The sequence below is a fragment of the Ischnura elegans genome, chromosome 10 (genome assembly GCF_921293095.1).
Source record: "Ischnura elegans chromosome 10, ioIscEleg1.1, whole genome shotgun sequence".
In the NCBI taxonomy this organism is placed as follows: Eukaryota; Metazoa; Arthropoda; class Insecta; order Odonata; family Coenagrionidae; genus Ischnura; species Ischnura elegans.
Window position 1 is genome coordinate 98,833,270 of NC_060255.1, and position 144,179 is coordinate 98,977,448.

At 37.9% G+C, this 144,179-nt stretch overlaps 2 protein-coding genes across 2 annotated transcripts; one reads left to right on the top strand and one right to left on the bottom strand.

Moving 5' to 3' along the window:
• Positions 1-4,840: 4,840 nt before the first annotated feature.
• Positions 4,841-61,627, bottom strand: LOC124167316 (serpin-Z1C-like). Its single transcript, XM_046545292.1, has 8 exons — positions 61,538-61,627; positions 27,241-27,344; positions 20,953-21,138; positions 17,074-17,284; positions 15,060-15,274; positions 14,569-14,763; positions 13,251-13,395; positions 4,841-5,596 (listed from the first exon to the last, which is right to left on the bottom strand). The coding sequence occupies exons 2-8, from the start codon at positions 27,298-27,300 to the stop codon at positions 5,436-5,438; spliced, it is 1,173 nt and encodes a 390-aa protein (XP_046401248.1). The 5' UTR covers positions 27,301-27,344; positions 61,538-61,627; the 3' UTR covers positions 4,841-5,435.
• Positions 61,628-80,809: 19,182 nt separating this feature from the next.
• LOC124166489 lies at positions 80,810-81,715 on the top strand. Its single transcript, XM_046544019.1, has 2 exons — positions 80,810-81,085; positions 81,293-81,715. The coding sequence occupies exons 1-2, from the start codon at positions 80,810-80,812 to the stop codon at positions 81,479-81,481; spliced, it is 465 nt and encodes a 154-aa protein (XP_046399975.1). The 3' UTR covers positions 81,482-81,715.
• Positions 81,716-144,179: the final 62,464 nt, after the last annotated feature.

Genomic DNA, 144,179 nt, shown 5'->3' on the forward strand with positions numbered 1-144,179 from the left:
GATGTGCAACTTCACTTTATAATTCCACATTATCCTTAAGAGTTTTTCTTTATACGTAGCGACCCATAGCCTTGTTATTACAAATCTGATTGGGAGCTGTCACAAGCTGCACAGCTAATCAGGAGCAGAAATGCCAGCATTGCCTATGACTTCTGATACACCACCTTTCAGTCCATCATGGCTATTGAATCTGGCAGGGGGGCTAACAATGTGTTATCAGACATTTATTTGTTCTTTTGATCATTATTCAACAAAATAAACAGTTTAGGGGCACATAATCTGCAGATGCCGCAGAAAAATTTTACTACCTTGAGACACCCTAACGCCAAGAAATAACCAATGCCAGACTCAGTGCATCCTTCTGCCAACAGACGTTATCAACCAGAGCTATGAATGGCAATATCAGGATGAAATCACATTTAACACTTTCGAGGGGATGGAGGGTGAATGTAGAGCTATCCTATAATTTCCCAGGAACCATAGGAAAATAGTAGATTCCGTTTAATGGGTCCACCGGTTAGTTGGGGCAGATCTTGAAGAAAGAACCCAATAGAGGAATATCCCAGAGTATTCTCCACTTAATTGGGACAGCATGCCGCTTTATTGGGCCATGAGTCAGCGACATAGACTCCATACTCGCGATGAAATTAAAATTTTTTGTTTTCAGAATACTATTTTTTTATATTTTCCTCCTTTGATTAACTCTTATTTTTCACATATGTTCCTATTCGTACCCTATTTTGAAAGCTCTTGTTGTTATATTATCCGCAAGAGGATAGGACTTTTCTTTAACAGGACTTAGTAAAAGACATTCATTCAGCATCGCCTGAGGCTATGAAAAATATTTTTTACTAAATTGTTATAATTCTTATAAATGACAATAAATTAACAAAACTCACTAATTTATTAATCAAATTAATAGTTTAATACACTTATGCTGCATAATAAACATTCTTTAGTCTTCTTTCTATCATTTCTACGTTTGTTTATGCACATATACAGGATAGTTCGCCTAATAGGGTAGTTTCCTTCATCAAAGAAAACGAACGACATTGATTGGATTCGTTACCCACCATTAGTGTATTCATAATATGCAAATTATTTGGTTTTAGAAATACCAGTTTAGAGGAATGGCAAGGGTCAATTTTATCCTCATTTGAAAAAGGCCAGATTGGCGCCCATGCAATGCGACTCCACGTGACGTCACAGAGACCTAGTTTCTATACGAGTAGATAGGAGTTTTACATCGTCTGAGGTTACCAATGCATGCATGAGGCACAGAGCTCAGGGAAACATGTCTTAACAATCACCTATTAAAACTGGCTAAGGTCGGAAAGTTTTCTTCGTTTGATAAGGTATTAATAATCCTTATTTAAGCCAAGCGCTACCAGCTAGCATCGTACTCAGCTACCTGCTATCATCCTGCATCGTATCAGCGCTCAGAGCATCACCCCAAGGTCACCTCACTTGCAGCAGCGGGAAGCAGAACAATGTCATGCGGAGTTTTTCCCGGCATTCATACTTACCCATAGTTTTCGCGCGCTTGAAAATTTTCACTTTTCATTTAATCGCGAAAAATAGATATCGTCATATAAAAATCTAAAAGCGTGAAATACGTAGTCCAGGAGTAATAATCTTTCGATTTAGGCAATAAAAAAATAATAGGAAACCACCCTATTGGAGCAGCCGCTTAATTGGGGCAAAGTGCACAAGTCCCAATATGTCCCAATTAACCGGAATCTACTGTAGTTCCATAATTTATTTGCTTGGGTTGCATACACCCGTTGGGTGTTTGGGTGACCTGTCAAAGTTCGGTTTTGAAGACTTGATTCTCTGGATTCCTAGGGTTAACAGAAAAATAAGCTCAATAAATGAAGCACCAATCCTCTCCTTTACTAATAATTGGCAAAGGTTAAGATACTCTGACTGCACTGCAAATAAGTACCTAAGGTTATAAGATCCTCCACCAGGCATTGGAGGCCATCTACTGGATGCGGTCACAGATAAACCAAAATTTGCACCATTTTGAATTTTTTTCAAGAGGAAGGCAGTAGATAACCAGGGTTTCTGGACTTTTCCCTAAGAATTTTTTAGTTTCCCACAGCCATGCAAAATTTCAGCTATCCTGCTCTAGTGGAAGCAGTTGAGAATTCCTATCCATCAGATCACTGGCAGGCCGGCCTCGGTGGTGGCGGGGTAACGTCCTCGCCTGCCAAACAAGAGGTCGTGGGCTCGAGTCCTGCCTGGGTATATTTCCCCTGTCCAGGGCATGGTTGTTCATGCACGTTTACTTGTTAAAATTTGTTGAATACCTGATGTAAAATGGCCAATACGAGCTGTCCTCGGCGGTTTGACAATAAAATTTTTTTAAATCACCTCAGTGGTGGTGAGACTACCTCATCGCCTGCCAAACCGAAGGTTACGGGATCGAGTCATGTCTGGGTAGGTAGTCCCATCCCATGAGCATGGATTTTCGTGAATGTCAAATATTAGCAAATTACGGAACCTCTGTGTAAAAGGCCAATGTGGAGACGTTTTTGGAGGTATGAAATAAATACAATGGAAACTCATTAAAGCGAGTACGGGCTATTGCGAGACCCCTGCCATTACGAGAGATAGCCAAGGCACCGTCAATTGACCCTATAATAAGCATGTAAAAAAATTTGTTTTTACGAGGCCCTTTTGGTGTTGGCACTCGCCATAGCGAGAGTTTCCATTGCCAGAAAACCTTCACCAGGAGTCCCTAAACTCTGTAATTTCTTGCAATCTGTTAGAATGAAGTTAACATGGAGTGGTCAGTCACAAATTTAAGTAGTACATTGTCGTTCGATAAATAAGTAGTTCATTTTGGCAAAAATATTGTGGCATTAACATTCGGGAATGCTTGATCTTCTTTCGTTCCTCAGGCGGCAGAAGCAGTCGGCAGCATATCGCACGTCTGTGAGTTGAGTGAATAGAAAGCATTTGATGGCAGACACGTACCACGGTACCATGGCAAAAAAACACCAAACACGTCTAAGCAAGAAAATGAAAATAATAGAGTAATATGAGAGTGGTGTAATTAATTTATCTTCCTATTCGCTCTTCACAATAAAAAAAACAAAAGCACCCAAGGAATGCAGACCATGAAGAGTCAGAAGGAGCTTAGTTCTGGTGGTTTTGCCCACTTCAATCCGTGGGAACTTCTGAGAAAGGGGCTATGCCTAAGCCTAAAGAGGAGTATTTCAGGGATAGATTGCGAATCGAGAACTTCAAGAGTTCGGAATACTAATTCAAAGCACCAAAGCATTATCTCCCGTCATAATTGCTGGTGATGCCTGCAATATAAACCCGAAGTCGTGGAAGAAAGGACTCTGATCCTAAGTATTCTAAGAAGTATTCCCTGCGTGATATAACATACATGAAATGGAACTCCTTTACAACCAACTCGCCGACAAAACCCTTGCAGTACTAGGTATTTCTTGCAATGATGATTCTACAGTAAGTAATGTGCCTTTGCGATGGTGTAGGATGTACGCTACAATAATAATCAGCGTGTTGAGCGTGAAATGTCTGGATGGACATATTAATTCTCTGTTGAGTTTACAAGTAATAGTCACGATCACAATGTACTATTCACAAGGGTGAACTATTTGCATTAGTGGTCAGAGTCGTTCTGGCGCTCTCTTCCGTCACCCGGGTGGCCACAGGAAGAACTCACAGAACAACTGACTCTTGTTTGGTGCCATGTTGTATGCATTCGGTGCCACCACAGATGACATACGTAAACAGCTGATGCTGCGCTTTTTGTTTATTTAATTAAAAAAATTCTGCATTCCTTTTTCATGTTTCTCAGTCATTATTGAGAATGTTAAATCAATAAATTCATACTCTTAAGTTTTTTTGGCCTTAGGGTCCATCAGATGTATATGCCTTTCCGTTTCTTTGCCGAAATTAAATATTACCCATCTGAGTTATATTTTTCACAGTTTCTTGCTTCTTGCTTTTGTTTTACTTAAGTGACATCGGCATAATATCTGCGTTATATTTTTCCGTGAAATAATATCACGTTAATATCTTTTCTTATATTACCAATTTTAATTCAAATCGTTTTTATTGCAGTGCCTTGATAAACTCAGTGCATTATTTCAAATACGTCGCGAGCGTAACACTCAAAAAGGAACTTTTTTTTAACAACGGCAATTTTAATCACATCATTTTGCATGCTTAGCAAACTTTTTACAGTAGGTAATGAAGACATTACGTTATATGATAAAAAAGTCTTCCGAGGCAGGATCGTTATTCACCTTCCACAGTTTTCGTCTGCAGAAACAAATGTAATACGTTATTTCACAACTGCCACTTAACGCACAGGAACAATAAACATACACTAATAGAAGCATTTGAGGCATTAAATAACTGCAATACAATTTTATCAGTTATTTTTTTAATTCTAAGTGGAAAATATTAAAATAATAGAATGATCACCTAAATGCACTAATTAAGTGCATAGAAAAATGGCTTTGTCGGTTGTGCATTGGCATAATGATTGACAAAGCAATGCTTTGCATGATTTTTATTCAGTGCGGCGCTTATAAATTGTTTGAATACTTAGTTGTTATTTAAGTAAGGAAATTTAGTGATGCAAAAAAACATCGCCTTTCGTCTGGATTTATCAGATATAAATTTCTCTGTCGCCGCACCACTCCTATTCATGTATAACTGTTCACAATAGGCATATTGGCTATTATTTGCTCCACCTCCGGTAAAGCGACAATTCGCTATAGCGAGTGTTTATTTGAGCACCGTGGGGTTTCATTTTATCGAGGTTGCTCTGTAAATAACAAAATCAGAGAGAGTCTCTCAGTGACACAAGTGGTTTATGCTTTATCTGATTCTGTAAATGTGCTTATAAAAAGGTCAAGTATCAACCATAACCCACACTTGAATTAAAACAACATTTCACAGATGAAATTCCTGTCACCATCTGTCCACATCATTATTACTACTTTCACCACATTTATTCAGAGAAAGTTGCAAAATTAAATTCTGAATTTCTCTTCAAAATTTAATAAAAAGCAGTCTCCATATAAGGATTTTAAAATGAATATGTACTTTTGGCCTCAACCTTGAGAAAATTTATGGCCAATAGATAAATAAACGTTGAACAATTTGTCTCTTATAGACAACTAGTTTCATCCAAAATTAATAGCAAGTTAAAGGAAATGTTATGTAAAATAGAATTGCGATACACCACCATCTAAAAATAATGGGAGGTAATTAACCCCATAAGTTGACTAATTACATAATCCAACTATCAATAAAATATTGAAATCAATAATGTACCTACACATTACATAACATTTTATGCCCATCACCACTTGAGTAACTCCAACATATAAGAATTCCCTATTGAGTAAGAGAAAAACTTCATCCCCACGAAAATTTCCTAGTGTCTAACTGTCAAGATGCACAGGCTCCTTAAGCACAGAGGGATCCATCACTTTTCCAGAAAAAAGTATCATTCCTGAAACTTGATCTTGAAGCATCAATATAAATGGCCGATTGACCAAAAACCTCTTCACTCTCCTTACGCCTTTAGACATGAAAACCATACCTAAAACAGAGAGAGAAATTTCATGAGATATGCCTAAGGGCCACCAAGTAATTGCTTGAGAAACAAAAACCTCACCCCAGCAGCATAAAATCATTCCAATTTTTATCAATATCAATTTGTTTCACCATTTACAATATGTACAGCTGCATGGCTTGAGTCAGTAGAGATTAAGGTGCAAATTAAATCAATAATAAGTGCATACAATTAAGGAAAAGATATGAAAATTCACTTCTTCCAAAATATTAATAAGATGTAAGTGAATTAAATATAGAATTAAGTAAGCTACATAAAAAGCCAACATACACAAGCAGCAGTCAACAGCAGGACCACGGATACTAAAGCGATTCTCATTTACCTGCTCACAAATGCAGATTACAATACATCTTCCAAAAATTCTACAACATTACAATAGCATTTACGGAAAAAAGAAGTTTGAACTTGTCCTTAAACAAAAAAGGTGAGGCCCAAGCATTTATAATTTTATCAGGAATCTTGTTGTACATACATCATGCTTCTATATATACATACTACCTGGCAAGCCGACTCAAATGGCATGTGGTGGGGGTGTTAGGAAACCAGTCGTTAACAAAAAAATGTATCTACAAAGTTCCAGATCATTCAATAGAGTCCTTCATTGTTTGGGGGAAAAATTTCTATACCTATTTGTTCGGCAAAATATCTCTCTTACTTAATTTATTGCTTTTGTTGGATCTGGAAATTTAGCAGGGTTGTAATATGTTGTTCTGTGTGTCGCTCTGAAAGATATCCATTCTCAATTGCTCCTGAAATTTAAGCTTTAATGCAAGCATCCGACCTCTAGCGGCTCCCAGCCTAATTTGTTTAAAAAGAGTGAAACATTTTCTGTTCGCTTGTTTCAGTTTTGTGATGAATTGCACAGCTTTCCTTTGCAAGGAAAAGAGAAGTTATAACAAAAATTATATCTTCCAAATACAGCCATTTGCTCATCATCATCACTGGTCAACAATCGTAAGATTGGTTTGATGCAGCCCTCCACTAATCTTTTCACACCTACGTATTTCTTCTCTTTCACATCTTTCTTTACCTATGAGAATAAAATAAAATGGTAAACTTCCACACAATTTTATTCACAAAGTACCGACCCGGTTTCGACACGTAGTGTCATTGCATTATCAAGGTCGTGTCATTGTTGAAACCGGGTCGGTACTTTGTAAATGAAATTGTGTGGAAGTTTACCATTTTATTTTATTCTCATGGGTATATAACATTTCCACCAGATATCGCCGGACACTGTGAATATGTTCTTTCTTTACCTGCTGCATGTATCTTGTCCAAGGTCATCATTTTCCGTTCTTGCCATCCTCTTGTCCCTTAAAAATTGTCTTCATCAGGCCATCATGTCTCAAAATGTGGCCAACAAGGTTGTTCCGTCTCCTTGTTAAGGTTTTCATGACAGAACAACCAAACACGCAACATCAAACTCAACCCCTGCGAATTCCGCTCCTCAACCCTCACCTCAGACCATTGTGTTTTTGAATTTTTTTTATAATTGTGTGTGAGACAATTTATTTCCGGGCCTTCTATGCATTTGTACCATATGATTATGAGCCACGTGGAAACCTAGGTTGTATGTTTCGGAAAAAACCATCCGAGCACCTGAAAACAGTCACCATCCCCCGCTCCCCTACCTCACCCCAGACCAACGGTCAGTTTAAAATTCCCAACCCTCCTTTCCACCCCACCTTCCACACCCAACTTTTCAAATGTTTGCGAGTGTGCAATTTGTGTATATATATATTGGTATGGTTAATTTCTTGGTTTAGCCTTGATAATGCTGCAGTGCAGCGAAACATGTCGACTCTAGTGTAATAAATTTTTATGTGGAAAAAGCAAAGTGTTTCACTTCATATCTCACTTCTAATGAAAATAATCAACCATGCGTGTCCCTGCATTAAAATGCGATAATTCTGGTATTTTTCCGTCCCATCATGTTTTTTATAAAGATTGCGGAAAACACTGAAGGATGGTGAAACTCATGCACGGCAATGGCACCGACTCCATGGGGCCTGAGGGGGCCCAAGCCCCCTCAGAAATTGGTTACGGGTGTGACGAAAAATTGTTTCAGACTTGTCGATTTTCCCCCTGAGTGTCCCAATATCGAGATTCGAGTTATCAGGGTTCTTTCTAGTGTCGATCATATGACTCTTCTAAAATGCTTAAAAAACTTAAAACTCACTACTTTCAAAATTTATCGGTGCAAGATCCCCAGATTGGGCCCCCCAATATTTTTTGTAAGTCGGCATCCCTGATGCACGGATAATTTGCAACACAGATAATCCCCTCACGGATAATCCTCGTGTGGATAATCAACAATTTACATTTCTATGGATTAACGTAGAAATGACAGTTGATGTGTACCAGCAATGTACTGCGTAGGAACAATGTAAAGTTTTTAAATGTAACTGTCAATAATGAAATTATAAGTGGTTGATTTTTCATTCTTTTCTCTAAGGAGCAGTCAATACTTCCTTCATATTGTGATTAAATTGTCAAGTTAACCAAAGAAATTAAATATTTATGCAAATTGGAAAGATACATATACACATGAACATACATATCAAAACGCACTTTTTTGTTACACTGATCTTTTAAAGAGCTTCATCAGCAGGGTTCCCACTCTACCTGAATAATGAAATTCACGGCTTTTTCCAGGTTTTCACAGTTATTTTTCAGGTTTTCACGGTTTTTTTCAGGTTTTCACGGTCTCAATTTTGCTAAATTCACGGTTCAACGAGCCAACAATAAGAAAGTCACTAGCCTTATATCAACAGAAAATTAACGGATGCGACAAACGGCCGTGAATATTAACGCCGCAATGAAAAGTGATATCTGTTATGACGTGATCTATCGTTTGCAAAATTCAGGCCCGACAAAAGGACCATCCCAACCGCGCTCTTGCCTAGACGCCGAATACCCCTCGGACCTTATTCCGTCCGGACACTCGAGGTCCTTTTTTAATTCCTCGCCGAGAGATTGTTTTTTTGCGCACGTTGTTACTACTGCACAATAACCAAATTTCCCCCACCCCAATATTTCTTATTTAACGGAAAAATATTTTATTTAAATTGTTTAAAGAATATAATAAAATGATTCTTTCTTATTTAACGGAAAATATTTTATGAAAATGGTTTATAGAACATTATAAATCGAAAAACAATTTCATACACCGTATTAGCACGAATCTAAGACGAACACGATTCTAAGACTACCCTCCTTTTATGGAACTCCACTAGGGGAAAATATTTCTTTCCTAATAACGATACGATTATAAAATGAATGCGGAAAAACGATCAATGCTTTATTTTTTTGCTAGGTCGCCTATGTCCCAGGAAACGAAGGATTTTGGCGAGTAATTAAGATATTCATTAAAGTTTTCAAACAATATTTTAGATAATAACAGGAATAGTAGTACTTTATCAAGACACATAGGTCATATTGTTGATTCGACCCATATCTATTTCAAAATTCTGAAGGAAAACGCCACCTCACTAAAAAAATGTTTGCTCTCCACTCAGCATTTACACTGCTATTATGGATTTCAGTCGGATGTAAAAATTCTTATCCATCAAACACCATCAGTACACGTATTCACGAGAGCAATGTGCATGTTGCGCCCAAAACAACCGCATTCGCCAGCGCAGTGACTGGTTGTTAGATGGATCACGAAGGCCAAAAATAGTCTATTACTTGAACTGTTCCTGTCCAATGAATATATTTTTAATATAATTGAGGTAGTGTGTAAAGAGTGAACAATGTTGCGTTAATCGTCAGCAGTGCGCCCACCTGGATCTTCGCCTTCATATCTCTACTTGTTTTCTCCACGTAGCTCACTCTACCCTCACCCCTACTGTCATGTGCTAGCGGACAACCCAAGGCGCTCTGCAATGTTCACGTGCATCTAGCCTGGATTCTTTTCTTCATGTTCAATTATTTTCAGTCCATCTCTTAAAGTTCTCAATAGTTTCTTCGGAGGGGCCATGGTCCGAAGACGAATAAAATTAAACTAGTGAAAATGAAACCTGACTTTATTAAACCCGCATGGAAAACACTCGGTGGTTCGAAGTCCAGCCACCCTGGAAAGTAGGGAACCACTCGTACGAGGTGAAGTTCGGAACTGATGCCATCGCGTACGGGGTACGCAGAGCATACTGCAGAGGGCGAAGCGTGACCATATGACTGCGCCATGAAATTTTTTACCCTAAAGATACCCATTCTTTTATAATTAGCGTAGCGCCAGATGAGCAGATGAATTCAGATTGTTAGTGGGGAGAAACAAAAATCCTGAGAAGCTATCCCTTCGTCAGTAACTCTGACTAGTGAGACTTATAGTATAGCTCGTAAATTGATAACTGATAACAACCTGATATCATGTTTTCGGAACAAAATGCCGAATTAACTGCCGAGAAGCTCAGCTACGAGGATATCGCGTTTCGCCAAAAATCACCATCGTATTTTTCCATCTATTTCCTTGCTTAAAATACGTCATGTTTGGTCTCGTTTTTTTAACGTGCAAATTACTAACATTTCAATCTAATAAAAGCATAATAGAAATTGCTGAATATCATTGTTAGATACCTTTTGGGCTAATAGGTGACTCATGCAGCAGTTGACCTCCAGGAACTGGGAACTTTGAAGGGGTTAGGTTGAAAAAGGTCAGTGGGTGAGAAGAGGGGGGAGTGCGAAACATGTTTCTATTGTTCTCGTCTAACTCAATATTTTTTTCGAAGCTAACGTCTTCGTAATACGATCCCTGCGCGAGCTGGGACCTTTTTTTTATTTTGAAGAAGAGGAAAGCATCAGAAGGGGGGAGGCGAATGGTGAATGGAGGGGGATAAAGGTTCTTGGGAAATGCGCTAATGTTACTTTCCCACGGCACTGAGCTTCTCCCAATAGTAGTTCCATCTCTTGGGGAAGATTCCAACTATGTGCTTGTCGTTATTAGCCATAAATGACACATTATATTTATTTCGTCTCATTTTCGTCAAACGATGGATGCGGGAAAATTCTGCGTCGGAACTGCGATCTTCAAACGGGGGAGAAACAATACTTCGGGGAACAATAGATGCGGGAAAAAATTACATTGTCCATAAGGAACTTTATTTGGGACCAGAAACGGCGAACGATCAATGCGGGAACGATAGATCGAGGTTCCACCGTATAACTTTCTTTTGAAAGCGGCAGTGTAATGACTTCTTCTCTCTGCTATCGTAATAACTCTGAAACCAAAACTGAATCGATCTCTCTAATCAGAGGCAAATCATGTTCCCTTCTTACCGTTGCTCTGGGAAAAATGGAACGACTTTGTAGCAGTTTATATCGCGACGGCATTGAGGCTTTAACAACATAAACAAATAGCATTACCTTAGATAGCACAAAGCAGAGGAACTGGATCACCACCGACAGTAAATAACTTCACACAAACTTTCCGGTTGCGACGTAAAACTGGCAAGTCCCAGGTCGACGCATGCGAAAATCGTGTAATGCTGTGTTGCCATAAGCGGAAATCTTCTCTCGTTATCAGGGACTTAAAGGCCGCAACGCGCGAGAATTAGTAACGTCAAGCCGAAAGCTTGCTGTCACCCGGTTCAAACGCAGGGAGCGTAGTGTCCACAACGCATGGCAGGTTGTCAAGGCTAGTGGTCTTCCAGTCACAGGATTGAGGGTGTTGAATAAACGTTCAAATTTTTCGACACAAAGGCCAACTAGATTTAGTTTCGAAAGTGGTCGCTGCAGCCAGTGGGAAGCCTAATTGGATGGAAGGGGGACTAAGCAGTGACCGAGGGAGGGGAAACCAAGCCAGTCGAGGAAAGTAAACAAGCTGATGAGAAGTGCGTGTCATATTTCAGGAGGGGGAGAAAAAAGGCTTGCGCTGGGGAAAAATATTTTTTTTTCTTCAGGCAACATTCGTTCCCACGCTTTTCTGACCCATGCGACGATGCTCGCCACAATAAATAGAAGGGCGCTCACTACGAACGAAGTTGAAAATTTCTGGGAAGGTATTATTATCAAGATTGAGAGATTTTTAAGGTTTTAGGACGAAATTCACGGCTTTTTCCAGGTTTTTTCGCGGTAGACGAAATTCACGGTTTTAAGGTTTTCACGGTTGAGTGGGAACCCTGATCAGAGTATCCTTTAAAATTATACATTCGGGAACTGGAAAATCGAGCATTAACTGTCCCACCAATGCTCTGAAAACCTCCTTATGTTTATTCCGAATGTCCATTCATGTCTGTCATCAATAAGGTCTCAGTCATGCTAAATATCTTTTTTCAAACTATAAAATTAAAAAACTACTAGCTCAATGAAAATTGAGGCACTCAAGACACTAAATCTAAGCCAACATGCTGAAGCACAAACAATCAAAGTGAACATTATATAAACAGCCACAAATCCAAGATATGAATAAACGACAGGCCAAATACATACTTTTCAATACAAAACAACAATATAAAAGAATCAAATCATCAACAGCACAGAAATATCAGTAAAAATATCCTCAATGGCATTAAAATCAAGTTTAAAGCACAAATTTGCTACGGGGAGTAATGGTATCAGTTCACAAACATTCCCAGAATCAGAAATCGGCTGTGGGGAATTGGTTGGCACGGTAAGCAATAATACAACACAAAAACTTTTCAGAAGACTAATGACCTCATGAAGTTATTTTTTTCTTAAGGTGAGTGCATTTAATCCAGGCACAGTAACAAACTCAACCAGAGGTCATCAATGGTCCAAAAGATTAAACAGATTATGCTAGCCAAAGCATGTTGAGGAAAACATGAAGCAGGGTTCCCACTCTAACTAAATTATAAAATTCACGTTTTTTTTCCAGGTTTTCACAGTCTAAATATCGTCAAATTCACGGTCTGCTGATAAGCCATTTTAGGCAGAAATATTGAAGACGTAACAATCACCGTCCGCATGTCAACTAAAAATTTATCAACAGCGACAGGCACCGTGAATTCAAACATAGCAATGAAAGTGCTATTCCTCATGACGTCACCTATCGATATCAAAATTTAGGTGAAGCTTAAGGTTGTGAGAGGCAAAATGGAGGGAGCAGTGAGGTAGGGAAGTAAAGAAGTGTCTGATTTTTCGCCAGGGTTAATGAACACTTTGTTCGCCGGTCTTGCAATCACAGGCTCAATATCAATGTGTCCTCATGGCACAAGGACCAATAATTGCACTTCGAATATATGTGTGGACAGTGTCTGTATGTGGCTCGGCCTTGAAACATAATTGAAATATCTTTTTTTCATTTGATCTGTCAATTTTAGTTCTTCTTCTATAAGTTTGAGAGATTTCTAAGGTTTTAAGACGCAATTCACGGCTATTTCCAGGTTTTTTCACGGTAGACGAAATTCACGGCTAATTCACGGTTTTAAGGTTTTCACGGTTGAGTGGGAACCCTGTGAAGTTTATGTCAATTCGACCCTTATACCCAACGTGCACAGAAAGGAGAGTTTAACCGCAGATTCTACACAGAAAAGTTTGAAAGTCAAATGGTTTAGATTTGGAGAGTGCCTGCCCCAGCTGATTCATAAATACGTTAAACAGGAGCCATGAGAGCATTCTGCAAGACTAGAAATGAGTGTGAAAAATGAAGGGGACTTACCAGTGGAAGCAGCAGCCTCCGTGCCCTCCTCGTTCACTTCAATGTAGGCCTTCTGCACCACTTTGCCAACCTTCAAGTGTTCCTCAGTTGTGCTGACAATGCCAGAAAAATCAGCATCATCACTGAACATTAGCGTCATCCCCAACTGAAAGTAGAATTCAGCATTTCTAAGCTAAAACTCTTATTTGAATCAAACTTTCCCATGGTCACATAGCACGTGACATTATATCCATTTTCCCAAAAAATGTGGGGAAGTTGTATTGTATGTAAACAGCAATGGAGAATTGCATTTAAAAATGGGGAAAGGTAAATTTCTACCAGAGTGTTTTCAGCCCCAAGAAAAAAACCATAATTGTTACATTTTAATGTGCTTCGACATGATAAAACTACCTATTTATCGAGTATTCGCAGATAAAATGAACTAATGAACTGATACATAGACTTTTTCTCTAATTGTGAGAATTTTTATTATTTTTAAAATGACAAGAATGAATTTTGTTCCTTATAAAATCTCCCATTGATAACTCTGCATTAATTAACTGCTCATAGTTGCATTTAAGATCCATTATGGATGTGAATATCACTAGAGAGATTAAAATGTGCAAGTAGTCAGGAATTTGAATAGGATTGCATCAGAAACACATTCAAGGAGAAGACATAAGCTCCTAATCACTCATCAGGAATGACGACTCATGTTCATGATGACTCATCAGGAATTGCAAGACATTTGAATGACAAACACCACTGGTGCAATTTTGATGCAAAAATTTTACATGTACATGACAAGGGGCGGAAACTGGATTTCTTAGAACAGTTTGAAATTGTTAATTGCCCCGCTAATTTTAAATTATGTAACGACCATATGTTCCCATTCCACTCACCCCTCCTGAACATTAATCTACCTTCCACCCATCGCCCATTGACGTCATCATTAACCTTGGAATGAACACACCCCAATAACCCTTTCCCTTCCCCCCTCCTGAAAACCTCTACCAATATAAAAAGGCTGTCACCCATTGCTATGTATCTTGATAACGGCACGAGTTGCCGAAACCATGGTCGGTTTACATAAAAGTGTGTGGAAACAGACAATTGGTTTTACTAAGCTGAATATCAAAGATTTCCACCATATCACGCCGGACACTGTATCTTTTATCTCAATAGCTCATCAATGTGATGTTACAATATACAAATACTTGTGAAAGAGTATTTGCAATATAATAAAATATGTATTACTTGTGTTGAAATTGGAATGCCAAGAAAGAAAAAGCCGAAAAAGGAAATAATTAACCAGTCATTCTTTCGAACTGAAGTTTACCTTTTGGAGAACACTTTCCAGATAGGTCGTGAGCATCACTTTAAACTTTGGTAGAAATACAGTTACATCTTGATTTTTTGTGTTTTCCTCCAGTAGGTCGGACAAATGGAAGTCTGGGGTAGACACTTTGCCCTCCAAATCCGACAAGGGTGTTTCGGCAAACGGCAGCAATATCACCATGCTCAGCTTCTCCCCCTAAAGACATCATGTGGACGAGACGAAGACACATGATTAACCAATATGAGCACAGTCAGCCATGCAAATCACACAAGTACTCCCATACTACTTAGCACCAATGGAGAATAATTTATTAATGATAGTTTAAAAAAGCAATGATTATGTTTCCTGCATATCTATTGATTTATTAGAATCATTAAATTATACAATTATTAATCAAAGATATGCAAAGCATTGCTATTAGCAGAAACTATAAACTATGTATAAGGTGCTAAGAGCATGATCTTAAAAGTTATTGGAGGAACATAACATACCTCATAAGGAAGCTCCAACACTTCGGCCCCTAATTGCTGGACAGAGCCATATCGGAAGCGCTTTTCAACGGTCATCATATCCACATCAACTTGGGACCCATCTGGAAGGTTGAATTTGTCCTTCCTCGTCAATTCCTTCTTAAAAGGGTTTGCCCATTTGCCCTTGAAATATATTGCATTCGCCAGAACCAATTTGGTCTGTGCAGTGATGTCACCTAGTGTCAGATAAAATGAAAAAAAATTAATGGTGAGAACAAGGAAAATAGGAGAAAGTCCATGATATTTTTTTCTTTTCTTCTTCGCCCCCTAGCATATATTTTAGGAAGGAAAATTCATTGTCACCTATCGCCAAATTATGAATAGGCCCTCTCTCTTCTTTGAACTCCGACGGTTCTTCAAAAATCAGGGTGTCCCTCCAAGAGTCATGCACCTGATCATCACCTTTTAAATCACTTGTACTTGGGGTAACGTCATCCTCCAGTTCTACTTCACTTGATCTGTCACTATCACTGTATCCTTCTTCTCCATTCAAACAACTAGAACTATCTGAATCACTCGAAAATTCGCTTCTGTTCACTTCTTCTGCGATAGCATCCTCACTTAACAAAGCCATGGTCAGAACTGAGGGGCATTAGGTTTCTTTTCATTTGAGCTGAGCTTCGCCTCCTCGCCATATGAGATAGGAAAAGTGTGAGAGTGCATGTGACCACCCACAAACAGAACTGAGGGGGATTAATTTTCTTTTCATTTGAGCCTAGCTTCGCCTCCTTGCCATGTGAGATAGGAAAAGCGTGAGCTTGTGTGTGACCAAACAGAAAGAAATATCGTCATTAGATGTGACAGTCACTCTAAATAACACAGGGCAGGCCTAGGGTTTTCGTATCACACCATTTCAAAACTGGCCCTCCTAAAAATCCCATCGTAATAGCTTAAAAATCTTCTCTCTTTACTTCTCAGTTAATGTGCCACGCTGGAACAAAGCACCTTATTGTTTCGGGATTTTAGCTTATGGTGACGACGTTCTGCTTCTTCTTAATGAAACGAGAGATAGGAAGGATGCTTGGGCTAGCAAAGATAAACACACTCAAGATAAAACAGATGCCTATGAAGCTCAAAAGGCTGCCCCAAACGAAGCAGGCCAGGCCGGGCGGATTCGGCCGGTTTATGAAGGAGCGACTTAAATGTCGGCGGCTGGTTTTGGCCGGGTTAGGACGGAGCGGAGAATGAGGCATTTAAACTTCAATAGGGAGAGGGTTAACATTGTTAAATTTTCAAATTATTTATATTTTCCTCTAAATAGAGCTAAAATTATGAAAATGAGATGATAAGCCACACTCTTCATTGCGCGATTTTTCTCAGGAAATTCATGACGATCTAGACTCGTTTCAGCGCAAAGGGTAAATACCTCTGAAACTGCTTTTTTGGTTGACTAGGCAACGATCATTGGGGAGGGGAATGTGTCTTAACCTGTCTAAGGACGTGATAAGTCTCCTACCACGTCATCGGATAGATTAAGATACATTCTCCTCACTGATGATGGCTACCTACCCAACCAAACCGACCAGTTTTGGAAATATTAATTCCTATTTTAATTGACTTTAGGAGGTGCACTTCTAATTATCGTTTCAGCCGATTACCAGCTCCACCCAATTTTATTTAACCCTCTTACTGCCAGCCCATTTCAGGTGGGATGTACGAAGACTGCCAAGGCTATTTTCCGGCATTAGCAACATTTCAGATTTAAAAATTTTTCAACTACTAATTTTATTTAATACGTCTAGATTTTTTTCCCATTTCTTAAGATACATTTACATCTTAAAACCATAGATAGATTTTTGGGGTTCACAAAAATTACAGCCGTGGAAAAGGCCACAATCACGAAAAAAAAAAAAAGTGAAATAATTGGGGCCGAAAAATCGGCCCTTGGCAGTTTTCGCTCAACCAGCGAGGGCCGATATATTGGCCTGATGGCAGTAAAAGGGTTAATAAAGGAATTGCTTTTGGCTAAACTTACCACTCTTGAGAAGTTCTTGTATTTTTCCTAGCGTCTTCTCATTCACCCAACCGTTTATTGCAGTCAATGAAAGGTCATGCTCATTGGTGAAGTCAACCTCCCCAACTTCGCAAAACAAAGCCTCGCGAAGTTCATTCACAAAGTTCTCCCTCAAACTGAGCTCCTTCTGCACAAACATTTTCGTGGCTATACGGATAGCTGTAGCATCACTCTGCAATAAAAAAATTATAGGTTGATTTATTCAGCACTTAAAACATATGTAGCACAATATTATGCACATATACTTCCAATGTGTTCCAAAGAACTCTGTTAACAGAATAAATTTCTAATGAGCAGATCATTGTTCTACTAATAAATAAAAATTGCATCATCCATTTCATTAAAAATGTTCATTGAATAAAACCAGGGTTCTTAAATAAAAAACACCAAATTAAAAAAGGAGAGAAGTCTCCATTAGATTAAAAATTATTACATATGGGAGCAATCAAAGACCAAAAAACTTTTTATACTGGAAGCCTGAAGACAAGGGGAGGCACATCTCATTGGTTAGCCATTTATATTCATTAAGAACATTTTGGTTCAAAAATGAAAAGGAGAATTTGTTGACTTCCACTGATTAATTTCGTCTACTTTTCATTTTTGAATATTAACTTCCACATAGCTGAGCCTAATACCATTGAACGAACATTTTGATTCATACAGATTGATATGTTTCTTCAAAATATCTCAAACACTTTCATGCCTTTCCTCTATACCCATAAATACAAAGCATTCACTAGACAGAAAATAGAAATTAGAGCATTCACAGCACACACTCCTCACAATCTTCAATCTCAATCATTTTAATTGAGGCAGCCCTCATCGAGAGCAGTGTGATGTGTGAAATGTCAGCAGTAATCATCAATGCTAATCGCATACTTGAGGAAGCATGGGAAACTACTACTACACTTGGACAACAAGAGTTACTTTGATTGACTTCCACTGATTTATTTCGTCTCCTTTTCATTCTCGAATATAAACTTCCACATACAGTATGAGTGCGTGTAAGAGGCGCACCTTTTTTCCCAGAAATTGCAGCCGAAAATTAGGGTGCGCCTCTTACACAAACTTCTTATCTTCCCCCCTCCCCTTCAACGGTCGCAAGTCCAAGGGTAACTGAATGGCCTTGGTTTTCAGCGTGAGTCAGTCATCTGCAACTCTAGGTCAAAAACAAGTGGCAGGCAGGGGAGTTTCTCCCATAGTGACGTATTTTTAAAATGCTCCTGTTTGCTTTTCTTGTAAGCATCGCACCGTCACGTCGGTACACCAGAGGTGAACATGGAAAAGATCGTGCGGGGTTTTTACTCTGGATAGCGCCCTAAATTTACTGCCATGAGTGGGCATCCTGCGGCATTTATACTGCATATAGTAATCGCTTATCAAACGTAGAGAAATGCGCAGTTTTGAAGGATATACCTGGTTAATAGTCAGCATCTGTCTTGCCGGCAATTTCCATTACGCTGAGGATCTGATTTTTCAAAAATCATCTTCAGACGCTAATATGAGGATTATTGCAACTGAAAATTACATTGGTGTCAAACCCTGCGGTTTAAAAAATTCAAACAAGTGTGTTTATTGTTGGACTAAATGGTCGATGGAAGAAATTGGAAATGCTTATAAGTGAAGAGCGCTGAAGGAGAGGTCGAGGGGAAGGAGCGCGCTCCCTCCCCCCCATATTTCACTGTTCCCCCCCATTTTGTAGCGTCAATTTTTTATTTTCATAATGAGGTAGATAACAATAAAATGTATTGAAACACAGTTATATAACAAAATACAGAATATTTTGAATAACTATGTTGTAGAACAATAATAAATTAAGGAATAAAACATACAGTGGCGGAGGTGTAGCTTTCCCGCACCCACTTGCAGTTCGCGGCCACGTAGAGTCCTAGCCAACTATGTAGCAGCTGGCTAGTCGCTCACATGCTTTAAGCGGTGAGTGTCGGCGTAGCATTTAAACTCCGCTCTGCACAAAATGTACGAATTTTGCCATCGAAAAGGCAAATTTGCATAAAAATATCATAAAAGTCCAGTCATCGCATCTATGTCGCATTTATTTCCGCACATCGCATCTATATCACACTTATCGCACTTGCGATTTTCACGCATCTCTAATAATGAGCAATGTAAGCCTGAAAAGAATCATTTGGTTGAATTCACTTTGTGATGTAAAATTTGGCCATGCATGTGCATGAGTCTGAAAGGATTGCTGACCTCTGGGATGAAGTTTAGTTCTTAAAGGAAGAGGCTCTTTCAATATCTTAACCCTTAACCTGCTCCCGTCATCTATAAGCGATCGACCCAGCAGACTGCTCACATCGTCTCTTGACGATTTCAACTACGCCTCTACTCTCCGAGTCCATAGGTGCTTAGAAGTTCTTCCCTTGACAAGTAGATGTCATGCGGACATCTTTTACTCTCCTTTTTATTTTTATTGCCCTCCAGTAGCCGCCAGGAACCCGCAGTATCCTATCCTCTACATTATTTCTACTATATAGATACCTTTTTCTCAACTTATACGCAACCAAACTCTACAAATGAGGTACCAAAATGCACAGAATTTATCAGAGAACATGCGACGGCATACCTTACTTTGTAAATATTGCTATTGCTTCCTAAAATTGGTTATTAAATAATTTAAAAAAAAACAAAAAAAAACAAAAACAGGTAAATATTCCTGACGTTAACGGCGCACAAACTGATACATTTGTTCATTTGCAACAATATCTCGCATTCTTTGAATAACTTTTATCAAACTGAGGCTGATTCCACATTCAAGTCTCCTGTTGATATGTAAGTATGAGTCACCATGTGCGTTTAACAGAGGATAGTGTAATTACTTCCAATGTTGTGTTTAAAGAGGTCCTCTGACCTCAATTTGTACATAAGACCCTGCCTTTTTTTTCTAATTTTAAAATTAGAAACACGCCTATCCCTCTGTGGACCTGCATTGAAAAGAGCGGGCTCAGCACGCTCGTTTTAGCTTATTTGTGCAGTTAAAGGGTTAAAGCCCAATGTGAGTAAAAACCAGGTGATTTTAAGAATTTATACTATGATTAACAATGCAAGCCTCAAAGGCAAATCTCCTAAACAATTTGTAAGGAGATTCCTTTACACTTGAACTACATTAAAAATAATGGAAGAGCTCAGTTAAAAATTTGTAGATGTAGAAATAAACACAAGAAATGCACATATAAAGCTCAATTTGCCAATTACACAACAAATTCTATTTTTTTTTGTTATTCCACTACACCAGCGGTTCCCAAACTTTTTCTTTCCGCGACCCATTTTAGCTCATTCTTTTTAGCCGCGACCCCCTAAAAATGGTCGTCCAAGTATAAGTACGTTGTTCACCATATTATTAGTATCTCGCGACCCCTTTCCGAACGGCCTACGACCCCCTTGGGGGTCGCGACCCCCACTTTGGGAACCGCTGCACTACACTAACCAGCAACTGACCCAGACCCACGATGTGAGTTGGACGCTTTTCATGAGTTGGTGATTCATTCGAGTTTTGATTCTTTCCTCATTTCGGGATAAACTTTCATTAAGGGATGGAATCGCTCACAAGAGTATAAACAACAATAAACCCATGCACAAGAACCGGGAGTGTTTGAAAAGCAGTGATCTGCTCAACATGAGTTCCTGATATCATCAACTTATCTGCAGTAGCATTAAGGCAGTCAATTTTTCTCCACTAAGTAAGAGATGGATGGAGAAATAGAAAATTAAACGTCTCCTTTTGCCATTAACTCTACCTCAATTGAAAAAGTGAAAGATTAGGAAATATTTTCCATTGCATTCACGCAATGGTACATCCATCTCCTTTCCTGAGATTACCTGCAGTAGATCGAGGAATGGTGCATATCTCCGCTTCATTGCTTCCAGAGGCATCCCCATGGCCTCTTCAATCTGCTCTCGCGTTCGTCCCCTTGCTCCCGACGCAGCACCAATCAGAATCAACTCCAGGCTGACAGGCGACATGACCAGGTTCTTTGACACATTCTGGTGCTCATTTGCAATAGCCTGAAGCAGGAACCCAAAGAACAAATAGAAGTCAATTCCAATCAACATTATGTAAGATTTTACACTTTCCCAGCGAACAATGTGTATAAACTCTTCTCAGGATACCGCACGGGTTAGATTTTGTGAAAGAGCCGATGTTTTGGGTACCGACTTATTACCCATTCTCACGCCTACAAAAAGAATATTTAAATATTAGAATAATAAATGGCATTTAAACATTCTTTCAGTAGCCGTGAGAATGGGTAATGAGTAGGTAACTGAAACGTTGGCGCTCTTAAAAAATCTTACCCGCGTGGTATCCTGAGAAGAGTTTATCCAATTAACATTGATGGAACTCTCTCGGGCTTCCGGCTGGGGGGAGAGTTGGCTCCAAGCTGGTGCTATGAAGGCAAAGTAAGCCGTCAAAATGTAAACATGGTGCCAACTGTAACCTGGCTTGAAGACTGAGAGAGTTTCACCAACATTATTCATCCAGAAAACATAAGTCCAAATAATGTTTCCCATGCTCTGAAACAATAATGGACTTGACCACACTCACTGGCTTTCCTGGATTCAGACTGCAATGCGACCCACCCACGCCTTCCTTCATCTTCTAGCCCACGCTAAGAGATGGAGCCACACTTGGTGGTCTGTCACCAATAGGGTAGTTTCCTTCATCAAAGAAAACGAAAGGCATTGACTGCGATTCGTTACCCACCATTACTGTATTCATAATATACAAATTATTTGGTTTTAAAAATACCGGTTCAGACGAATGGCAATGGTCAATTTTAGCCTCATTTGAAAAAGGCCAGATTGGCGCCCGTGCGATGCCACTCCACGTCACAGGGACCTAGTTTCTATACGAGTAGATAGGAGTTTTTCATGGTCTGAGATTACCAATGCATACATGGGGCACAGAGCTCAGGGAAGCGTCTCTTAATAATCCTTATTTAAGCCATGCGCTAACTGCTAGCATCCTGCGTCGTATCAGCGCTCAAGCCTCACCCCAAGGTCACCTTACACGCCGACAGTTGGAACCAGAAATACGTCACACGGTGTTTTCCCAGCATTCATACTTAGCCGTTGCGTTTTCGCACGCTAGAAAATTTTCACTTTTCATTTCATTGCCAAAAATAGATATTGCCATTAAAAAATCTAAAAGCGTGAAATGCGTACTCCAGGAGTAATAATCTTTTGATTTAGGTAATAAAAGAATAATATGAAACCACCCTATTCAAAATCCACGCTGATGTTCGCGCCAATTTCACCAGGTTCCGCAATAATTATTTTTGTGAACGGGTAGTGTAATCTCAGAACAGAATATTTAATAATCTCTATACTCTTTGGCTCAGCTTTGTGGGAGTTCATTTCAACAATTAAAAAGAACAAACTTGTACCTGAGGATGACGCCGCTGCGTCGAAACTAGTTGTACCACGGAAATAAATAGGCCATAAAAAATAATAGGAAACCACCCTATTGGTGTGGGTAGAGGAGAAGTGAAGGAGTATGAGACAGCCCCCGATTGCGACCACTTCAGCTGGGGACTATGCCATTGACCCTTCTTGGTGAGGCCATCCCACTACACTGCCCCAAGAATGTGTCAACTTGATGGGGGGTAGCTAATTTCCAATAAAAGTGGCGTAACATGAGTGTCAACCTGAGGCTAGTGTCTGACAGAGCCACCTGGTATGAGCTACCTTGGTGGAATCAATCACATACTTATCAACTTTCAAAAGCCTTAAGTGGGATAAATGTTGGGAAAAATTATTTTGATGGCTACTAGATTTTATATTTCATATATACATGGTTTATTGAGAGGCTGAAGGGTTCAATGACCAACACTACACAGTAATTAAAAAGGAGAGTACAAGTGCAAAGAATTGGAAAGAATGGAATGTTTATTTTCCATGGTAACAGCTAGCATTCCCGCGTGGAACTGGTTTAGAAATGATATGTAATGTCTAACATTTCGAGTACATATCTCGTGGGCAATTTGCAGTGGCGAATTTTGAGCACAAATACCGTATATCTCCGAATATAGTCCCCCTCTGAATATAGTCCCCCCCCTAATTTCGAGACCTCAGTTTTGGGAAAAATTTTAAAATGCAAAGGAAGGCAATTTTTCTGTGGTTAGCAAGTTAAGATTCTAGAGTCGATAAAAACTATTTTTTTCTGTGACGATTAAGAACAAATCTGTTCACATATTTTCCATCACAACAAAATAGCTATACCAAAACATGTTGTGATCCATTGCATGTATCAGTAATTTATAGTTCCTTAACCAGATGTAATGAAGAAATGAGAAAATTTTTTAAGTATCCAAGGCTATTGTATTTTTTTAAACATTCACAAATTATTAATATTTTTGATCTCCAAATGACTACAGACAATGTCAATATATAAGCTTTAACTTAAAGCCCATAAACAGCATTGCATTTGGCCCTGAAACTTCCTTAGATCCAGTGTAACACACCCATCAAGTCATCACAAATCCAAGTGATTAGAAATTATAAATATTATAAAAATATTGCCATCAAATGCCTGCTAAGCAAAATAATTAAACTACAGGACTTACAAATATCAAAGTAATAAAATTAAGAAATAAACTTTTTCCAACAAACATTAAAACTGAAAAAATATAACAATTTTCAATGCCTCGTCGCGAATCATTGCATAAGTTACACAAAGAGCTTCTGCTCTGCATTTGCGCACAAATTCGACGATATTTTCATCTAATTCTTTGAATCTGCCGCATCGAGACCCCCGAAAAGACTTCCGCGATGTATTAGCGCTTTGCAAGCGAGGTAACTTCTCTTTCCAAAGTCGCACCGACTTTCTTTCCACGCCAAATTTTTCAGCCGCCATATGAATTCTATGATTTACGGCGTATTCTGCAACGGCAATTTTTAAATTGGCATCGAAACTCCGTCTTTAATGGCTTCTGCCGCAAGATTGATCCTCATCTTTCTACTTGATCCATCACCTCACTGTTGAACGTAAAATTATTTTTATTAAAGAAAATATCGCGGAAATAATTGGGAAACATTATGTGACCCCAGGAAAGAAAAACTGATTTCCAACCGTTTTGAACCTCATTTGAATCTGATCTGAATCGTTAAAATCTGATTTGACTCTGTCTTGACACTGATTTCCACTGGTTTCCAGCGGACAGGAAAAGGAAGGAAGTGATTTGAATCTCATTTCCACTGTAACTGGTTTCCAGCCGTCTTCCACATGGACTGTATTGACACTGACTTGAATGTCATTTGAAACTCTTTTCCTTATTTATTGGCTTGAAAGTGTTTTCCACAAGGGCTTTCCAACAGAGTTGAATTGTGGAATGAATTTGAAATTCTCCTGATATGAGTGTCTCGTAGAAACCCATCTCACACAGGCTTTACTACTGCGTTGATTGGAAAATTACTTTTTCTGAGGTGTCAATGAGTATATTTAATTCAAAATCATGGTCAGAAATAAAATAGTGACATAAAGGAGGAAACATGTACTTTGCCGTCTTGCAAAAATGCACGGGTGATGAAAAAATTTAATGTACATCATCCGCACTTTGTATTGCTCATCATTTCACCTGTTGGAACTCACTACCACCAATATACCAAACAGTACATAACTTCACATAACTTGGGAATGAAAGCACGTAAAAACCTCACTTCGCATTTAAAAAAATATAGCCGGTATAGTGCTGCCACCTAACTACGAAAGATAGCAAGAGTAGCAACGCTGACACCCGATTTCGTTTTGAATGTTTACGTGCTTGTGGTTGTCTGTTTTGTGCTAAAGTTATAGGGTGTGGAGAAAAAAATAATCATATCAGTATTATTTAACCAGTGCTAAATTCCCGCAGCGTTGAATTTAGCCATTCGTACATCTCTTCAGGTTTTAAGCGACAGTGAAATTCTTGATGTGATTTGGATCTTTTGTGTTTTCATTGAATAATTTATCTTTTGTTTACAGTTTTTGAGCGATTGCTAATATTTTTGTATGCAATATGTATAATATGTACGCGCGTTACGTCGCCGACGAGAACCTACCAGGATTTTCAGAGTATTGTGTATCTTGCAGGTTTGTTTGTGCTAAGTGAAACGACCGTGTTCATGTATAAACAGTATGGCAAGTTTCTGTAGTGAAACATACAGATGTGGTTGGCTTAATACTGAATCAGAATTATTTTCATAAGGCATGTAAAGAAGTCTTTCTTTCATAAAGGCATCTGAAATATTTTCTAGTGTTGTGGTTTTTCTGTTAATCACGGAAAAATTTGTGTTCTTCGATAATTCAAGATTGTGAAATCTGATGTAAGTTGTTGTTTTGGTGCAATGATTGTTCTTTTACTCTTGGCAAACCTTGTGCCTTTCGATGAGTGTTCAAGATTGTTAGAACTGATAAACAGTGTGGAAAAGCACTACTAGTTTGTCAAACTCTCCTTCAAATGAGATTTCATCTGTAAATTCTGTGTTTCCCTAAATTATTTCTAATGCATGACATTGAGATTTTAAGTGTATTCAGCCTCAGAAATTTACCAAATTAGATGACAATGTATTTTCAATTGAATATGTACTTTCAATGGGGTTTGTGGATACTTAATAAATACGTTAATAGAGCCTGTGTTATTTCATTGTGATGGGAGACTTACATGAAGTTCATTTTGTTAGGCTGTATTTTGTAAACTTTTTTCTGCCGAGTCTACATCCAGGTTGATGGTAGAGATGTAGTATTTGAAGTTAGAAACGTTGATTGAGTGCAGCTCTGCAAAACTTGGAATTGGCGGAAATAACTCATGCATCAGCAGGTCATAGGAGGTGAGAATCGAGATTCAGATCGGTATGACGGTGGAAAACAGATTCGAAATAGCTATAACGAGGAAACCGGATTCAAATCTGTTGAACAGTGGAAACCAGAGTCAAACCACATTCATGGAAATGAGTAGGAAAACAGCCGCCATATTGGACCTTCACAACTGATTTCCAACTGTCTTCCTACTGATTTCCAGCTGTTTCAATTTTCAAAACAGATTCAAAGGAGAAGGAAATCAGTGTGTCAAACCTGTTGGATATCAGTGTCAAATCTAATGGAAATCAGTTTTTATTTGCTGGGACGTAATTTATCGATCCTAATTACCCGGGCGAATTGAAGTTATTCCTCAATAAATTGATCACACTTTCGATGCTGAGTCGCTAGATTTCGATCAAATGCAGTAAAGCCGTCGATTATTGCGCCTTTTCAGAAACAAATGCATCACCTATTGCGCATTCTTGTTCTGTGAAGGCGGTAAAGACAGTGGTTGTAAACACGAACCGCACGGGCACATGGACGTATAGTAGTTACGGACGCAATGAAATGCTAAATCGTCACGAAAGGTTCACTTAATCTGTTTATTTTTCGCAATGATTTAAATCGTTTAACTATTAAATGAGCGACGGGTACAAATACTATTGATTCAATTCTAGTGTTCGATTAATGTAATGATAGTGTGTGTTTAGTTTTGATTTTAATTATTTATTGTTTTGCATCATTAAGTGATCAGTGTCGATTGAATTATTCTAACAATACTTTTCCAAGAAAAATTAACGGCTACCCGATGGATTCCGTGAAAACGCATATTCGATATGCTATTTGAATCGGAAGAATCGTATCTTAACAACATTTGTGGTAAAATTGTCTTAATTTCCGGTAAAACGTGGCAGTATTTACTCATATCTCTGATTATAATCCTCATAAATATACTCAAATAAAAAGACTACGAGAACATAAGCCATTATGCCGTTATTTATAACTTGATGGTCACCTTTAGTATGCTAAACTGGATTACACTCGATTATAGTCCCCCCCCTTTACTTTTCCGCGGCCATTTTTGGAAAAAAAGGGGGGACTATATTCGGAGATATACTGTATTAATCAAAGTGTAGGGAAAGAAGAAAATTATGCAACATTTTTTTTTTACCATTAAGGCATTATGGTATTGCCTAAAATTCTTGGTTAGTTCATGTGCCAACTAGTTAATGATAAGGGAATTCAGTCCCACATATATCCAGGTTTTAATTGGGAACCGCTTGGGAATTGGGAAACGACTGACAGGGAAACAGATTTCACATTTTACAGACCTTGTACAGTCTATTGGCAAAGACATGTTTCTGCACCACAGTATCCGTCTCTTCTGTCATTCTGCCACCAGCAAGGCACAGTACGCAAAGGAATAGCAAAAGGCCTGCAAGAAATGCAAGAAGTAATTAAACGTGGAACAACTCATCACTTGGAAAGTATAAAAATTGTGATCAGAAGAAATGAGAACAAATAAGCTAATTATTATTTTTTTCGTTTCTTGACCTTGTTAAATATACGATATAATATTTCTTGGAGTCAATTTTAAAACAAGTTTCAGCCAACGTTTCGATTTATTTTTAAATCATCATCAGGGCTATGTAAGAAAAAAGTATGAACAGTATAAAATACAAAGATACAATATTTATACATAAAAAAAGGTACAATCAGGTTTTTTATACAAAAATATAATTAAAAAAAAATATATATATATGAACAGAATGGAATACACAAAAAATTTTGACATACCTCTTAACTTCGAACATATTTATTGATGTTTTGTTGCTAAGGTATTGCCACACCTAGGTTACCATTAATTTTGATGTACCAAAAATAATTAACATGTAAGAGGTATGTCAAAGTTTTTTGTGTTTTCCATTCTGTTCTTATATATTTTTTTAAAAATTATATTATTGTACAAAAAACCCGATTGTACCTTTTTTTATGTATAACTATTGTATATCGTTTTAATCTTTGTATTTTATACTGTTCATACTTTTTTCTTACATAGCCCTGATGATGATTTTAAAAATAAATCGAAACGTTGGCTGAAACTTGTTTTAAAATTGACCTAAACTTCAAGAAATATTATATCGTATAACAAATAAGCTTACAGATGCAAACAAAATTAACCTATACTAGCCATAATTTTTAATTTTTCAGACTGCCCACGTGGCACAGAGAGATAGTTTTTATATCATGTTACACCTTTCTCTTGGGCTACAACCTTGTTGTGGTGGAAAGGCTTGCAAGTTCCTATGACCCCAAGAGCTACACTAGCTGGATTAATTCTAAATTATTCCCAGTGAGGCCACCCATGCCAGATCGGTCGAAGGGTAGGAGCCAGACGAAAATTAGTCTACATGATGGTGTCACGTAAAAAAGCACAGTTGGAATGGACATGGGAAACCCTACCAACTATATCTTCCCTGAAAACATGGAGTTTGATTGAACCAGCCACGGAATGAATCGCGGGACCCAGCCCTCAAGGGTGGGTGTTGTAGGTAGCAGCAAGGTCCTCGAAGTCTTGTTCATGTGAAATCTTTGCAAAGACATATCATCATCATCCTTATCAGCAGCAGCATCCAAGGATGGGGATAAGAAGACCAAAAGGATGGAGAAGAAGAAGGCACCGATGAATATAGGGACGTGGAATGTGAGGACAATGATGAGGGTGGGCAAAATAGAAAATATAAAAATGGAAATGCAGAAAGAGAGGTTAGATATCTAGGGTCTATCCGAAGTGAGGTGGAAGGACAGTGGGGACTAGTGGAGTGACGGGTAGAGGGTTATATATAGTCGTGGAGAAGAAAGTCAACGAGGGGTAGCTTTAGTATTAAACGGGAAGATGGGTAAGTGTGTGGTACGTATAGATCAGGTAAGCGATAGAATTCATGAGGTAGAAATTGAAGCACGACCCATCAACCTTGAGGTGGTTCAAGTTTACATGCCCACTAGCAATCATAGGGAAGAGGAAGTACATAGATGAGGTGTATGAACAGTTCAAGGGAATAATTAGAGAAAAACCGAGTAAGAAAAATCTGAGAGTGATGGGGGACTGGAACGATTCAGTGGGGGAAGAGAGGGATGGAAATGAAGTATGTGCGAGAATTTGCGACAACCTAGTACTTATTAAATGCAACGTACGATTCAAAAGACTTATGAAAGTTAGGAAGGGAAGGAAGCGAAATGTAGAAGCTCTGAAGGGAAGTACGAGGAGAGAATATCAGAAACTTGTGGAAAGCGGTATCCGGGAGATTGAAAGTACACAGACTGTAGAAGAAAGATGGGATAATATTGAAACTGGAACAGTCAAAGCAGCTGAGAAGTCAATTGGCTACATTGACAGTAGAAGGATAAGAAGCCGTGGATACCGTAGGAAATGGTAATAGAAATGGAGGAGTGGAGAAAGTGGAAGAACATGGACTCAGAGCAGGGCAAAAGAACGTATAGGCAAATAAATAATCAATAACAGCGTGAAACTAAGAGGGCAAGGAAGGCTTGGTGGAGAAGACAGTGTAAGGAAATGGAAAAGTTTCAAAAGGAAGGAGAGGTAGGCACGTTGTATGCTAAAGTTAAATCACTATCGGGCGGCAAAAGAGGGCAAACCATGTTTAAAGTTAAGGTTAAAAATGGAATGATGCTAACCGTACAAAAAGAGGTACAGAGTAGGTGGTAGGAATAAAATAAGGATCTGTAAGAAGGAAAAAACAAGCCAGAGAGGTTGACTTTAGAGTCGGAAAGTGCAGTGGGAGAGGATAATCTTGGGCTAGGGATCTTACATTCAGAAATCGATAGAGCTCTTTGTGATATGATGAGGCAGTGGTAAGGACATCAGGAAGAGAATGGGGAACTTGAGTTTTTTTTAATTTAACAGGAGTACAGGAAATTGATTCCTGAATTCAACAAAGAAAACCGCAAGTAAATCTCAGTTTTCCTTCGCGAGATATTCAATGATAAATATAACGAATTTTAAAGCGCGCCAAAAACTCCCTCACCCCCCAAGCCACTGCCGACAAAGCCTCGATGTCAAAGGTGCCTAAACATCACATGAAGCAATTGTTGTGATTGTTTGTAATAGTTGCCAGCAGTTGTGAGAGCTTCGTTTGTGAGACGTGTTGATTATTTTCTATTTAAAGCAAAATATCCGACGATAGAGGCTGGGAAGCCCTCATATTTTGTATTATTTATAATATTAATATCTGAGTAAGGGCATAAAATATAAAACTGGAGCAGTTAAACCAAAAGTTTTATAATACCTAAATAACATCTTGTAGGAGTCTGAGCCACGGCCGTTGGAAGGGGGATACGTTAATTGTAAGTTGATGTTATTGATGGCATATCATTCATTTGAGTATGTAAATAGAACAATTTTGATGCTTGCTAATGTCCTCTATGCTTTTACATACAATAACTTCATCCATCTATTCGTAGATACTGGAGAATTCGTCATTTAGGACTGCCTCTGCATGTATTATGAGGTGAATTCCAGTCGATGCAACTTTTGCTCGCTGATAGGAACATTTTTTGTGCCAAAATAGTGTTATTTTCAACGTGACATCTCCCGTTAAGTTACTGCTAATAATCACAGTGTCAGTGATTGTAATGCAAAAAGTTTGACAAGGTTGAAAAATATCGGCCAAGAGTTATCAGTGTTCCATCGTGATTGAATTTTAAAAAGTGCTATTACGCTATTGACAAATGTCTAACAGTAGTGTAAAAATTGTCAGTGGCATGTTCACCTCCATTGTTCACCATAGATATGACATTTCACGATCAAGCTATCAAGATCACACTGTGTGTGAAGTTTTTTTTCTATTATTTCAACGAATAGTAGTGAGAAAAGTCACTTGCGTGGGCTAATTTAAGGCTTTAAATTAGTGAATAAATAGTTGTTTTCATCATAATGAGCTCTGTTATTGTAAGTTGTACATGATGAATATAAGAATGGTGGTGACCTTCAGTTTTTGATAATTGTATTTGCCTATTTCCCACTTAATTTTTAGGGTACATGCTAGTATATTGTTTATGGATTTACCTATATTATTGAAATAGGTTGTAGCTTGTGTGTGTGTATTGGCAGCGGAACTGATTCGCGATCTCACATCAGGATTGTGTGCAGACTGTTTTGCTGTGAATTCGTACCATAGGACGGATAGGACTATACATATACCTTCTCCGCTAATATGGCGTTGCCAAAGTCAACTGCACAGCTCGTAAGCTTACGATCGTTATCCTCCAGTATTACAAGTTTCTTTTACATCTCGATTTGCCGCCGACGTACAGCAATAATTTGTCATAACAAATTCTATGAGGGCCGTGGTATCAACTTTTGGTGCCCCAAAAAAAGGCTGGTGTCAGGACAGGACTAACACCCCTTGCCAGTCGCCTTTTAGGAGGCTTGCGGGGTATTTTGTAGATGTAGATGAATTTCAGGTGTACTATTCGAACGATTGGCTACGTTATCATCCATTTATCTGATAACTAAAACATACGAAGAGAAACGCTTGTACTTCATCATCCCAATATCGCATTATTAATATCCCAAGTAATAATTGTGGCACAATAGCAATAGGAAAACTTGCCCAAGAATAACAGAACAAAATAAAGTGACGATGAGCAGATAAATACTCCCTCAAAACAAATTTTACAGCATGTGCTAAGGGTATTTCCCAACTCCCTACGGTTGTTTAGGCACCTATGATGTCACGCCTGGCCTCGGCAACGCTCGGGTATCTTCACGCAGTGGTCGGCTCCGAGGAATTTTTCTCAATTTTAAAGCCAATTTTTTTATTTCTTTTAATGATAAATGGAGAAACTTTAGGTATTTATACGAGCTAATGTATCCATTTTACTTATTCAAAATAGTGTTTAGAGCAATCGACGACCCATGCAAGTTCCCCATTGTATGAGCAAAGGAGGCGTTTGTGAACAGGAAGGAGCTTTTGAGAGGTTAGCTATGCAAGAATTTAAAGAACAGGCCAGTGAAGAGTCTGATCTGGAGTGTGGCGCTTTACGGTGCAGAAACGTGGACACTCAGGAAGGAGGACGAGATAAGACTGGAGGCATTCAAGATGTGGGTGTGGTGAAGAATGGAGAAAGTGAAGTGGACGGGGAAGAGGAGGGACGACAAAGTGCTGGACATGGTGGGTGAGGAGAGGCAGCTTTTAGATTAGATATGGAGGAGACAGATGGTATGGATGGGGTGAATACTTTGCGGAGAGGGGATGTTGAAAACGGTGTTAGAGGGTAGAATGTTAGGTAAACAAGGGAGAGAATGAGATTACATAGAATGAAAAGGGGTAGGCCTCACTGTGAATTGAAGAAGGCAGCGCTGGAAGGAAAGGGAGGCTCCCAAATCACTTCTTTAGTACTCCATAGAAACCTACCTTAATCGGTAGAATACTTCACTTAAATTAATTAAATCATTTTACATCAAAAAGATATCACTTGTAATTTCCGTTATTGAAAATGATTACGTTATTAGTGATATTTTCCTTCTATTATATAATAAGAATAAGATAAGGTTGGGAGTACTAAGAGGCTAGGCTTCGGAGAAGTCAACTTTTTCTTGCCAGTGGCCCTGTCTAACTCTTTTAATATTTCCACTAAATATTTCAATAAAAAGCATTTATTTGAAAAAATAAATAAAAAAAAACTCTCCGAGTCTATTTTGCGCAAAGCTAATATCAGTATTTATATTAATTTACAGATATAACTAACCAATATTCAATCAGGCATACTAAACATTGTCAAGTGTAAGAACTTAAAAGAAAAAACATTAAGAATTCAACACAGAAATAGGATTCACAGTTATTCTCCAACTTTTGCAAAAATGCACTTTAAACTTAAAGTGGAATAACAACATTAATTACACTAATATGCGTGTTTATGTATCTCATTCACTTCAGGCACTTTTCACACATTAACTAATATTGCAATAATTTCCTAGCATTTTGAATCAATTTGTGGTCTCTGGGACAATATTACACTGGCACCATAATTGTATCTGAGCCCTTTTTGGCTAAGTTGTAACACAACTGAATGAATGAAAATGAGGAGACGCGCACTTCAGAAATGATTCACCCAATTCAATTACCTTTTCATTTAAATGTCTTCATCTGTGAAACCTGAATAAACAAAAACCTAAACAGCATTGAAAAGCCAGATCTATGCTAATTATACAACAATGAAACAAAGTTGATGTCACGCAATGTAAATCAAATATGAAATTTAAGTGAGTTGTAACTAGCCGATATTTCCAGGGTCATGTGATGATGATTTCTGAGAAGGCAAGGCTATTTGTTGCTGTTTGTTCTGTTCCATGTTAGCATGGTTGGGCCAAGACTGCAAGAATGGGGGTGTGAATTGTCTCCTGTAATTTTTTCTCAAGAAAGCCATCCACAAAATCAAATGGAAGAATTCAGGTGCCAAAATCCATGGAGAAAGAATTAGTATGCTGCAGTTTGCTTATGACATGGCAGCCATAGCCGAGACAGGGAATTATTAGAAGAAAACAGACAAAAAAGACCATGGCCAGATATTGGCTGAAAATAAAAAAAAGGAAAACTAATATCTTATAGGAGGCTGGAACTAACATTTAACTAGGAAAACAAAACCTTGAATATGAGAAAGAATTCTCTACTTGGGAAGCAGAGTGACTAATTTTAAGTTCTAAGATTAGTGAAAGAAAAGAGAATTATTCAGTTTCAACACATTCACTTCGAAAGATGGAGTAAAACCAAGACACAAACGCTTTAAAGTCAAACTCGTAGTTTTAGGTGAGATGTTTTGGAACCGATTCATGATAAATGAAACAGAACTTGCAATTTCGAAAGCGTCAAAACATGTCGTACGGTGAATCAAGTTTTGTAGAAGATCTCAACAATAAAATCGCCGTTCACAGGAGGTACTTTTCTTGTTGAACTTGAAGGTCAGACACTGAAAGAGTTAATGAACTGAAATCGAAAAATAATGCGGTTATGAAGCGATTGACGAGAATTCGCACTTCATCCTAGATCGATCGCTGTATTATCTATCATTCTTCAGAGAGATTGACCAATGGGCGTACCTAAGTTGGGTGAAGGGCTATGATAAGATTAAACATATCGAAGTAACTAAACTTGGAATAGCCTAGAACATGGGTTAGCATGCAATCGCTAGCCCTTGGCGAAAACGTATCAAGAAAATATTCACCGAATATTATCCGCCGACACCAACACAGTCCATCCAAAAACAAAGCCAGGTTCGCACTGACTGATAACTAGCCACCATGATACCTTCTGCCGCCTTCTGCTAAAAGCACACACACGCATACACAATATGAACGACGTACACGATACTCGCGCCCCTGCTCCCCTGCTCAGCCATGCCCCGCCAACGTTAGCTAGCGTGACCGTGGAAGTTTCCAACTTCGACACTAAAGCTAAAGTTTGGCGCTTTGGAGTTTTTACTAAAAGTTTTCTGAATGGCCGCCGGTAGCGCTCGGGTCGACAGGCGCTATCGGCGCTATGCTTGAAGCACCAATTCGCTGCACTCGACTCGTTCTATAGGCGTTACGGTAATGGATTTAAGCGTTAAAAATTAGGTCATCCCTCACACCAACGTAAATAATGAGTAGTGTGTGAAGGATTCATGGAATCGTATGAGCCAGTCTTCTCTTATATTGCGTAAAAGGCAAAGAAAACGGTGAAATAATTGCGGCTGATAATTTGAGCGCTTTCAAGAAATTTCATGCACAATAAAAATGAACACATCTATGACAGCTCAATTTTAACTTATTGATGATAATTAATCGCCTGGCGGAGTTTGAACTCATTGTTTACGGTTGAAGTTGACACCGATCGTAAAGTAGGCTTTACGCCACTTTATTGAGAAATCTATAAAGGAAAATACGCGCATTCAAACGCTATCTACCAAGGTTTTTAAGTAGAGGAACGGCGTATCTGGGTAGAGTGTTCAAATTGAAAATTTGTGCCAATTTGTGCGAACTGACTTTAGTTTAAGCATGATTAAAAAAGCCAATTTTGAAATATAACTTTACCAAATCAAACATTACGAATATTCATTATGAGTAACAGCTGCGGACCAGGATAGGACAAATGGGGGACCTAATGGGCTCTCGTGCATATATTGAACAACTGAACAAAATTACCATTTTATCTAGTGTAAACTGATTACCCAATGGGGAGGGGGCTATACTCGAAAATGAAAAGGAGGCTTCGTTGATTTCCACTGATTTATTTCGTCCGTACGACATGTTTCGAACCGTAGAGGTCATTGTCAAGTACAATAAATTTGAATGGTAAGCAAACATATATACTCCTTGAAGGGAATGGGGGAGAGGGTGGAAGGAGTGGGTGTCAGGAGGGGGAGGCGAAGGGGTTGGGTTGGAAACCCCAAGTGGAGGTTATAGTCCCTCCTAGCCCCTCTCTGGATCCGCCACTGATGAGTAGCGAACAAAAATTTAAAAGGTACTACCAAGTACCTATTATAGTATTCTTTTAAACTGTTTAATTTAACGCGACTAAATGACGAGAATCTTCGTCCATCTGTAAAGCTAGGGAAAAAATGGCGACAATTTGGCAGTTTCCTTCATCAAAGAAAACGAAAGGCATTGATTGCGATTCCTTACCCACCATTACTGTATTCAAAATATACAAATTATTAGGTTTTAGAAATCCCAGTTTATACGAATGTCAATGGTCAATTTTATCCTCATTTGAAAAAGGCCAAATGCGATTCCACTCCACGTTACGTAATATGGACCTAGATGTTATACGAGTAGTCAGGAGTTTTACATCATCTGAGATTACCAATGCATGCATGAGGCACAGAGCTCAGGGAAACATTTCTTAATAATCACCTATTAAAATTGCCAATGGTCGGAAAGTTTTCTTTGTTTGATAGGGTAATAATAATTCTTATTTAAGCCAAGCGCTACCTGCTAGCTGTTTACTCTGCTACCTGCTAGCAGCCTGCATCGTAGCGACGCTCATAGCCTCGCACCAAGGTGGCCTCACACGGTGGCAGCGGGAACCAGAACGACGTCACACGGGCTTTTCCCAGCATTCATACTTAGCCGTCGCGTTTTCGCACGCTTGAAAATTTTTCAGTTTTCATTTTAATCGCGAAAAATTGATATCGTCACTTAAAAATCGTAAAATACGTACTCCAGGAGTAATAATCTTTCGCTTTAGGAAATAAAAAATAATAGGAAACCACCCTATTCAAAATCCACGCTGATGTTCGCGCCAATTTCACCAGGTTCCGCGATAATTATTTTGTGAACGCCGCCATTGATGCACGGGTAGTGTAATCTCAGAACAGGATGTTTAATAATCTCTATACTCTGTGGCTCAGCTTTGTGGGAGTTCATTTCAACAATTAAAAAGAACAAACTTGTACCCGAGGATGACGCCGCTGCGTCGAAACTAGTTCTACCACGGAAATAAATTGGTGGATTTCTACATAGTTTGTTATTTTTAATTGTTATAATATTTAATGCTATTTTTTCCCACAAACCTGCCTTTATTTACACAAAACACATACGACTCACACTTGTGAACGAACGGCGTGAACGAAATCGCATATATGAACGACTTGGCAAGCCACTCCGTTGTTCCCTTTTTTGGTAAAGTCGTGGGTGTAAGCCTTCCACGGATGATGATGATCATATCTGTTGCAGCGTCTGGCTCATTCTGACGTCAGCTCCGATTATTCAACCGGGAATCCTCACTTGGGTAAATAGCGCGCTTCGGGGAACACTTGGAAGTATGAAACTCTTCTAGGAATGCACGTGTGACGTGTTTAGGAAGCGATAGGTTCCAGGGATGCACGCGCTCACCGACCGAAATACCAGATACTATTGCGGCACAGCGCAATTGTGATGAGTGGTGCTGTTGGCGTGGGATGGGAGGAGGCAATTGCGAGATGAAAGAAACACCGTGCATCGAAAGCAAAGGCGGATTTAGGGGGGGGCACGGGGGCACGTGTCCCCCCCCCACACACACGCTTAAAAAATAGAAAAGATTTTAAAGACGGTTATCATTACTTCCGTTTTGTTTTGAGTGCTACAGAGCCTCTGTCATTTAAAACTTGAACACAACTCAAGAAGGCAAATTTTCCGGTCATTGGTCATTTGAATAAATTGTATATGTAATATGTGTATGTAAATATTGCGCTAAATAAATAGCATCGTCCAAATAGGAAAGGGCCCAAAACTGTCGCTATTATTAATGAAACTTTCATATTAATATCTTTCATCTTAAAATAAAGAGAACATTTCGCAAATATGTATTAATGTATATGTAATGTGTGTAATGTAGTATATAGTTTTTACCTCGATTATGAGAATACCGTTTGTTTACCAGACCCTTGTGCCCCCCTCCCCCCAGAAAAAAATCCTGATTGAATTCATTCGCCCCTGATTGAAAGCATGCAGACATTGTGCATATAAGTATACAGACTGTCCTCATGAATCGTGGGTCATGTCTGATCTCTAAATTTAAGCACTTGAATTAAAGCGATTTCGATTTAATTGTCCACACAAATCAGAAAAGGTTTCAATTTCCGTTTAATGTTTACCGAATTTTATTATGCTCACCTTATGACCACATAATGTGGGTTCAGGAGCAAAACCTTACATGTAATATCCGTATAAAATAACGCCGGGTTTAACTTTGTGGAACTTCTGAACACCCGTATTGAAATTTTGGCAAAGTTGGTGGAATTTGACCAGGGGCCGTATTCTGTAACTCCAAACCGATCGGTGCGGCACCGATTCGTCGGGTGCGACGTCACACCGACTCCCGGTAAGAAGTCGTGCGATTCTGTACGAACCCGATTGGTGCGGCACCGACGCGTCGCGACGTGAGGGCGAGAGATCGTCGGTAGCCTTGCCGACAGCAAAAAGGTGTCGGTACGGCCACCGACAAGTGGGTTTCATCAACATTGTGTGCGCATTGTACGTTTTATTTTGTTTTTATCTCATCACCGAGTAAATAATGAGGTTTGCTGCAATGTTATCTTTTTCTGCCCCTTCGAATAGGCCACTATAATTCACTGTGTCATCATCTATATTGATTACCTTGACATAAATATAAGATATTGGTTAATAAACATGAGGGTTGCCACTATGTAATGACTTTCTCTCATTTATGTTACCACTTTCACTCGCTTGTATAATAGGATTTCTTTCACTCTATCATCATTTATTTGCTCCTTTGACATAAAAAAGATATTTTTGATTAAATATGAGTTTTGCCGCAATGTTATCACTTTATCTCACTTTGAATAGGCAACTATTTTTCACTCGATCATCATTTGGCGTTTCTCTCGACATGGAAAAATCATATCTTTTTTTTAAATATGAAGTTTGCAGTAACGGTATTAGTTTCTTTCATTTGTAATAGGCAACTATATTTCATTTTATCGTCAGCCATTGATTCCCTTGACGATAAAAGAAGATATTTGTTAATAAGTATGAGGTTTGCCGCTATATTATCATTTTCTCTCACTTGGAATGCGCAACTTAAATATATGTATTTCACCCAATCACAATTTCTTTACTTCCTCGTCATTACACTTCTTTTAATTACACCCAGCTCCATATTTTTATAACAATGTCCTAACTTGTTCCTCTAATAAAACATTTACATTTGCTTTTGAATCCTACGTTCACGTCCCATGGTATGTGATTTTCGTCTGCTACGGTGACAATGGCATAACCTTCCGTTGATAACATTTAGACGGAACTTACTTAATGACAACTATATTACCAAATCATGAATAAATAGCAATATACGGATCAAATATTTGAAAGAAACTACGATCTCAAGGATAGTTTCAATTATTCATTCCAGCAACAACAATCTACATCACATACAAACTATATTGTGATGTTATTATATTGTTTCCTTCGATTCTGTAGGTACAGCATTACTACCACACATCATATAAGCATTGTTAACAACTTATCCAATATCGATTATCTTAATCTAGCAATGAGTCGTAATTTCCGCAAAAAAAAGATTGAGAATGACGACAACAAACTGTGCCAATAGGTCTTCACTTTTTTTTACCCTTCTTTCATTGGTGGATACACGTTAGATGACTTCTAACTTCGGATATATTCGGATTTTCCCTGTTTGGGAAGGAGGGGGAACCGTACCGACTGGTTTGATACCGACGACCATACTGAATCGCTGAAATTGCCGTCGTCGGTATGGAAACCGTCGTCGGTACGGAATGATGTGCTGTCGGTGGGCTGGGAAGGGAAACCGACCGGTGCGGTACCGACGAAATACAGAATACGGCCCCAGTTTCCTCATTTCAATATGGATAGCCGGGTGGGGTTTCAATTTCAACCCTTAGAGTGTCGAGAGGTGCTATCGTGGTCCTCCTGTTCCCCACGGAAAGTACCAGTCAATAATCATTTTATGTGAACATAATTTATACTATGTTTAAATTATTACTGAACGTATATTTTTTAAAATGTCAATCACAATATTTAAAAGGTGAAACCACGTATACTAAAGTTTTTCTTGAGTTTTTGAATATCTACCTTTAGCCGTATTTCAGACATATTTTTTCCTAACTACCACCATATCAGCAAAAATGCCTCAGAAATTTAAGCATAGCGCCTAAAAAATCAAAGGGTTAAACATTTCAAGGTATAAAGAGCGTACATGGTGTAATACGGTAGTTTCCTTCATCAAAGAAAACGATATGAATTGATTGCGATTCCTTACCCACCATTAGTGTATTCATAATATACAAATTATTTGGTTTTATAAATCTCAGTTTAGACGAATGGCACCGGTCAATTTTATCCTCATTTGAAAAAGGCCAGATTGGCGCCCATGCGATACCACTCCACGTGACGTCACAGGGACCTAGTTTCTATACGAGTAGATAGGAGTTTTACGTTGTCTGAGATTACTAATGCATGCATGAGGCACAGAGCTCAGGGAAACTCAGCTCAGTCTTAATAATCACACATTAAAAATACCTAAGTTCGGAAAGTTTCCTTCGTTTGAAAGGGGAATAATAATCCTTATTTAAGCCAAGGTAGCAGGTTACTCAACTACCTGCTAGCAGCCTGCGTCGTATCAGCGCTCAAGCCTCGCCCCAAGGTCATCTCACACGCCGACAGCTGGAACCAGAAATACGTCACACGGACTTTTCCCATCATTCCTACTTAGCCGTGGCGTCTCGCGCGCTTGAAATTTTTCACTTTTCGTTAAATCGCGAAAAATAGATATCGTCATTCGAAAATCTTATAGCGTGAAATGCGCACTCCAGGAGTAATAATCTTTCGATTTAGGCAATTAAAAAAAATAGGAAATCGCCCTATTGTGACGATGGGTGCAGGTATTGGCGTTTACGACGAAGACATGAGACGCTAGAGTCACAAATTTTGATTTTTTAAAGAACCTTGTCACAAAATAGTGTAAAATTTCTTTACCGTAACTTGAATTTCACCCATCTTCATAGATAGAGAGCCGAAACAGTGGAGGAAACCAATCACCTAGGTCAAATTTATAATCAAATTTAAACAGTCCTGTACTATGATTCCTTAGCGATTATCATATTCCATCATCTTTAAATCTATCTTGAGAGTGCCAAATGTTATTTAAAGAAAATAAAATAGGTGCTGTTATAGCTATAATATTTAGTATTTAGGAAAAATATAGGAGTTTCATTACCATAAAATTAATTCTTAATACTTTGTAAAAGTACCCTCCATAAATATGCGTATAGTTAAGACCAGCTTGAGGCATGCTTGAATGCTCCGTGGTCAAATTTAAATGAACTTCATCTGTCAGTAGGGGATCCACTGTGGAAATGGAAAAATTTTGGAAGGAAGGGGGGGAAGCGCATTGCATATTTTCTCTATGACCTTTGACCCCCATTATTACTTTCGGAGATCAAAAAAAATCTGTTATGCGGATCTATGAACTGAAAAACCGACTTTGGCACCCTTTAAAACCCATGGTTCCACACTTCGGCTGTCATGATGGCCCGACGTTTAACTCTATGACTTTTGACCCCCATTGTGACCCTCGGAGGTCAAAAAATCAACAATACGGATCTATGAACTGCCTAACCGACTTTGGCACCCATGAAAACCTATGGTTTGACACGTTGGCTGCCATGATGGCCCGACGTTTAACTCTATGACCTTTGACCCCCATTGTGACCCTCGGAGGTAAATTAGTGAATAATACGGGTATTTGGACAATACCAATGACTTGGGAACCCTATAAAACCCATGGATCGACACCTTTGTTGGTATGCCATTCTTTTGGTCACCCTTATGACCTTGACAGTGACCTTACTGGGTCAATGGTTGAATTTTCGTTAATTAAAGTGTTATTTTTTGGGTTTATCGGGTCCGAAAACCGAAGAATTGACATATTGGTCAATGAAATTCAGACTTTTTTCTCTCTCGATTTTTTAAACATTGAAACCCATAGGGCAAATTCAAATTTTTTGTTTGAACCCAAATTGTGAGTTGAAAAGGTTTAAATTGTAAAATTTTGTTTACACTCAACGTAACTTAGGACCTTTCCCCATAAGTGTGCCAATTTTCATGAACATAGCTCTATGGAAAGTTACTAAAATTGAAGGTCAAAAATGACACACGACCCTTGGGACAGTCTGTATAATATTATTTGGGCTTTTCTTTAACCATCGCTCTGAGAAAATTTAACATCTTTGCGACAGTATTAATTTGGAGATCAGTGCCTTGTTTGCTCCTAATCTCCATCTTAAACATGTAAAAATTGAGTGCAATGCACAAAAACAAAATATGAGTACATTCATTGAAATGATTTCTACCTACTTGCATAAGAATACGTCATTTTAGGATATGCAGCGTAGCAAATCATGATGTGGTAATACTAGCAATTTGGAAAATATCTAAACCACCATGTACGTCATGGCTAGCACAGCTTTATTTCCCGAAATTCAACGCGTGAAATTAATGCATATTAATATTATCAATTTAAATAAATGTTTTTTTAAATCGCCTTTTAATTACTTTGAATGCACGTACATCTCTTGTTGATAATATAATTTCGATTGTTTAAATGAAAGAAAAATGAATAATTTTGAATGTCAAATACGCACCATTGTGAGAATCGGGTTGCGGCTTCAGTGCTGGCTTCCCGTTCAGATGGTCTGGGTTCAAATCCCGGCAGCGGCAGAGATTTTTCAGAAGCTACCCGATACCTGCTTCACTTCAAGCGCAGCACTCCTTCCGTTGGATGGGACGTTACGCCGTGGTCCCCTTGGCGCCTTTCGTTAAGAGCAGGCTAACGCCGACGCCGGGTTTCTCTCCGCCCTTACCCTTCTCTTCCCTTCCTTCATGATCCAAATGAAGTCAGCTGTCTGTCGCACCCTCCAAATGCCATGCCATACGTACCATTTTAGAAAGAAACGAATCTTATTGAAAGCATAAACTAAATAATTTAATATAGTTCTCGAATCCCCGCACATTCATATGAATTTACACCCAGTATGTAAAAAGGAATTGACCTTGAAGAGCAAAAGAAAAAAGGTCTTCACGGTTTTCACTGCTCTTTTTACGGGATTCAAAGAGTTATTATTGTTAAAATTGTTACAAGTAGGCCATTGGCCTGCTGTTAACACGAAAATACGATGAAAACAATTGAAAACATTATAAGAAACCCTTGAAACATGGGCGTACCTAGCGAGGGGCAGCTGCCCCCCCCCTCCCCCCATCCTACAAGCAAAAATCGCAAAAGTCTTTTAGCAAAATCAGTACTGAATTGAAACGAAAGTATTAAAAAAAATTCTTTAAACCCAAGAAAAATGATATGTATCAGTATAAGATATGTAACTAAAATAAAACTATTTTTTCAAGGAAATAATCTCATAAACTAATAAAGCGCTGTTATAATTTTCTTAAAATGTTGGTTTCATTCACCTTTTCCATGCTAAAATGTCACAGCTTGGCTTTCCTCCCCCCTTGTTATGATCCTGGCCTTACCTTGAAATCTACTTCTTTAACCGATTTTATAAAAAACTTGCACAGGAAGGGCTCAAATATTTTTGCTGGTAGGTCTTTTTTAGTATCGTATGGGTCTACTCAAGGTGGGCAACTGATTTACATTAGTCTTTTGTGGTCGGCACTTTATTTAGGACCGGTGATCATTATTTCCCACGGAGCTTAGTTTTCCATCCCAAATTCATCCCATGCTTTGTCCTCACTCACAATTTTGTGTATACATCCCAAACAGCCTGCTCCTTTCCCTCCTCTCCTGTAAACTTTCACATTCCAGTACTTAGGCATTTCCGTTTTGCTCTCTGTTTTTTTTGCGATTCCCCAACGCATACCAAGCAGCTTTTCTCTGCAAAGTGCCCCTTCTCAAGCCTTCTCTAAGTGCGTCACCCCTGATTTATTGTGTGGGTCTCTGAAAAGACGTGAGTACCTACTTTAAGGTTTGTCGCCCTAGAGTTTTATAGCCTTTCTCTTTAGTGGTCTTGGTGCTTCCTCTGATGTTTCTCATTACCCAGTGAAACATTTTAACCTTATTTTTTGGTACCCAATCAGGGGCGGATCCAGGATTTTTTTCTGGGGGGGTCACAATGGGTCTGAGAGGTCTTCTTATATTTGAGATTGAAAACAAAGTGCAACAATTACTGTAGAAATATTCTCTTTATTATGATACGAAAGTTATTAATATTAAATTAAATGAATGAGGCTCCGCAATACACATATTGTAATGATAACCGATTAAAAAATCTTGCCTCTTTTTTAAGCGTCTCGGGGGGGGGGGGGGCACGTGCCCCCGTGCCTCCCCCTAAATCCGCCTAAGTACCCAGTCAATATTTTAAGGGGTAAGAACCACTCCAAAAATTCTTTCTCGCAAAAAATCCTTTATAAAGGCCTGTTTACACGGTACATTAACACGTACGAGTTAATGTCTGTTTGCGTGAATGATTTTGGTGGACCGGAACGGAACATGTACGAATGCATGAACCAAATTAGAACAGGTTCTATTTTCTGTGCATGCATTCGCACAAGATGGGTGATTACACAGTGCATTTTGGCGTTCATTCTCGCGTTCAACATTTAGACATTAACCCGTACCTGTTAATGTAACGTGTAAACAGGCCATAAGAGCACTCACGAATGACACAAGGAATATACCCTGAATATTCCGTGGCTGTGTCTCGAGTAGCTTGTGCTGTTCGTTGGTAAGAGTGAGTGAATAAGTAGGTCAGTGAGAACACTTTGTTTGATATGAGGTAAAAAGAATATCATGGGTGTCGCCATATAAAATGAACCAACCTACTCTTAAGTTCATATCTTAAAATGATTACTAACTAACATTAGCCCAGATACGCTTGAGAAATATAAGAGAGAGAGAAGCCCGATTGTCCGAATGAATATGGTAGTTTCCTTCATTAAAGAAAAGGAAAGGCATTGATTGCGATTCGTTACCCACCATTGGTATATTCATAATATACAAATTGTTTGGTTTTAGAAATACCAGTTTCGACGAATGACAAGGGTCAATTTTATCTTCATTTGAAAAAGGCCAGATTTGCGCCCATGCGATGCCACTCCACGTCACAGGGACTTAGTTTCTATACGAGTGGATAGGAGTTTTACATCGTCTGAGATTACCAATGCATGCATGAGGCACAGAGCTCAGGGGAACATGTCTTAATAATCACCCATTAAAACTGCCTACGGTCGGAAAGTCTTCTTCGTTTGATCTTCTTCTTCATTCTTTAAGCCAAGCGCTCCCTGCCAGCAGGGTACTCTGCTACCTGCTAGAATCCTGCGTCGTATCAGCGCTCAAAGCCTCGCCCCAGGCTCACCTCATTTGCGGCAGCGGGCACCTGAACGACGTCACACGGAGATTTCCCACCATTCATACTTAGCCGTCGCGTTTTCGCGCGCTTGAAAATTTTCACTTTTTATTTAATGGTGAAAAATAGATATCGTCATTTAAAAATCTAAAAGCGTGAAATAGGTACTCCAGGAGTAATAATCTTTCGATTTAAGTAAAAAAAATAATGGGAAATCACCCTATTCCTGACAAGAGCGGTCGCCTCTCGTCACCATGTCTACGCTCTACATTGGGGCCAAACTAGTGATTTGGAAAGTTTTTTTTCCCCGTGGACGCTGCATAACGTCGACTACTTTTTTCATTTTTTTCTTTCTAAAATTAAATATTTGCCTGGAAAGGCATGCTGTCTGAACATTTAGTTTATATTATTCCCGATAAATATACTGATACACCATCACTTCCAAATTATTGCATAGAAATGCTGAAATGTACAATGTGAACGATAGGTATTTTCAATGACATACATGGCGTCTGTAAAATCACGTGTCAACACACTTAGTCACGGGACTCGAACAAGTATATCTTGAGGACTTGGGATTAAATAACTAATGAAGAAACTGAAAGAAGGAGCTAATTACATGAAAAGTGTATTAAAAATATGACATTTATGTTATTATACTACAATTATTCTACCGGATATGGTAGACTTACGTGGAACATTTTGCAGATAACGCCGACCTATCTCCTAACTTGGAGTCCCCTCTTCAACTTACAAGCTGGCCTACTTCCTTCAATTCTATCAATCTTCCTCTAATCCGATTCTCTTCCTTGAATGTTTGACATGAACCACTTTCCCTTATACCTCAAAAAGTGAATTAAATTATATGTTTTGACATTTAACTCGATAAAATCAACATATTTATCAATTAAGTAATACTATGGTAGTGTTTAAGGATGTTAAAAAGCTATTTACGTGGAGTAGAACTGAGCTTATCTTCTTTTCGACAGAGATTTTTTTAATAGAACCATTATTAAATATTCTAAAGCTATGGTAGGATTGCATGCAGTATTTTACTGCGGCCTGCCTCCCCTCCTAACTTGTATTTTCCTCTTCAATTCCCAAAGAAGACGCACTCTCATTTATTCTACATCTAGCAATCCTAATCTCATTCTTCCCTGCATACCTAAAATTCTACCCTCTAACATTGTTTACAACATCCCCTCCTTGCTCAGAATACTCACTCCATCCATACCTTTTTTCTCCTCCGTATCTCATTCAGAAGCTGCCTCTCCTCACCCACCAATTCCTATATTCTATATTCATGATATAATTTTCTATTGGTCCTACGTTTCTCTGTTACACCTGAATATTTTTCTTGGAACAAATTGTGATACTGTTTCAAATGTATTTAATATGTCTGAAAATGTTGTGAGGCTAGATACCCGGGTATCCGCATTCGGGATGCGATTGTATGTATATACTTGTATAGGTTTATATTTTGTTTTTGTTTTTAGTATTATTTTTTCTCTATTTTTTGCATTTACTGAGTCTTTATGTAGTGTTTTTTTCTCTGAACCTTTTTCAAATGATTATTACTGAATTGTTGTAAACTTGTAAATTATCTCATGGGCCAATTGGCCCACGATAATAAATTAATTGAATTGAATCCCAGCACTTCGTCGTTCCTCTCTTTTTGTTCACCACACCAACATCTCGAACGCCTCTATTCTTCCTCGGAGTCATTTCCGCACCGTACAACGCTAGACTTCACATCAGATTCAAAAGCCGTTTCTTCAAACTATTGCATGAGGAACCTCCCATCATCTCTTTCTGATTCATTCAACGCCTCCCTCCATTGCTAACGAAATTCTCTTCATGATGTCTGCATCTACATACCACCATGCAAGCCGTCTAAATAGACGTGTGGTGGGGGTGTTATGACACCAGCCGTTTACAAATAAAAATGAAAACCTCAAACGGAGTTCCGCGTAGCATTTGTGAAAGTCCTTTAATGTTCGGGGGAAAAACGAATTCCCATACCTAACCGTTAGGAAAAATATCTCTCTCAATTTATCGTTTCTGTCTCACTTGGTAATTCAAAGGGGTATCATATGATGTTCTCATTTTTTCTCCGAATGATATCTATTCTCAATTGTTTAAGGAAACTAAACCCATAACACAGTCTAAGAATCACTAGCGGCTCCCAACATAATTCGTTTAACATCTGTGTTACGTTTTCTGTATCCTCGTAGAAGTTTTTTTTGACGAATCGCGTAGCGTTCCTAAGTATTTCATTAAGTTAACGGATTGAATCTTTCTGCACTGGATCCAATATGCTCCCCGAATATTCAAGGTGTGGCCGGGCGAGTACGGAATAACACCTGTATTTTACTTTTTCATTCGAAAATCTTCCCACGACACGCTTAACGAATATTAGTTTCTCGAGGGCTCTACCATAAATATTTCTTGTATATTTTCCCCACGATAGATTCGAAGTTAACGTAACTTCACTTCGTCTATCGTCCTTACGTAAACACCACCCAGGACATACGTACAAACACCAGGGATAGTTGGATGACCTACGAAAGAAATATACCGCGGTGCAATTGCTCAGATTAAGTCATAGTCGCCACACTTGGCTGCGAAAATGAGCGTTGTTTAAATCGACGATAGAATTTTAAAGCCAGAGTGATCACTAATTTCACGACAGAAGCGTCAGAAAAATAACGCATTTAAGTTCTAATTCGGGAGCAGAGGCCATTCATACATAAAATGAACAAAAGGGGGTCGATTACGCTACCTTTTGGGAGACTTGATGTCATTTTAAAAACATTAGAGCTAATTTGTGTGAATAATTAGTTTTTTTCTTACGATGACTCACAAAATCGCTTTCTTCTCAATTCAACTTTATTTCCACGTAGTTTATCCCGAAATGCCTTTTTCCGAGTTAATTCAAGCAAATTCCTAATGTTTATTAAAAATCGCTAAACCCAAATCTGATTTCCTGTTAATTTTATGATTCCCCGCTACTTTTTTCAATCATCGCCGCCATAGACGTATGGGTATTGGAATTCCACGGAAAATGCTCCCTGAAGACAACGTATGAGGGCTCAGGGGAGCCCTTCGAGGATACAACGCACCGGGGCCGGAAACCAAGCCAGTGGCTTATACGCCCGATCACCCGGGGTGGGGGGGAGAGGAAGGGAAAAGGAAAGAGGCACCGCCGCGATAGGAGCCCGACGACGCCTCTGGGAGAGGAAAGGTGCGGAAGGAACGGGAGAGGGAAAGACACCTCAACGCTATAGAAGCGAGGGGGGCCCAACTAAATAGCGAAACCAGGCAAAGACATTAATGTACCAACGATTTTTGTGAATTTTCCTATAAATGAGAAAAATCCATCGATCAAATCGTTGGATGCTCCCTGTGGACAATAAATTGCTAATTTATACCATAAAATATAGATAAGCATAATAAATTCTATTCATTCTATTACCCAAAGTACATATAATTTCTGCGCCGACCGTTGTAAGAACTATATAAGAATATTTACTCGATAGGAACACGTTCACTTTGCGTAGCTTTGAAGACTCAACCGACTTCACTCTGGGCAAGGATCCAAGTATATCGGTCTTCCGCCTTACGCGCGTCCAAAACTAGCCTCGGTCCGATTCCGAGAAAGAATGACCGGAATAGCGTAAGTGGCTCACCATCTCACGCACATAAACACACGCCCCTCGGAATGGCAAATTCGCCTGCACTGGCCAGCCGCCTCTCGGCCGACCACCAAAGTATCCCGGCGAGTGACGACCGTTTCGAAAGCCTGCCGACAGTTTCCTGCTATAGACTTGAGGCAAACTGCTCTATTCTTTATAAATTTACGTAAATTCAATGAGCAGTGCGAAATGATCAAGGTCAGGTGACACTGGAAGGGCAAAAAAATATATGTTGTGAGTCGAATTACAAACGAAATCGTAGGAACTTAAAAAAATCGTGAATCTTCTATATTATTTCTACTGTATAGATACCTTTTTCTCAACTTAAACGCAACCAAACTCTACAAATGAGGTACCAAAATGAACAGAATTTATCAGAGAACATGCGACGGCATACCTTACTTCCTAAATATTGCTATTGTTTCCTAAAATTGGTTTTTAAATAATTAAACAAAAACTGTAAATATTCCTGACGTTAACGGAGCAAAAACTGATACATTTGTTCATTTGCACCAATATCTCACATTCTTTAAATAACTTTTATCAAAATGCGGCTGATTCCACATTCAAGTCTCCTGTTGATACGTAAGTATGAGTCATCATATGCGTTTAACAGAGGATAGTGTAATTACTTCCAATGTTGTGTTTAAAGAGGTCCTCTGACCTCAATTAGTACATGAACATTCCAATTAAATTTGTACATAAAACCCTGCCTTTTTTTCTACATTTTAAAATTAGAAACGCGCCTATCCCTCTGTGGACCTGCATTGAAAAGAGCGGGGGAAGCCCGCTGGGAGCGGGCGCAGCTCGCTCGTCTTCTTTATTAATTTACGTAAATGCAAGGAGCAGTGCGAACTGATCGAGGCCAGGTGACACTGGAAGGGTATAATCATAATTATAATAAAAAGAGTATAATAAAAATATATCTTTTTAGTCGAATAACAAACGAAATCGTGGGAACTTAAAAAAAAAATCAATCGTGAATAGTAAACATAAACATAGATAAATAAATTTACAATTACTGGAAATTTACTTGTACGTTAGAATCCCACAAGATTAAGCATGAAAAAACTGACGATAAAGATAAATATTAATATCTCCAATGAAATTGCATCGATGTCTATGCGTAAATTTATCATATTTATTTCTAAATCCCTGTTGTTATAAGGTAATTGTTTCAATAACTCTCCAGCTAACTGGTTCCATTATATAATAGTCCTGTTGAGTAATGAGAATTATTTTACATTTTTGGATCTCTGTTTCACTGTAAAATTATGGTAATTTTCGCTCCAGTCCAGTATCTATCACTTTTCGAAAAAGCATCCATTGTAAAATGAGAGCTAAAATTATAACCCGAATCTGGGGCCGTATTCTGTAACTCCAAACCGATCGGTGCGGCACCGATTCGTCGGGTGCGACGTCACACCGACTCCCGGCAAGCAGTGGTGCGATTCTGTACGAACCCGATCGGTGCGGCACCGACGCGACGTGAGGACGAGAGATCGTCGGTAGCCGTACCGACAGCAAAAAGGTGTCGGTACGGCCACCGACTAGTGGGTTTCATGAACTCCCCGGTGCGCATTGTACGTTTTATATTGTTTTAACCTCATCACCGAGTAAATGATGAGGTTTGCTGCAAAGTTATATTTTTCTGCCCCTTCGAATACGCCTCTATAATTCACTGTGTCATCATCTATATTGATTACCTTGACAGAAATATAAGATATTGGTTAATAAACATGAGGTTTGCTGACATATAATGACTTTCTCTCATTTATGTTACCACTTTCACTCTCTTGTGATAGGATTTATTTCTCTCTATCATCATTTATTTGCTCCTTTGACACGAAAAAGATATTTTTGATTAAATATGAGTTTTGCCGCAATGTTATCACTTTATCTCACTCTGAATAGGCAACTATTATTTCACTCAATCATCATTTGGCGTTTCTCTCGGCATAGAAATTAGATCATTTTATTTAAGTACGAAGTTTGCCACAACGGTATCAGTTTCTTTCATTTGTAACAGGCAACTATATTTCATTTTATCGTCAGCCATTGATTCCCTTGACGATAAAAGAAGATATTTGTTAATAAGTATGAGGTTTGCCGCAATATTATCATTTTCACTCACTTGGAATGCGCAACTTAAACATGTGTATTTCACCCAATCACAATTTCTTTACTTCCTCGTCATTACACTTCTTTTAATTACACCCAGCTCCATATTTTTATAACAATTTCCTAACTTGTTCCTCTAATATGACATTTACATTAGCTTTTGAATCCTATAGTATATGCAATAGTAATCCTATGTATATATACGTTCACGTTCCATGGTATGCGATTTTCGTCTGCTACGGTGCCAATGGCATAACCTTTCGTAGATAACATTTAGACGGAACTTACTTAATGACAACTATATTACCAAATCATGAATAAATAGCAATATTCGGAACCAATATTTAAAAAAAGAAACTACGATCTCAAGGATAGTATCAATAATTCATTCCAGCAACAACAATATCGATTATCTTAATCTAGCAATAAGTCGTAATTTCCGCAAATAAAAAGATTGAGAATGACGACAACAAACTGTGCCAATGAGTCTTCACTTGTTTTACCCTTCTTTCATTGGTGGAGACACGTCAAATAACTTCTAACTTCGGGTGCATTCGGCTTTTCCCTGTTTGGGAAGGAGAGGGAACCGTACCGACTGGTTTGATACCGACGACCATACTGAATCGCTGAAATTGCCGTCGTCGGTATGGAAACCGTCGTCGGTACGGAATGATGTGCTGTCGGTGGGCTGGGAAGGGAAACCGATCGGTGCGGTACCGACGAAATACAGAATACGGCCCCTGGTCGACTGGAAATCAGCCGTCCGATAATTCAGGAGATGGGGAAGCCAACAATTCCGATTTAAAGCGTGAAGCGTTGATGCTAAATAACTGGTTTTATTCGTGGCCAATAATTTTTCCAGAGGAAAAGGCAAGGTATAGAAAATCAATGCATCCGTTTCTTAGGACGGAAAGTAAAAAAATACAATTGCTGCCAGTTTTAATGTTTAAACTGTAAAAAAATCGATTACGGTAGAATTATGTTTAATATTGGTATGATTGAATACATTAGGCAATTGAAATTTTTGCACAAGTCTAAACTGTGTTGCATAGGAGAATGCAACTTATCGGTGCTCATTTATTATTCGAGAAAGGACAGAATTTAAAAAATCCGAAAAAATGCGTTCGTGCGGAGAGTGAAACCATCAACGCTTACCCACGCATCGAAGAATTTAAAAAAAGAGCAAACATTCGAACTCGAATCGCACTATTCCTCCGTCATTGCCAAAAATGTTTATTGTTGACCGCGTGTCAAACGCCGCGTTTAGTCTTTAACACTGACTGCGGCGTCAATTGATACATCGCAGAACAGAGGTAGCCTAAAATCGGAATCCGGAGAGGAAGGAAGGGAAGGCCGTCGCGTCGGCTAGACGGGTCTGTGAGCCCGTAATGCATGTTCTAAACGCTCGGCTCAGCGCCTGGGATCAGCCGTCCTGGCGGCTGATCTTGCCTTGTAGAGACGTCACCACGGCTCAGCCGAGGGGGTCGGATCATCTCGACTGGGACCCCCAGCTTACGTTAAACGCTGCGCTGTTGATATCACCTTTCTCCTTAGACCATATAAGTAAGTAGACCTGCCGTTCAGGCGGAATGCTGTGGCCAACATCGCACGGCGGGGAAGTAGGTGGGATGAGGGAGCGTGACGTCACGATTGGGAATGCAGACGATATACCGTATAGGCGCTTGATATATTTTAACGCTCATCCGCTGCAAAGTCGATGAAAAGTGAAGATATTGGGCACGCAAAATGATTATAGACTTAAAAAATATATTTTTACGATGAACTAATGCATCTTATAGCCTTGACTGTGCGCAAAAAGCTAAATATATCTAGATAAAGCTAGAAGCGATCGTATTACATACATTGATTAAGAATATCATATGTAAACATGGGCGTACCCAGCGAGGGGCAGGGGGGGCTGCTGCCGCCCCTAGAAACAAAAATCGCATAAGTCTTTAAGCAAAATTAGTACTGAATTCAAACGAAAGTATTCAACAAATTTTCTTCAAACCAACGAAAAATTACATGTATTAGTATAAGATATGTAACTAAAATAAAACTTTTTTCAAGGAAATAATCTCATGAACTAATATAGCGCTGTTATAATTTCCTAAAATGTTGGTTTCATTCACCTATTTCATGCTAACATGTCACAACTTGGCTTGCCCCCCCCTCCTAGGTCATGGCTTCCCCCCCATAGTCCATGGATTTCCTCCCCCTTGACCATGGCTTCCCCCCCTCTAGGTAAAAAGAAGGGGTCCTGGCAAGTATCAAGTAATTTTTTCCGCAAAAACCAGTTTATTGCGATCTCGGTAATCTTCAATAAAATTAATTAAACAAATCGTTTTATTTACAAATCCAACACAATGAAGCCTAGATTAACGTATTTACACTGAAAATACGCATTTTGAAAAATCCTACGTGAGATTAGAAAGAAGGCGTGGAGCAAAATCCCACGATATATCACAAAGGGTGAAGGGAGGGGTCCATAAAAAGGCAATATTATTTCAGAAATATTACTTATTTACTTGTAGATTAACCTAACGGTGACATTCCTAGAAAATGAATATACAGACTGTCCCAAGGGTCGTGTGTCATTTTTGACCGGTAATTTTGGTAACTTTGCATCGAGCAAAATTCATGAAAATTGGCAAACTTATGGGGAAAGATCCTAAGTTTTGTTGAGTGTAAGCAAAATTATACAATTTTGAACTTTTGACCTCACAATGTGTATGCAAACAAAAAATGTGAATTTGCCTTGAGGGGTTTAAATGTTAAAAAAGTCCAGATAGAAAAAAGTCTGAATTTCATTGACCAAGATGTCAATTCTTAGGTTTTAGGACCCGAGAAACCCAAAAATAACACTTTTATTAACGAAAATTTAACCGTTGATCCAGTAAGGTCACCGTCAAGGTGGCAAAAAGAATAGCATATGGGTGACAAAAAGAATGGCATACCAACAAAGGTGTCGATCCATTGATTTTATAGGGTGCTCAAGTCATTGGTATTGTCCAAATACCCGTATTATTCACTAATTGACCTCCAAGGTTAATACGGAGGTCAAAGCCATGGTCAAAGGTCATAGAGGTTGACGCCCGGCCATCGTGTCAACCAAAGTGTCGAACCATAGGTTTTGAAGGGTGCCAATGTCGATTTTTCAGTTCATAGATCCGTATTGTTGATTATTTGACCACTGTGGTCTCAATGGGGGTCAAAGGTCATAGAGTTAAACGTCGGGCCATCATGACAACCAACGTGTGAAACCATAGGTTTTGAAGGGTGCCAAAGTCGGTTCCAACACTTGATTGGGATTTTTATGATGCACACACTTCATTTACAGTGGAAAAAACGCGTTCAGTCGCAGCATTAGCTTGTGGTAAGGACATATAATATTCCTTAATTTTAGTGCACTGTTGTATGGAATATGCTTTGTTTCAAATGATGAAATATTTATAACCATTTGTACTCTATCAAGATTTGTGCTGAATCCCAAGACTTTACCGTTTTCTAACCAACATATTTTTTAAATATTGGTACCTATTTAAAAGATCATTTTTGGAAATATTATTATATGGAAATTTTTATGCACAATGATCGAATAATTTTAGAGCATCATTCCAATTAAGTTCATGTTTTAATATAATCCAATGAAAATTTTCAATATAATTTTAATATAGCGTCCACTCTTCTAAATAATCTTTGCAGTTACTATAGAAATTTTTAACGTGATTCATGATATCTGCACGATTTATTGCACCCACTTCGAGCTCACTTATGCTCTTACCGATGGTTAATGGAAGAAAATTACTCTTTGACCGCTTTTGATTCAGATATTTTTAACTTCATTTGCTTCTTCGATTACCAAAATTTTATCACCTTCAATAACGTCAATAGCATTTTGAAAAAGAGGTAATTGATTGTGTATAAACTCCAGCTAAATTTGAGGATTCTTTTTCAAAACTCTCTTCTAAAATTCTATTTTCAGTTCAAATTTTAATTCGTAGTGTGGTATAATTTAAACATTCTATCTAAAGCTGACGAAAGAGGTAACTTGCGCGTTTTTACAGTAACCAAGTATTTTATGATATTCGACTTCCGCAGTTTCACAAAATTCTTTCAGCATTTGAACACGCACAGTGTAAAGTAGAAATAAAAATATATTTAATGACAATATTTACCACATCTGCGGGCAACAAATCAGCAGCTGTTTGAACGGCGTTATGTATCATGTGCGCTGCAAAACCATTTTGATAACTTGTGATGTACAGGCCTTAGATCTGAAGGATGATTATGAAACATAGCATAGAAAGACATCCTTCTGCTAATGCTAGTTTCTTTTCTTCGTCTCCATCAGTTGTTTTTACTAAAATTTTCTGTATTTTGGAGGAAGATGCAGCAGTAAATGTAGTAGAAGATGCAGTAGATGTAAATATCTTTTATGTTCTTGGGTGCTTCATCTCCAAGAACTTCGAAATATCATTCTTACCGCCGTGAAAAATAGAAAATTATCCGTTAAATTTCACACATTTGACAAAGTAATTTGGATTTTTTTTAAATAAATTGAGATTCACTTCTTGGATGATCTTTGAATTTACATCCTCTTTTGTTACGCATTATGACAAAAATCTAAAAAATTAAATTATGTTGTAAATTGTTTAAAAAATTTAATTGAAAACTCTGTAAGTACATATATACAAAATAACATGAAGATATTTAATAAGTTATTCAATAAATTAAATATAATTGATTGTTATGAAGCAAATTTATTTCAAAAATTACTTTAATCCAATCCTCTCTTTCTAATTATAAATATGTTAATAGATAATATTTATTCCCAGAATTTTCCGTAGCGTACGTAAATCGTAGGTGTCACTTGCAAGGCCGGCGCTAGACCTTTTTCCACCATCACAAAATATAAATAACACGAGAGCTGTCTGCTAAATAAAAAATATGCATTTATGAAATAACTAAATCACTTACTTAAATCATCTGAATGCTGATTTGTTGACATCCCTTTTTTTTAATAGCACTAGCGCGTAGTTCCATTTGCATCGCATAAGTGACCGTTAAAAAAATTACTATATGCGAAGGCGTTGCCGCGTTACTTCGTGGACGACCGGCAAATTCTTTACACCATGATCCTTCCCCTCATTAAAATTCCCCCCTTTTTCAATTTTTGTGTAAGATTTCATGCTTTTATAACGATGTTCCGAATAATGCTGGATCGCTAACGAGGTAAGAAAAAAATCTGCGGAAGTGTACAAAGGGCTTTCTCTTCATTTTACTGCCACAATATGTTTCCATCGCTGCCAATGCCGAAAAATGCCACTGTTCATTAATTGTAAGTTCACCAATCCAACCATGGCTGAGAGAATACTTCTCGTACATAACGCAATAAATATTAGTACTTTTAATTGAAAATCGCGAAGAAAATGGTCAAAATACCGCAGTGGTACAGTGAATCGCCATTCGTAGCCATTCATGCTTCCCAACCGTGACGTCACGAGGCCTTAAAAGTGGGCGGGAAGGGAAGGGAGTGGAGGGGAGATGTTGGCCACACGGCGAGCCATGGGTAGGGGTGGGGAATTGCGGGTCTACTTGCTTATATGGTCTAAGCCTTTCTCTCACATGGCGCGTGTTTTTGGATGTTAGAGGTGCGTGCTCGAAATGGGATTGTGGATGAGACCAACGTCGTCACTGGAATATTATAATACGCTCCCAGTGAACAAGAAATTTGAAAGCCTTTACCGTGGTCGCTTTCTCGTCAGCGTTCTTGCCATCTTCTCGCGGTCACCTTCATAACCATTCCATTGATGATCCAAAACAGTCGTAATATTTAACCCTGCAGGACTCGCGCCCCTTTTTGGAACGCGAGTACTCGCGCTGAGCCTGTCAGGCTCAATTTTCTTTTTCAAGTCCTCACCGATTAAAGTCGATTATTTTTCCTCTTCTTTTGTTTAAATCTAAGTAATGTTTAAATGGTCCATTTCATGAAAATTAAGTCCATTTACGTCTGATAAAATATGTAATTATTTCTTCATATCGAGTGTGGTATAATATAGATTACCATTACTTGTTATTGATTTATTGACTCGTAAAATCACTACACAGTGTTAATATTTGGACAGAAAGAATATTATAAGGCAAAATTAGCTATGATCATTATTCTGCAAGCATGAAGCATTCAATAAATGTGTATGCTCGAGACGAATACACTTTCCTTTATTTTCGCAGACATACCCGGTAAATATATTTTTCTTGCATCCACAGTCTGCACACAATTTTTCAAATTTCAGTGAACTTTGGGTTCTCTGTTTTTTTAGTTGCCTTTGGTTAATCTATTCTGTTAGTATGATAGGCTCGTCTTATAATTAGCCCTAACTCTTTGGGGAGCGATTTTATGGTTCCCCTTCTTTACGCGTGTTCATCTACGAGCCCAACTGACAATTGCCTAAATAGCGCTCTCCGAGATTTCACTTCTAAGTTTTTGTTTCCGAGGTAAAAATGTAGGAATTTACTACAGCAATATTTAGCATTACGTAAATATTTGGCATAGGACAACGCCGTGCATTACTTGATACATTGCATGCCGTGCATAACTGATCTAGCGTATCTACTCCCGATTTTGTCATGCCATAAAAAGGTATCATTTCTGGCTTTCTTTCATCTCCATTACATTCATCATTTTTTTGTTATAGTTCATGGTTGATATCATAAACACAAATTAATTCTTTCTTGGAGTGTATGACGCATAGAAATAGTTCTTGCAGAAATCAAATGAACCGTATTCCGTAATTGAAATTCCGTATTTGTTTGTTTCAACGAAAAAAGTAGGCAATTCCCGCTTATTTTTCCGAATTGTTCCAATCATGGCAAGTCGGAATTTCAAGAGTTCTTTTACTAAACAAAAACTGGCAAATACATTGTCAATCGAAATATTTCTACCAGTGCTGATGGGGAGCATAATCTCTTCACGATATCAGAAGGGCTGTTGTTGACCGAAAACGATCCATCAGGTGGTTTACCAGCATACACTTCAAAGTTCTAAGTGTAAAATATTCTAGCATCTACCTAGCAAAGCAAAATTTTTAATCCCGTATTTGTTGGGCATGCTTGGGATTTATTGCTGGAATGCGAAAAGACCTCGAAAATTCACAATTTTCTCATAAATGGTTGTGTATTCACCAATAATGTAAGAACTTTTACGATTGTCAAATTTTTCAAATATCTCATGAAAACAGCTATCCTATCATTTTTTGTCTTCTTTGCTGTTATTATTTGTATTTTCTATAATTTTCGCAAGCAAAAAATCACTGCCAGCATGCTGAAACAGAATACTCACGGTTTTGTAGCGGAACTGGCGCAGTTGAAACTTCAGCGAGAAGAGCACCTCCAATATCTGTGCACTCTCTTGTCAGAATGACCGTGTCCTCCGAATTTCATGGCCGCCGAGGGGCGAAGTGAATACACTTTTCGAAAAGAGGTGTAATTATAACGAGCCGTAACTTATAACATTGTGTGAAATCAATACAAGCAGCTTACTTTGTGTCAACTATAGCGCGCTTGTAATTACAGTAGGAAGAGCAACAATGCCTTCTCAGACATACTTCCATGTAAATAGTTTTGACTTTCAAAATATCAAGCCGATTTGGCAGAAAAAGAACCTTTACTAGGAGTATAGTGTTAGATGTTATCCATAACAGCCTACATAGTGTATATACAGGCAATCAGAGAAAAAGAATAGTCTAAGGGCGAGAATCAAAAATGTAACGCGAGCACTCGCGTTGAGCCTGAGGGGCTCACACCGCGTGCATACGAAGCAAAAGTATCATATTCCAACCTTATGATTGGTTGATCGGGATATTCTAAGCGTGGAAAACGTAGCCAAAAGAGCAAGGAAAAGATAGAGAAAATCTAAGCGCATTATTGAGAATTTGTCAAGAACTATTAATAAAATATCAACAATGTGAGCCTGTCAGGCTCAGCGCGAGTTCCGGAGGGTTAATTAACGGAGTCATAATATAGCAAATATACATATTTAGGATTTTTTCGATGTAAAAACTTCAAAATTCTCTACTTAACCTATAACAAAACCATAGGAAGCAATGTATTATCGTCCTAGCCGACGAAAAATCATCTTAATTATTCTAAATGCATCTCCATCCGTAGAAGTACCTCAGATATTAACTCGGCAATTCACTGATCTGACAAAATAAATCCAGTGGCGGCTTGCCCACAAGGACTCTCGGACGCCACCCCTCCCAAAGATTTGAAAAGGGAAAAAAATAAATATAAATGAATTTATAATTATACATCTAATTAATCACAGCGTTATTTCAATCGCATACATCGAAAGTGTAGGAGAAACACGCAAAAATAGCGCGAGAAGTTCGCATTTGTAGCTGTGGGGCGCTGGCCAGAACGTCCTAATCCATCGCGATGCAGTGATATGAAGAGTGGTAGTGGTGGGGGCTGCTGGTGCTATGACGCGTCTAAAGGCCTGGTTACACGGTACATTAAAGCGTACAAGTTAATGTACGTTTGCGTGAAAGATTTTGGTGGACCGGAACGGAACATGTACGAATGCATGAACCAAATTAGAACAGGTTCTATTTTCCGTTCATGCATTTGCACAAGTTGGGTGGTTACACGGTACATTTTCGTGTTCATTCACGCGTTCATACATTTAGACATTAACTCGTACGTGTTAATGTATCGTGTAACCAGGCCTTAAGATTGTGCCTAATGGAAGTCTTTGGACGCCGCCCGAGCACGCGCAGAGCGACGTATCTAGTGAGTACACATCGCTGCGCCGCCCGGCGGGCGTATAATCTGGCGTCCACTTGGTGCTGCAGTGTTGCAGAATACTTGTTTTGGTTCAAATTTTATTATTATAAATATTTAAATTATATTATTTTAAATTAAACAAATGGAACACCCAGATAGCCTTAAAAAAGCAACTAAAATAAGCAAAATATTCAAAAATGTTGACCCCCTCCGCAGAAGTGTGCCCCCCCCCCCCCCCCCCCGAGCATTTGACTCACGAGCCGCCACTGAATAAATCCGGTAATTATCTGCTTTGCTAGAACATTTCCCAAGAACCCTACATGTAGGGTTCTTGACTTTTCCCATAAAATGCTTCAGCGCTCGCCGATTCTCAAGTGTTCTTAGGCTTTCAGTTATTGCCATCAGATGGTGAGGGGTCGACTTAAGCCTCTCGTTAAGAATGGGTTCGTGCTGAGCGATTTGGATGAGCTGATCCGAGCGTGTAGAACAGATCATGAGATAAAACTCGGATCGCTGCAAGCGTGGACACGAGGTGCCTCAACCCCACAACCCATCCACTAGGGACATTGCTTCTTATTGATATAATAATCAGACATTTAAAATTTTGCTTTATTGTGCTCTAATTTATTAACAGCTCCACTTCAGAATGGAAAAATAGGCTTAACTTTTTTCAGTGGATAGCGTTGGTTTTTCTAGAATTTTTGACACTGAAAGTTGTGGGAGGCAACGAGTTTAATCCCAGTCCATTCCGAAATTTTGTTTTTCAAATTACAAATTTTGTATATTTTACAGTCGGTAATTAGTATAAAAAACACGCTTTTTTTAAAAACAGTATATTATGCACTTAAGACTAAAAAAATTATCTTTTGATGAATCGGATGATAAATCGTGGGTGCTGATTAGATGTTGATATCACGCGCCATTCTATAATCACCTATCTGGCTCTTCTTCACTCATTTCTAATGAACCCATTCAGCTCACACGCTTTATTCTGCGAGCCATGTAAAGCTTATTTTATATTTTTTTAGTTCTTTCTATTTTGTTTTTGAAAAAGGCAAATTATTAATACTCTTTTTTTATTTTTTATTAGACTTCAGATCGTCTAGCCATGTCAAACCGTCCTCAACGGCTCTCGGAGACGTAAGGCCCAGCCAGTGAGAGTCAAAGGCACTCTTGTGTAGAGTGTGCCAACCCTCCAGGATTTTTTGTCGAGAAATTCGCCTCACTGATTCAATCCGACATGGATGTGCGCAGGACATGGATGAAGGACATGGATGTGCGCAGAAATTGGGAAAAATGGAATGTGGCTGGATCACTGTACTCCTAACTCGACCAGGAGGGCGTTTACCCCTTGGGACACCGAATTCGAATTCGACCAGACTTGGCAAATTATTTTCCTTTGAATGCCAAACGAAAAAGTCTTCTGAAATGCATGCAACGGTTTACAAAATATTACAGGATTGTAAAACTGAAATTTTTCGAGATCATCTTCGCATCAAACGTCATTTCTCCGGAAATGAGGAAGAGAGAGAAGCGTATAACGGCTCATTTTAAATGTATTGAGTTGACAAAGATAGTCATTGGGTTATTTTGCAAAATTTAAACAATTTATTAATTTTATGACAAAATTAAATTTTAAGATTGATTTTTGAGAATATAGCACCCCTTCAATTTTCCTCATTTTTCATGTGTTTCAGATATAACCCAACCCTATACAAGTTATTTTTTTAACGGTAGGAGTTATATTCCATTTAAGAAATAAAAACGCGAGTAAAGGCGAAGGAGCTGTTTAGGAAATAAGCTTAAAACGTCAACAAAGCAACAATCAAATATTAGCCGTTTGTCAAGAATCTGAAAAAACAACTCTTTCTTGTGTAAGGATTGCTAAAATGTCAGCCAACTTTCGCAATGAAATACGAATGTGTTATGGCATCGCATATCAAAATAGTAAACGGTATCAGGAATCAAAATGGTACAAGAGCCTCGTTATCGCACACTTTGACCGTCTTTTCATTGAAAGCGCCCCTTTACCCCTTTCCCCTTCCACCGCCAACCTCCCACTGCCCCTACCCCCCACCCCCCCAATGATGGCAGTAATGACCACTGAAACAATGAAACGTAGCCTTACCTCGATTGCGCGAACCAAAATCACTCTGCGATGGAACGATATATCCGGTTTGGTGTTGGATCCTGTTCGCTCGTGGCACGATTGTGGAGACCTACCTACCTATCGGAGGACGCTTTCATTACGCAATACCCCACTTGATCAAATATCGTAATCAGACAAGAGGACAGATATGGCAGCTGGATAAGTCAAACAGCACTTATCTAAGACACGGTCTCAGGCTTTGAGGAACTTCTTCATCGTAGAATAAAATAAAATTACTTTGTTCTATCCCACACTTTATTTTAAATAGCACGACCCAAGTTTCTGCATCTTATGCCATCATCACCTGATGACAGCATGACATAGACAAGCCAGTCATGCTATCATCACCTGATGATAGCATGAGATGCTGAAACCCGGGTCGTGCTAGTTAAAATAAAGTGTGGGATAGAACAAAGTTATTTTATTTTATTCTATCAGGACTTACCTCTTTGCCCAGGACATTCGTTTTCACTTCAAGCATAAAATCACAGATTGTGCCCGAAATACCTAATTTATGGCAACTCTAGTCATTGCTCATACCGATTGCCTGGCCCATAGAACCAATTTCATATGTATTTGGACGTCATTGCTGCCTTTGAAGGAATTAAGACTCAGTTGGGGAAGCACAGCGGACTAGGCACAGTGGACTGAAATTAAAACTAAACGGCCCAAATTCATATCTCTATGTATGTGCGGCTAACTCAATCAAATCTTCACATGCTCGTGAAGTCAAAAAATCTAAATTCTGAATCAAAACCTCGCGGAAAAATAAAAGGCAACTTGAAAATAAGATCATGGCAATGCACGTCGTAAGGCTCAATGTTCAATCGAACAAACGTTCTATTAAAATTCCTTACCTCAGTTACGCAAATAAAATCCAGTTCGAAAGTCAAAATTTCGAATTTTGTTCAGGTGAAATCGATTTCAGCCCACTGTGAATCGTCAGAAGATATCTGGGCTGGGCGATTGGTCAGCATTGTGTGGGTAGAAAGCTCTGGAGATAAAAAAGGGAATGGACTCGCAATGTGTACACGATTGTTGGTACAGCAACTGTGATAGATCCTAAATGCAGTTGAGACCATGAAGGGGAGAAGTACTCTTGTCAGTGACTCTTCGTCGGCACCTATTGAGAACTTTGTGGTGAGCCACCTCTATGGTGTGCGGAGGGGCAGGTTTCCTCCTAACATCTTCCGATTTATATTATCAAAGATAACGCCCTCCTATCAGCACACGCGGGATAAATTTTGCTGTATTGAGGCGCGGGAGGGGGAGAAGCGAGTGGGGAGGGTATGGGATCCGCCTGCTGCTCTTGTATCCGCGACGCTGCGTGGGAGTTGGAATATTTTCTTCGCGGACGCGGACTTAAATTAGGCATTTTGTGGCTAAACGGTGGCAGCTACGTCAAAATGCAAAGGACAGTAACTCGGCAAAATCTACAGGGATTGACCATAAGATATTATATTTATCGAATTTTGACTCTCCCCCCTCCCCCTAAATTGCATTTGAGCGAGGGTCAGGGGTTCACCCAGAGGTCTCAAAAATTTCAGGCCTTATTTTTGATCGGTCTCACAACTTTTTTCACTGGGCCAGATGGATTTGAAAAAAATCGATTTTTCCGATCCGCGCTACTGTCCAGGTAAGTCATGATATCGCTAATACCGATATGTTCGAGAATCTAGCCTGTAATCGATGGTCGACAGTTCCTTGTATCATGCCTGTTTCTCTGAATGAATACCGGTGTAAGGTTTTTAAATGGTAATTTTTCCAGTCCATTTGTATCTTTCCTTCGGACTTAAGGAATATTCCAAGAACGATGCGATCTTTGACGCTGAACCCTTGAGAACGCACGTGGGTATTCCCTTCGGACCCGGAGATTTATTACTTTTTGCCGACTATTGCTGTTCAGTTATACAATTACATTGATTGGTGATTTTTTCATTAGTTTTCCTTTTTACGGGATGTCTAAATTACGCACAGTGTCGTACGTAATGTCTACATTTTAGAAGTGGGAGTTAAATGTGTTACCTTTATCAATATTTTCGGTGAGAAGTTAACCATGTTTATCAAATTATGAATATAAGGTCGAAGATTTTCCCTGAAGCTCTCTTGCATACGGCCAAAAAGATTTCGGATTTTCTTCGAATAATATACCTACTGAGTTTTTTTCCTGAAATTTCACAGTGCAGCACGCATTTATTTCTTGGTTCGTGAGCGTTGCGCAGCGTAACTTTATATTACTTCGATCCTTCACCTAACGCAATGTATTATTCGAGGTGTTGCGCGCAGGCTGTATTGGGAGCGGGTAGTCATGAATCCACTTGCTCCATTTGTCATCCCTCCCACTGACTCATATCGAAACAATCGCTTTGGGAGTCAACACAATACCCACACAACAAAAACTCCCATTCTGTGTCGACACCTTTACCAAACAAACATGGCGGAGAAACCGCGTGAGTCAATACACATTCCCTCGACCGCGCTTCCGGAGACGGCTATAACTATGGGCAATTAGATTAATGCCTATTTCTATGAATGAATACCGGTGTAAGGTTTGTAAATGGTGATGGTAACCATCCTATACTATCGCTTACACAATCACAATTAAATAAATAAAATTGATACCAGATAACCCGTGCGATAATTTCATACTTTCACCATATCAGGCATTAAGTATCTTATAGATCATTAAAAATCAAGGAATATCTGTTTCCAAAGAACAACCACTACGTTACAGTCAGTGCCCATATCAAGTATTTTTCTAGGAATTTATTCTTACAAAAATATTTGACTATACTATACATACAAATTCATAATTTTCTCTAATTCCTAAAACAATTTCATAATAGACTCTCACTCTCACACATAACAATTTTATACCATTCACCCATGCAAAATCATGCCTGGACACACATAAATAAATTCGGTGTCTAAACGGGTGGCTCGTAGGATTTTTGAGCACTATAGGTATTTTTTAGACTAGAGGGTAGACTGTAGGCCATCTAGCGGAATTATAAATGATTTAACTAAACGTAGCCTCCGAGGAAATCCGCATAGCGTAAGTATTCACAATAAAGTAAGCTAAGGAGCGGTAACGCTTGAAAATAGGGTCAATAATCCCAAAACGCGGGCTCCAGGGAAAGAAAATATACCAAATGTTATTAGCATTCCCAAAAAAATTCACCCACCTAGTACACAAAAGTTTGGAAAAGAACCATTCGAAACTCAAACTACAAAATATGACATTAAAAAGCGCGCCTATAATCCAACATATTACGCAGACGTGGTCATGGGGACGGAGAGCTGGCTTACGGAAGACGTAAGCGACAGAGAAGTTTTTCCTCCGGGATACAAAATTTACAGATGCGATCGACTCAATATGTTCGAGAATCTAGCCTAAAATCGATGGTCGACAGTTCCTATTTATTCATAGCCGTTAAAACACATTTACACAGCGTCCTCCATGAAATAATTGACAATAAAGTAGAATGCGTATAGTGTACATTTAAATAACGAAACAGAAGGAGTATTCATATTTGCTCTTTTTGTAGACCTCCGAACTCCGAAGTTGATATTATTTACCAACTAAAAAATCAAATAATCGCATTTACTCAGAGAGATAATAAAAGTTTAATAGTTATTGTAGGATATTTTAATCGTCCATCTATAAATTGGGATACTTACACTATAAAACCGAATTCAAGGAATAGAGAAATCAACGAGATCTTACTCAACGTATTTGAAAATCACTCTCTCGCCAAAGTAGTTGACAAGCCTACGAGAGGAAATAAGATATTCGACCTTTCAGCAGTAAGCCATCCTATCTTGATAAATAAATCGATATTATTGACGGTATAAGTGATCACAAATAAATCTTTGAACCATTAAAAATTGTTGTAGTGTCAGCTGTAAAACCAAAACGCAATATTTACTTATTTGATAAATGCGACTTAATTAAATTTGGCGAGATGCATAATGACTCCTACTCAAAATCCGTAATGACTCAATAGGGTAGTTTCCTTCATCAAAGAAAACGAAAGGCATTGATTGAGATTCGATACCCACCATTAGTGTATTCATAATATACAAATTATTTGGTTTTAGAAATATCGGTTTAGACGAATGGCAAGGGTCAATTATATCCTCATTTGAAAAAGGCCAGATTAGCGCCCATGCGATGCCACTCCACGTGACGTCACAGGGACCTAGTTTCTATACGAGTAAATAGGAGTTTTAGATCGTCTGAGGTTACCAATGCATGCATGAGGCACAGAGCTCAGGGAAACATCTCTTAATAATCACATATTTAAAATACCTAAGCTCGGAAAGTTTCCTTCGCTTGATAAGGTATTAATAATCCTTATTTAAGCCAAGCGCTACCAGCCAGCATGGTACTCTGCTACCTGGTAGCATCCTGCGTCGTATCAGCACTCAGAGCCTCGCCCCAAGGTCACCTCACTTGCGGCAGCGGGAACCATAACGACGTTACACGGAGTTTACCCGGCATTCATACTTACCCGTCGCGTTTACGCGCGCTTGAAAACTTTCACTTTTCATTTAATGGTGAAAAATAGATATCGTCATTTAAAAATCTAAAATCGTGAAATACGTACTCCAGGAGTAATAATCTTTCCATTTAGGCAATAAAAAAATAATAGGATACCACCCCATTGAAAAAAGATCCCCTCTCATTGGGATCTACGAGCGGTGACTACTCGACCGGGTACATCGGTTAAAGAGGATAGAATGTTCAGCATAGGGGCATGGAAAGTTAAATCGACGAGAGAAGTTAAAAGTTTAAATGCGAATATTGGACCTATACGTCTAAGGAATCAGTGAAATGAAAAGGCCCGAATGGAGTGCCTTTGAAGTGGAAGGTAATGGATTATACCAGAGAGGAGTACAGAGAGGAAAGGAGGATCATACTCACAGTATCTTTAAACAGTAATCCTGGGGATAATGTTTAAGCGCCGAGGTGCGAGTGAAAATCTACCTACTGTTTCATAAAAGGACAACGACGATGAATATACAGGTAAAAACTAACTGTAGCTACTGTAGTGATGCAGGTTTACATTTATACAACAGATAATGAAGATGAGGAAGTAGGATACGCCTACCAAAATATCATGGAAGTAATCAAGCAGGTAATAGAAGAGGAAAATCTTATTACAGGTGATTGGAATGCCGTTGGTAAAGTACAAGACGGAAGAATAAAGAGGAAATGTGGATTTGGAAACCGAGATGAAAAGGATTAAGGTTACTTGAATTCTGAACAGAACATAGACTAGTGGTTAAGTAGACATATGGGACGAATTATAAACCAAAAGGCTTTGAATCAATGAAACACCATTCATTTGGAATAATTGATGATCTCACCTAAGGAAAACAGTATGTACCTAATATGTACAGTAGAGCGGTCCTTATTTTTAAAGTTTTCGAGTTTCTCTTGGGACTTCCCCCAATTTTGTTCCATTTGGTGGGAAAATAAATTATGAAAATTATTTTTGCGATCGGGTACCGGGAAAATGTGTCTCATCGCACTTAAAGTTTTGAAATTTGGGTGTTTTTAGGTGTTTTTCGGACATAACTGAAGATGATGTCACTCTTGGATTTTTCTAACCCTTTTTTTAATCTCCTACAACGACTCTTTAGACATTTGCAGTGTATCACCTCAAATATCTTTCACTTTACCCTTTTATATATACCACATATATATACCCTTTGGTTCTCGGGATATCGCACCGAGAGTGAGCGCGCGCCACCCTAGTCAGATATTTGGGGTAGTACGCTGGTTGCATACTCTCCGCAAAACACCTAAAAAGGGCATAGCCGAATAAGAGGGTGTAAAGTCCCCCCTCCGGGATTTTTCCCGGATTTGGGGCATAGGATTTGGGATCAAAAAGGACTAAACTCCCCACACTTCCCTACACGCTAGAGGCCCACCAGGGCCGGCTAGCTCGAAAATTCGATTTCCACTCTTTTTTAAATATCTCGGGGTTTAAAGCATATCTTTCAATGCAATTTGCGGCATTTGAGGGATTTCTTAATGGAGCAGATGCCCATTTTTCCACAACATTTTAGTCGCATACGGAGAAATGGCGTCGGTTTGAAAATTTCCAACGCTAGTTTTCATGAAATATTTTTGAGTGGGCCACAAAGAAAAAATGAGTTTTGAAGGAGTCTTTAAATACTCTTCGGCTAATGTAATGAAAAAAGAATATTTAGGTGGTGGAACACCCCGAAAAAAATAAAATATGCGATTTTGGTAATTTTTTGCTGTTTTTTTCCGATGACCTGTGCCCTCATAACACCCGTTTCATACCATCTTGCACATTTTTGGTCCTCTCACTAACGCTCAAACTCATACCTATTGTAATTCCAACTACAAGGGACAGAATTTGGTGGATACTGGTGCCGAAAATGGCTTCAGGACCCTCGAAAACCACCGAGTAAGCTATTTAAAAAAACCCAGACACCCAAACCCCTTCCCCAACTCCTTTGAAACTTAGAATAGATTTGATTTGGAAGTGTACGAGATTTATCAGCTGCCCCCCCCCCAAGAAGCAAACATCGAAAAAGTCTTTAAGGAAACTCAGGACTGGATCGAAACGACAGTTTTCAACAATTTTTTTAAAAATCAATACCCCTTCTAAGGAGACAAACTCGTGTTTATGTTCCATCAATGGTACTTTCTGCTGTACTATCAACAGGATGATGTAAAATTGCGATTTTATTCCTAAAGCTACGGCGATTGACCACCAATATATTGTAATAATATAATCGCTGTGGGTAGTTAAGCGTCTCTGACAATAGGGTAGTTTCCTTCATCAAAGAAAACGAAAGGCATTGATTGCGATTCGTTACCCACCATTAGTGTATTCATAATATGCAAATTATTTGGTTTTAGAAATCCCAGTTTAGACGAATGGCAACGGTCAATTTTATCCTCATTTGAAAAAGGCCAGATTGGCGCCCATGCGATTCCACTCTATGTCACAGGGACCTAGTTTCTACACGAGTAGATAGGAGTTTTACATCGTCTGAGATTACCAATGCATGCATGAGACACAGAGCTCAGGGAAACATGTTTTAATAATCACCTATTAAAACTGCCTCAGGCCGGAAATTTTTCCTCGTTTGGTAAGGTATTAATAATCCTTATTTAAGCCAAGCATACCAGCTAGCATGGTACTCAGCTACCTGCTAGCATCCTGCGTCGTATCAGCGCTCAGAGCCTCGCCCCAAGGTCACCTCAGTTGCGGCAGCGGGAACCAGAACGACGTCACACGGAGTTTTTCCCGGCATGCATACTTACCCGTCTAGTTTTCGCGCGCATGAAAATTTCCACTTTTCATTTAATCGCGAAAAATAGATATCGTCATTTAAAAATCTAAATGCGTGAAATTCGTATTCCAGGAGTAATAATCTTTCGATATAGGAAATAAAAAAATAATAGGAAACCACCCTATTCTATCCGGTAAACTCGTTTCGTTTTTTTCCGCAATTTCATGATGTCCTTTTATCCTATAATCCAACTTCATCCTTATATTTTAAGTGTGTATATGAGCAATGGGCAAACGCTGAAGCGTGATAAAAGAAGCGGTAAATCCTTATCAAATCACAGCGCCTCAATTTTCCCACTCATTGTCAATTCCAAGAAAAGACTGTTATCTGCCTGCTCTGCTGTTTATTTCCGGCGTCGTCTTCATGACCAAATGTGTCGCAGGACGAGGAAAACCGTGAAATACATTCAGAACCACATCCGACACATTCACTAAAGCCCGCCAGATTAAATCCACCACACAGATCAACCCTGACCTCTTCCACCACCGAGGAGTCAGTGGCGGATACAGATGGGGGGCGCAGGGGGCGCGCGCCCCCCCCTTGCGGGTCCGCCTGTATTGCCGAACATTGCAAAACCACAATTGTAGCTTTTTTATATCATAAGATGGAATTGTCATTTACATGTTTATAATCACTTTAAATAAAATTTTCATATACTTTGCCTGTGACTTGGTCATATTTTATTGCGATAAAAGTAAAGACAACTCAAGATATGTTGCGCCCCCCCCCCTTGAGTTTTTTCTGAATCCGCCACTGCGAAGAGTTCTCGAGAAGTTTAACCCTTAAACGGTGACGTTCGGTCTGAGAGACCGCTGCGTTTCAAAAATTGTGAATATTTTCAAAATTGGAATTTCAAAGTATCAATAATAATCGTGAGCGCCACAATTTTGTATATTAAGGACATGGCACTCTTAAAATTTAACGTTCTTATTTTTTGTTTCTAAAAGTTGAAACTGGATTTGAGTAGCGGTCTGTGAGACCTCACGCCACTAAATTGGAAATCCAATGAACGTAATGCTGGTGGAAATGAATAAAAAAGTTGTGAAAAACAATTCCTAGTGATTTTTCAAGAATAATAATTATATTATAAATTTGTAAGGAAGCATTTTTATTTACATAACGTGGATAATTAAGTTGCTAATTAAAAAAAGTGCCATAGTGAAAATAATAACTCAAGTGTTTTTGGTATCAGTTTTTTGAATTCAAATAACAATTTTTACTGAAAAAGTTGGTTCGTATTTGGAATGCATAATATTAAAGATAAGTTTTATAATAGTTGAGAAGTCAAAGAAACATTAAACTAAACAATAAAAATGACGTTACAACATTTTATGATTTTTTTATTTGTTGCGGTCTCCCAGACCGCACGTTACTGGTAGAGTAACAAGAATTGCACGTCACTGGTTAAGGGTTAAAATGTTAGGGCTCCGTCAGCGTTAGTTAATATATCCGATTTTGAAAAATAATCGCACACGAATATTATATATGATTACTGAATAGGGGCTGTGAGACGCAGTAAAGATACATTAATTTGCCTCCTCTACCAACTGACCGAATGGCTATACCCTGGATGTAACGGAGTCGATCATTTGCACATAAAGTCGCAATTCAGTAAAAGCTTACGATAGATACAAGAGAAAGATAAGTTACGATGGAAAAATAATACTATTACCCGTTCAGACATTTTCTCGTGAAAGGAATAGGAAAAACACGAAAATCTCCGCCCACTTTTCATGACTAGATGACGTCATGAAAGATCTTGATAATTTCCTCTCTCAAGGCGAGAAAATTGAGGGAACGAATCGCTCACAAGAATGCATTAATAACTCAACTGCACGACGCCTACATATGTACTAAGGCCGCAAAGTAAGAGATACCTCGTGACACGCCCGAAGTGAGTTAATGACGCAATCAACTTGTCTACGAAACGGCTCAGGCTGTCCAATTTTCGCAGCGAATAGCGCGAGAAATTAGAGTCAGATCGAAAAACGAAAAAAATGCCTGTCTAATTACTTTCAATCACTATCAAAATCTAATTTTCTTAAATATAAGTGTACGAATCCCTTAGATCGGGTGAGTTTTATCTTCACCAAGTGGGGGATCCAGAGAGGGATCCCCGTTAGGCCCAACACCTAACCCCCCCCGCCCCCCAGTATCCTGAAACCGCCGCTGCCCTCACTTACACAAACCAACATTCGGGTTGACTCACTGATTGACAGAGGGATTCGGTTGAAATCGGTGGGTGCGTGACTGTGACTCCTTTCCTTGAATGACGCAATGCTCATCAAAACAATGTTACTCTATGTAGATCTATGAACTAAACACAACGTCACCAAGCATGCCGCCGGAAGCAATCACTTAATCACTCAATGCCGCTCATGCAGTTGTCCAGGATTATCGCCAGCTGGGTTCTCGTTCTGATTCAGTGGGAGGCCGCTACACTGCGCGTTAGACAAGACAAACGACTGAGACATCTAGTGGGAGCAGAACACACTCCTACACATTGTACCGGGCAGCGGGTATTTTGAATCACAGAGCGCTTTATCTCTTTCAAACTCAGAGCTGCTTCTGGGATAAATTAAATTTCAAGACTTCTCATTTTTAACAAGTGAAAATTTTCTACTCAGTCATGACTATTGTGACAGCTACATATTTCACCATTAAACTTTACAGCACAAGAGAACACGCAGTTTAAATCTTTCCTGAATAGAGCTAAAAATGTATACGTTTTTGATGTTACTTTGGTGAAGCGACATTGGGTTATTATGAGTTAAGCGACGTGTCTAACACCTGGCGGTTTAAAATTGAATCTTTGGAAAGAAGATCGCGAGAATAAAGCTATTACAGCGCATGTTTTTTCGTAATTTTTGACGGTGTCCCTGAATTCTTAAATAAAGTATTACCTTCGGGGATAGGTGTAATTTAGTCTAAAATTAATATAACTATCTTACTAATTACTTAAGTGTTATGTACTCTTGAAACACCCAATCGATGTTTTGTTAGGACAAATGAGGGAAAGGCTTACCCCACACTAATATTTATGCGGAACGGAACAGAAAGGTGTGGAATAAGATTGATTGGGAAGCCAAAAAAGTTGAGACGACAATGTCTGGAGGAATTGTGTGTAAAATCATCATCATCACTGGTCAACAATCCTAGGATTGGTTTGACGCGGTTCTCCACTCAGTTCTCCTAGCAGCTAATCTTTTCACACCTACGTATTTCTTCTCTTTTAAATCTCTCTTTACTTGTTCCATTATTTTGTTCGAGGTCTTCCTTTTCCATTCTTGCCTTCCACTTGTCCTTCGACGATTGCCTTCATCAGGCCATCATGTCTCAAGATGTGGCCTATAAGGTTGTTCCGTCTTCTTGTTAAGGTTTTCATGAGGCTTCTCTTCTCTCCTACCCTTCTTAGGACTTCCTCGTTACTAACTCGGTCGATCCATTTGATTTTCATCATTCTTCTGTAGCACCACATTTCAAAGGCCTCTATCCTTGCTTTCTCCGCTGCGGTCATTGTCCATGCCTCACTTCCGTTTAGGAGCATACTCCAGATGTAGGTTCTTATGAATTGTTTCTTTACTTCCATATTTAAGTTTCCCGCTGTAAGCAGGTCTCTCTTTAGGTGGAATGCTCTCTTCGCCTGGGCTATTCTGCTGATAATTTCTTTCTTGCTTCTCCCGTCACTAGTTATCTTGCTTCCCAAATAACAGAATTCATCCACCTCTATCAGTTTTTGCCTCCCTATTTTAATGTTGGTCTTGACTTCTTCTCTTCTGCTGCATACTAAGATCTTGGTTTTCTTCGTGCTTATTTTCAGCTGATATCTACTCATTACCCTATCCATATTAACCAGAATATTTTTCAAATCCTTCTCTGTTTCTGCTATAACGGCTATGTCATCGGCAAATCATAAGAATCATTAATGATGAAGAGTACCATTGAAAACTGCTAACAAGAAATGCGAAAGTATTTCAGTCCTAGAATAAGCATCCTGCATTTTTTAGGAATATAAACGGGGAATTGACGATAGGGGAAAATAGGGAAACCTGTGAGATTGAAAGAAAATAAATTGACATCTCCCATCATCATCCTCGTGTATGATTATGAACGCAATTGTTAACATTCCCTGCCGCAAAAAAGAAATATTGTGCGAAATGGAATACTACGTGGGAAAAAACGGTCATTTTATGGAATAAAAAATGTTTCCAATCCCTATGATAGCAGGGCGAAAGAATTATATTTTTAACCTCTCTGCTCTGAAGTTGTCTGCATCCCCAATAGGGTGATTTCCTATTATTTTTTTATTGCCTAAATCGAAAGATTACACTGTTCTGCAAAAAATAGTTAAAAAAATTCCCCGCTACAATTTAGGGTGTTTCTGGCTAATTTTGGGTCGCTGAATCCGAAAATGACCTCCGTTTTTTTCTATCACGCTCCATTTTAATGCAACCCCTAAATTGGGGAAAACAACCCCTTATCTAAACTTATCGCTTTTCAAGGGACTTTTACTAATGTTATATGCTTCTGATTGAAAAAAAACTGACGTTTTAAGGCTATCACGGTCAAGAGAGAGACAAAATACACTGAGGTTGAAAAGATTTTGGGGGTAAAAATAAAACCTTAAAAAACATAAAATTAACATTTTTCTTAGTTTTTTATGACATATGATATGGTAGCTAATGGAAAAGTTTTTAAGGGATGAATACACTGTTCACCCCCCCCCCCCCTCATTTTGTAAAGGATTAATATAACATAAAATATAAGAGGGGAAGGGGTACCACCCGTATAACCCCCTTCCCCTCTATGAAGTGGTAAAAATATCTGCCAAAAAAAATCTGAACACAAATCAGATTTGTCAAAATATTATTGTAACAGCGTTTGTGGGCTCATGATTTGACTTCGTTGTCCATACTTTTAATGTATGAGATGAGACCTTTCCATTAAATTTTCGGCCACTGTGCACCGTGGAAAAAGGAAATGTAGTGTTTCTATGTGTAATATTTCAAAGCCTGCCGCGTGAACGGCGATGATGTGTAAGATTTTCCATGAGAAAACATTCCCCTGGATCGGGAATGAACCACGGACCTTTGACTTTCCCTGCCACTGAGCAGATGACTACGCTACCCTGGTTCCTGTCTACATCTGTCTTAGGGAGATGAGGCACCTTGGTAGCTTAGTGGTCTGCGCAGTGGCCTAGCTGGGAGGCCAAAGGTAGTACGTGCATGGAAATAAAGATTTGATTAAAACTATCAAACTGGAGTGATAGGGAGTATTTTTGTATAATAAACTTAAACTTTGATGTTAATTATTTTTTAAAAGTAATTAAAAAATAACACGAAGATGGCATTATTCCACAAGTTTATTGTCTGTACTACGCGTTTCGACCGTTAGGTCATTATCAAGTACAAGAATGGTTGGTATGGGGTTGTATTTATATGGAACGGATGGGTAACAGGCGAAGGGGAAGTTGGGGAAGGGTATGCGTCATTGGGTGGAGCGCTTCGGGAATGGTATGGCCAGGAGTGGGGAATGTCCATTCCCGAATAATTCCCGAAGCGCTTTGAGGTATTCCAGGGGTATAATCATTCGCGATCATGTTTAATAACATGTGATAAAAGTCGTCATACTAGACTCAATCCATGCTAAGGATATCACTCAGCATGTTAAAGTCATCCCAGCCGGCGCAGCCCATACTGCATCTATATGTGAAGTGGATGCAATGAGGATGCAATGTGTGACAGAATGCGCCAGGTACCAAATATCCTTTTGCCATCCTTTGCTAGGTGCGCCTATATATGCCATCATGATGTGGTTTAATAGTTAAAAGATGACTCTACAACCAGTATATAGTTGTGCATGACATATTAGTGTATGAATAAAAAGATATATAGAGCAACTTAATTGGAAACGAAGTAATGTATCAAGTCGGATATCTTACGCCTTATCTCCTGCTTCTGTCAAAACGTCAAAATGGCATCGGCATTTAGCTGTTAGGCCAAAGAACCTTTGAACCATTATTGCTAGAAAAATTTTTAAGAAGAAAAAAAATTCAGACGATTCAAGAGCGCGGCTAACTTCGGACTCCGATTATAAACGGAAATGTACGAAATTGAGGAAGACTTCAAAGGCAGCTAAGTAGTATTTCAAGGATGGCTGAATATTTTGAAGAGAGGGCAAGAAAGAGATTGGAAATAATTAAAGACATAAGAAGACGATGAAGTTGGCCATTTCGTGAAAATCACGGCTTTAAAAATGAAAAAAAAACCTCCTAAGTTAATTGCGAAGTCTCAAGGTTTCAGGAGACAAACCGTCGTCCATTTCCACCACGCTCCAAGCCAACCTCTTGAGAGGCAGACAGCTACTGAAATGCATTTTCTGCTCAAAACAATGTTGTCGGGCCGCCGCGGCGGTCTCAGCTGGTATCTTTCTGGTAGGTCTTTTTGTATGAGTAACAGGAAAACAAGTCACTTTTTCGAGGTTTGAACGCTTTTAATAGAAGTATGGTCTTCGATCGTATCCAAAGAAAACGAAATGAACTTCGATGAAACGTGCACTTACATCACATGAAAAACCTCCACTGTCTTCACCATTGACCATTTGAGAATCGGTGTCTTGAAGAAAAACATAAAAACGGTGAATGCTGAGCGTTAAAACCCATACAGCTTCAATAACCTTACCGCGTCACGGCTAATCACACTCCCGACGCGCGGAGACGAATCCTGCCGCGCGATCGAAAAATCAATGTTATTTGCGGCGACGCAAACTTATTTCCAAGATAACTGCATAAAAACCTCAAGAAATCTTCAAAGAATGCTCTCATATAAGTTACTCCGCGTGACTTTGCCGAAAACCCATTTGAAAGTCTACCTAAATGCAAAACTTTGTAGAAAAACATTATCCGCCATTTTGTAACTGCACGGTAAGAATTTATGGACGGTATTCTTTAAGATTATGGAAAATTAAAGAAAAAACACCATGCCAACAGATTATGTGGTTTTTTATTCCGCAAAAATCCACCCATAACTTCACCATCCACTTACTTTGGAAGATTTTCAGAGAAAATTGAAGACGGGCGTTTTTATGGAAATTTGCTCACGTTTTAGCCTCTGTATCTCAGTAACGGGAAGGATCTATGTCAAATGAAGTACATGTTCATAAATTTCAATCATTTCTGAGTATACCTGCGAAGTTTCAAGTTTATAACTCAAAAAAAGCCATTTTGTAATTTTGTCCGGCTTTTTCCGATTTCCGCCCACTGTGCGGTGTTAAGAATACAGAAAAAGAATACTCTTTACAAACATTGTAGTCAGGCCAGCGGATAATTAATCGGCAACTATAGTTAGTTGTTCGGAATAAAAAGTATAATAAAATACCTATATTTCACGATTGAAAATGTTTCCATCGTACGGTTGATGCGTTTCATTTTTTTCGAGGAGCACATCTGCAGGCGTAGGACCAATCAGCTGACAGTGCACGGGGGCGGCGCACGGCCGTGAAAGCCGATTGTAATTATGAGAGAATCCCGATTGTATACCAGATTTGCAGAATCAGGCCAATTTAAAAATTAGCCCTATTACGTATGTCTGCCATTTATATGAGAATTGAATAAACCTACGGTTCAATAAGCTTTATCGAGGAAACAAAAAAATTCGATCACATCAAGATTAAAGAATAAAAGTAACTAAAGCAGGCGAGATATAGTGAGAGGACATCCTGAGTAAATGAAACGGAGATGTCACTTTGCCACCAATTCATTGAGTGACGTACGAGGCGTTTTGACTGGACAGTGTTCTTGAGAATGTCCTAACGGTCGAAACGCGTCGTACGCTACTCAGCGAATGAGGGCTCAGGGCCGGGAACCAATCCGTAGCTTATACGTCCGATCACCCGGGGAGGGGGAGGAGGGGAAGGGAAAAGGAAAGAGGCGCAGCAGCGATGGGAGCCCGACGACGCCTCTGGGAGAGGATAGGAACGGGACGGGGAAAATACCTCAGCGCTATAGAAGCGAAGAGCGAACAGCGAAACCAGGTTGAGCCATTTATGTTCTAACGATCTTGGAGGATCATTTTATGAGAAAGAAGGATCCAGCGATCAAATTGTTACGGCCATACCACGTTGAATACACCGGTTCTCGTCCGTACGCTACTCAATAAAGTCGTGGAAAAGTGACATCTTTCTCATCGATTAAAAATTAAAGAAAATAAATATGCCCTCTCATTCCAACGGCTTTTCCCGACGACTTTTCGTTCGTGCTCCAAGGCCTTTTAGCCAAGAGACACATTTTGCAGATCTCCATACAAAAATATTATATTTTTAGCTTTAGCTGATTGATTCAGAAAGTGCAAGTGCGTTGTAAATATTTTATGGCATTATATTTAAGGAGGGGACCAACATGTCAGGTCACTGGCGCCGTTAGGGATGTGATGGGGAAAAAGTTTGGAGATAAACCCAGAATCGGCATTGGCCTGCTCTAATCGAGAGGCGCCAAGGGGACCACGGCTTAACGTCCTATCCGACGGACGGAGTGCTGAATGCACTTGAAGTGCCCGGCACAAGCCACTCAAGCAGGGATAGCCCAGACTCTGAGAGAAACTGTGCCACTGCCGGGATTTGAACCCGGGAGCAGGAGGTGGGAAAGACATTGAAGCCATCTCACGAACCGGATCCCAGCCTCACATATTACAGTCAGAATTTTGAAACTACACGAAGACTGAAAGAGTTGTTAAAAGGGCCTACAATCGCAGGAATGGTTGAAGACGATAAAAACAAGATGAGTGTGTTCGGGAGAAATTACCTTCTATTCACGTTTGATGAGAAACTAGATTTTGATTTGGCATAAGTAGATGATACGTATAAAGTAAAACATTGCGAAAATTGGAGAAAAACCACGTTTATTTCAAGATAATTCCTCAGAGTAAGGATTCCCCATTCTTACTCTGAGGATAACTCAGTAAAAACTTGGAATTCTGGGACGAAAAAAATCACGACCACTTCGTATGGTGTGTCAAATTGATGGCTCATACTTATTTTGGACGTTCATTCTAGGCCAAAATTCCCTCTCTTACAGGGCTATTCTGTAACAGATAGCGGCTCCGCTATCACGACGGAGATGCTATTTCTGGCGCAATATTACGCCCCCCCGATTCACTATCTCAAAATAGCGGCCCCTAAGCGGAATTTGGGGTCGCTTTATAGCATCGACAATAACGCCAGCATTTGGCTCGCGTTATTCCGATAGCGGCCCCTACCAGGGGCGGAGTTTTGTACACGTCCAATCATATTTCTCGATTCTTTGCAATAAACAAATGAGACACTCCGAAAACGCAGCAGGATACTCGGCAGCCCGGGAAGAAGTTAAAAATACGATGTGGCTTGTGTTTGGAGATTTTGCTCTTTTTCTATCGGATATTTTCTTGCCTAAGTAAATAAGCGTCTATATTCAAGGGTTCAACAGTCGACGACGGAAGAATATCGCCAATTTTTGAGCTTAATATATCGGAATTTACAAGTATAATTGTCTTGAAGAGGACTTCGTCCACTACGCACTATTCGTTCACCTATGATTATACTCTTATGATTAGTGGTGACGAAATTATTTTTACTAGTACTTTCATCTTCAGCCACGGCTTGTTTACATCGTTTGTCTCATTGCTCACCGTAATTCTACGATGTCCACAGTTAATCCACAGTTGTCCACACGGGTAATTATTTAATTATAAAACATTTTTGTCACTTGAAATCACATTTTAGGCCATTTAAAATACATTCGTTGAGGAAAACAGCTGTTTTCTAGATTACGCGGATGTCATGGAAGGAATCATCGCGAGTGTTGTGATTGTGAACTCGTGTGACATACTTTACGGTTTCTAATACCAATTTCTCGAGCAATGATTATGGAAGTGTTATCATGTTTGCATTTTGATACCATTTCCATGTTACTTCAAACAACTATTAGCGTTGATATGACTCGGACTAAATATACTAGTACAGTGTAAATTTGTGATATGCCGCAAGAGGAATGATGTTGAAATGAAATGTATGCAGTTTTATGATGAATAATTCATTAAATGTTTCCTTGTTTCGAGCAATCATTCTGTTTATTGCCCCTTTCTTCCGTTGGAATCACGGTATACGTACTTGTTAGCATATATTAGTATGCATTGTCAATTGCAGCGGTGCTGTCTGTGCTGTGTGATAGAATGCTCGCAATGGCATTTATTAAGGTAGGAGAGATATTTTCATGTTAAATCCCATTCTCAGCAGATGAGCTTGATCATAAATACTGTAAGAAATTTTCGTCGTCTGCAATGCGCGGAACTGTTTTCGACCGTCATTTGTATCTTGCTCTCGGAGATCTTGGATTTGCAGGTAATATCATAAAACCTAAAATTGGCTTTCGCTGACCGCTAGATAACGATGGAATAATTTAAAAAAAGATATATTAATCATTATTATGTCTAATAATTAGATATTTATTGATAACTTAATGAGTTACTCGACTTGTATTACTTGCCCTACACTAATTTTCATACCGACTACAGATTTCACGGGGGCGATATATTACGCCCCCAAAATCGGCGTAATATAACGCGATGCAATTTGAAGAATCGAAATCGATGCCATTTGAAAGAGGGAAATAGCGGCGGCGCAATAAAGCGCCCCCAAGATACAGAATAGACCTGTTAATCCACTAAACCCTGTGCACCTTCATAAAGAGTGAAACATAAATATACAAGAGGTATAAGAGTGGAAAATACAGAAATAAGGGCACACAGTGGACAACAACCCAATGGGGCAAATGAAGGTATCGCAGCGAAGTCCAAGGCAGCATCACAATATTGTTCATGGAAGAGGAGAAGTCCAATCTCATCGGAAAGTTTTATCATGACCATTGTCATAAATAGTATTCAACTTTAATTTGAAATAACGAATTAATTTAGAATATCATGTTGAATTTTGCAAGTAAAATAGAATAAGTGGCCTTTGTGATACGACTCCCAAAAGCCGATTCAGACGACACACCAACCGGCAGTTCTTATTGCACCATTTTCCGATACACTGACCATGATTTTATTGAAAAATAGAGGCAGCGCATAGGGTGACATTTTGGGACACACTATTTCCCCCGCATATAGTATCAGCACTTACTTACGGGCGAAAAAAGTTGTGGCCGAAGATACTACCACATATCGTGAAATTTTAAATAACATCTAAGAAGCGGTGTCATGAATATTGCTAAATGACCAAATAGGACTCATGACTACTCATTTACCTATAATGAAAAAGCGTAGGAAATGACTAATTTGCAATAATAGATTAAAAGTCCTGCTTGAGATCCACATTGAAACTGTAAATAATTTTACAAACCTTAATTCAAGAGGAAAAAATAATTATAATACGCTACCTTTAATGAATAAAACAATTTTTCTTATCGAAAGAAACAGTTCGTCAAAAAAAATCTACTCTCATTTTGATACACCGCTGGTAAATGTCATCAATACATCAACTTAATCGTTATCAGTTCGATTAAATGTAATTACCGCTTTATCATCGTATGCTCGGAGAAAGGAACGAAGAAGAAAATTAACAGAAAAATAAAAATTATACCATTTATACTATCACACCGCGGAATGTCATCTGGGTTGCTATGTCTTTGTTTATAAACAAGCGTCACCACCCACTTTCACTATAAATAGCCGGGATAGGAGCGGAAAATGCATTCCTGACAGAGAACCCTGACGACGACAGAGGTCAGCACCGTCGAATTCAATTATTTTATCCGTAAAATGTTTTCCACAGACAAATGGTTGTTCAATAAATATATGTTGCCAATTTACAGCCTGCTCAATAAGCTTCAGAAAGAAATATTTGAAAAGAGACGGCAAATCGTCAAATAAAAGTGACAAAATGAGAGTCGCCGTGTCTTCGCAACAACATCTGCCGACCAAAGTAAACAACAACAGCCAAGCGAAGATCATTCTCCCGCTGGAGATTGACGACTCCCTCGCGCCGATCGGACAAATCATTCGAAATGTGCACACGGCGACGAGATCCGTGATTCGCATCCTGCGGCGGACATCAAACCCTGTCACGAAAAAGAAGAGCTCGGCGAAGTGCAAGAAAGTCTCGAAGGGAGGCAAGCGGAAGTCAAGTGCAGGAAGAGGGAAGCGATCGGGGAAAGAGGTGCGATTCATTATATAATTCAAAGCAATTCCCATCACTATTCCTCTCTTTATTGACCCAAGGAACATTTCGGATTGGTCATTACTAGTTATAAGATGCATGCGAATACATAGAATTAAAGTTGCATATATAAGAAACCCTAAACCTGACACACATCGTCAGTTCTTGTCTTGTTGCTAACATTTACGATTCCTCCGTCTTCATCAGGCGCTGAAGGCGGTCCCAGATGGCGATGAAGTCGATGAGATGCTGATGGCCAACTTGCCATCTCTGGCGAAGGACGCGGCCATCGCCCCAATGGACTCCAGTGCCGCCTTCCCGGACACCATTGACTGGGAAGACATCTTCTCCGTGATCCCCGAACTCAAGGACTACGATCTCCAATTGCTGCTTTAGAATGGCGTGACAAACACTGCACACGCCCTTTTTGTATTCTTTTTTATGTTTTCATTCCGTTTTTACTCTTTTGATATGTTTTATCGCGATGAAATTTACAAGTGTTGGTCATATACCCCAATATTTTTATAAAAGGTTTTTTCGGATAATGCATGTACTTTGTGACAAATTCTATCTCCAGATTTCAACAAATGAAATCTAAATTATATTTTGGAAATGTTTTATGGAATACGATATTTCTGACTACTGTGTATATTTGTTATTAAAATAAATGTATTTTATTTTTTCACCGATACTGTTTTCATTATCTCATTTTAGCAGTTAATTCAATTTTTCCATACATTTATCAATCTATTTGTAGTTTTTTGAATCCTTACCGATATAGAATAAAGATTTGATACGACTACTCTACACCAACCTTAGAGCCGGATTCGGGGAAGAAGGATTCAACATATACCTAGATATATTGCCAATGGATGAACTGTAGGCTTTCCATTTTCAATTTACCTGACTCTACCCTGATTTTTAGACCATTTATTTATTTTCCCCTCTTTATATCAATGTAGTAACCATACAATACTTATTCATAATGTCTATGCCTATATGACGATCTATAATTCACCCTTCAATTATCATCAATATGCTTATGTGCGAGGGATGTTAGGACCCCAGCTTTCTTCCAAAAAAACAGTGGAATATGAGATGTGTGTTGCGGTAATTTGACATCTGAGTCCCACCTCGCATTTATTGATGCCCTTTAACCTTTGTAGCAGGAACGAAATGCTCATCTGGTTTTCATAATATCCCTCATATTTTAGATAAATGAAAATCGGAACTTCATATTTCAGACTTTCACCCGATTTTTGTTTGCCTGATTTACATGATCGGTATGTTTTCTGTTGAGGCTTATCGGAGATGGAAGAGTGAGGAGATGGAGGAGCTCCAGATATTAATGTAGACAGATAGTTCGTCGCCAGCCAATTCATAGCGATCCTACTCAGAGGTACGGCTGTCGGGAGCGACAACCAACACTTGCAATTAACCATTTTCGAACTCATCACAATGTTATCCTTTTTGTGTTCTGAATCCGCGTGAATGAAGCATCCAAATGCTACATCAACATCCCTCATCCGTAATGGGGTGGATCACCTTTTTTTATTCTTGCTTTTTAAACTATAAAAATATTTATGGGGAGTAGAATCCATATGATAATAAAATATAATTATCAAAGTAATATTACAATAGATTCAAAAATTAATGTAAAAACAAAGGATTTATTTAATCTAAAAGGAATAGGACATTACAAATGTTAAAATGTTCCTATAAAACCTAAGTTTCTACTCCAACTCAAGAGAATGAAATAAACCTCTTTCCCTGTTCCAAAGTTAATAATTACACGTTCAAAACAAAAAAATATGGGGCGCATTTACTTTAGATTAGATGCTGCAGTGATAAAAATTCGTCATCATGTATTTGAGAGTTTAGCAGCGTCATTGCTAGAACGTTTACTGAGAAACAATTTGATCAGATGTTAAAAATAATGTGGACAATATTCTTGAGGTTGAACATGCAGTCTGTATATTTAAACGTGTACCTGTAAAAATTTAAACGTGGGACTCCGATGCACTTGGTTTCCATATACCAAAAAAAAAGATTTCGTTGATTTGACAGTGAATGTAATACGGCCATTGAAAAGAAAAATATTGTCAGAAATAAAAAGCTGCAGAGAAGTTCGCGAGCATCAAAACAAGAATTGGCGATAGCTAGAAGAACAGCGCCGCCCGTGAGTATGTGCATGAAAAGAAAACTAGAAAATGCAGTGCTAAAAAAATTTAGAAATGGCCGCTAAAAGGAAAACCTGAAAAATCAAGATACAAGTAATGTCGAATAACTCTCTTATCAAAATTATGAGAATATTCTTTACTTTAATCGTTGTATTTTGTTTTTAACCTCAAATATGAGAAGATTTATCAGACCCTTGTGCCTCCCCCTCCCCCAGAAAAAATTCCGGATCCGCCCCTCGAATGAACCTCTGATAAAAAGCTTCAACATTTTATCTATTACGCGGTTACTCCACAGATTACCAATAATGAAAAATGCAGATTCTATACATATTCACGAGTAATTCCAGGCTTCGCGACTCGCAATCTAAGTAAAAAATTGTCATCGATAGAAATATACGACGAGGAGTAGAAATAGTAATGCATTTTATATCACAAAATATAATTTGGCACTGATAATGTAGGTTAAAATTGAGGCCCTTCTTGATCATTCCTTTCCAGAATCATAATGAACTCTATTATTCACGCTGTATGAAAAATAAAACCATGGACTACGGTACAATTATCTACAATACTATATTGAAACATAATCTGCTCTAAATTCAACTCAAACTAGAACGCGGATTAATTTTTCCCAAAATATGCTTTGGGACGCCGGTGCAATATGCACGTTGCATATATTTTTTTCGTTGTCAATTCGCGGCATTTGAGGAATAAAAAAATGCATTAAATTGGCTGCAAGTTGCGATTGAATAATACCTAAAGGTAAATTCATCGTTATGAAATGAATCGAAAAATGTAGGGTCAGAGGATGGTTGCCTCTGGGTTAGTGGTCATCTATGCAGACGTGTAGCTGCTGTATATAGGTAAAATTTCTCTGGCGGCTCCTCTCCTCTCTTGAGAAAGAAAATTAGAGCAGAGTATACCCCTATATATGCTCCATATTTTCATTTTTTGTTTAGTTTTTTACCATCTAACCAAGGGTTTTTGTGTGCCCACCCCAGGTCAAGAAGAATTTAGTTATGAGGGGGCACTGAGCAACGTGTAAAGCTTCATGAGTAATCGCATTTGCACTTGCGAGTGCGGATAAATTCCAGTCTTTCCTTTATTTTAAGTGGAAACAACAGCTGGTGCACTGCCTGACTTACAATACGTCACATAGGTGACTATGCTTCAGCTAATTGCGATACATGGCGCTCGTAATTCCATTGTATTGATTTGTGTGTCTCGTCTCACCGTGTACATTCAATTTTGAGTTTACCCTATCGTATGCCGCGGTGAGGGCTGGTCTTTCATCCCTCGCTTCATATAATAATTGGAAATGCTCTCCAAGGGAAGAATTATCCTGGATTCCGTACAAAGCTATCATGAATAATCGTTAGCTTTGAGTCGTGCGGTTGAAACGACTCATCACTCCTGCTCAACCGGTGGAATCTGTTTTCTTCCTAATGGACTACAAATAGCTGTGAACAACCGTTTTGTACTATCCGTAGAAAGAGATCGTGTCTTTATTCCTTCAGCATGACGCACTTCAGAGTTGAGGGTGGAAAAATTTGGGATCGGTGCGAAGCCACTCAGAAAACAGTTCAGTTGCTGGGTAACCATGTGACGGTAGTGTTGGAATTCATTTCTGAGTGGTGTGCCTATACCTTCTTGTGAAGTAATTATTTCAAATTTCCAATAACATGAAGGAAGTAATGTGTGCATCTAAAACACGCAAATCGTTCGTTAGGCAATGTGAAGTGCATTGGTTTGTGTGGAGTACGAAAATATCTGAATTTTGGAAATCACTGGTTCAGTGCATGTGCAGTATTTTGGATGGTGTGCGTGTGGAGGCATTCTGTGGTGATTTTGTTACATTGTGTTACCATGAGAGTTACAGAAGAGGATTAATGATACTAGGATCTTAGGATTTGGCTTCATTCTCCTGGAAAGAATCAACTGGCTCCAGATCCATGGAAACAACCAAGTGACTATAATTTTTACCTTTTAAAACTACTCGTAATTATTATATTTTTCTACACAATTGATTGGGAGAGAACAATTATGTTGGCTTTATTAATCACACTGGGTGTACTTGGATTTTTTCACCTTTAAGGTGTAGCTTAAGTACATCCCTGACACATAAATAACCTATTATCGCCGCAAAAAAGGTAGAAGGCTGAACTTTGAGCATTTGTATGAAATTCTGCCGAAGCTCTGTAAGGTCGCATCGTGTATCGTTTTACTTGTTATTTATTCGACTACAACAATTAATCATTATACATTGTTTGAGCGTAAAAGTTTATCTTCTACGGTCAAAAAAGTGAAGAAGAACACAATGCGAAAAACTATGAGAACGGCGAAACGCTCGTCTTCTTCAATTCGTCACGGGCAAAACATTTGATTGGTACATTTCATTGTATTTTTTATACATCTTCGCACTACAAGTAGCTTTAAAAAATTAAATTTAACCCATTCTTTGATTTTTTAAATGGCCGAAAGATATATTTCATTTTCCGAGGCGTAAAAAAGTACATGTATTTTCGAAGTTACGTATGCTATATGAAAAAATATATTTCCAAACTTTTCATGTTAACGAAATTTTTATATTGTTACTCTAACTTAAAATAAACAAAAAAACGAAAATCACCCTGCGGAGGGCCCGAAATTGTTGTCCGGAATAGAAACTTAAAGCTTATAGCTTTTTTAAATTAAATCTAACCCATTCTTTGATTTCACTGGACGGCATGAAAATCGGCCCTGACACCATTCCTGCTGATTCTTATGTAAAACGATCTCCTAAATTCGAATATGAACTCCGTTTTATTCCATCACCCACCATTTTCGGGGGAGCTCCCCCCCTCCAATTTTCATCACTTTTAGGTCATTTGGAGGAATTAAAAGGATTATTTTAGCATTTAAATTCTTTCTTGGGGTTTTGAGCGGAGGAAAATCCTAAAAAAAATAATATTTATGGTGAATTGGTAGATTTGAGGGGAAATAGTCTCCGTAAAATAAAAACGCATTGAAAATGATCAAATTTGCATTTTTTCGCAAATTTTCACCTATTTAAAAACATTTCCAGCTTCCATTTCACATCATCCTCCCCCGACTGATAAAAATATATAACAACTAGAAACATCAGTAATAATAAAAATATTTTGCTGCATAGCAGAGCAACAACAATTAAAAATATAGCAATGGCTCCGAAGATTCACTTTACTACGGTGGCCTCTCCCGCATGTCCCGCTCAGGCTTGGACGGCAACTCTCTTGCTTTCGCAGCTAAAAAAGGAGAAATAATAATTTCCTATTATACGAATAATATGAAATTGAGATTTTTATACTCTCGTTGGAGTTAAAAATTATTCTTTATGCTTAATCATGGAGTTCCACAAAGTATCAGCCTCTCAAATCAATTATGTATATTGAAGTTGTGATGATCGCAGAGTCAACTCTTTCGGTGCTCTGGATAAGGGTCCTTTTTTCAAAGTTCAAAGGGCCCTTTGTGAGATATCGTGGGATTTTGCTCCACGCCTTCTTTCTAATCTCACATAGGATTTTTCAAAATGCGTATTTTCAGTGTAAGTGGTTAATCTAGGCTTTATTGTGTTAAATTTATAAATAAAATGATTTGTTTAATTATTTTATTGAAGATTACCGAGATCGCAATAAACTGATTTTTGCGGAAAAAATTACGTGATACTTGCCAGGACCCCTTCTTTTTACCTAGAGGGGGTGAAGCCATGGTCTAGGGGGAGGAAAGCCATTGTCTAGGGGGGGAAGCCATGATCTAGGAGGGGGGGGCAAGCCAAGTTGTGACATTTTAGCATGGAAAAGATGAAGGAAACCAACATTTTAAGAAACTTATAACAGCGCTTTATAATTTTATGAGATTATTTCCTTGAAAAAATAGTTTTATTTTAGTTACTTATCTTATACTATTACATATTTTTTTAAAGAAAATTTGTTGAATACTTTCATTTCAATTCAGTACTGATTTTGCTAAAAGACTTTTGCTATTTTTGTTTCTAGGGGGGCAGCTGCTCCCCCTGCCCCTCGCTGTGTACGCCCATGTTTACATATGACATTTTTAATCAATGTGTTTAATACGATCGCTTCTTACTTTATCTTGATTTATTCACCTTTTCGCGCACAGTCAAGGCTATAAGATACCTTAGTTCATCGTAAAAATATATTTTTTAAATCTATAATCATTCTGCGTGCCCAATATCGTCATTTTCAGCGACTTTGCAGCGGATGAGCGTTAAAATACAACATATACGGCGCGTATACGGAATTTCGTCTGCATTCCCAACCGTGACGTCACGCTCCCTCATCCCACTTACTTCCACGCCGTGCGATGTTGGCCACAGCGCAGCGTTCCGCCCGAACGGCAGGTCTACTCGCTAAAATGGTCTAAGAGTACAAAAAATAATAAAGAGAAGGGGATTTTTTTTATCTATTTAGAAAAATATATATTTTGATTTAAAGTTTAACGAAACTACTTTTTAACGTTAAGCATTACTATTAAAGATTATTATTAGTGAGTTCAAACATTCGGCGGACTTTTCCCCTGGTGGAGAGGAGGGCAACAATTAGCAGGGGCAGTGTGGGGTAACTAGAGGGCAAGGTGCGTATATACGCACCTTGACTAGAGGGCCTCGGTTGGGGTCAATGATTGGAACACCCCCCCCCCCCGGGAAATGTTAGGAAATGGCATGCCCAGAAATGCGCTTTGACGCTATTTCGGCCCTTAAAAGCCATATCTATGAAGAATTCAATAAAAAATAGCAATTTCGTCTGAAAAATACTATGAAAAGAGAGAATTTCACAGGTCACACAATTTTGGAATGCATTGCGCTTTCATTATTTAGTAACTTTGTTGCTTGAAACTGCGCTGAAATCTAAAATAAAATCTTTAAGATGATCTATTCGCATAATCCTTCTCTATATTTATACCGAGAATCAAAATATTACGTCCTTAAAAAAACATGCATACGCAAAAAGATCAGGAATAATATATAAAGGATGTGTTTATTAGGGTGGGCCGAAAAAAGGTTTTTTTTTCCTGATCAAATTTGCCCTACACGGGAAGTTGCAAAATAATATAAGGATCTAGCACATAAAATTTTTTTCAAATCGGATTATATTTAAGATATCCGCCCGAGCTCTAAAGTTTAAAATTTTGCGAAAAATCAGGCTGATTTCAGAATCAAACCGCTATGAAGACGAATTTTATGAATATATGGGATAATGGATAATATCAAAGAGTGGATACATACTTACAGTTTATGAAAATGAAATTTGAAGTTTATTTGACAAAATTTATGGCTCAAAAATGTCTATGAAATAACAACAAAATGTGAATATAGACCACCCGCACAACCCAAATCATTTTTGCCTAGGTTTCTATAATTCCATTTTGGGGGCTAAATTGCAGGTAAAATAATATTTATTTCGTTTGAATTTAATTTTTTATCAAATAAGTCATCATATGGTAGTAAAGAATCCCACAAAAAGTAATAAGAAGGTCAATTATTTTAAATTAACATCAATCACAAAGACAAATAGCGTACCTGCGGAGCTATTTTCAACTAGAAATTCAGCCAAGGCTGAGAAAAAACAGAACCTGAACACCAAGCATTTCACTAAGTAGTTCTCTGCTAGTTTCGTTATGAAACTACCCAGAACTCACCACGAAGAAGAGGCTACCATCGAGTTCCACCCGTGTCCCCCAGCCAACATCCATCAACATGAAGGGAACTATCCAGATTCAATAATTTCCCACTGGAAGAAAGCACTGCTCTCACACTGACTCTGCATAGTTGAAATGAATCCCTGTCTCACAGGACATTTTTCTGAATTACTGGGATGTAGCGTGTTGAGAGAATTCTGCTTTACCTTAATATAATTCCCAAACGATAATGTGGAACTTACTTTGATGAAATAATCATCATCCTGTCATTGTAATAATAAGTACCGGCACACTTAGTCAAATTATTTGTTTTTCAAGTTTTTGAAAAGATCTTACCAAAGTTTTTCCAAAATTTTTTTCTAATTCTCTCACCACTCAATGGTTGCCTTTGTTTGCATTAAGCATAAATGAAATTCATAGAGACATTTGGAAATTTCCACAAAATATAAAAACCAAATTCAAAATTTCTTTACCCAACCCATGGTTAGAAATCTATCTCAACCCAGTCGAAAGAAATCTATACAATTTCTATACTGTATGTATAAAATGCATATATTTGGGATACAATGTGCACAATTTTGTACACAATGGTCCATATATTGTCCACATTGTTTTAGCAAATGGCAAATAGTTTTTCATCTGTAGACTAGGTTAACATATTTTCTTTATTTTTTTCGTAATTTCCTTCCAAAAGGCATTAAGTGTGTTCGGGCACGCGGTTCTATCAACACCCAACTTTTCTTCTCAGTAGCAGTATGGAAGGCTTCACAGCAAGAGAGCGACAAAAAATATTTGTGGCATTGATGAAATTGTAGGTGATGGAGGGTGTTCAAGTAATTTCATTGCCTTACCCAATGAAAATGCCCGCACATATAATCTGGAAAGTCACCAAGGAGTTTTATAAACTTGATTGTTTCTGGCTTTACTTTGTGAAAATCCATTCTTAATAATAAAACATTATTGTACTTTTCCACACGATTTAACGGTTAACGATTTAACGATTTTATAACGGATTATGTACCTGATGATGTCACCTCTGCGACGAAACCGGTCGTATTAATTAAATCGTGTGGAAAAGTACAATAACGTTTTATTATTAAGGAGTTTTATGTTTAAGGTGGCCTTCCGTCCGATCGCTCTGGAAATATGCTATCAGAGAGCTGTTGTTCTTCCTTCATCTGAAGCAGAGTGCATTCCTGCCTCTGATGTGCTACGCAAAGCACAATGTACTTGATGCGGCTATGAGCAGTGTGCTCAGTGTTATAAGTGTTACAGGGATGCAAAAGTTAAGTTACCCTGTATCTGGACAAACAAGGAGTACAAAAGTTCCAGAAAACATCACGTTCCATAGTGGTAGGAAACATATTGGTGTGAGGTATCATTTCATTAGAAATATCATAATAAATGGCGGCGAGACAGTCACAAATGTATCTTCTGAGTGTGTATGTCAAGCATTTAAAATGTGCAAATGATCATGGAATTACTGTTGCACAAAAAACTGCTGGAATGTGATTACTTTTTTTTCTTGTTTTAATGCCTGCCATTTACAGGACAGAGTTGATAAAAGCACCTTTCGTTTTCACTGGTAAACATCGATAGTTTCTTTTGCTTTATGAATGTAGATAGTTTTTTTTTCTATTTGTAAGATGTGATTCTTATTCTGATGAGTTCTGAAGCATGGTAATGCATTAGTTTTTCCATTATCTCAAGTTGTATATTTATTCCACTCCTATTACCCTAACCACAACAGCAGTACACCATCAACAAACCCATGACTGAATATTTATTGTGATTTCTATCAAAGTAATCTACCACTTATGTTCCCTCTTCAATTCACAGTAAAGCAAAGAACATCTCATTTTATCAATGAATGCTTTTTTTATTACTTCTCTCCCTATCTTTCCAAATTTTCTTTCCTATTCGTGAATACCATTGAGAGAAAGGTCATTGAGCATTTGCTCCGTATATTTCAACAAATTATCTGAAATTCCACCTACTGATTCAAAAGTAGTTACGGTTTTCCACATGGACCCTCGAGAAAAGGATGGTGAGAGATAATTTTTAAAGGGTCATTCACCTGTTTTGCTCCTCCCCGTAGACAAAAAGCCTCCAGTCTCCTTCACAAATTATCCAGCACAGAGTAGAATACATACCATATAGATACTGCCGGTGAAGGATTCATATTTGCCATGGGTTGCCCTCCTGATAACGACTTAGTCTTGGCCTTAGTCATTACCCTACACAGGTTGGTTGTATCTCATTGCACATTTCCTTTGTGATTCGATGCTCTATCCATATTAATGGGATAGGGATAGTATACTCACATCACACAGAAAACATACAATCAACTTAACAACATGCTCGAATCACACTAAATTACATCAACTCATTCACACTAAACAATATACTCATATCACACAACATTACAAACTCTCACACTAACCAATACACAAACACACACAAATCCTGTACACACTCCAAACAATATACTCTGAACACAAAATATGAAATGCTTAACTGAAATGTTCACACTTAATTACATGCTGATAATCGCTATCGCACCATAACCCATAATCTTATTCAAATTTGAAAGCAATTGAACTCTAAACACTAAATTACATGTGTTCCTACCTACTTTGAATTGCGATAAATGACAATCTTCAACTTAAACAAGATGATTCTCAACACAAAAATTTAAAAAAGAATTATTTCATTGGAAATGAAATGCACAAATAACAACTACAGGCAATTTTTAAAACAACATTTATTACAGTAGTCACTAACTAAGTGATTCAACATAAAGGTTAGTTTGGTTAGATATGGTGGAGCTCTCCTTGAACTGAGCCACAACCCTATAAATTTAACACTGTCAAGGCACGTTACAATTCAAGGGTATTTTTTGAGGGTGCATAAAGGCTACACCCAGGATATGAACATAGGACCCCTCGATCAGCAGCACAGCCCACTGGCTACCATGATCACCCTCTCTAAAGTATATGAACTAATTATAATATACATATTGAAATAAGTACACAAACGCATACAAAGAAAAATGAGAGGTGATGGTTTAAAAAATGTATCTCTCACAATAGTATATCTACTACAAAGATATCAAAAGCCAAAAATGGGTGTCATTTATTGATTTCACTGAAATTAACAAATCAAAATAATAAATATGTATTGAAAATGGTATGGTTTTGGTATGGCTAATTTGGTGATTTAAACTTATTGATGATATCAAGTTTGTATTTATAGCAGCACATGGTTGAACTACATATTTAAAGTTACGCATGGATATAGTTTTATTTCATTGAAAATATCTAGGCAAAGTCTTCAATCAAAATGGAAACAAAATTTGTTTTGCAGGTGCAGCCACATAAAAATTAGCAATTTAAAGTTTTTATTTCCCACAGTTACATGTAAACTAAGAAGACACTTATATATTGAACGTAATAAATCCTATACTTCAAAGATGAAAAAAACCATTGCATTCCGAGGGTGCAATTTACAAAAATAAGTTATTTTTATTTCATGCTCCTCAGAGTAGCAAGCAAATAGCAATCGCAATACCCAGTTGCAAACTTATAACATCCATCATAAAAAATGGAAAATAAATCACGAACTCTCATTCATACAAAAGCACATTTTCCAACGTAATCAAAAATTCACACTCTCCACCTCATAAAATCACTCACACCCAAACTAACTCACGCTTTCATTCACACCAAATTTCATACTCCCATTCAAACAAAATACCATAGCCAAAAATATTCTCACAACAAAAAATACCCACATTTACACTGAATAAATCATCATTATTGATAATCTAAGTTATGCGGTGGTGTATCATATAATTTTACTGGAAGAGGAAAGACCGACAATTTTTTATAAAAGTTAATTTTTCCACTACACACAAACCCAAAAAATGGATTTTTTAAAATTTTATCCATCACACCAAGAAGATGGAAAAAATGCATAGAATTTTGAATATATCATTGAATTTTTATTGATATAAGCATTGGAAACTCACAATTTCAAAAATGTAAAATACAATGTTTTGACAATTTCAAATAGTCTATATAAACTTAATAATTCCTCACATTAGCACATAAGTACAGTACATAAGTATTCCAGTTAAATATACCACAAGATCATAATAGAAAAATATGTTTAAAGATTCACCATTAAACAGAAAAATGAATATGCAATTACATTGATTTAAAATTATGATTTCTCACAGTAGCACATCAACCAAGAAGGTACTAATTGAAGTTAGATATTTCCACATCACAAAATTGTATTGTAAATATCAAGTGAACATTAAAAAATTTGTTGCAAATAGTATTAATATACAATTTTAATACAGATTGATCTCACTACAAGTATTACAAAACCCTTAGTTAAAAAAATAGAAATCTCATATGATTAAAAAAATTGTGGTACTTGCAATTTTCACGAATGGAAATAAACCTGTATACACTCTAATGCGTACAAATACAATGAGTTACCAACTGCATTAGCCAGCGGAAAGTCATGCGTGGAATCTTATTCCCCAATTATATTCATTTTGAAAACATCTATGCGGGTGGCATTAACTCAAATTGCTCCCCCTGATGCTTTGATAAAATATGCAATGAAAACTGCCTAGTAATATGCGGCATATATTTCCTTCTGAACCTTGGTGAAACATGACTGTCCGCTGTTACACCCCCTCTCCACGTTGAGGACGCAGTTGGATTTGAGGGGGACATGCACTACACTACTTTCTACACTACACTACTAGATCAGAAAAATAAAATCAAGCACTACTTCTACAATTTAAATAATGAATCCCAAATCACATTTTCTCATCCACACTTAAATACAGTGACTTACTCACAAGCAAATTCTCCCATTCTTACTAAATCAAATTCTCTTCATTTGACAACATAACATTTTTAATTAGCATGGATTTAATAGCAACCTCAAACATACAACATCAATCATAAAAATGCAAAATAAGTCACGAACCCTCATTCACACAAAAACACACTTTCAAATTAGCCTAAAATACACTCTCTCAATATGAGAACATCACACACACCCACAATAACTCACGATATCATTCACACCAAATTTTCCTCTCATACTCCAATTCAAACTAAATACCAAAGCCACTAACATTCTCACAGCATAAAAAACCTGCATTCACACTGAATAACTCATCATCATTCATACTGGAAACACACCTACTTGCATTCACACTAAATTAATACCCTCATCAATGTACAATTAATACCATCATTCACTTGGAATAATCCACTCGTTAATATACTTTCATTCACACCGAATATCATACACTAAGTCACACTTAATTGCATACCTTCAACATACTCTCATTCGCACTAAATACTTAACGTAACACTCTCATTGACACTAAATTCCTCATTCACAATAAATCACATTCTCTCACACGCACTAAAGTAATACCCTCATTCACACTAAATAAATTGCTCTCAGTCATACTAAATAACACATTGTCATTCACACTAAGTAAAATAACATATCTCATTTACACTCCATACCAAACCCGCATTCACACTAAATCAATATCATCATTCAAACATGATAACATAACCTAATTGACACTAAATAATTATGCTCATTCGTTCTAAATAACATAGCCATTCTCATTCATCATAATTTATACCCACATTCACAATGAATAATACACTCTCGTTCGCACTAAATTATTACACTCATTCACACTAATGAATTACTCTCATACACACAAAATTTATACCCTGATTCGCACAGAATAACGCACTCTCATTCATTCTAAATCAATACCTTCATTTACACTTAATAAATTACCATCATTCATAAAAATAATGTTTCGTCATTCATACTAAATAACATAACCGTTCTCATTCACACTAATCACCCACATTCACATTGACAATTATATTCAATCAGACCAAATTATTACCCACATTCACACGAAAAACATAGTCTCATTCATACAAAATTCTATCATCTAATTCCCACCAAATGGCATACTCTCATTCATACTAAATCAATGCCCTCATTCACGCTTAATGGTCTAATATAATTCACACTAAATAATATACCCTCATTCCCACGAAATTATGTACCGTCATTCATGCTAATTATCATACTCTCAATCATACTAAATCAATACCCTCTTTCACAATCAACTCAATATCCTCATTCACACTGAATTTCATACACTCATTAACACGAAATCAACACCCTCATTCACACTCAACAAAATATCCTCATTCACAGCGAATTTCATACACTCATTAACACGAAATCAATAACCTCATTCACACACTACAAAATATCCTCATTCACAGCGAATTTCATACACTCATTAACACGAAATCAATAACCTCATTCACACACTACAAAATATCCTCATTCACAGCGAATTTCATACACTCATTAACACGAAATCAATAACCTCATTCGCACACTACAAAATATCCTCATTCACAGCGAATTTCATACACTCATTAACACGAAATCAATAACCTCATTCACACACTACAAAATATCCTCATTCACAGCATTTCCATACACTCATTCACACAAAATCAATTCCCTAATTCACACTCAACAAAATATCCTCATTCACAGCAATTTTCATACACTCATTCGCACAAAATCAATATCTTCATTCACACTCAACAAAATATCCTAATTCATACTGAAATTAATAGTCATTCACACAAAATCACTTTCTGTGATTCGCACAGTATCATAGACATCAAATAAATACAAAATGGCATTACAGACACAAAATACAAGCACAATTAAAACAGACACAAAATAATAATAAAAACAAAATAAATTGAGATCTCCAGACTGCTTGCTGATGGCCATTCTTCATCTCTTGAATCTTCAAATAGTTCCTCTTGTGTCTTCAATTCCCGAGTCTTCTCAATTCTTCAAGTCTCACACTGTATATTCTGTTACTTTTTCACTCTCCTGAGTTCCTGTGTCACTGCACTAAGGCGATAGAGGCAGTCAACGTTTGTTTAATTCCTAAAGCTGCCGTTTCAAGGTCAATGACTGCAAGCTGCCGTACTCCTCCTATTGAGAGAACAACATTCTATGTAATAAACAATACGAGAGAAAGGTCTCTTTCTTAAACATAGAAAATTATAATTCTTGAAACAACCAATTGAAAATTAATCGAAAAAATGTAAATATATTCTGTTCACATGATTACATTCTAGTAGTAACGTTCAAGTAAAACATTATTTTATTTGATATTTAAAAATTGAATAAAATGTAGATGTTGAAGAATTTAGTTTCGTTAAAGATAATTTGGCCCATCTCAAGTACTTTTGTTATAATAAAAAAAAATCATTATTAAACAGATAAGCAAGACAAGCAAAAAGGTAAAATGTTTAACAAAAAGATTTTCAAAAATATAATTTTATCTAATGGGAATTCTAGCGGTTAAATGACGTAAAAATTACATTTTCAGTATGAAACGAGCGTGGTAGGAAGAGACTGTCCTTTCTAACGAAAGTCATCTGAAAAGACGCAGAGAGGATTCTGAAATAACATTTTTATCTACGCCAAAAGATTTCCGATATCCAAAATGATAAGAATTTCGCTGGCGAGTTAAAAAATTGACTAAACTTTCATTCAATTCTTCCATATAGGCAGAGAAGGATTGGCTGTAAATATAAATACAGACTGGCTATCTCTAAAGTCACAACTTTACCAGTCCCTTGTGAATGGAAGTGGACGATATCGAAAGAAAAAGAAATTAAATACCCCAAAAAGACATTAGATGGAGGACAACAGAAAAACCGAAAATTTGAAGGCAGTGGATTGAAGAAAAGGATTAGAGATATCAGTGAAAACAATGGGGCTCTAATTGGGAAAAACAGCGACAGTCATAATTATCCTAAAGTATATAATAACCATTTGAATGGAAAATCGGGAGGTGGAAAAGGAAATATTGGACCTCGATGCAAGGGTATACCCAGAATCAAAACTAGAGGGGGTGGGGGGGCAAAACTAGCGGTGGTCTTTCCAGTTGTAACTTTTTTGCACATAAAAGGCGAATGAAACCAAAATTTTAATGAAGAAATTTATTAGTTTTTATAATTGTTTGCTTGAAAAAATAATGATTTTTTTAGTTCCATTTTTTATACTAATATCATTTTTCTTTATAAGGACAATTTGTTCATTAACTTTTGTTTTAAGCTTAATTTTTTCGTTTATAGGGGGGCAGTTGCCCACCTCTGGCCCCCGCTGGGTACGCCCATGCCTCGAAGTACTACGAATGTTGAAAGTTTTACGCGAAACGCAAAGCAAACGTATGAAAATTGTATAAGAAAGTGTATAGAGTGGATAATTTGTTATAATATCGTATTTATTTTGTCATTGTTCATACATGCCCAAAAAGCGATCTCTTTCAATTTTCCTGTCATAATGCATCCTGCACCATTTAAGCACTGTAGTCCATATCAATTCACTGCGTTCGTATTGTTGTAAGGAGACTTCTTTCATTTACTGATTCCCGCGGCGGATACATATGAGGGGGGGGGGGGGCGAGGGGCGGCCCGCATTGGCGAACATTACAGAACCACAATTTTAACGTTTTTATATCGTAAGATGATACTGTCTTGTATATGTGTATAATCAATTTCGATAAAGCTTCCTTAAAATTTACACGAGACTTGATTACGATAAAATTAAAGGAATATTGAGGGTTTTCCTGTATCCGCAACTGATTGGTTCCACCGTAAATTTAACAAGGAGGAAAGAGTTGGATGAAATGATCAGAAGTAGGAGGCTGTTGGTATGCAAAGTAAAGCATTTTACACACGCAGGCGGTGGCTGACCGGATACATTGCTGATAAAGAGTGCCGGACCTTGTGAGCAAAGCTTCCCTCAGTACAATGCAGGGGCTCCCGCATTGTACTGCATTCCCGTAGTACAATCAAGGCTGTTGGGGGGGGGGGTTTAGGTGCAACTAATACCGGGGTGTGTGGGGGGGTATGGAATACCCACCAGGATAAGCGGTAGGTGCGACATTAATAAATTGCGGAATTTAAAGATAAACGGATCAAAATGGTGAGTTTTACGGCTTTCTGAGAGATATTTTATAAATCCTTAACCTATTGTATAAGTAATATTAACACAATTAAGTAAAATGGATTAAACTTGACATTTCCTGAGCTTTGGGGGGAGGGGTTTATTCCCCAAACCCCCCCTCGCTGCGTGACTGGTTCAATGAAGGGATAATTGCGCTAAGGACAGAAGATAAACCGGTGGATACCGTAGCAGTAAAGGTTTAAATACCATCGCCGACTATGAAAATGAAGTGGTCGCAGTCGTAAACGAGGATATTGCCGAAGAAATGAAACTGGTACGACGGTGAGAAAGTTGACTCTTTTATGGGCTTGGAATTGTCGGAGAAGGCCAAGAGGGAAGAGTAACGCGAAAATGTGGCTCAATAAAACGAATTAAAGTGTACCGGGACTAGCCACGGTGATAACTTTTTACGGAGTCACCCGCAATGCACAAATAGTGCGAAAAATCCACAGAGGAAAAATCATTCGCCTTGACCGGGATGAAACCGAAACCGAGACCGGGAAAACGAAATGAAAGAGGAGAAATACTCCCAGAATTCTGCACTGAGCACAAGTAAGTTGTTGCCAACGCACTGCTTAAGAATATTTGCGTAGAAATTGCCTATTTGAGAAATAAGATATCAGCTATTGAACATTTTAGCGACGCATAGGTTTAAAAACTATGCGAAGATTTTTTAACCCTTTTAGTGCCAAACGGTTTACCGACGAATAACGGTTTAACGGTTTACGGTACTATGCTAAAAGTGACGAGGCATTTTTGCTAATTTTGCAGTAGGTTAGGAAAAAAATTAGATCTAAAAAACAACTAGAGGTATATTTCAAAAACTTAAAGAAATCTTTATTATATCTGGTTTCAACTTTTCGAAGTATTGAATTTTTGGTAATATGAGTTAATTTTTATAATTAAATGTAAAAAGCGCTATCGCGCTCCTGGCACTTTTCGCGAGAGATAGGAACAGCGCGGCAGCGTTCCAAAAGTTAAAGCTACCCCGAGTGTACAGTGAGAGCAAAAAGTATTCGGGGAGCTCTTGTTTCCAAACAATATTGCTATTTTGACTCAGGTGCGCTACTTCTACGGATTACATACGACTATATTATAACCATTGACGTCTTCAGTAAAGGCATACAAATTAAATATCGGAAAACTGTCATTAATTCTTTAGAAATTGAGTCCAATAGACGAATACGAAAAACTTTCCGGCGCACATACTATTCAGACACGCGGTCAACGTCGATGATTTGCGCGTGTTTTTCGGAGCGCGCCGGTGTCAGCGCGGTCCAGCTTTCGGATGACATAGGCCAATTATGTACGACTTAGTAAATCAGTTCGGGAACACCAAGACTGTTCTAAAGAAGCGCCAAAGCGGAAGTCCACGGACATTGACTGACGGTGACAACCGATTCAACGTTAGGGAGATCAATTAGGACCCTAAAAATAGCGCTGCCAAGGTAACTGCTGACCAACAGAAGTGCGGTTTGCACGTATATGTAAAGAGCGTATGGAATGTGTAAAAGCAGAACGGGTACCACGTCCGAGTAGCAAGGAGGAAGCTGTGGATCAGCGTGGTCAATCGCAAGAAGCGGGTAGATTTCGCTCGGGAGCATCAATATGAGCCACTTAGAGCACTGGCATAGCGTGATTTTCACTGAAGAGGAAATTTCACTACCCTCCGATGGTCGGCAAAGGGTGTGGCTACAGAAAAATACTGAGCTTAATCCCGAGAACTTGAAAGCAACTGTGAAGCATGAGATGGTTTGGGGGTGAATATGCTCATCTGGAGTGGGTTATTTCCAATTTATGGGAGTGATCATGGACCACGAGATATGCATCGACATAATGAAGCAGAATTTGTTTTTTTAAAGCTGAGAAAATGGGACTGAGAAACAAATTTATATTTCAACAGGAAAATGATCCTAACAAACGGCAAAGAATATAACACACCCAAACAGTTGAACACACCTCCACAATCACGTGACCTCGATCCGATAGAACATTGGTGGAGAGTACTGTGGAGACACAGATGACGTAAAGGCATATATAAAACAAGGATAACCTCAAGGCTGCTTTGTTAGAAGAATGGAACAAAATACCCTATAGAGTGACATCAAAATTTGTCTATTCAATGCGAAATCGCCTTCACGCAGTCCTGAAAGCCAAAGGGATTGACTCCAAATACTATGAGTATTGCGTACATTGTGACTTAATTTAATTATGGAATGTTTAGGGGTCCGAATACTTTTAGTGCAACACAGTTGAAGTTCTTTCTCTTTTTTGTTTTAAATTTCGAAGGTTTTATTTTGTTGCTGTAGTGCAGTGTATGTACAAATAAAGAATAGAACACACTGATAATCACTTCAAGCCAGAAACAATCGCGCAACTTAGGGAAAATGGAAATTTTAGCTAGAAACAAGAGCTGTCCGAATACTTTTTGCATTTAATGTTGATAAGGGTGATCGTTATTATTGAAGTATTCGAACTTCTTTTAAGACGCTCCCCAGCTTTTTTATATTCAGTGAGAAAATAAAGCTTTTAAATAATTTTTTCAATCGGATACCGGGAAAACGTGCCGCATCGCACTTTTAAGTTTTGAAATTTTGGTATTTTTGGGTGTTTTTCGGACTTAACTGAAGATGATGTCACTCTCGGGTTATGATATAACTTTTCTGTTTTATACAACGTCTCGTTAGACATTTGTTTAGTATCAAACAAAATATCTTTCATTTCTGCTAATTGGTTCCCGTGATATGGCACCAAGAGTCCCAGGCAGACATTTTGGGTGGCACGCGGGTTGCATACGCTCAATCTTTGTAGATCATTTTCACCCGTCGAAAAACCTTGAAATTCTTTTCGTAAACTTTAAACTTCGCCAATATAATCTTGATAGCTATATTTATCACTGTTTATTGCCAAAACGGGCTAAGTAGAATGATTTATTCTCCAAAGGTGCCTCTATCTAAATTAAAAGCTTATGTTCGCAAAAATCTTTAACTTAGGGGTTCCGGGTGGCGGTGATTAAAAATATCAGATTTTGAAAAATTTTGGATCTAATCCCTGATGTAAGTTGGCAACTTTCCCGCAAAGGGCTCTATCGATTCTGAAATACGTATTTTTTCTGCCCACCCTAGACTTCAACCTAGACAGGAACTCGCGGCCAATCGGAGAGCTTGACTCAAAGTCTCTGCAGTTAAAAAAATTGTGCGTTTTCGACCAAAATATCCTGGGGCACCTAGGAATTAAGGCTGAGGGGGGGATTCAGGTGCAACTAATATCGGGGTGCGTGGGGGTATGGACTGCCCACCAGGATAAGCAGTAAGTACGAGATTAAGAAAATACGGAATTTTAAGATAAAAATGATAAGCCGTAAAACTCACCATTTTAAGATAAGTATTTAATTTAAGGTAAATATTTAATGAAGATGATGTAGCCGTAAAACGCACCATTTTAAGATAAAATAGTGAGTTTTACGGCTTTCTGAGGGATATTTTATTAATTCTTACACTATTCTATTAGTAATATTAATCCAATCAAGTAAAATGGATTAAACCTAAAAATTTCTCTGAGCTCTGGGGGTGGGTTTTATCCCCCAAAACCCCCTTCGTTGCGTCACTGAAAACATCATCACTAATTTTCCTAAATATGTATAAAAATAAAAGGTTCCTTTTATATAAAAGGCATCTATAATATACTACATAAAAGGCATCAGCTATACAATGTTAAAAGTTCGTGGCAATGTTTTCTCCACCCTGCAGATCGTTAAGTGATTCCATTAAGTGAAGCAGGTAAATGTGTTATGCTTTCTGTTTATGGGTTGAATGCTTAGCTGATGAAGGTGTCCAGGTTAAATCGTGGGTGAAACCTTCGTATGCTGGAAGTGCGAGCTACCACTGGGAGGGTTGTTAACTCCCCTACTCTGATTTTGTCGATTTTAACACACCTGCACTTTAGACCAGAGTGAACTCTACATCTACATTGCATGCTGCCCCGCAAATATTGAAGTTAGGTAAGGTAACAGTATAGTTTTAACAAAAGACTTACTTTTATGAAAAAGAAAAACAGAATTCTTGAAAAATGCCGTGTTAGTTGAACCTGTCTTGTTCTCTATTTTGAAGCAGAAGGTACTTTGAAGACTGATTTGGTGGTGGATTTAGGCATAAATGATTTGGACCGCAGTGTGATTCTTATTAATCTGTCTCCCGATTCAGCTTCATAAACCTTTCCTGAGGATTTCGTGACGAGTTATACACAGCGTTCAAGAGTCTGCATGTGAACTGGGGATTGCATGAAAGTAATATTACAGTTCAGGATTCAGTCTGTGTAAATTTGCGTTTTGATCTCGTCGTAATTTCTGCCATCATAGTGGGAGAAGATAATTCACAGTCCATCAAGTTAATCATTTCTAAGTATTCTTGCATACTGAAGTTCATTTTTGGTGGCGTTCCTAGTTTTTTTACTTCTTCCGTCTATCTATTACCATCACATCCAATGACAATGGGGTGATTTCCTATTATGTTTTTTGCTTAAATCGAAAGTTTATTGCTCCTGGAGTACGCATTTCACGCTTTTAGATTTTTAAATGACCATATCTTTTTTTCGTGAATAAATGAAAAGTGAAAATTGTCGAGCGCGCGAAAACGCGACGGTTAAGTATGAATGCTGAGAAAACTACGTGTGACCTCATTATGGTTCCCGCTGCCGCAAGTGAGGTGACCTTGAAGCGAGGGGATGTGCTTCGCGGCGATGCAGGCAGCTAGCAGGTAGAAGGGTACGCTGCTATCATGAAGGGCTTGGCTTAAATAAGGAATATTAATACCTTACAAAACGAAGGAAACTTTCCGACTTTAGGTATTTTTAGTGTATGATTATTAAGACATGTTTCCCTGAGCTCTGTGCCTCATGCATGCATTGGTAATCTCAGACGATGTATAGCTCCTATCTACTCGTATAGAAACTAGGTCCCTGTGACGTCACGTGGGGTGGCATTGCATGGGCGCCAATCTGGCCTTTTTCAAATGAGGATAAAATTGACCATTGCTATTCGTCTAAACCGGTATTTCTAAAACCAAATAATTTGTGTATTATGAATACACTAATGGTGGGTAACGAATCGCAATCAATGCCTTTCGTTTCCTTTGATGATGGAAACTACCCTATTACTTTTTCAAGAGAATAACCACGCTCAGAGAGGGTAGAAATCTTATCTATCACCAATGTGTCGTCCATTCTTCTATCTAAATAGATACCTAACCGTGGAAGTGCGTCTTATTTGCAAGGCAATTTAGCCTTAACACATATTAAATGTAACTTAGATTTATTTTTAAAATTTTAGTACCGGTACCTAACTTAAATATTAAAGCTTGTCAAATATAGAATAAATCAAAAAGTACGTACAATTCTCGTTGTCAGTGTTATCACCCATCATGACATTGGCCTGTATTTTTGCAAATACTGTTTTTCTACACCATTGTGGTCGTTGCGCGACCGCAAGTTGTTTTTTATTCGAGCCATAATACAACACAAGGTTTTTATGTTCAAAAAGTAATTTAGAGTAGCACCCATTGCGTTAAAAAAGTATATTAAAGCAATAAAAAATAACTCGTAAAATTGTGAAATTTTTAATAGTTTGTCAAAATTTAGGCCCTATGAGCGACTTAAACATAAAAACTGACCTATAAAAAATTAAAACAAAATGTTTTAAGACTGATTTTGAAGACGTTACAAACCATTGCATTGTGAAAACATATTATTCAAAATTTTAAAAATATTCGTAAAAATTAAGTTTTCTTTTCAAATGTCAAACTTTAGGGCAAAAGCGTGACCGGAAGATGCCAACCCATTTTGGTGTTTTTTTCTTTTGCTCTGTCTATACAATTCGCAACTTTTCCACGCTACTGCAACTTCGAAATAAAAAAATGAGTTTTTCGGCCAACTTCGGTATGTAACCGGCGTGCCACCCAAAATGTCTGCCTGTGGTGGTTCGCGCTCGCTCTTGGTGCGATATCTCGGGAACCAATGGACAGAAATGAAAGATATTTGAGTTGACACACTGCGCCTAAGGAGAGTTGTAAAAAGTCTAAGAGAGTCAAATTAGACGTTGTAAAAAATTAGAAAAGTGATAGAAAAAACCCGAGAGTGACGTCATCTTCAGTTATGTCCGAAAAACACCTAAAAATACCAAAATTTCAAGACTAAGTGCGATGCGGCAGGATTTCCCGGTAACCGATTGCAAAATAATTTGCAAGCTTTATTTTCTCATCAAAAGGAATAAAACAGGGGGGCATACCAAAAGAAATTCGAAAACTTTAAAAATAAGGACCACCCGTTGTAAGGTAGATGTTGACAGTGATCAAAAGAGAATGAGAATGGAAATCCATCTTATTTAAATTTTTTGTAAAAAATCTGTAAAAATGTGGACTAGAGGAAGACGAAAATTAAATTTCAAATTCCCAAGTCATCCAATCCCAATTGGGACAGAAAAAATTCACGAGTGTGAAAGCGGAGAGAAAGAAGTATTGCTCCATGAGAATAACGAGAAACCGAGGAAAGATAGCGGAGAACCCAAGCGATGATACTCCAAATAACTCCACCCATTAAACAGAAATGAAACTACCAATAGGAACTAGAGGAGGGGAAACACTTACAGGAACGGTGCAAAAGATGAAAATTGCAAAATAAAGGCAATAACGGAAATATTCCGAGAAAGAACGAAGGCAAAGTTAACAGATGGAAGGAAAACCTGAGTGAATCAACACCTATTTAAGGAAAGAAGAAAAGAAAGAATGGGAAGGTATAAAAAAACAAGGGAGTTGGTATTTTATAATCGGAACTTTCGCGGATTTCCGTCATGGCGCAGGGATGCTGTACAACTCCTATCAACTCCTATAGAAACTAGGTCCCTGTGACGTCACGTGGAGTGGTATCGCATGGGCGCCAATCTGGCCTTTTTCAAATGAGGATAAAACTTGACCATTGCCATTCGTCTAAACCGGTATTTCTAAAACCAAATACTTTGTATATTATGAATACACTAATGGTGGGTAACGAATCACAATCAATGCATTTCGTTTTCTTTGATGAAGGAAACTACCCTATTGGTTTCAAGAATAACTACATCATTCCTATTCAAAAAAAGGAAGACAGCAGAGACGTGTGAAGATATTAGGAATATGATCCTTACATCATCCAATAATGATGAAAGAATGGCTAGAGATAACGGCTTAAAAATACATCTATTTATGGTAGTTAGGTATAAAATCGACAGAAGTAGGGAAGGTGAGAGTGGAAAATATAAAATGGTAGTAATACCGTAGAATTATGATGATAAAATGGATTGATCGGGTCAGCAATGAGAAAGTGTTAAGAGAAGTTTCATAAGAGAGAAGTCTTAAAACCTTAACAAGAAGACTGGACAGCTTAATCGGCCATATCTTTAGAAATAGCGTTCCATTGTTAATGATCGTCGAAGGACAGGTGGACAGAAAGATGGGCACTCGGAATAAGTTGCTATTTATGACAAGAATTCAAAAGAGAAGCTGTACGTTAATATGAAACGGTTATTAGATGGGATAGCGGAGTGTGTATATGCGTCAAATTAATCTTCAGATGACGATTATGATGGCGATGGTTATGATGAAACAACTAGAAGAGCAGTGTGATTTTCGATACACGACATTCACGTCATAGATCTAGAGAAAATAGCCGTCGAATTCAGTCGTTGTCCAGGTTATGCAGTTCTATTCCTTGTACTTTCGCAATGCTGAGAAAGTGTAGTATTGACTGGACTATAATTTCCTTTCATTAATGAGGGAAGAATGTGTACAAAATCACGTGCGACACTTTTTGCGAAAAATAATCAATTAATTTTCGAGAACATCGAGTTGAAATTAAAAAAAATGGGGAAAGCAAGCGGCGAACTTGACCATGAATATTTGAAATCAATCAATCCTAAAACGAAAATGGAAAAACATTGAACAGTTATTTTGAAGGAAAATTCGTAATTTTTATCGTCTAATGATCATTATTAGCAGGAAATGATTCAGCGGGGAGTTATATCACTAGCCTTCTGGTGAGTTGAATTGCGGAATTCGACCCTGACTAAATTAAAAATGGAGAAATAAACGCTGACTATAAAGGATTCTTCTGAAACATCTTAGCGATGGAAATAATAATTAAAACCTTTTTTCGAACATTAGAATTTGAAATATTTTCTCGCATTGCCACCTATAATCCACCTTTCCCAGGAAAATTTTACTTCTCGCTCGATATAAGGACAAGTAGCAGCACCATCGCAATATTCCAAAACAAACATCGCTAAGAAAAATAATAAAACTGAATTGAACCAAAATGAAAAAAGAATGATCATTCCACTTTTAAAATAAGTAAGGTGCTTTTACCAAATAACAAAACGAACCAACAAAACAAAACGCAATGAAATGATATTCTTACCTTCTGCCGTGGTCGGTGTACCGTCGGAGTTCGGATTAGTGTGTTCTTCCGTCAGCTTTCCCCTGTCTCATCCGCCGAGATAACTTGCTGCTATTCTTAGTTAGACATATATGACATAACGTAACTTCTTCAGTTGCCTAGATGTTTTCACTAACGAGGTCTTCATTTCTTCGGCCACACAGATGTCTTCAGTCTAGTGAGAGAGCGGGTTAGTGCAAGCAAGGTAAATTAATGGCCCTTCCCCCAAGGAATCACATACACCCCATTACAATGCAAGGGAAGGCACCATGACATCAGGAGGAAATAACCACTTTTCCATCCAAGTGACACAGTTTCATCCCCGTGTACTGCAATGGTATTCAGCGAATGCCATACCTTGGTTCGACACAAAAAACTATAACTAACGCAAGCTAAAAATCCTAGCCTTACTCGACGCAATGATTCATAGCCATAATGGTCCAAAAGCTAACCTAGTTTTGAAGCTGGGGTCCTCTTCACGTGAAGTTCTGATGACCTAGACCCTGGGGAGAGAGGGAGAGAGTACATACAAGGAAAATAAATGACCCTTCCCCCAAGGAATCGCATACGCCCCATTACAATATACGGATATTCACTGTAGCCCCTGGAGGAAATAACCACTTTTCCATCCAAGTGACACAGTTTCATCCCCGTGTACTGCAATGGTATACAGTGCATGACAAACCTCGGTTCGACACAAAAAAAACTATAACTAACACAAGCTAAAAAACCTAGCCTTACTCGACGCTATGATTCATAGCCATAATGGCCCATAAGCTAACCTAGTTTTGAAGCTGGGGTCCTCTTCACGTGAAGTTCCGATGTCTTGAGCCTGGGGAGAGAGTACACACAAGAAAAGCAAATAACCCTTCCCCAACCATTCCCCCAAAGAGTCCAATGCTTAGCTAAGCCACTCGCTTTCTTCTGGGTGTGGTCCTCTTGTCCTGGAGTCTTCTGTCTTCTCCTTTTTATGTTGGTGGACACACGAATCACACGCAGCCTTTCGACGTTCGTGCCATCAAAAGACAAATTGATATTTTGCGCTACGCATGGGATAATACGCACGGTTTATACGCATGTCGCCGATTTGTTTTCTTCGAGCTCACCGTTGTCATGTCTTCTCCATAATCTACATTCGTAATCCTGTAACAGAGCGGGGTAATGAACATGACAATAAATTGCAATATAGTTTTTAACCAAAAAGTACATCACAACCTCAAATACATACTCGAACACATCGCTATCCCTAATAAGGTACCTTAATGTATGTATTTTCGTGTTCCCTTAGCCTGCTAATTTTTGTGTGTAACGTAGACCTAATTTGTTAACATGTTTCTACCTTTTGTATTTTCGGCGCATTTTTAATTTTGGTTAAAATATTTTACCAAGTTTGTTGTGAACTTTCCGTTCACGAGAGCTCTCACAACGAGACTCAATTATTCATGAGTCCATACCACTTCATTTTATAGGGCCCTATTTTACCAAGTTTTTGATTTCATTCCTATCTCATGAGAATGCGTCGTCCCTTTTTAAACGCATTTACCAAAGAGAGACTTTATTTTACCTTTACACCTTGGTAAATACCATGATCATGATCTTTTAATTGGATGAATCCTGTGGAGGAAAACATATAGCAAATTTCAGGAATCACTAAATAATACTAATAAAAATACCCTCGGTGATGGACAGCGTCCTGCCCATCACTGCAAACCTCATATTGTTAGAAGATCCATGTGCTGCAAACATGCCTTCAGTAATGCTAGATCCATCTTGCTTGTCATTCATTGTTAATTCTTCATTGTATTAGCACTGTTAGTGCTTCAGATGACAGCACAATTTGCGTACTCCTGACAGACAATTTCCTTTGTTCTCCCTGGAATATATAAAAATAATAATTACATAGCAATTTAAAGTTTTAACATTTATTTGAAAAAGGAAATCACTATTCAAAATTATGACTACTCTAAGGTTATAAGCCAAATTATTATTGCCATAACATGATAGTAACTTAATTTTTTTATTATTTGTTACGTGCTCTCGTAATTCTGATTAAATTAATAAGCATTTAATAAAATAATTCTCTAATGTATAAAAAATTGGAAGCGTCGTAAAAATTAAGGACGTCTTCAACTTCCGATGACATAAAATTTTCATTTGTTGACTAGTTAGTATTCAATTTTCAAAGCCGTTGCTGGAGCGTGATACTAAAGCATCTATAATACAAGTGTATGGGCAGTAGATGTAAAAGATTTCTCAAGGAAAAATAAGATTATTTTTCCGGTTTGTATAAAATTTAATACCGTTTTCTTTATAAAATATCACGTGATATCTACCTTTCAATTTGGACATAATTAATAAGAAGAACGCAATAACAGTGCTGAATAAAAATAAAAAACTGAAATATTGCAAAATAGTGTTTAAAATAAGACATGAGATAGGAATTAAATAGTGAATTTATTGATTAATATTATCATAAAAGGACGGATTTGACGTTTAATAATGATGACTTGTTCCTCCATGATAATCTCTCGCGGAAAGAAGTAAATTGCTGTCATTAATTTATGAGCAAATAAAAACTGCAACACAAAAAATTGGCCACTGACTAATCTGATGACTCTCCTTTTCGTGTAAAAGTTGGCTAATGGAAAAAAATTTGTTTTCTAGAGAATCCTCCGAAAAATTATCTCACGACATATTTTAGGTAAAATTTATGATATACCTACCAAGAAAATAAATGAGACATTCGAAATGTGGTGCAATATAAAAATGATGGAGATGCAATGAATAACCTAATAAAATATTAAGTAACGAGAATGGCCAAAAAGAGTTGGGTAAGAGGTTAGATTAAATACCCCAAGGAGGAAAGACAACTTGATTGGCCTATTCGTGAGACTTGTTTTTTTGTTGAAGACAATTTTGTAAGGACGTCAGGATGGTTTCCTTTTATTTTTTTATTACCTAAATCGAAAGATTATTACTCCTGGAGTACGTATTTCACACTTTTAGATTTTTAAATGACGATATCTATTTTTCGCGGTAAAATTAAAAGTGAAAAATTTCAAGCGCTAGAAAACGGGACGGCTAAGTATGAATGACGGGAAAAGCCCGTGTGACGTCAATCTGGTTCCCGCTGCCGCAAAGTGAGGTGACCTTGGGGCGAGGAGTTGTGCGCCGCTAGGCTCAGGTTGCTGATATAGACTGTTAGCAGGTAGCAGAGTACCCAGCTAGTAGGTAGCGCTTGGCTCAATTATGGATTATTAATGCCTTATCAAACGAGGGAAACTTTCCTACCATAGCCAGTTTTAATAGGTGATTATTAATACATGTTTCCCCGAGTACTGTGAATCATGCATGCATTGGTAATCTCAGACGATGTAAAACTCCTATGCACCCGCATAGAAACTAGGTCCCCGTGACGTCACATGGAGTGGCATCGCATGGGCGCCAATCTGGCCTTTTTCAAATGAGGTTAAAATTGACCATTGCAATTCGCCTAAACTGGGATTTCTAAAACCAAATAATTTGTATACTACGAAGGCATTAATGTTGGGTAACGAATCGCAATCAATGCCTTTCGTTCTCTTTGATGAAGGAAACTACGCTATTCGATGGAAAGAAAGGCAAAGGACGGTCCCCAATGATTAGCATGGGACAAGTTATTTAGGATGTAAAAGAGGAGCAATATATAAATGAGAAAATGTTTTGCAGAATGGAATGGAGACCTGGTCAGACCTCTCAATCTTCGGATTGGTAACTCAAGATGATGATATTTAACTCATAATTCTTCAAAATATACTTAGAGTTGCCTGATGAAGACGATGCATCAGTAACACCTAGGTCGTGCCCCACAGAGGAATGTAAATATAATTATTAGCTTCAGTTCTTACAGAAATTTCGTCATAAGATTTCATTTTCCATGTGGGTATCAAATATTGACGGCGTTAATAGTAAATCATTGAAGCTATGGTCACATTACCGTGGTGTGCGGAAATTGATAGAACCACGGGTTTGTACTTTAATCCCAATATACGAATTTTATATTGAGACCCAAAGACCCACACGGGATAAAGAACCGAAGTTTCAATTTTTACCGGAATTGATTAACGATGAATACTAATTTAAAATAAAATTTCAAATGAATGGAGATAAATTTTTAGTCAAAGTAAATTACATGGGCATTTCCGAGACGACCCATTCGAGATACGATAATTATTGATATTTGTCAACATTAAAGATGAAAAATTTTTGGATTTGTAAACAAATCAATTTTCATGCTATCTATATCTATCTATATTGAATTTTTATTTGAGACAATTAAATAATCTGTTCGTTTAATTGCTTAAACTTATTTTGTTACAAAATTTATTATAATTTCATTTCATGTTAATTTTCCTATTACTGTATTCTAATCGTATTTTGTATGTTTTCAAGGTTGTATACATGCACATGGACAAATGTTTCTATGAAGGACTCATAGAAGAGCCACTTTTGTTTAAAAGTTAATATAAAATGTACTGCCGAGCATTGCCTTATTTGTATGTAATGGCAACCCCTAATCAAGACTCATCTTAAGGGGTGTCTAATTTCACTGTTAATGTATGACATATGTTGTAATATTTTGGGGCAGTGAAATAAATATCTTTATCTTTATCTATGACTGAAACGAAATCTAAATTTGAATATAAACTAAATATAGTTGCATATTACGAGCTCTGGCGGTCGAACATGGCGACCTTCATCCCGGGGTGTCGGCCGGCGTGTATGAGTACGGCGGGCTGACGTCGGAGCGGTGGGTCGACCGACGAGTATAAATACGGCAAGCTGACGGCGGAGCGGGGAGTTTGTCGTGTTGCTCATTGTTACGCTGTTTTCCGCTCTCTGAAATAAACGAGTTATCCCACGGAATTCTTCTTAATTATTACGCCCGTCAGCACAAACGACAATTAAATGCAGATATAAAAGAATAAAAAGTGTACTAAAAGGAAATACCTATAGCATATCTTAATAGTAAAGGGAATGTAAAGGTAACGCTCCGATAACGCGCCGGTATGTGTGAGAAAAGCCTTTTCTACACGATGAAATAATAGTTACGACGAAAATACTGACAGAAAAGGTTTGCACGCCTAAGACACACTAAAACTGAAGTAGTGTAAGACGTTTACAAGGATATGGTTGAAATAATAGAACAAGAAAAATGGAATAAAATCATATCATTCTAAGAGATTGGAACGCTATCGTCGGGGAAGGCTAAGATGGATGACTAACGGGAAAATCTGGATTAGGAATATAGAAATGAAAGAGCAGAAAGGTCGCAGAATTTCCACACAGTACACAAGTGAGTGGTTGCCAACGCACTGTTTAACTTTCACAAGCGAAGATGAAAAATGCACTTGCAAAATTCCGGGCGAAAAACAAGATCACAACTAGTCTACATTTTAGTGAAGCAGGGGTTTCGGAACCAGGTGAAGTTTTGCAAAAGCTACCCTGGGGCAGACGTTGACATTGATCATCGTTTAATGATTCAGAAAATCCATAAGAAATTCAAATATTAATGAAAGTAGTGGGTAACACACGGCATGCAGAATAAAGTTAAAAAAATATAAGTGCCACAACATCAGCGTTCATTTCAAGGAGCAATAGAAAACGAAGTAGTGAAATAAACACCTTAACAAATCAGACACATTAAAATTTCATTTGTTTTTCAACAGTCAGAGATAGCTGTTACGATATGGGATAGATGAAAAAATATTTAAATGATATCAGAGGAAAACGGAAAAGAATTTCAGGGGAGAATTGAAGCTGGCAAGAAAAAGACATCGACCACGGATTATATCTTAGACCTTTTTGAAGAAAGAAGAGAAAGATTATGAAAACGAAAGAAGACCACAGTTACAACAATATGAGAATTAGGAACAAGATTCATCGAAAAACCAGGAGAACTAGCAAAACAAGCATGATGAACACATTCCAAGATACACAGAATAACCTGTCCCATGGAAAAATGGGAATTTTCGATAGATTTGTGAGAAAACATTTCAAGGAACGGTATGCAAGATGCTAGGCTATCATTGGCAAGAATGGAACTTTCCAGATTGAATACCTAAACTGAGTTGAAACCATTATAAATAATATGTTGAAGAGGAATACAACGTAAGTGAAAATTTTCTTAGAAGAAAGTGGAGTGGAATAAAATGTAATGAGAGCAGTGGCGCCGACTCTATGGGGCCTAAGGGGGTCCGAGCCCCCTCAAAAATTCGTTTGGGGGGCGAAGCCCCCCAATAATTCAATAAATAATTAAGTTATATTATGCTATGTAAAATCACAAAAATATGCTGGTATTTTTTATTTCCCTTGTTTGTCGATAGTTACCCTTTAAAATTCATTCAGTAATGAGTTAAAACATATAATTATTACGGTAGTAAGCAGGTTAACAGAAAACAAGTGGTGTGAATCATGATAGTGTTTCAGTGCTGCGACACACTTTGCGTTTTTCCCGGTGCGTGAACCTTCGGGTACAGACTAGCGAGCCAACAGTGATGCAAGCGGCCTCCCGGTTGATTTAAATGGAAGAATGACTTATATTTGCTCAAATAATGACCACAAATTGATCAAATACAATGTAAACCCAACTGAAACCGGCCAGATAATAATGGGTGTTTTTGTCACGTTTTTGACCCTTTGTGTTACCGTAGTTACTCACCCATAAGACGGCTTTGAAAAAAGAACAATGTAGAATTTTAAGAAATTGGACCTCCTTGCTAAAGAAGTATTATAGAAGACGTTTTGAGGGAGAGTAGGGGTGAGGATTGTGCCTTACATGGCCTTACGTAACGAGGGTCTGGAATCATGTTACGTAAGATCTTCTTCGTATTGTTACATTGTATTGTTCTTCAATAAAACTTAGTTGTGAAGTTTAAGCATACGCTCGCTACTTTCTACTCGCGCTCAGCGGACAACCCCAATTTAGGTGAATTAAAGCGACAAAAATCCTCATCCTATTCGTAAGTAAATACGGTATAGACTTGAATTTTAGCTACTTTTTAGAATAATAATGACATTTAATAATCAAGATCAGAAATAATGACCAATAATGGTTATATGTAATGACCAACTTGCAGCCCTGACAACTCTGTTTATTATTATAAAAGACGTTCTGGCCCGTCTTTATTTGTCAATGGATAACTTAAGAGGACTGTGCTATGATGGCGCCTCGAATATGAGAGATAGGTTCAAAGGACTATAAAAGTTGGTTTTGGATGTACAACCAAAAGCACGTTAGTGCACTGCACTGCTCATAGTTTAAACTTGGCAGTTATAGACTGTCTCCGCGCTCTTACGTATATGAGGGATATTATGGCTTTTGCAAAGGACTTAATAAACTCCGTAAGGGAATCCACCAAAAGGATGGGACTTTTCAGAAGCATACGTTGTGAGAGCGCCAATGATCAACCTGGTCTACGACCTCGTTGCCCAACTCGATGGACAATGCGAGCTTCCAGTACCTATCTTGAGAATAGTGAAACACTGGGTGCTTTCCATTCATGCGACTCATGAATCGACTAGTGTCGACTCGCGGTAACTGTTTATAACTCTCCAATTCCTGCGCGTTATCGTTTGTTGACTTGTGTCACAACAGTCGGCGAATGGAACACGAAAACCGCGACTCAAGTTGACTTGTGTTGACGTGTGTCGATGAATGGAAAGCACCCACTTTGAAGAACTTCTAGAGTTTTTTTAAAACATTTACTGGAGAGGACAAAACAGAATCAGGTTACAAATGTGCAGGCTACCTTGAGACAATGTTACAATTTGAGACTTTTTTTTACGTCTTCTCAATTACCTCGACATTGAGAGACTGCGCTTACACTTGCGCGTATTAGCCGATATTGCCAATAAAAAACTGCTGGACTTAAAAAACATGCGCAAAAAAGTACATTGCACAATAGCCTGCAGTTGGAGAATGTTATGCGAAGTGAGGTCCATTAAGCTTCTCCAAGTACTTCCAATAACAACAGCGACAGCAGAACGGTCATTATCGCCCTCAGACATCTGAAATCATATCTTCGATCAACAATGGGACAGAAGCGATTGAACAACTTGGCTGTCCTCCATGCCCACCGTGATGTTTTGGATGAATTGGATATCCGACCAGTCATCAACGACTTCACTTCACGTAATCCGGTCAGGCAGTCGACATTTGCACCTTTCTAAAGACACTCTTGCACTAATAATGGTATATACAGCAATATTAAAAGGTCTATAAAACAGATAAATACATAATCTAAATTACATACATAAGAGTGTTAAATTTTCAGTTTCGAAATTTAGTGATACTCCAGTACTGTATTAATATATTACGATTATATCTATATTTCGTACTACAGCACTGTATTATTTATTTTCAAGTACTTCAGGATTTTTAGAGTGTAAGACCCAAAAAAACCCTCTATTTACATACTTGTTGACTGAAAGTATTAGGCGTACTGTATAAACTTTACTAACAGTACTAAAGGATTAACGTTGAGATATTGTTTTAACTATATGAACCCCGAGTCTCAGTCGTAGTAAACTTAAATTAGCTATATCACTTATTAATCAAAGTGCTATTGCTGAGAGACAGCAATATGTATTTTATGTTTTATTCCTTTCATGATAGTTTAGGATTTGTTTCAATATAATTTCAGTTTGTTCAGAGCTATATATTCATTGCTTTTTAATAGTCTATGAGCGTAATTATAACTGTAAATGAAATTAGTTTTTATCAACATAACATGCTGTTGATGTTTAGTAGTTTCTTCTTTCAAAGCTAAAAAAATGTGTCAGGTTGTTGAGTTTCCAGAAATGCCGAGTTATAAAGAGTCGAGTTTTCGGGGTTCTTAAGTTGATCATATGACTCCTGTAAAAGGCTTTAGAAAAAAACTTTAAAACTCACTATTTTTCATCTAAAATTTAGAAAATTTCCCGGGGCAAGACCCCGATATGGGCCCCCCAATATTTTTTATAAGTCGGCACCCCTGAATGACAACCAACTTCTTCAAGATCGCAATGAGATATGGATGAGCAATTTTGCCCGGAAACTTTCATGGGTACATTGAAAAAGCCATCCATGTATTCAAAGAGAAGGCTTCAGGACTATCCATGGAGAAAGAATAAGTATATTTCACTTTTGTGCCTACAAACCATTCATGGCCGAGGAAAAAAGGCTTGACCTAGATTCTGATCAAAATGAAAAGGAGCATAGGGGAATACAAACTAAAAATTAATAAAAAATCTAAGACATGGAGCAAAGCAGAGGAGACGAGGAATAATATTAGCCTAGGAAAAAAAGCTCGAGGAGATGAAAGAGTTCTGAAACCTATAATTTTGAGTTATCAGCGATGAAAAAAGTTAACAAAAATACCAAGTAGTTAAATAAATGCGAAGAATGCAGTCTACGTAGAGAAGAATGTACTCACAGCTAAGAATACAGGCATAACAGTAAGGAAACGACTCATCAAATGATATGAATGGAGCATATTCCTTTATAGGAATGAGTCACGGATGACGATAGCAAGACAAAAGTCAATTCTGGGAGCATTTATAATGTTGTGATACCGAAGAATGATAAAGATAGAATGGATCGACCGAGCAAGTAACGAGGAAATATTAGCAAGTAAGGAAAACTATATGCATTCCAATAACCCTAAGAAGACGGAGGAATAATTTAAAAGGTCACATCATTACGCAATATGTTCTTATGAAGACAATCGTGGAAGGACATTTTGACGAGATGAAAGACAAAGGACTTCCCGGAATTAGTTGTACACTACAATTACATAGTAATAATAATTAATTTCCTTTTTGGTTAATTTTAGTTTTGACTTTAGCGTTACATCAAACACAATATTCCGACAGCTATATATAACGTCCATTTGTGTATGCTCAAGAGCGGGGCCTCGAACTTCATCTCAGCAAAGGAACCGCGATACAAATCCTGCGGAGATCGTCCGATAATTCCCATATTTTTGCTGTTGATGGTAAAAACATAACGGCAGCAGAAGAAAAAGAAGTTCGTGTGAGTTACGATACTTCGAACCAATGTAAGGGACCACATATCAGGAATATTTGAGCCAAAGCCCCTAAGAAGTTGGGATTATAGCGTATTGTGGGAAGATTTTTCGGATGAAAAATAAAGGTGCTATTTCGCACTATTCCAACCATCACCTTGAGTATATGCCTTTACTCAGGACTCTTCCTAGCAGTTTGGATACGTAGATTAATTAAACTTTCGATATATTACTACAGGTTAATTCATTTCAATTGTGCTCGTGGAACCCTTTAAGACACTTTTATATGTGGCAGGCACGCGAGATCCGGTGCAGAAAGACTTAATTGGCGAACTGAATATCATGCAAAGGAAAGCTGCGAGATTCGTCAAACACTGCTACGGGCGTATAGACATCGTTACCCAGTTGTTAGGCGAATTATTCTGGGAGCTGCCATAGACTACGAGGCTGCGCGCTGGGCTTATAATGCTTGAGCAATTGAGAATGGATATCTTTAAAGGCCGTTTTACACTGGGCACGTGTTTGCGAATATTTGACGCACGGACGAAGGCGCAATCAAAATTTCTTCGTGTAAAGCGGTGAATTGCAAAAAAACACATGCGAGAATACGTGGAAGCGAGTGGGGAAATTGCCCCTTCTCTTATTCTCAGCTCGCATTCTGGAAATTTCAACATTTTTTTCCGATAGATGACGCAGTCGTAACCATGGATATTGTTCAGAATATTCTGGTGAATTGAGCAAAAATGCCCATAATTTCTACTTATAAATAAGTATCGGAGGTGAAAATTACAAGTTGTGTAAGAATAAATACCTCAGTACCCATATATGAAATATATGATTCGCTAACTATGAATGAATTTCCGATCATGGGGTCTCTGACGTTTACATGGCTACCCAGCTGGTAGATATGTAAACGTTATAATAGAAAAATATTCTTAGAATATCGTTTTTCGAGCATTTATGTGTTGGTGTTACATTAAGTATAGAACTGTAGGAAGTTTTGCGACGCATTAATTTTCTTATTCTGCCATAGCGGTTTAATGAGTGAATGATTCATTGATTCATCTAGAGTGTAAGTTGTATGAACACACACATCAGTTTAAGTTGATTGTACGTTCCATTACATTTCCGAGATATATGAGATTCACCATGTTACAATATTTTTGTCCACATATTACAATAATATAGAGAATTTCATGAATTTGATAGACGTGAAAATTTTGTACTTGGATTATGATTTCCGTCTTATTCCGATTAGTGCGTATCGCGGAAAAGTATAAAGTCTAGGAAGTGGCAAAAGCGATCTTAACTACTTATGCGTGAGATCTTCGTCTCCCTTTTTAATGTTTTACCTTATTAGTGGGGTGGTTTCCTATTATTTTTTTATTGCCTAAATCGAAAGATTATTGCTCCTCGAGTACATATGTCATGCTTTTAGATTTTTAAATGACGATATCCATTTTTACCGTTTAAATGAAAAGTGAAAATTTTCAAGCGCGCGAAAACGCGACGGATAAGTATGAATGCTGGGAAAACTCCGTGTGACGTCGTTCTGGTTCCCGTTGTCGCAAGTGAGATGGCCTTGGGGCAAGGCTTTGAGCGCTGATACGACGCAGGATACTATCAGGTAGCAGAGTACCCTGCTAGCAGGAAGGGCTTGGCTTAAATAAGGATTATTAATACCTTATCAAAAGAAGGAAACTTTCCGAACTTACTGTCGGCGTCAAAATGATGTGCCGCTGTACTTTGCAAATTTATATCTGGACTTCAGTGCATGCCATAATTATATAAAATACGTCATTTTACAGGAAATGTTATTCTCAATTCTTATTTATTTTTAGTTTTATGAAAAATTCAAAAATTTAGACGCGCCAGTGCAATAAATGACTCCGCGCACCATAAAATCATCCGTTTTGTCAACTTCATGAACTTTGTAACTCAACCTGGGAAAAATTACTACGTCTACAAAATTCATCTTCTACAAAAAGTTGCAACCGTTAATGTACATCAATAAAATGGCTTTTGCGTATTTTTAAAAAGCATATTTTGTTGTGAAATAACGGAATATTTTAAACATTATCTAGTCCTACAGTTTACCCCGAAAGAAAAAATGAAATAAATAGAAACACGCCTTAATTTATTTGAAAATTTTCTATCATGCACCACACACCCCCCCAAAGCCTGTGAGAAATCAAAAAAATATACGAAAACCTCGTCTGGATTTGATTTATAATAACTGCATTTGCTAAAAGTTTAATTTAAACTGCCAAAATGATGTAAAATGCCTTTAATTTTTAAAAATATTTCCTGAAATCCCCATTTACTGGGGGGGTAGCCCCCACTTACCTCCCTCATCTCCCCCCCACCCCCTACATATTAATAAGCATAAGCATATAAGCATATTCCTAGTTACACCACTGTATCCTACGCTCGTCTTCCGTGCATTTCACACTTACTATCGGAAAGCGTTCCGTTTTTGGTATGACGTCAATAATCATCCCAAACGGAAACGACAAAACGTCACAATTTTCAAGAAACAAGTGAGCAGCGAAAACAACCTTCCGCCAGGTTTGACACTTCACAATGGAGGCGAAAGGTATACACGGGCATGCGTAAGTGCTAATTGATACATAGTAACATAATTGGCGTTATTGCGGGGTAAAACTATTCTAGAATTGTCCGTTTGCAGTTTAAAAAAAATGTAATCTCCTATCGTTTTGTGAAAATTACGGAAATTATGGTAAATTTAAAACGATTTTGTTAGTCCATTCACGTGAGAGCACCTTTGACTGTTAAGGTCATGTATCGTAAGAATTAAAATGCGGGTAGGTAGTGGTAAAACCCATCCTTCCTAGCAACAACAAATACTCATTATTCACTCAAATTATTCACTAACTTCTTCGGCGCTCAGCCACAAATATTTCTTGTGTGTGCTCCTCATGGTAAGTTCGAAGTTATAGAAACCCCTAGATACTTCACTTCATCTGTCTCGTTTATGATTGCACCATCTTTAGCACTTATATGGGGATAGTTTGATGACCTCTGCAAGAAATATACCGCCGTGCATTTGCTCAGATTTAGTTCGGGTCCCCACGCATGAACATAGTTTAAATCCAATGATAGTATTTCAAAGAATGAGTGATCACTAATTTCGTAATAGATGACAGTGTCGTCTGCCAATTAACGTATTTTACTGCTAATTGGAGACCATAGGTATTTTTTGTGTGTTATGTAAAAAGTGGGACCAATTACGCTTCCTTGTAGGACACCTTGTCACTTCATCTACATCAGAGCTAATTCCGTCGAGAACAAATATTTGCCTACGATCACTCAAAAAGTCGCGTATCCAGTTAACTACTGTTTCGTTTAGTCTTTCTTCGTGAAGGCTTTCTTTAAATCTAAAAATATAGCACCGAAATGTTTTTTCGCTTCAACAAATTTAAGTACGTCAAGGCATAGTTATTTCCAAATAATTAAGGTTAGCAATTTTTCATCATCATCATTTACCATGAAAGTCTTTTCCTTGGTAAACTTTGTAAAACAACTTAGCGTGATACTATACGCGTAAAAGCGGTAATTGGGGGACTCATTAATTTTTAAAAAGTGAAAGTGCGACAAAAACACTGAGGGAGCGCATAAATCATTTAATTGATACAAAATATTTTCGAAAATTTCAAAGAAAGGACGTCAAACCGATAAATGACCCGCAAACTCATTTTGACATCTGTGAAGTAATCATTAATGCGCCTATTATTTTCATTTTATGGTTATATCAATGACTGCTTCCAAATTGAATCAAACTTTTGAGATCAACGTTCTAGGCTGTTAGTTCGTCGTAAGTATAACTCTGTCTTATCTGATTTGGTGGTATTCCATGCATAGGCGAATTTAGAGGGGGGATCTTGTTTCACGGGGGCACGTGCCCCCCCCCCAGATGCTTAAGAAATGGACAAAATATTTTATATGGTCATCATTACGTTCGTTTGGTTTTGCGTGTAACGGAGCCTTAATCATTTCATTACATATCAATAATTTTTTATATTAAAATAAAAAGAATATTTCGTAAGGTAATTTTTGTATCTTGTTTTTATCTCAAGTATGAAAAAATCGTTTGCCTGTCAGATCCTTGTGCCCCGCCACCCAGAAAAAAAATCCACCCCTGCTTCCATGTCGCGAAGTTGAGGACAAATAATAAATTCCACAGTTCTACTCAAAAGGCATGAAACACGGCTCCGGTTACAACTAATCGCAATATCCGGTGCACATACGATATTGCCACGCTCTTCAGTGAAATTTGTCCTCGAAATTTTCTGAAGTGCAAATTTATAATTTTTGAGGCTCAGTAAAATCTGAAAATGACATACCGGCCCTACATTCTCTGAAAAGTTCAAGGTAATAGCAATAAGTTCAAGTTTTCTTCAGGCAACCACACGAAAGTAATTATTAAAGCTTAAATTGGACATCAATATTTTTCGTAACATGAATAATATCGGCTTTGAGTTGCTTGAAAATTACGGTAAGTATATTAAGTGTTTCAAATGTAATCACTCGGGAAACTATAACTGGAAATACAATATCGAGCGAGACATTGGCATATTGAATTGATAGTAGAAAACCGATTTCTTTGAGTCTACGATGTTGCTCATAATTTTACTTTCACACCGCTTAGACGAACTCCTAGGAGTTTTCCCTTGAGCTTGAGCAGGAAGAGTAGGCCGTGATGCATCGCATATGCAGCTAATCGTTAGAGGCGCTGTCGCGGGGCTGGACGTTGCGGAAAAGATAGTCAAAATTCACTCCACGGTCAACTACCCAAACTGCTTTGCAAGATAGGAGTAAAAGTTCAGCAAAAAGTGCATAAGAATTCAGTAGCCATGCAACATCCTCTGAACGTCGTACTAGGTTTTGTGAAACTTAAATATAAGAAAAATGTCCACAGTATGTGTGAAGCATCAAGTCATCCGTCACTGAGACTGGATCCGTGGAACTTCTGGTTCGTTGCATGATGCTTTACCCACTAAACCACCGGAGCGAATGTTTCCTTGGGTAGTTTATTCCCAAAACGTCTGTTGTGTTCACAGATATCCCGAGGAGTGTAAGCTTCACTCTTGAAGAGACGTGAGCGAAGCATATTATAGAGAGTATGGGGAAGTATTCGTAGTTAGTTGTCTTCTACGCGTTGTTAGTTGTCTTATAATGCGATGGATATGATTAATTTCCACAGCATAAGGGGAATATAGAATTTTCGATTTCCGTTTGTGTGAGAGCCTTACGAGGAGAAAATTTTAGAAGACGGACGTTTTCAGCATCAAGTGCGCACGTAGGGAAAGCTAATCTGAATTTTCCTTCGCATATCTCAAAGAAACGACAGAAGTAACTACGGGCTATAGCAAGCTTTCCCTTGAGATAAACAAGACAGTCAACTCGCAGATTCGATGGACCACGCATTTGAATGCAGTTGATTTTGAAGAAGTTTTAGCTTTTCCGGAAGAACTGACGAGCACATCACCAGAACGCATTTTTCTTTGGATCAAGAAGGATATGCTTCCTATCTTGCTTTGAGATACCTTTGTAAACAGGCGAGAAGGGAAAAGTAGTCGGTATGTTAGAGGCAGTAGCGGTAGCTAGCTTAACATTAGCGGAAATATAGCGAAAGATGAATAGAAATAGAAATACTGTGTACTACTGTGAGAAACACAACAAGGAGTGTAATGAAGCATTACAAAATCGAAGAAGAGTTGTGCACCTGGGTGTACTATTGGAGATGTTGATGCTAATATATAATACATCGAAATGCTGCCGAGATTTTGAATTTAATAAAAGGAGAGATATTGTCCCAAGTGAAGTGTGAATTCGTTGGAGTAAGTGTTTCGTGACTCGATTTTTTTGTCCACATTATTTTAGATGTTTTCTTGGGCCCTTAAATATTGCCTAAAGTAATTTGACAGCGATAAACGTCATGAATTGTTTCATTAAAAAAAAGGTTTGCAAAGCAATTGAAAAGAAAGCGATGTATCAAACCAAAGAAAAATAAAGTTTTTTATTTGTTTTGGTCACTGGCTAAGAAAAAATAAAATGTTATTTTCTACGATTTATGGAATTTACCTCGGGAAATTGTGTTTCATCCTTGAAATTTGTAGAAAATATGAGTATGAAATATTTTAAGTCGCAATTGACGTACTAAAACATTTTAAAGTGATGATTGATTAGGTGTTTAGAGAAATTCATGATGGTCAAAATCGCTCCTCACCATTGCTGTCTTGCAGATTACGTCTAGCGAATATTCATGCAGTAAATTTTCATAGACGAGGAAATGAGGAAGTGGAGGTGGGCGTTCAGTGAATTTAAGAACGAAAGCCAGAGTAGTTTCGAAGAAGAAAAGGAAAGGAGGTTTAGAGGGAGGTTGCGGAAAAAGAAAGGCACAACAGATAAGGATATCGAATGAGCTAACATTCTGGTGAGCCGTGCGAAATACGTTCGAGCCTCGGTGCGGGGCAGGAAAGTTTACCGTCACGACCTTGGTGGCTGAAAAAAGACCGTATCTAAATTTCCTTCGTCTCGTTCCAAAGATTATACAACGTTAGAGAGGGAATCCATTCTCCTACGAAGCGATGGTGGAGGCACAAACTCTGTTGGGATACTTTTTTCCGCCTCTGTACGTCCACAGAGAATATTAAAATTTTCATAAGAGGATTTCCGAGTCGGTCCATAAATGTGTTTTTAGCCACCGCGCATTTCACTGGGCTCACGCAAGTCTCCGCTCGTGTTACTAACGGGCAAAGCGATCCGAAAATCACGGGGGAGTAAGTTATGACTGGGGCTTTTGAAGCACATTCATATTTGTAAAGATATTATCTATCAAATTCCTCCGTGCAGTCCCATTGATTTCGAAACTTTCGCAAAATGTAGAATTTTCCCTCTTAATAGCATTGACTGTGCTGATGTCCACGTGGGGAACAAGGAAATTAATATAAGAAATGTGATAATATATGAATATTTTAAAGCTATTTAACACTAGGAATACCGAACTTGACACCCCCCCTAGAACTACCGAATGGAGTCATTTTGACTCCTACCTTATTATTGTTTATTTTTGCTGTTTATGTCTGTTTTTATTGATAGATTGCATTAGTTTATCATTTTTGTTAATAATTGCAATATTTCAGACGTCGTTTTAACAAAAAAATATATTTTTTTAAAATGCGAAATTTGACAGTGTTGCTTTGAAATTCTTTTTTCTTACATGTTATGTTGTTTTAATAGAATTATAATGGAGGAATTGGATAAAACAGCAAACGTAGACTTTTCAACACATTTTATGATATTGAATGATCAAAAATATTACTTAGGCTACATGGAAGTTCGGAAGACAATTAAATAAAGCAAAAAATTGCTGTTAATACGCCACGCATTTGTCTAAGGTGCTTTAGAGTTCAAGCATTGTCGTTCATTTTCATTGCCCACACAAAGACTTTTGGCAGGTCTTGCAATTCCCAACTGATAGATTATTTTTGCACTTTGGTTTTGCCTGGAAATAATTTTTTCGCAGAAACCCGTCAGAAGAATCTGCGGCATTGGACACGCAACGATTTTATCTACATCTAACATGAGGATCAGCCAACTCTGTAACGAGCTTTTTCTAAAACGTCTTGCGCGAAATGTTTTAGGTAGTCTCAGTGTACACTATCCATGAACACCTGCTAAGTTGGGAGTATTTTCCAACGAGTAGATAGGCTATCACTGAGTAGACGTTCTTGTGGTATATTTGTGATTTCATCTCTTTTGGTTCTTCTATTCTCTTTTATTTACCTTTCCCATAATGCTAGTACCCTGGATTTTTTTGCTGTTCAGCGAGTTTGACTGAGGTAAAGTAATTATATACAGTAACATTTCGCCTATTTTTCAGAAATGGTTGCATTGCTTTCAGTACTGCTAAACGGCAATCTGCATGAAGTGAATTACCTTTTCCAACATAAGGGAAGGCATTTGCAAGATATTTGCTCTCCTTGTCAACAGGTAGCCAATATTCATGGCCGTATTTGTCCGGATTAGAAGAAATGTACAGAGTGAAATATACCTAATTACACTGGGAAAAAGTCGTTCATCAACTCTAATGTACGGACCAGGTTTGTAACAAGCAATGTAATTCTCTATGAATCTATCGTACACTATTGAAAAGAGGGCAAACTTGACAGTTTTGAGCCGCTGGAATCAATTAGATTTCTTATCAACTCTTAGACATTGCAAAATGTTAACAAACCTAGTCGTTCGTTGTAGAAAATGGTATTCCCCAGTCGTTTGACCAAATACTCTCAATAGAGTAATCATTTGTACCTGGTATTCCTCGGGCATAAAATATGGCTATAAATGCAACTAGCTCCACATCGGAAAGTGTAAAATCTTCGTAATTTTGCCTGCGTGGTTCCACAATTGTACATCGCTTTATGTGAGTCAGTATAAACGAATCAATAAATAATCGTATATAATACCTTTTTTTGTAACTACCTATGAAAAGGAAAGTAAATGTGAATTACTGCTTATATTTCGCACGCGTTTTGTCTGAATCTTCAGACTCACTAGAAACGTTTTGAGGAATAAAATCCTCGACTTCGTCACAGCCGAAATGACCTTTTGTTTCGCGTTCCGATTCACCTTCCGGTATAGAATGCAACATAGATAGGACTTCTTCACGCTTTCGCCTACTTCTTCTAGCCATATTCCCAGTCAGGAAGAATGAAATCCTTGCTTCATAGGAGTTTTGCAGTCCACTCGAGAGTTCACTGGATTCACTAATGCAAAGGACAGCGCACGGTTTTCCTGTGCGGCACCCGGCAGCCAGCGCTGTCAGAGCCGAACGTGCTAGAACAGTAACTTTATTTCATTCTACTGATTTATTTTCCTGGTTCATCAGTATATCAATTTTTCTGGGGAATCGGTATATCAGAGGTACTGTTTCATATTTGAAAATCAACTTCCACGCAGTCAAGGCTGAAATAAAAGTGCTGCAGCGCAATGCACAGTATTAGCGGGCGGCGGCAAAGGTGGGCTGCGAGAAGGAAGGGGTAACGGAGGAGGGACAGATACAACGGATTCTTAACACATGGATTTAAAAATGCTATGAATTGCATATTCACCACTTTATCGCAAGGTAAAAGATTATCAGGACATTCACATAGTTTGTAGATCCAAACACAGACCCGTAAAATAAGAAATGCTTTCAAAGTCTCGCAAATATGAGCCAAAAGGAAAATAATTGTATATTTAAGCCTTTGATTGATTTATATTAATTATAATTGACATAAGAAGAGATAAAAACTTGTATAAATATTACTATTTGGTGAAAAGACAAGCAAAATACATTAGGGAGTCAAAATGACTCCCTTTGGTAGTTAAAGGTAAATTTTGAAAAACGTGCACTATTTTATTTTCTAGAATTATTTTAATCGCACAGCCTTATTTTGTGTCGAAAATGAATAAAAGTCACGGAATTTCAGGCCGGAATTCGGAAAATTTTAGACAGGGCAGAGAAATAAAAATGGCGAGGAGTCAAAATGACTCCATCGGTAGTTCTAGTGTTAAGAACGCTGACCAAAAAAGGAAAACAATTTGCCAAACTTTTAAATAGCAGTACCTATGAGTGTTAATTTAGGTGGTAATGTCATGTATTTGTAAGTGCACGTAGCTGGGTCCCCTTGGAAAAATAAAATCATTTAAAGAATTCGGTTGATCCTGAAGTCACTTTGACAAATGATGATATAATTGTCTTTCGCCTCATCAACTTTGCTGGATTCAGTCGGTAGGACCAACTGAACTCAGTTTGGAGTGTATGGTGCATATGTCTTCATTGAAATTAAACATTAAGAGGAATCCCGAAGCGCAGCATTCGAGAACGGATAATTAATAGTACCATAGCTAGAGAAAATTGGAAGTTAACAGGGATAGGAGACTGAATAAAATCAATGAAACCGATATCTTGTGTATAAATTTGATAATAGACCTTTTAGCAGTAAGCCATCCTAAGATGATAAAACAAATCGATATTATTGCCGGTATTAGAGATCATAGAGCAATTTTTGCAACGATACAAATTGATATAGTGTCAGCTGTAAAAGCAAAAAGCTATATTTACTTATTTGATAAATGCAACTTCATTAAATTTGGCGAGATGCTTAATGACTCCTTTACAAAATTCGTAGCTAAAACAGGATAAAAGCACAGATGTAACATAAAAACACTAAGAAATTCTGTGCTATGGAATCAACGAATATATTCCGCAAAAACTGAAAATTTATAATGAAGAACCACACTGGCACAACAACGATGTCAGAAGGAACCTTAAGAAAGAAGGAATTCCATACAACTTGTAGGAAAAGTCCATCACATTACGTAATAAATCGAAAGAACTTGAAGCAAAAGAAACCTACGCTGCACGGAAAAAAATTTTAGTTAAAACTATCGAATTCTGATGAGATTTATCAAACTTTTCGGTTCTTATGGCACACCGAAAAATTCAGCAACAATTACCAAACCAGTTGGATAAATTCTATCAAACTAGTTTGGTAATTGTTACCGAACTGGCCACAGTAGTTCGATAAAAATTACCAAAATCAAAAGGATAATAAAACGACGTAGCGTACACATATGAAATATTTTCCACCCAGAAAAACATTTTTCTGATTAACAATTATAAAATTAAGAGTACCTATAACGTAAGTTTCTGCAAAATAAATACAAAAAAATGGAGAAAAAAATACGCCTGCCCACAGCATTGAACGTAGGCCCCCCGCATGGTAGAAACGATCTCAAAGGTTTTTGTATCATTGTAAATATTTAATAAATTAAACTATTATTGTAAATAATCAACCTTTGTTTTGAAATGTGAATAAGGTGTGACTTCAGTTTCCGTTTGTAATCTTGAGCCGAATACCTGATGCACAAAATTGCAATACGTAGGTACTCCTTATCAATATCTACTGCAGATGCGCAAGAAAACTTTATTTGCAGGCTTTTTACATCGATTTAGAGATGACTTTAACGTGCTGGGTGATATCCTTAGCATGGATTGGGTCTAGTATGACGACTTTTATCACATGTTATTGATCATGATCGCGAATGATTATACCTCATGAATACCTCTAATTAACGTTTTAATGTGTCGAAATACACAAACATATCCTTACAGCTATAATATCCATGATAATACGCTATTCAATAATTGTCTTTGATGCACCATCTTACGGATAACATAGCAATTTAAACCAGAAATGAACAGAAAAATGAACGCAAGCAAAATTAAAACATTCGCCATCACACTTAATGAAAATAAAATCATTTCTATCAACCTATCTTTTTTGCAAGGCCTGATTAAGAATCTTTCAACTGCAAATTTGTTTTGGTATAAACAAAAGAGGAACGACAGACCGTTCAATAGATTACGAAACTTAGTAAATTCTTCAAAGCGAATTTGCATAACAATGTAGAGTTTGATAATTTTTACCAAACACGCATGAAAATTCGTAAAATTAATCATAACTTCGATCAAAGTCACCAAACTCTGAATCGTATTGAATTAATTAAGTTATTTTTATCAAACTCTTTCGTGCAACTGACCAAATTATGAAATATCAAAATGTTTGATGAACTATATATCAGGAGCGTTTGGTAAAATAAATCAAGTGCTTAATAATTTATATCAGTGTTTAAGTATATTTAACAAAAATACTCCCTATCACAACAGTTTGATAGTTTTAATCAAATCTTTTTTTCCGTGTGCACAGCGCTTAATACTTAACCAAGAAAGCAATGCGAAATGAAATTCGAAATTTCAAGAAAAAAGTACCTGCCCGATAAACTACTGGAAGAAAATCCGAAATCCTTTTGGTCGTATGCGAAAGAGCTTCCGGAAAAATCTTCAACCGTGGATTCGTTATTTGATAACGATGGTAAAATTGTCACCGAAAATATTGAAAATGCTAAAACGTTAAAAGTGTTTAAGTATATTTAACAAAAATACTCCCTATCACAACAGTTTGATAGTTTTAATCAAATCTTTTTTTCCGTGTGCACAGCGCTTAATACTTAACCAAGAAAGCATTGCGAAATGAAATTCGAAATTTCAAGAAAAAAGTACCTGCCCGATAAACTACTGGAAGAAAATCCGAAATCCTTTTGGTCGTATGCGAAAGAGCTTCCGGAAAAATCTTCAACCGTGGATTCGTTATTTGATAACGATGGTAAAATTGTCACCGAAAATATTGAAAATGCTAAAACGTTAAATTCCCACTTCGAAAGCATATAAACTACAGAAGATACCTAATTCAATTTATACGTCCCATGTACTGAGGAATCGATGAAATAAATCTCTATATAACGTGATGGGATAACTAAATAACTAAAATCTATAAAGAATATGATGCACAAAGGTTAAGAAAAGACTTAGCTGTTTCACAAAATAAAATATATTTGCGACCGGTTTCCATACAGCGTATCATCACATGATGATACGCTGCTAAGTCTTTTCTTAACCTTTGTGCATCATGAAGGAGTTTCACCATGTTACGCCAACCACCATCGCATCTATAAAGAATAGTTTATCTCCGGGTACGGAGAGGATACCTGCGCGTGTCGTCAAGGAGATAGCTCCACAAATCGCACCTTAATTAGAGATAATATATTCAAGAAGTCTCTGAAGTCTGAAATCTGAAGGAAAGTTACCGCTTAACTGGAAAATTTCAAGCGTTACAACGATATCCAAAAATGGAAACAAACATGACCCAAGCAACTTATCGTTGTGTATGACGAGCACATCGTCGTTAGCAACATCATGACTTTCTTGGGCAGTCGTAACTTCCTCCATGGCTGTCAGAAACGGATCCCGAAAAGGTAGATCATGCGAAAAACAGCTCGAGCTCTTTATACACGACGTTCATAAATCTGGTGAATCAAAAACATAAGTTGATGCATTGATTTTAAGAAAGCTTTCGACATGGTACATCACAACAGACTTTAATGCAAATCACAGTCATGCGGATTAAACGAAACAGTGGTAAACTGGATACGCATCAGCTTTTGACGCGACATCTTTCAGAATGATCGTAAACAAAAAGTAGTTCTTGACGGAATTAGCAATGACATAGTAAGAGTGACATCAGGTGTTCCATAAGAAAGAGTAATCTTTTGTTCATTTTATACATTAATGACCTTTGCTCCCGAATTAGCAAAAACATTCGTTTATTTGCTGGCGGTGCTGTCTTCTAGCGCAAAATTAGTGATTACTCTTTGATATTCTATCATCGGATTTAAACAGCGTTCATTTGTGGAGCCAAGAGTGGGGACTCGAACTTAATCTGAGCAAATGCATGTCGGTACATTTTTTGCAGAGCTCATCCAACTATAACCATGCTTATGCTGTGAATGGTATTAACATAAAGGCAACAGAGGAAGTGAAGTACCTGGGAGTTACGATAACCTTGAACCTCTCGAGGGGAACAAATGTAAGGGATATTTGCGGCATAGCCCCGAAGAAATTAGTATTCGTCAAGCGTATTGTGTAAATGTTTTCGGATGAGAAAGTAAAAGAAAGGTGCTATTTCGCGCTCGTCCGACCGCTCCTTAAATATACAGCGAGCGTATGGGATCAGCTACAGAAAGACAATATGTGAACTGAAAAAAATACCAAGGAAGGCTTCGCGGTTCGCCAAAAACTACAACGGGCGTACAGACAGCGTTACCCAGATATTAAGCGAATTAGGCTGGGAGCCGCTGGAAACTCGGAGGCTGTGCGCTAGGCTTAGATTGCTTGAACAATTGAGAGTGGATATCTTAAAGAGCAACACGGAGAACATAATATTAGAGCCCCACTATATTTCCAGGTCCGACAAAAGCGATAAATTAGGAGAGATATTTTACCGAACGGAAAGATAAGGGAATTCGTTTTTCCCCAGAACCATAAAGAACTTTAATAAATGATAGTCGTAATTTCGTTAGAGCATTTCGTTTTTTGCGCAAATGGCTGGTGCCCTAAACCATCTGCCACACGCCTTTTAGACGGCTTGCGTGGTATAGTATGTAGATGTAGATGTAGAAATAGAAGTCTTAATCTTAATATAAGTTAAAAACCATCTATCTACGACATTTGGTTGCGGATATCTAGTGAATTGCTTGATTCTGATTCCCTTAATCTTATTTCCGCCTACGTCCAAGACAATTTTTCACCAATAATAAAAATCCCTGGCGCATCCCCAAAGCATCGCCTATAACTCCCTTAACCAATTTCTTTTCTTCCCTCGCCCTTGACAATGGATATATATTTTTAAGAGAGCTACGCTACCGAGCACCAGTACATAATATATTATACTATTATACTATATAATATATATACTATGAAGTCCAGCTCTTGCATAAGTTTCTTAAAAATAATTTATTAATGATGGAATTAACAATAAATGGCGTGGTTGATTGTTTTTTATTGAAGCTTTTGGCCATACTACCGAGGTCTAAAGCAATCAATTAATGCATACACTACTATTTTAAATGCCTTCTGTATGTGTTTGCAATAGAGAGAGTACAAAGGAAGAAAGATGAGAATGTTTAAATATTATCCAATATGCATTCATGAGTTAACGTTGAAAATTTATTTTTTTAAGAAGGCGTGGTGGGTATTCCTAAATAATCATGAATAGTCCAATTCCTGGACATAGTATCCGAGATACGTCATAAGAATTGGGAAAATTAAAAAGAATAGGTGATAGGGAATGGAACAAAACACATTAAATTGATATTTAATGTGTACATTAAAGTCTTAAATATAAATTGAGCTAATAACCGTCTCTCTGAATGGAATGTTTGAAATGCATATTAAAGATTCATGCAAAAAAAGCTAGCAATGGTCAGGATGGAGACAAAAACGTTAGATATCGTATCGGTACAAGTTTACATACCAACGTCAGTCAGTGAAAATGAAGTGGTAGAAGACGTAAGCGATGAAATAGCGGGAGAAATCAAACAGATTAGAGCGTAAGATAATCTTATTGTCTTACGGATTTGGAATTGTGGGAGAATGTTAGATTAACGGGAAATTGTGGATCAATAAAACGAAATTAATGACGAGAAATGCTCCTAGAATTCTGCACAGAACACAAGTAAGTGGTTGCCAACCCACCGTTTGAGAATCGCGTGCAAAGAATATATTCTTCGAAAATACCTCAGCAATATTTAGTTCAGAAATAAGATTTCATGCATTGTGCACTTTCGCGAAGCATAAGTTTAGAAATTAGAAGGTCTACAGAAGCTGACGTAGCGCAGAAGTCGACCGTGATCATAATGGAATGAGGTTGAAAATCCATCTAATTATATGACAACAACAGAAGGAAGAAGAAAATCGAGGCTCAGAGGGAAAGAAATGTAGTCGAGAAAATTAATGGTTCTCAGATGAAGTCTTGGACTTAATGGGAGACGGAAGAAAACTAAAGAGTGTGAAGACGGAAGGGCAAAAGTACTACTCCAGGGGAATAATGAACGAGATTTGTCGAAAACCGAGGAAAGTTAGATAAACATGGATGAAGAACCATTGCGATGAAAATGAAAATAACCTCTTCCGTGGAAAAGTGGAAGCTGCCTACAGAGTTCTGAGGAATCATTTTATGGTAAAATATAAGTGTGTAAGTGGCACGAACGAATGTGTGCTGATTGTAATAGAAAACCGAACTTTAAGATGGAAAGAATACCTGAAAGAGTGATACAAAGGAAGAAAAAATGAGGGGAATGCGATACAGAAAAGATTGAAATGAGAGCTAGCATCTTATGATAGGAATTTGATGCAGTAATGTAAGACCTGAGAAAGAATAGTACTTCGTAAATGGACGACATGCCTACAGAGCTAATTGAAAATCCAAAAAATGAGACTTTAAACTAGCTCTATAGAGCATATGCAAAATATTCACATCAGGATATGTATAAAATGACATCGAGGAGAACATCATTATTCCTATTCCAAAAGAAATAAGGGAGCAGATTAGAGTGAAGATTAAAATAATGAAATAAATGAAATATTCGTCAAAGATAGCGAAGAGACTAATTTACTGGAGAATACAACGAAGAACGGAATAATTCCTAGAACTGGACCAAGTCGGATTCAGAATTTATAAGGCCCCACGAGAAGCAGTGTTGTTAATTAGACTGGCCATAAATAAAACAATTAAAAGAAAAAACCAACGTTCATAGCATTTGTCGGCTTGGAGAGGGTTTTTGACATGGTGAATTTGAACTAATTATCATAGTTCTCAAAGAAATGTTTTTTTTCGTACAATGATCGAAGAATTCCCCACAGTCTATTTAAAAGCCAAGTATCCGTGATTAAATGTGAACCAAACCGTAAAGAACATAAATAGCAAAAGGAACGGGACAAGTTGTGAATCCTTTCCCAAAATCTTTTCATGTTAAATCGAGAAAACAACCAAATAAATCATAGAGAAGGCTACAGAAGAAGACATCCGTGACGAAAGAATTAGCATGAATTAGCGATTTGCTGACGGAAAAGGACACATAGAAGAGAAGACCCTGATGAAAATGGAAAGGGTAATAAGCAACCGAAAACCAACGAAAAAATCTCAAATATTAGCGTCAAAAGAAAGGAGACTCGGAAAAATGTTTAACCAATAAAACAAAAGCTTTAAGATGAGAAAGAATTTTACTACCCAGGAAATTGGAGAAAGCAGCGAAGGACGAAGAAAAACAAAAAAAATAATCTACGCACAGTTTAGAATGCAAGCTTAATCGCAAGGAAATAAGTTTTCACATGCTACGTACGGAGTATGCTTCTTAATGAGAGAGAAGCATGGACAACGAAAGCGGCAGAAAAGTCATGAGTCAAAGGATTCGTAAAGTGGTGCTGACGAAAACTAATGAAAATATATAGGTTCGCTTCAATAAGTAATAAATAAGGGGTAATAAGAGTAGAAGCAAAGAGAAGTTCAAAAACCATTAGAAGAAGACGGAAAAACTTTCATTTGCCACATCTCAGGAATGATGGCCTGATGAAGATAATCGAAAATTTATTGTAGTCCTTCACTCGTATTAACTGCGTTATTTTTACTCTTAAAGATAAAGTAAATTATAATTTCATTTTAAAAAAATGCTACACAGTTTTTAGCGTTCTTCAAAGACATTTAACAAAGATCAATATTCAGATATTCCTTGTATGAACAGTCAATGTTTTGGGTAAGATTGAGTACTTCGTAAAAATGCAAATGTGAAGAAATCGAAAAAAAAACTGACGCTTTGTAATGATGAAAAATAAAAGCATCAGGTTCAATAATCTGCGATAAAGTTTTGCGAAGATTTTTTAAAATCGTGGGATCCTCCAATGGAAGAGCATTAAGTAATGTGTAGCTCACCATATTGCTTCAAAGGCCATCGCATACCACAGGCAACAGGCACACAGCAAGAAATATTTATTGTTATCATGCTAAGAGGGCTATTACCTCTTTTACCCTCAATCAAATATTGTTTCATAGAATGAACGAATTGTTTTTTCACTCCGTGTGGAATTTATCAGTTTTAAGTTTGAGAAAGATAACTTAAATTTAGAGCCATTCATTTTTGCTAGCACTTCCCCACTTCAACCTTTGATAATCAAACCATATTTTACGCGAAGGGCGTGAAGTAGCGAACGAATAAGGCTATTTGAATATTGAATAGTAGCATATTATTTATCATTAGTATTGGAATTCCATGAATTTGTTAAAAGCCCCGTTTAAATCAACGTTGAGAATATTCCTTCAGAACTTTTGAAAATGCCAAAAAACATCATTATTCAGTATTCAATTTACAGAGAGAGATTCAGTGTAGGATAATAAAAAATTATATTCTGAGATCAAAAAAGTATAGCGTTAGCTGAGAAAACCATTCAATTTACGAGGGCTCGCATTAAATATTAGTTTAAGTATTGAGACTAGGCAGAAATTGCTGGAACTTATTGAATAGTGTGTTCTGATACATGGACGTGAGACATAGACACTAAGGAAGAAAGTGACGAAACTTGAGAAAAGCAGACATGAGGTTAGAAGGAGGAGTATAAGAACTATGTGGACCCAATTCTAATTGAGCGTGCACCAAATGAAGTCCATGCAGAAAAAGAACAAATGGTAAAAAAGGAAAATAAGAAACTTGAGGTCATCGGACAGTTACCCAAGCAACACAACTTCACACGGAATCTCATAAAAGGAAACTTTCTTTGGAAAATAAACAAAGGACGATCGAGACCTTGATGCATTTAAGTTTTGGCGGTGGACATGGGATGCACTGGTGCAAATGACCTTAGTTGTCGAGGCACCCTAAAAACAAAATACTGCCATGGAATGCACTTCTAACAACGACATGAAAAAGATGGCCGAAGATAAAGATTGTTGAAGTCATGACCGCAGAAGTGAGGGCAACTTTTAAAAGAGGAAGGACCTTAAGAAAAAATGTATTCGGAACAGTCAAAGATTTGCGAAAGACTAATATTAATTTCAACTACTCTAATGATAAACGCCTCTCTTCCGCAAAATTCAGCAAGCAGATTTCAGGAGTAAGCAAATATGTTGCAATTATTTGATCGTATTTTCAACGGTATGTTGCATAAAATTTTGTTTTCTTGTTTCATTGCGGAGGCAAATACTCCAATGGAAATGTGCGACTCAAAAATACCCACACAAATAATGTTTGAAAACAATAAAGGGATGGTGATTGGTGTCCCTAAGGGTAAAAAAACAGCAGGGTAGGTTATTGAAGCGTTACGCGGGAGTATTTATAGCAAGGATTTCGTAATTGCACAGAATCCTTAACTGGCTTTCTAACTAAATGCGTTTGGAAAAAGTGAAAGATTAAGTTAGGAGACTTTGCCATACGCTTTACCAAATTTATTTATTTACTTTTTATTTACTTATTATTTACTAATTTATATGTATTTACTTTTAAGAAACTGCTGCCGTTGCAAAGAAGAGAGAGTGCATTGAAGGATAATAGATTTTCAGAAAATTTCTATGGTAGAAGATTATTTTATCAAGTTAAAATACTATCTAACAACAGCGGGAGAATCGATAGAAAATAATAATGAGACGTAAACGTGTTAATATTACATGAGAACCAATCTAGTGCCCCAAAAAAATGACAGCTGCGAAATGAATCAGGTCAACTATACACCAAGTGTCGATGTAATGAGAAGATAAATTGTCAAGTGTATTCAGAAGACGCTAATATTCATAACGAAGTGCAGGTAATATTTTAGATACCTCTGATTGTAAGAGGTCTAATGATACGTTTAGCCAAACCAGTAAACTATGAATGGGAGCATAAGTACAAGAATCCGTCAACTCTATCTCGAGAGAAGCTTAAAAAAAACCCGAACACAAAAATCACCTCGTACCTTATCTGGTATTTGAAAATTTTTAAGAAATCACGGAGGAAGAAGCCAAACAAAAATGAAAATGTGTGTTAAGTATATCACGCCCGTCATTTGAAAAAAAATATCCTTCTATTTCTAGTGAACACTGAATATTAGCATACCAATGGCAACTTTTTGGCATATAACGCAATAAAATGTCGAAAGAGGAAAATTGCTTACCTTTCAATCCTCACGATGTAGAAGAATGTCAAGAAATATCACTTGTGAAATAGCACACCACTACTTTCACACGGCTCGATTTTCTGAAAATAATAAGAAAAAAGACACACATTAACAAAGCGCCGTTATCATGCATGAATCAGGGATACAAAATAAATAAAATCAGAATATATTGTATAACCGTAGCAATATCAGACTACCAAGGCGACGGAAAAGTTTCGACGAGAAATTAAATTAGCGAGAAATGATAGTAAATCCACTTACTTATTCAATCGCCTCTACTTATAGATTGCTCAGGCCATGTAAGTCAACGGCCAAGGAGAGAAAATAAAAGACGAGAACTGAAATTTCTTGGTTGAAGTCGGAGGAAACTCCCGAAAAATTGAGATAAATTTAAGGAATGACAACCACTAGGCGAGTACACTAAAGAGAGGCGTCTATTTCAACTCAGAACACGAAATATTAAGAACTCAGTCCCGTAGGCTCCGCAAAATACTATGTGACTGATAACATCAATGCAAGGCAGTCTACAGTCAAATGGGACAGTCCTACACAACTCAATCATCTTGATGACAAGCCAGCGGTATATCTTCCAAAATTATCTTGCGGCGATTAGTTGAAAACTCGATCACAATAGTTTTTAGCCAACGATGGGAGACAATTCATAACATTTTGAGTGTTCTCAAAATCCTTAAGAAATCAACCAAGGAGCACGCACGAAAGACCATGGGTAAAGCACTTCGTCAACGATCCAAAAACACACAAATCAGGTAAAATTAATCAGAATACAACGAAGTGACAAGATGATCACGATAGCATCAATGGACAATCTACCACTATCTGAAACGTGTGACATGAAAACGACATTTCCGAACCTACATTACGAGGCATCGCACTTAATGATGAACAATCCAGACGAATCGCGTCTCACAGCAGCAGTCGAACTCGTGAAAAAAAATAAGCGGCAATAACAATGGACGGATTGAAAAAATATTCTCGCTATTCTCGTATTGCCAGGAACAATGAAAGAATACAAATCACCGACTAGGTAATACAAAAGTACTCCCTTCAAGCCTTGTCGTACTTTGCAAGCGGTAAAAAATTATCGTAGGCGAAATAAAGCAATGTAATCACAAATAATTATCGGCATTAATCGCAGCAAATATAATGATATCATAAACTCTAAAATGAAACAGTAATGGCACACATATAAAAAGGAACCGATAACTTTAAGATGGCTTGCTTACTTACCTCTTCACTCCAAGCCGGCTAACATCAAACTGATGAATCGAAGCGCTTCAGAATGAATAGCGTCAGAGGATAGTTACCTGATTGGATAACGAATGTGACGTCACGAAAAAGTCAGATATATTAAAAAAAAAACTATAAAATGGAGTTTTATAATATAAAAATGAATAGGATTTATTAGAATTTATTATTTAAAGTTAATACTTTATATCAATTCGTGTAAAATAGTTAATTTTTCCGGAATCTAATTTTTATGGAGAGTAAATATTGCTACGTCACATGCTGTTCGCCTATGGCGAAAATTGATTGTCTTTTGTTTTCTTGTGACGTCGTTTACCTCTTTCCCAATGAGTTCGCTAGTCTCGGTGCCCGGCCGCTTTTGACTCTCCGACGGTCTCAATGCCCGATTCAATCATGTCCCACTATATTCCATTGTTGACCTCCACACCCACTAACTTTCGCGGTACATCTCCTCCCCCACCCTATATTAACGATCTTTTTTTACCTTCGACAGACTATGACTCATTCCCACGTGCCATTTCAAACTACTTCCGCGCTCTTAGCGCAACAGTGTCCACTGCGACATACCACCGTCAGTTACTCCATTTACATCGATGTGACGCCCAACGGATTCACGGATGCAGCGACGTGACTGTTTATTGCATACATACCACGCTGGAGAAATTTAAAAGGAGTGAAAATTGTGTGCAAGTGAAGCTTCAGTTAGAAGATAACCTGGCGCAAACAGCGGCTTATTTGGACGAAATTCCCGTTATCGATCGTGATTAAGCGAGTGAGTACAAAATTGTTGTGTAGTTTTATTGCCATTATAATTTTCATTCCATCACTTTGTGCGCGGGTTTTCGACAAATTACCATCGAAATACAAAGATAATGTCGATTTTCGGAATTAAATTATGCTATTCCAATATTAAGCAAACCTCTAAATAGCTCCTTAAGATGTGATAAAAGGTAAGAACTGATATTCCTTCGTACTTTGGTATTCTCCGATAAACTCTCGGGAAAGGCATAAAAACTTATGTGCCAGTCTTTTACGTGCGTTTTTCAGCAACCTTCTTCATTACCGTGTGTTTTGACAATGATCCTATGGTCTAGCATTGTATCTGCTTTACTGTTTACGGGGAATGTGATTTACTGATTGTTACGGAGTGAAAGGGGAAGATTTGGTACGGACCTGCGCGCGGAGTCAAAATCCAATGAAGTGATCGTGATTATTACGTGAGTGTTGAAGTACAAGTCCTATCTATTAAGTGCCGTCATCTTAGATCGGAAATTCGGAAAACAGTTTCACGCAGCTCTCAATATTGCTCTCCTTTCAGCTATCATTTTCCTTTTTTGCGTGTATACAAACCATCACTTGGTTTGAGGAAATGAGTGAGCGATGAAATTGGTTAGGTACATTTTTTATTAGCCCACTCAATTAAACTTCTATGCCCCAACCCAAAATTTCAGTCGCGAACTGTGTACCGTACTTCAATTGGCACCCGTGATTAATATTCCCGAAACTTATTGCGTGGATTTTAATGTATTATCGGCATTGTTTTTCAATTTTCAGTCCCATATTCCTCAAGTTACATTCCTGTTTGTCAGCAAGATTTAATTAGCATACAAAAACTGTGGTTAATTATTTGCCTTTTTTGGTGCCATTGGTTCATTTTATCATTTTATCTATACATTCCCAAGAAGTGCTGCAGATAAAGATAATACTTAGCATTTATTCAAAGCATTCATTTATGATGATTGTAAACTGTCCCGACTTCCCGTAATATTTTTAACGTGCAATTGTGCAATTTTGCAGTTGCTGAACTACGAGTTGTCCTGCCAAATGATCCTGGTGTTCGTCGGGACAGCTGTCACGCCTATGAAGGGAGAAGAAAATCTGGTGTGGACCCCTGTTACGTGCAGGTTTGCGGAGCTGAAATACACCGGAATAATCGTAAGTAAAATAATTAATTTTCATGTACATGCAAGTTATATTGCAATCTATACAGGGGTGCCAACTCCCTCCACGGCTCACCATCACAAACCTGACGATTAAATATTCCAAAACAGATGACTCACCTCTTACACATTCTAACCGTTAATTTTTATTTCAATAAGCCTACTTTTTCTCACAAGCGCCCCTCATCGCCATCCTAAGTAATATCCACATTGTTGGGTGATGACCCTAAAATTCGTCTGGACCGCTGAATAGATCAGTGGATGTGAGGACGGGGTAAAAGAGTAATTTTATACGAACATGCATTTGTAGAACTCCCTCTTTGGGAGGGAATTTATCTTCGAAAAAATTCTACTTGTGACTGCGAGTATTTTCCTTGCTAACCTTCGACATTTATCATATTAATACTAAGGATGGGATCTCAATATTGGTCTCAGATTATGACAATTGCGCGTCTCTCGTGTATAATGGAAGAAAAAGACCGAAATTTAAATTAAATTCATTGGAGGCAACTAGCAACTATCGGACCGATTTCCTTACTCCCACGACCTTCAGTTTTACGCACATTTTTGAGAAACCGTTTGAGCCCCCACCTCCAAACTCATTCCTCACACTTACCCTAACCACTTCGAGTAGTACCTTATTTATTATTTCTTGGAGGCATTGGAATTGGGGCATCGATCAACTTCAAGAAGTTGCGTCAATAGATTTTACATTAATTGTGTAGATATTTGTCGCTGTAAATTTAAAAATGTTATTATATGTTCATTATAATGCGATTTAATTTATACAATTATCCTTCATAAGTACAAACTTAAATTACCTATGTACAGGCATGTTAATAAGAACGATATTAAGGAATATTTTCCCTAAGGAAAATATTAAACTTCTACTTTAAAAGTTGAAAATTCTGAGCTGAATCTTTAACACGCATGTATGACCTTACAATAAGTCCTTGCAAGGGGGGGGGGGGACGCTTTTGCCAAAATCTAATACTGTGAAAGGCGACACGTAGCAGTCAGACATCCCACATAACCACGATCACGTTGGCATTTCCATTTATTAAATGCGACATATTTTATGGATGCGACATGTTGCATTTTCAATGGTATTCACACACACATCCTTCCCAGCAAAGCGCACTAAAATTATTGAAATTATAGCCGCGGAGGAAATGAGAGCTTCAGCCTACTTCGTAAGTCAACGCGACGAGGAATTCACGCTAGGTGGGAGACCATAAGATGAACCACGCCTCCTCGTGGGAGCACAACAAACCTACAAGCGCTGCAATGGGAGAGACTTTTCTTAGGTGGGGTCCAAAGGGAGTAATTAGTTATAGAGGAAGTTAATTTGAGTGGCATAGTGATTTTTGTGATTGGGTGCGCTCGAGTCCGAACAACTGACCCTCCCTTCAAACACACGAGAGATTTGTTGTTCTGCGATGTCGAAAGGTTGGTTAAGCGTCGTCGCCAATTCGGCGTTTATTCTCGAGAAAAATTTAGGCTCCTGGGTGGTAAGATTTTTGTCTCCGAGACTATACTAATGCTGCGCCTTTAAGGTAAAGAATTCTAACTACACTAAGAGTGATTAATTATTTAAATTATAAATTTTCGGACATAATAATTTTCTCACTTACGTGGAATTGAATTTACGTGGAAATTTTAATTGCCATTTGAAAATTTGGAATAATTACTTCACAAGGCGGAATAGGCACACCACTGAGAAATAAAATCAACACCTGTCACACGGTTATCCGACAATTGGACTATATTCTGAGAGCCAATTTCAAATGAAGAAGAATATAATATTATCAAATATAGGATTCTCCATTCAGCTGCCACTCACCACGCATTTTAACTGGTTTACAAAAGAGAGTGATCCGAACTTCATGGGGATATTATTAGATAAAGTTAATAATTAGTTTAAAAAAGTTAAAATCATTCTTACTTGCTTGTTTCCTTGGATTTGAAGCCTCGACACTTTCAACAGGAATGAAGTTTAATCCTAAGGTCTGAGTATCGTTTGATGTCTTATTCCTCTTCTGCAACTCTCATTGTATCACAAAATGCTAAACACAATGTAATACAATCACCACATGTGCTTACACACACACACACACACCACCGAACACAATTATCACTATGCCATGGGCTGACTCAGTGATTTCCAAATTCCGATTTTATCCCGCTCCACATAGACCAATGCACTTGTTCACAATGCGCAACGAACAGTAAACGATTTTTAGATGCATAAATCACTTCCTTAAATTTATTGAAAAATGGAATAATTACTTCGCAAAACGGAAAAGGCACGCCATTCGGAAAAACTCGACGTTCTCATCACTTGGTCATCCAGGAACTGAACTATAGTCTGAGTGGTTTCGCACCGATCGCAAATATTCACCACCCTCAAATCAATATTGAGTCATGCCGAAGGCCTAAAGCCACGATCAACTCAACCAGTCAGCACATGACCCCACGAATTTTTATTCCCTAAAAAAAATGCAAAAGTACGACCGGTTTAACGGTAGTGATGCGCCTGTCTACCGCACGCGCCAATTTTAGTTATTACTCACTTCGGTGGATTCGCATGGAATCCAGAGTTTTTCTTCGCTTCGAGGGCATTTCCTGATTCATTATGAATCTAGGTATAAAAGACCAACTCTCACCGCGGTATACAACAGATTCGACAAAAAATTAAAAGCGTAAGGTGAGGTGGGGAATCATAAATCCATAAGTTTAATATTATAATGATCGTCATATTTCTCCATCGGCTGGAGCATAGATGTCCCCCACGAGACGTACCACGGAGACTGTGCACTACACTTGGGCAGGACCTCGGAAAATTTGTTTTAAACAGGAAAGATTCGGCAAATGCTTATTCAAGAGACACGAATGTTACAAAAGAGAGTACTTTACAATCAGTAGCTACTCCCCGTGAATTGAAACGGCTTAACAAAAGAGGAAAAGCTATCCGAATTTCACGGGGAAATGAGATACTATTAGGGGTGTTAACCGAAATTCATATTCAAGATGATAATCTATCAAAATCATTCCATTTCCGCGCTATTCCTCGTGATGAAAGATTATCTATTGCAAATACATATAATGGGAATAAATTGATTTGACTCTGACCTCATCTCTACGATAAAGTTTTTGAAAACCGTTTTCAATGCAAGCCAAGTTACACTAAGAACGTAACGTCTAAGAGACACGCTGGGGTCTCCACTATGAGGAAACATTTTCGAGCATCAATTTTATCAGCACTTTCCATGCGGATGATTTCTTAAGCAGTCGTGCCTGTCACCGCTGAGTAGGGTTCTCTTTTCGGCCCGTCGTCATCAATTGAACCCATAGCCTCCCTAAGGCAGTAGTCGTTCTTGACGAATATATAAATATAAATAATATAATAAAAGCTATGGCGCATGGCTGTTGTGTTTTTTTTCGCAGAAATATGATTATATGACAATATGGTACAATAGGACCGAGGACCTTGCCGACCTCGCTGCCGTGCCCGACACCCGCCCTTTGCGGACGGGTCCCGGGCGATGAGATACCGAGGCTCATTTGGTTGTACTCCATGTTTTCAGGGAAGAGATAGTTGGTAGGGTTTCCCACTTCCATTCCAACAGTGTTTTTCACGTAACACCATCACGTGGACTACCTTTCGTCTGGCTCCTACCCTTCGACCTATCTGGCATGGGTGGCCCTACCGGGAATAATTTAGAATTAATCCCGCCAGTGCAGCTCTAGGGGTCATAGGAACGCGCAAGCCTTTCCACCGCGACAAGGTTGTAGCCCAAGGGAAAGGGACGAATATATAAATAATATATTAAAAGCTATGGCGCATGGCTGTAGAAATTTTTTAATTTTTTTTCGCAGAAATATGATTATATGACAATATGGTACGGTCTTTTAAAAATGAAACTAGCGAAATACTAGATTCGCCGTTGAATGTGACCTCAAAATTTACACCCGCACTGAGTGTTGAAGAGCAAATAATGCTATCTAAAATAAATTTTCTGTAGTAAGAAAAAAACCGGCAAAAATAAAACAAAAGTTATACAGAAACATGAAGTTATGGGAATATGATTAGATGTTTTCCCGGCGAATAATGTGGGTAAAATCTTCTCGGGATTCCCACCGGGTTAATTTAACCGTATGAGACAAAGTTTAGAGCTCCGACTCGGGACTCGAAACGTTGGCTAACATGGAGAATTTAACCCGGTGGGAATCCCAAGAAGAGTTTTCCCAAGTTATAGGAATCTCCCTGTGTATCACGGAGCCGGTGCAGCCCCGAGCCTCCAAATGCGGAGCAGAAGCCGAGTCGAAGCAATCTTGTACCGCATGTGCTGTGGCGTAATTTCCCCTTTCGCCTTCGATAATTATGTCAATTAAAACTATCATTTTCTTCCCCCTTTAATAATAATAATCCTTAATACTTCGTGTAGGAAAGAATTATACACGTTTTTAGTGTTGATTAAATATTCATGTTAAATTTATATGTGTTAAAATATTTCCTGGAGTTTAGGTCAACGTATGTTATGCAAACAAGTTATAGCCAACGTTTCGATTAATTTCAAACCATCATCAGGGTTTAACTTTGTACATATTTATTGATGATGGTTTTAAATAAATCGAAACGTTGGCTATTACTTGTTTGCATAACATACGCTGACCTAAACTCCAGGAAATATTTTAACATGCATTAAACGAGGTCAGGATAAGAAAAAAATAGTTAAATTTATAGTTATGCTAAACATGGAATCTCTACTTATTACCTCTAGCTATAGGAATTTG

What these genes read in the sequence shown, in the direction of transcription:
- LOC124166489 (XM_046544019.1), top strand. Translation starts at nt 80,810, where the DNA reads ATGAGAGTCGCCGTGTCTTCGCAACAACATCTGCCGACCAAAGTAAAC. An exon ending in GGAAGCGATCGGGGAAAGAG is followed by an intron (nt 81,086 to 81,292) that starts GTGCGATTCATT and finishes CGTCTTCATCAG; the next exon opens with GCGCTGAAGGCGGTCCCAGA.
- LOC124167316 (XM_046545292.1), bottom strand. Translation starts at nt 27,300, where the DNA reads ATGACAGAAGAGACGGATACTGTGGTGCAGAAACATGTCTTTGCCAAT. An exon ending in ACAAGAACTTCTCAAGAGTG is followed by an intron (nt 15,275 to 17,073) that starts GTAAGTTTAGCC and finishes ATCTGACACTAG; the next exon opens with GTGACATCACTGCACAGACC. An exon ending in GGAGGCTGCTGCTTCCACTG is followed by an intron (nt 5,597 to 13,250) that starts GTAAGTCCCCTT and finishes TCTCTGTTTTAG; the next exon opens with GTATGGTTTTCATGTCTAAA.